The following is a 142,983-nucleotide window of genomic DNA, read 5'->3' as shown; positions in this document are numbered from 1 at the left end:
TGGGGGGAGAGAGGGGAGGGGGGAGAGAGGGGAGGGGGGGAGAGAGGGGAGGGGGGGAGAGAGGGAGGGGGGGAGAGAGGGGAGGGGGGGAGAGAGGGGAGGGGGGGAGAGAGGGGAGGGGGGGAGAGAGGGGAGGGGGGGAGAGAGGGGAGGGGGGGAGAGAGGGGAGGGGGGGAGAGAGGGGAGGGGGGGAGAGAGGGGAGGGGGGGAGAGAGGGGAGGGGGGGAGAGAGGGGAGGGGGGGAGAGAGGGGAGGGGGGGAGAGAGGGGAGGGGGGGAGAGAGGGGAGGGGGGGAGAGAGGGGAGGGGGGGAGAGAGGGGAGGGGGGGAGAGAGGGGAGGGGGGGAGAGAGGGGAGGGGGGGAGAGAGGGGAGGGGGGAGAGAGGGGAGGGGGGGAGAGAGGGAGGGGGGGAGAGAGGGGAGGGGGGAGAGAGGGGAGGGGGGGAGAGAGGGGAGGGGGGGAGAGAGGGGAGGGGGGGAGAGAGGGGAGGGGGGGAGAGAGGGGAGGGGGGGAGAGAGGGGAGGGGGGGAGAGAGGGGAGGGGGGGAGAGAGGGGAGGGGGGGAGAGAGGGGAGGGGGGGAGAGAGGGGAGGGGGGGAGAGAGGGGAGGGGGGGAGAGAGGGGAGGGGGGGAGAGAGGGGAGGGGGGGAGAGAGGGGAGGGGGGAGAGAGGGGAGGGGGGGAGAGAGGGGAGGGGGGGGAGAGAGGGGAGGGGGGGAGAGAGGGGAGGGGGGGAGAGAGGGGAGGGGGGGAGAGAGGGGAGGGGGGGAGAGAGGGGAGGGGGGGGGGAGAGAGGGGAGGGGGGGAGAGAGGGGAGGGGGGGAGAGAGGGGAGGGGGGGAGAGAGGGGAGGGGGGGAGAGAGGGGAGGGGGGGAGAGAGGGGAGGGGGGGAGAGAGGGGAGGGGGGGAGAGAGGGGAGGGGGGGAGAGAGGGGAGGGGGGGAGAGAGGGGAGGGGGGGAGAGAGGGGAGGGGGGGAGAGAGGGGAGGGGGGGAGAGAGGGAGGGGGGAGAGAGGGGAGGGGGGGAGAGAGGGGAGGGGGGGAGAGAGGGGAGGGGGGGAGAGAGGGGAGGGGGGGAGAGAGGGGAGGGGGGGAGAGAGGGGAGGGGGGGAGAGAGGGGAGGGGGGGAGAGAGGGGAGGGGGGGAGAGAGGGGAGGGGGGGAGAGAGGGGAGGGGGGGAGAGAGGGGAGGGGGGGAGAGAGGGGAGGGGGGGAGAGAGGGGAGGGGGGGAGAGAGGGGAGGGGGGGAGAGAGGGGAGGGGGGGAGAGAGGGGAGGGGGGGAGAGGGGAGGGGGGGAGAGAGGGGAGGGGGGGAGAGAGGGGAGGGGGGGAGAGAGGGGAGGGGGGGAGAGAGGGGAGGGGGGGAGAGAGGGGAGGGGGGGAGAGAGGGGAGGGGGGAGAGAGGGGAGGGGGGGAGAGAGGGGAGGGGGGGAGAGAGGGGAGGGGGGGAGAGAGGGGAGGGGGGGAGAGAGGGGAGGGGGGGAGAGAGGGGAGGGGGGGAGAGAGGGGAGGGGGGGAGAGAGGGGAGGGGGGGAGAGAGGGGAGGGGGGGAGAGGGGAGGGGGGGAGAGAGGGGAGGGGGGGAGAGAGGGGAGGGGAGAGAAAGAGAGAGAGAGAGACGTAGCCGCTCGTTACACACCCTGTTAACGGGGCGGACAGGATCCAGACGCTCGGGTGGATTTCAGCCGGTCGAGCCCCCGCACCGTGACCTCCAGCCCCACCCGAGGCAACACACACACCCCCCAGCTTAAAAATACCTCCCAATGCAAGCACATCCCTTCCTCCCGTCGCCAGGAATTCGCGGCGCTCCCGTATCGCCCGTGCCCGGCATTGTTCACTCCCGAGCCTGGACCGTGGTGCGGCTGCCGACCCCGGACCCTGCCGGCGTGGGACTGGGCGCCCGGGGTGGGAGAGCGAGCCCCTCCGCCGTCCCCCCGAGACGTGTTGCATTCATTGTACTCACCCTCCCCGTTCAGCGCTTTGGTGGAGACTCCCCGCACGGTGCAGCCCAACAAGCCCAGGAGGCTGAACGTCAACGCTGCAAGAGGTGGCATGGTCACAGGGGCATCTCCCCGATCAGCCGCACATCGGAACTCCCCGCACACCGCCGACGCTCCCGCTCCTCCTCCTCCAGCCTTTTACAATCTGGAGGTGGGGGGGGGGAGTTAAAATTTCCCTTCCCAGCGCCATCCCGTGTTCCACTCCAGTATCGCTGGGTCCCCCCTTAAAAGGGCAATGCTCTGCGAGCCGCATTCCCAATTGCGTTTTCACCCTGCACTCAGTGGGGTTGTCGTCGTGGGTGGGTAGGGGTGGGAGGGAGGGAGGGGGCTGGTGGGAGGGAGGGAGGGGGCTGGTGGGAGGGAGGGAGGGGGCTGGTGGGAGGGAGGGAGGGGGCTGGTGGGAGGGAGGGAGGGGGCTGGTGGGAGGGAGGGAGGGAGGGGCTGGTGGGAGGGAGGGAGGGGGCTGGTGGGAGGGAGGGAGGGGGCTGGTGGGAGGGAGGGAGGGGGCTGGTGGGAGGGAGGGAGGGGGCTGGTGGGAGGGAGGGAGGGGGCTGGTGGGAGGGAGGGAGGGAGCTGGTGGGAGGAGGGAGGGGGCTGGTGGGAGGGAGGGAGGGGGCTGGTGGGAGGGAGGGAGGGGGCTGGTGGGAGGGAGGGAGGGGGCTGGTGGGAGGGAGGGAGGGGGCTGGTGGGAGGGAGGGAGGGGGCTGGTGGGAGGGAGGGAGGGGGCTGGTGGGAGGGAGGGAGGGGGCTGGTGGGAGGGAGGGAGGGGGCTGGTGGGAGGGAGGGAGGGGGCTGGTGGGAGGGAGGGAGGGGGCTGGTGGGAGGGAGGGAGGGGGCTGGTGGGAGGGAGGGAGGGGGCTGGTGGGAGGGAGGGAGGGGGCTGGTGGGAGGGAGGGAGGGGGCTGGTGGGAGGGAGGGAGGGGGCTGGTGGGAGGGAGGGAGGGGGCTGGTGGGAGGGAGGGAGGGGGCTGGTGGGAGGGAGGGAGGGGGCTGGTGGGAGGGAGGGAGGGGGCTGGTGGGAGGGAGGGAGGGGGCTGGTGGGAGGGAGGGGGCTGGTGGGAGGGGGGTCCTACTGCATTGCAACATACAAATCTCCATGATCACAAGATGCCAAAGTTCCAGTGCTGCACTGCTCTCTGTGCAATGATTTATTTCAATTTAATTCGGACCTACAGCATGGTGTCAGGCCTTTCTGGCCCACGACCCTGTGCCACCCAAATAGCCTACGACCCTGGTATGTTTTTGAAGGGTGGGAGGAAAGCAGAGCCCCTGCAAGAAACCCACATAGACCCCCCGGGAGGGGGGGATGTGCAAACTCCTGGTACTGGAATAGCGTGGCGCTCACCATGCCATCCCACGACGCTCACTGTGCTGCCCCGATATTGTGCAGAATCTGGGAAAGGAAGCCTGAGAAGGTGGGATTTCCTTGTCCAAAATCACATCACCAGTGAAACCAACTGGACTGAGCCAATGTGGCGATGTTCTTTCCCAAAGGTGCCATCCTCCCATGGACAACAAAGAATCAGGGTATTTGAAGGAAGAGGAATATTCATCGTTGAAGCCTGACTCATTGAATTGGATCGACAGCATTATTGTATAATCAGTGGTTTTCAAACATTTTCTTTCCACTCACAGACTACTTTATGTAATCCCTATGCCATAGGTGCTCTGTGATTAATAAAGGATTATATAAAGTGGTCTGTGACTAGAAAGAAAGAGTTTGAAAACTGCTGTTTTCATCCTACCTAAATGACTCGAGATGTGCACGGTTTCATCGCTCCAAAGGAAATGGGCCAATGACATTATTTCTCAAGCAAAATATTTCCTTAACAATGGGGTCGAGAGCAGTGATTCTCAACCTGTTAATTCCCCCAATCACATTTCACCTGACTAATCACAGACCTATGGTATAGGGATTACATAAAGTGTTATGTGAGGGGAAAGAAAAAGTTTTAAAACCATTGATCTATATCCTCAACAGACATCAATCATTCTTAGCCAGGAAAGCTCCAATTCTCCCACTTTTGTTATTAAGCTCATACCCTTTGTTCTGATCTTCCAAACCAGATGAAATAATGTTTCTGTAAATTGCTTTTCTATTTTGAACACCTTCGTCTTCAACACTCAGATGAATGACCCAGCACTAACAGTTTTTACTTGTTTACAAACACAAGGTGCAACTATACAGTTTTTACTTTCCTATAAAGATATCATGTTTCAAACAAAAGAGGTTGTTGTGAAAAATATGTGGATTAAAACAATTTCAAAAAAACAATTTTTTTGGATTGAAATCTGGAGTGTTGGGGGGGGAACTGTCGAGGATATATTTGAGGAGTATTGAAGCGTGGGGTATGTGGTCAGGAATGGTGGTGGAGAGGAGAAATGGCAAGCGAATGGAATCCAGGGGCTCCCCTACTTATGATTTTTCAAAGCAACGGTGGTTCGAATCCATACTTTCAATTTTTAATTCCCGTCTGTTCCTGCGCTTGCGATATGCGGTACGCTACTCTCCCATGATGCTGGGCGATGGCTGCCTCGCATGAGAATATTGTACAACATGCTTTCCTGCGACGCTGACTCAACTCAAACATTCTTCATGCCCGGTGTGCTTTCAACTGTGTATGTTAATGGATTTTTTTTCAGTGTGGAATAAAGGTATTCAAAATTTAATTATAAAAAATTAAATGTAACCACATCATAAGTTGAGGAGATTCATCTGGGGTAGAATTGTGCATCAAGGAGAGTTTGCTATTAATTAACTGTGGCTGTTGGAAGCTTCTTGTTCACAATGTCCAATGAAGTTTAATCAGTTTGATCTTTTTAATTTAATTCTTGTGCAAATACCCCATTTGAACAAATACTCCATTGCGGGCAACTTATTTTGACCATCTACAATGATGCATTTTGCATATCTTGGATGTTACTATTTCCCTTAAGACTTCTGGAAATGTTTGTCTTCTTTTCACTGAGCCCATTTATAGTGATATTTATTTCTTGTAAGAATTCTCTGACAACCTTGGCTCAATGAACACAACATTCCTATGAACATATGGCTTGATAATTTTCAGCCTAAAAAAATGCTGGCTAAATTTAACTCAATAATATGAGATTTTAAAAACTGAGCTTTGATAAGATGATAAATTTAAAGACTAAAATAGATCTACAAATTTGCCAGTGATACCGCAGTAGTGGATTGCATAAAGGAAGGGATGAGTCAACGTACAGGATGGAGATTGAAAACTTGGCTGAATGGTGGCCCCAACAACAACCTTGCACTCAATGTCACCAAAACTAAGGAGCTGATTGTTGACTTCAGGAAAGGAAATCCAGAAGTATACAATCCAGTGATCATTGGGGGGGTGGGGGGGGGGGGCGGTCAGAGGTGGAGAGGGTGAGCAAATTTATGTTCTTGGGGGTCACCATTTTGGAGGATTTTTCCTGGCCCCAACACAGTAATGGCATCGTGAAGAAAGCACATCAGCGCCTCTACTTCCTCAGGAGTTTGGAAAGTTTTGTTATATCACCAGAAGCCAGGCAAATTTCTACAGAGGTCTGGTGGAAAGTGTGCTGACCAGTCTGGTATTGGGACACCAATGCCCTTGAGGGTAAAGCCCTCCAAAAGGTAGTGGACACAGGTGAAGACATCACAGGCAAAGCCCTCCCCACTATCGAATATATCTACAGGGAACGCTGGCGTCGGAGGCCAGTAGCAATCATCAAGGACCCACACCACCCAGCACACACTCTGTTCTCACTGCTGCCATCAGGAAAGAGGTGTAGGTGCCATAAGACTCACACCAGCAGGTTCAAGAACAGCTGCTACTCCCCCACCATCAGACTCAACAACAAACTCAATCAGAGACTCATTTAAGGGCTCTTACTTGTGCACTTGATTTTCTTTTTTATTGTCTCTATGTTGCACAGTCAGTTCATTTGTATTTGTTGTCTGTTTGCAGTTCTTTGTTTACAATGTTTTTTTTTGCCCTACCAATTGGTGGTTATTCTGCCTGGCCCACAGTCATGTGTGTACTCTGACAAGAAATCTGAGAGGTTGGAAGTATCCAACAGGCATATTAACATCCATTGGTTTAACGACTGCCAGTTTTAATTGTCACAAATGACCCTTAACATTGTGCTGTTTATCAGCATGGACTATGGATGCTAATGGGGCATCATCCACTTGATAGGCAGAATGCCAGGTGTAATCAATGAGCCAGCCAAACTAACCAATCAGGAGTCAGTGACTGGAACATTGTGGAGATGCCTGAATCTAAAAATGAATTGACAGCACTGTTGCAGATTTAATTTAATCATCCCTTTGTCAGGTGCATCATTTGGAGCCAATTAACCCAAAGCATCAGAACAGCCTGATAATGATGAGTAAGACAACATTTAAAGTGAAAAATATGAACTGAGGACCCAAAGAAAGATCAATCAGAACATTGTCTAAATGTTGAGAACAATAGTGAACCAATAGATTCAGCAATAAGGGGATCAGTCATATATCAAAGATATTAGAATACATTACTGACAAAAGAAACCATCCTGTACTTTAACTTGTAAAGTTATTTATGTCTTTGATTGTTGTTAGTAGAACTGTTGTCTCACAGTGTCAAAACCCTTGGTTTATTCTTTTTTTAAATTTTTTTATTTTTCACACTATAAACCATATTGATTAAGAAACATACATTTTCCTTTTCAAATATATAGTGTCGTTTTCTCCCCCCCTTCCCTCCCTCACCTCCCCTCCCTCCCTCATCTCCCCTCCCACTTATTTAAAGTTCAGAATCTAAGGTACATTAAATCCGTTAAACAATGTTGTCACTCAATAAAAATAAACAAGAAATTCCACTGAGTCAGTTCTTTTCATTCTCCTGTCATTTTAGGTGGTAGATGTCCCCAGTAGGTTTTCTCTATTGTGTTTCATGTTTGTGTTCCCATATTTGTTCAAATATTGTAATGTTATTTCTTAAATTGTATGTTATTTTTTCTAATGGAATACATTTATTCATTTCTATATACCATTGTTGTATTCTCAAGTTATCTTCTAATTTCCAGGCTGACATAATACATTTTTTTGCTACAGCTAGGGCTATCCTAACAAATCTTTTTTGTGCTCCATCCAAATCAAGTCCAAATTCTTTGTTTTTCATGTTACTTAGGAGGAAGATCTCTGGGTTTTTTGGTATATTGCTTTCTGTGATTTTATTTAGTATCTGGTTTAGATCTTCCCAAAATTTTTTAACTTTCTCACATGTCCAGATTGCATGAACTGTTGTTCCTGTTTCCTTTTTATCTGTCAGATACTGTTGGGTCCCATTTATTTAACTTTTGAGGTGTAATGTATAGCCTGTGTATCCAGTTATATTGTATCATACATAACCTCGTATTTATTGTATTTCTCATAGTTCCTGAGCATAACTTCTCCCATGTTTCCTTCTTTAATGTTTAGATCTTGTTCCCATTTTTGTTTAGTTTTACCATTTGTTTCCTCATTCTCCTTTTCTTGTAGTTTAATATACATGTTTGTTACAAATTTTTTGATTATCATTATATCTGTAATCACATATTCTTGACTTTGGGTCTAAACTCACCTCCAACTTTGCATTAACTTTTTCGGGGTATTCCCCAGATGTGTAGTTTAGTAGATTAACTGGCTGCTCTAAATCTCCTCCCCCCCCCCCCCTCCCCTCCACGCACCCACCCACCAAACCAGGTGAATAGTAGAATGTGGTGATACTTTAAAACAAAATGTGGGATTAGTTTAAATCCACAGATAATGTGGACTTGGTGAGTGAAAAGATATTGTGTTTTAGGGCTTGATGACCGTCATTAGTTTGTCCGTTGTTAATTGGATCGGCTCATGATTGAATGGCAGGGCAGACTTGATGGGCTGAATAGCCCTTTTCTACTCCTCTGCCTTATGGTCTTGTGTCTTTATGATTAGTGATATCTCTAGAATGATCACAAGACTTAAGGGATTAAAATATGATATTGATATTGAAATATAAAGCTAGCAGATAAATATTACATGGGAGGGCTAATACAAAAAATGGAAACAATACTTCAACTGTACATTGGGAATTCAGTATTTACTTCTGCGACTATGATATAGTGGGATACATTGGTGATTAACATATGGAAAATGATTCACCAGAATGCATAAAATGCTAAATTGAAGGTAGGGTTCCTAGATCAAGCTGCATTCCTGAGAAATCACTGATGTACTGAAGGTAATTAAATAGGGTAGATAGACAAGAAATGTTATTTCTTCTGGTGGGCAAAATCAGAAAAAGGGGGGTATTGCCTTGAAATTGGAGATGCCTCAATCAAGAATCTAAAGAATTCTTGTTTCCAGTGATTACAAGCAATTCTTCACCCAATCAGCAACTTCATCAATTTTTTTTCTAAATTTGGGTATTGCTCCTGTAGTCAGCATTTATTGCCCTTCATATGGAAGTGGTGAGAAACTTTTTTTTTTAGTTGTCGACCTCATTCTTTTGAGGAGCTGTTCAGGAAGGAGTTTGAGACTGATGAAGAAGGAGAGTCGTACATTTCCAAAACAGGTTGGTGTGCCACTTTTATGAATTTTGTGTGTCACTTGTATGAAAGCCTTCAAATAGTGATCTTTCAATGAGCTTGCTGTCCTCTTTTCTGGGTGAGTTCATGGTGTTGGGAAATACTGTTGGGACAGTAGGTTTTGCCCTGCAGTCAATGCTGATCTGAACGAACATTTAGGAGGATCAAGTGGGTTGCTTTGTTTTGGGTGGAACCAAGTTTTCAAAGCTCTGAACATCCAGACAACACTTAGGGTGGTACTGTTCACATTGCAGTAATGCTGAAGCAGTGCCAGAGACAAGGTTTGAATCCTCATATCTGTGTGGGTGTCCCCTGGGTTTCCTCCCACTGTTCAAAATGACCCAGGGGTGTAAGTCATAGAACACTAAAACACAGAAAATAGGCCATTTTGGCCCATCTAGTCAATTGGGCAGCATGGGGTCATGGGCCAGAAGGGCCTGTTACCATGCTGTATGTCTTAAATTTAAAACTGAAGAGTGTTCCATCACACTCCTGACATTTGTATTGTCGATGGTGGGGAGATTTGGGCGAGGTGCCAATTTTGGATGCACTCCTGTCATTGTATTTATGTGTCTGGTCCAGTGAGTTTTTGGTCAACAGTAAGCCCTAGGATGTTGACGATGGGGGAATTCGTCAATTGAATGAAAAGGATAGATAGTCACTCTCTCTTGGTGAAGATTGTCACTGTCTGGTACTTTAGGCCACCTTCTCTAGCGTTTACTACATGTAGGTTGTTCTATGAGCTGAGATGTTGGAACTGAACATCTCTACTTCTGACCTGGTTATTTGTGAAGCAATTGAAGATAGTCTAGATGAGGGCACTGCCCTGAGGCGATGATGTCTTGGGATTGGGATAGCTGACCTCAAGTACCAGAGGGTGCAAGGTACAACTCCAGCCCATTGGTGGGACTTCAATTTTGCTGGCTATTTTCATGCAGCATTCAGTTAAATGCTGCCTTGATATCAAAGGTGATGGTTTTCATCTGTAATTCATCTCATTTGGTCCATTTTTGAACAGTCCTGAAGATTGGGGGGTAAAAAAATGTGCAATCCAGGCTCTGCATTGGTGACGATGGTGACTGAGACACTGAACATCATTTAATTGATGACTAAGTGGTAATTAGCCAGAATGTATTTGACCTGCATTGAACAGGACATGCATGAGAAATTTTCCACCTTATTGGATAAATGCTAATATTATAACTATATTGGAAAAGCATAGCTTGAGTCCCAGCTCAGTCTGCATCTCTGGTCTTTAGTACTAATGGTGGGATAATGTTTGGTCTTCAAGATTTTCTGTATTTGGTGCTATCAGTCAATTTTCGATCATACATGGAGGAAGATGAGATGGATCCCTGTCCAGAACTTCTGGATGAACAAGATTACAAATGCTTCCAAATTCACATGCTGGGCACAGCCATTGTTAAGGATGGGGAGATTTTTTTCAGTATCCTCCTTCCAACACCTGTTAATTGGAGATTGCTATTCCCAAAGAGATGTAGTAGGGCTGCAGATCTTCAATTTAATCCATTGTTGTGAAATTGCTTATCTTTGTCTGGAACCTCCAGTTCAACTGGAACCTTCAAAAACCAAGATGAATTGAATTTTTGTTTGAAAAGATTTGGCTTCTGGGGAACATGTACAAGACTGGTGGATGTAGCTTAGATGCAGACTGACCAAGATTTAATGGAATTATTGGAAAAAGCCCACAAGGCTCAAGTGTCTGTCATTGCTTCCAAGACTGAGTTGGTTGAATGTCCTAATGTTCCTACTCCCAGGATTAAGATGGATAAATATGCAAATCTAATTTGGCTCCTTTCACTCTTGGAGGAATAGGCCTGGAGAAATCTTGTGACAGAGAGATGGAACAAGCTGACCGAGGACGGAAAAAAATAGTGAACTTGCGAATCCAAAAAGCGGGGGGGGGGGGGGGGGGCAGGAGGAGAGAGGAGAGAAGGAGGAATGAAGGAAACTTACTTTTTTGCTCCCTTCCAACCATTTGTATTTCTTCCTGAACATAATTGGATGATTTAAATTTTTTAAACATTAATTTAGACATACAGTGTGGTAACAGGCCCTTCCAGCCTGTGCTGCCCAGTTACACCAAATTAACCTACAACCTCCTCAGTGCTTTTTGAATGGTGGGAGAAAACCTATGCAGATATGGGGAGAACATACAAACTCCTTGCAGACAGCATGGGATTCAAACCCCGGTCTTGATCACTGGCGCTGTATGTGTTGCACCAGCTGCAACGCTAAATGGCCGCCTCTGATCAAATGGCCTGCAGTTAATGCTAATGTATAAAGTGGGGTGGGAGTTGCTGAGGAAAGAAAGAAACCTGCCTATATAATGTTTTTTACAAGACGTCGGGTTTTCTAAATGCTGTACAATTATGAATGTATAAATAATTAGAAGCGGCTAAGTGTTAGCTATTCCCTCATGTCTGTTCTGACATTGGGTAAAATCTTGGCTACTCAGATTGTAACATCCACTCTGCATCCCTGTTATCCCCAGTAATCTGCAAGATCCTTGATCATCAAAGAATTCTGAAGACTCTGGATTCTGAGCGAGAAAACTAACTATCTTGTTAGTTTTAAACCAGGTTCTAGATTTACCCATTAAAAAGAAATGTTGATGATCACATTGGGATATGAAAGAAAGACTTGCAACAGAAGAAAAACTAGCTGGGAATGTGGAAATGGGCTGGCGACAGAGCAGGAAAGCAACTCCAGATGCGAGGGGCAACACAAGGTGCTGGAAGAACTCGGTGGGTAGATGGATAGATAACTATTCAGGTGGGAAGGTTTTTGCCTGCTGCTTGCATATGATAAATGCATTTATCTGAATGCTGTACGTGCTACTGAATGGTTTTTTTCCCCCGTGATTTATGGAGGAAGAAATCAGAGCATCTAAACCTCTTGGATTTACATTTGGGTAACTATTTACCCTCGACGGGCATCATTATTATGTCAATATACCCCTTCCTTTCATTTTTGAGATTTTGTGGATTTTCTGATCTTGGATTAAACTGTAACTTCACACATTTCCAATAACATTTGAATTATCTTTTTTAAAAAAAAAAATCAGTTAACCTTCAGCTAGCCAGCATCTGTCACAATTTTGTTCTCCATCTGTGTGACAGATCATTGAAACTGGGAAGTAGTCCTTATTACATGGCATCACAGATGGACAAAAAAATGCCATGAATGTTGGACAATTTATTCCATATTATTTGAGAATCTATTTGGGGGGAAGAAAATGTTTGGAAATTTGCTAGACACATATCTTGCCTGTTCAGAGGAGTAAAAAAAAGTTTGAAACTTGCAGAAGAGAATACTACTTCCCAGTTTTCTGCCGTTCTCTCCTGAATGGTCTGTGTCATCCATATGTTGTCTTAATTCCTCTTGATCAGAACCTACTGTAAATGTGCTGGGAGAAACTTGGGTCACATAACATCCATAGGAAGTAAAGGATAATCAATATTTTGGGCCTGGGTCCTTTGTTGGGTATAAGATGCCAGAATGAAAAAAAAGTGTGGGAGGTGCACAGGTTTACAGGAAAGAGCTTGTGGCAAGGGTTCTTCTATCCACCTGTTAAACCCTCCCCACCAATGAGAACTAATTAGAAGCGGCTAAGTGTTAGCTATTCCCTCATGTCTGTTCTGACATTGGATAGAATCTTGGCTACTCAGATTGTAACATCCACTCTGCATCCCCAGTAATCTGCAAGATCCTTGCTCATCAAAGAATTCTGAAGACTCTGGATTCTGAGCGAGAAAACTAACTATCTTGTTATTTTTAAATCAGGTTCTATATTTACCCATTAAAAAGAAATGTTGATGATCACATTCATGTCCAACATTCATGGCATTAATTAGGGAACATTACCATCAAAGAGCAGCAGCAATCGTCAAGGATTCACACCACCAGCATACACTCTCACTGTTTCTCTGAGGAAAGAGGTCTAGATGTCACAAGACACACACCACCAGGTTCAGGAACAGCTGACACCCCTCCACCATCAGGCTCCACAATAAATTCAATCAGGGACTTGTTCAAGGACTCTTACTTTTGCACCTTATTGATTTTTTCTCTCTCTGTATTGCACAGTCAGTTTGTTTACAATTCTTTATTTGTTTATATATGTACATTGTGCAGTTTTTTTGCATGACCAATAAGTGGTAATTCTGCCTCACTGCCAGAAAAAGAATCTCTGGTTTGTATGGGATTTACTGTAACAATAAATCTATTACTACTTGCTTCTTGTGCTTCTCCCTTTCCTTTCTATTTCCGGTGTCTGCTTTTTTTTTATACTGAAGGGCCCAGGTCTGAAATGTTGGTTATTCTTTATTTCCTATGCATTCTGTGTGACCTGCTGAGTTTCTCCAGCACATTGTGCATTGCACTCAACCCCAGCACGTTGTTTAAGAGTCAATTTGTTGCTGGGACCTTCCTCCTCCTCTTCTCCCGACTCCCTTGGGGACAAATCTTTCCCTTTCCAATACCAATCATTCCCTCTCTTAGCATCTTCAACCATTTTCTTCCCAAAGCACATTTGCTTTAGTTTTCCTTCTGAAATTCCTTTTGCTGTTCAAAGTTTGAGTCTTCTTCCAGCTAGATCCCTTGCATTCACCAAACATTTTCTGCAATCCCAAATTGTTGTCCTCCACTTGTAGCCCAACCTGCCCCACCCCAGTCTCCTGCACCTCCCCACACGTGGCTCATTTTGTGGTTCCACCATTTTGCTCATCCCGCTACCATAGTCTCCTTGAACCCAGGAGATAATGCATCACTGCTATACTTTACAGCTCCCATTCTCAACCCTGAACCCCTGATGACCCACCTGTTCCCTCCCTGTGATAGAAGGCCCTCTCTGAGAGTTGTCATCTTTCTTTCATGTTCCCCTTGGAAGTGGACTCACTTTCCCCCTTTATCCAGCCCAGGGATTTTGAGGCCAGTTGAGAGTCCCTCCACCTCTGCTCAGATTGGCCAATTTATCAAGCTCTAGGATGTTACTAGGTCTGTGTATTCCAAAGTCTCAAGATGGGGGGAGTAGATTTAGGACAGAGATGAGGAAAAATAGTTTTTCCCAGAGAGTAGTGAATGTTTGGAATTCTCTAACCAGGGAAGTGGTTGTGGCTGCTTCATTAAACATATTTAAAATTTGGTTAGATAAATTTTTACATGATAGAGGAATTAGGGGATATGGGGAGAAGGCAGGTAGGTGGAGTTAGGTCATAAATTAGATCAGCCATGATCGTATTGAATGGTGGAGCAGGCTCGATGGGCCATTTTTGGCCTCCTCCTGTCCCTACTTCCTATGTTCATAAAGCTACACTTGGCAGTAGACGTGGATACATCTGGGGAGTCTGGAGTAAATCTTACTGTATGCAGAGAGTTTATGGTCAGCATAAAAATACTTTTAGACTAGGAGGAATGTGCTTTTAAACTAATGGCTCCCCACTGAACATTAGAGTCTGAAATATGAAAAACATTTAGTTGTTAAAAATATCAGGGTGAACAACACCATTAGTTCATGAACATTCGCAAAATGAATAGAAAATGTTTTTCTTACACAATTCTATCTTTTGGACATGTCTTTTTTAAGACCTGTTTTCTTTCTGCTTGGCAATGCTCTGCAGTATCGCTTTTTTAAAAAAAAAATATATATATAATAAATTTACAAAATGGTATGCTACCACTTTTTCAATCTTTTCCATTAACAAAGATGCTTGTTCCACAAACATAATGTTGGAAAAATGTTACCCTGAAAATTAAAAAAAAAAACAGCGCAAAGTTGTTCCTAATTCTAAGGGACTGGTGAACGAGAGCAAGACAATCTTGGTAACTGAATTAAGAGACATCATTTACTGGCCTTTCCAGCCCAGGAGTTCACGGTGCCCAAATATACCCATGTGACTAGGAAACATACTGACCCCGTACATTTTTGGAACATAGCAGGAAATCTGAACCAGGAGGCACCAGGAGAACATTAAAAACTCCTTACAAATGGCGGTGGATTCAAGCCTGAGTCTCTGGTGCTCCACTAGCATTGCACTAACAGTAAAACAGTAGCAGAACACAAAAGCCTGCAGATTCTGTGGTTGACGTAAAAACACAATGATGGAGAAACTCAACAGGACAAAGTAGCCCACTCCCCATTCTCCCTCTCTTCACTATTCCTCTTTCCTCCAGCTCTCCACCCCCTTCCCTCTCCATTCTTACCCCCCCCCCCCCCCAGCATTTGCTGGTGTGCCCTCCATCCCTTATCCACCTCTTGACTGTGAGGTCTCTGCTCCTTCCCCTGCCTCTTTTCCCCCACCCAAACTCCCACCATTTTGTTTGGTACATGCCTACATTTTGCTCGTACCTTGATGAAGGGCTCAAGCCTGAAATGTTGGTTATGTATCGTTATGTTTGGTACATTGAAGTGCACTGTTTGACCTGCTGAGTTTCTCCAGGATTATGTTTTCACTTGCACCTAAACAAGTTCTAGTGAGATAGCAGTTTTTTTTTAAATGTCTCTGTAGTCAAGAAGGATATATTTGACTTGAAGGAAGTGTAGTGAAGGGTTACAAGAGTGATTGAGGATGGGAGGATTAGTTTGGAATATAAAAGGCCTCTCTGAAGTTCAACAGAGACGAGGTCATTGGGGGGAAATGTCAGGGTAGATGCTGATGTTATTTTCTCTGGGGAATCCAGGCTTTTATTTAAAAAAAAAGGGTGGGTGGGAAGGAGATTCGGGATAAAGAGTTGTAAAAGTAGGAATTTCTTCCATGACTGTTGTAATGTTTTTGTTGAAATTTCTACCTGAAAGAACAAGGAGTGGTGAACCATGAGCTAGTCAAGGTGAGATTAATCTTAAATTATTATGGGAATTGGACCAAAGTATTGACCAGCTGTGATTCTCTTGGCTCAATGGACTGTATGAAATACTCCTCCTTCCTAATGTTGTGTAACAAAAACTTGCTGTGATTCAGATTCCTTTACCCTGAGACGGTCCTGGAACAAAACCAATGCAAAGGCAGGTTTGAACATTCACACTCCTGACTGTGTGTGATTTGGTTGTTTTGTTAGGGTTCCATTAAAAAGAACACAATAGAAGATGTAGCTGATACTGAATAAATAAAAGCCGCCTCGTGTTACCAATGCGGACCACCATTTCCATTTGTTTAAATCAGACAAAATAATCAGTTGTCTATTTGATTTCTGGTACTACTGCTTCTTGTTGATCTCAACCTTGCTGTCATTCTTGCTACTCTCTGCTGGTGATCATTACTAGACTAGAATTATTTACAAGAAAGCAGCCATCAGTATGAGTACTGGCTTAATATACTACATGATTGAAATGTCTTTGAAAAACAATGATGATCGCTGAAATTATGAACTTTGCATGTTGTACCCTGATCTGAATACAGACCAATAGATGTGATCCATCTGAAATAAGGCATTGGATGTTGTGTGCTAAGTGACAGCAAGTGATGTGACACCACTGAAGGAGTGCATGTTGGAACAAGTGAAGTTACTTGAGCTGTTAAATACAAAAGCAAATCATGAAAATACCTGGACACTGGTTGAAGTAAAAACTGTGCTGGAGAAACTCAGCAGGTCAAATAGTGTCCTTTGTATAGCAAAGTGCGCGCTCTCGATACCTTGATGAAGGGCCCCAGCCAGAAACGTTGGTTATATATCTTTGTTTTTGCTATATAAAATACGCTGCTGAGTTTCTCCAGTATTGTGTTTTTACAAAGTAACCTGAGCTGTTGTCTTTGCAGACAAGTACCATGCTGAAGAATGAAGACAATGGAAGGAAGAATCTGCATTCTGCATTGAGCTGGATATGGCAGATAAACTAGATTAGACCAATGTAAAGAAGTTGGAGACATAAGAGACTGCAGTTGCTGGAATCTGGGGGCAAAAAAAAACTAAGAACCCAACAGGTCAAGCAGCATCTCTGGAGGAAATGGTTAGTCAATGTTTTGGGTTGAGACTCTATATCAGGGCCTTCATTACAATTCCTTGGAGGATTTGCCATCCAGAATATGTTACCGCTTGTATTTTGCTCCTACCCTGATGAAGAACTCATTAGTTACCCTTTTGCTTCTTATATGCTGAGTTTTTCCAGCACATTTGAGTATTGCACTTGTTCCCAGCATCTGCTGAGTTTCTTGCTTAACTCTAAACCCATTAAGGAGATTCTTTGAACATTCGTTGCAATGGTAAGTGCTTCTTGCTTTGAAGAATGCATTTTCTAAAAACCTAAATAAGTAATCCCCTAACCTTACCCAACGAGTGAGAAATGATTCTATATTCACCAATGTCATTGACTATTAACTGCCTTCTTTAATTCACAAGCAATTAAGAATGTATAAAATGTGCCAGTGTTACCGGTGATATCCAAGGAATAAATAATATTTTACTAGATAAGTTTTTATTCTTTAACAATTCAGTATATATGGACATCTAGCAGAAAATAAGAAAGTATTCCTTGGATATAATTCCAGGAGCTAAGTTGACCAATCAGACATGACATAGGAACAATACGGAACCATCTCTCAGTTGAATCTCATTCTTCAACACTGGAGGGGAGAGAAGTACAGTCCTGCATGAATGTGTCCTCTCCTCGAATAACCGTCAATGCGAAATCAGTTCACGCTTGCGAGCGGGTTTGCAATCCAAATGGAGAGGGGAGTTGTGGTTGCCCGGCAAGGGATAAGGGGCAACTCGGAGAGTGGGTGGGGGGACATTTGGGGCTAAGGGAATATTGGATGTGGGAGTTGTTGAAGTATTTTGTGTTTTAAATGTGTTGTCATACATTGAGTTTAAAAAGGGAAAACTCAGATGAAAATGTGGAAAAGGGGGATGGTGGTGGTGAGGAAGTGGAAATGAGGTGTAAACAGGATATGAGATGGCCATGTTGAATTATATGACTAAAAATATTAATGGAATACATAACCAAATTAAATGGAAGAGGCTATTAAATTTACTGAAAAAAGAAAAAATAGACATAGCATTTGTGCAGGAAACTCATCTAAATGAGTGGAACATAATAAATTAAAGAGAGACTGGGTAGGGCACATAGCGGCAGCATCCAATAATTCAAAAGCGAGAGGTGTAGCTATATTAATTAATAAAAATGTACCAATCAAAATAGAGGAGGAAATAATAGATCCAGCAGGGAGGTATGTAATGATAAAGTGTCAGATATATTCAGAATTTTGGAATTTGCTCAATATATATGCAACTAATGAAGAGGATCAAAAGTTTATGCAAGATATTTTTTTGAAGATTGTAGATACACAGGGGAATATATTGATAGGAGGGGATTTTAACCTTAATTTGGATCCAATGTTGGATAAAACTGGACAAAAGACAAGCAAAAAGAATAAAGTGGCCAAATTTATGGTTAAATCAATGCAGGAAATGAAACTTATGGATATATGGAGGAGGCAGCACCCAAGGGGGAAGGAATACTCATATTATTTGAGTCGCCATAAAACATACCCAAGGATTGATGTTTTTGTTGTCGGCCCATATTCAAGGGAGAGTTTGGAAAACTGAATATAAAGCTAGATTGCTATCTGATCATTTACCCCTGTTATTAGCAATAGAACTGGAGGACATCCCACCAAGAACGTATAGATGGAGGTTAAACTCCATGCTACTTAAAAGGCAGGAATTTAGAGCGTTTATTGAACGCCAAATTAAAACACATTTTGAAATAAATACGGAATCAGTGAAAGACGAATTTATATTATGGGATGCAATGAAAGCCTTCATCAGAGGGCAGATAATAAGTTATGTAACTAAGATGAAAAAGGACTACAATTGGGAAATAGAGCAGTTGGAAAGGGAGATAGTAAGTACAGGAAAGGAACTAGTAAAAAGGGATGATACAACAAAGAATTGACGGACAAAAATATAAAATACTAAACATTACAAACGTACAAGGTGGAGAAGAACATAATGAAAATAAAACAAAAGTATTATGAACTAGGAGAAAAAACACACAAAATATTAGCCTGGCAACTTAAAACAGAACAAGCTAAAAGAACTGTATTGGCATCAAGGAAAAAGGACAAACAAATTACATATAATCCAATGGAGATTCATGAGAACTTTAAGGAATTTTATGAACAATTAATACCAAACTGAAATGTATGAAGTAGCCAAGCTAATGGCCTAATTAATGTTGAATACATTTACAGCAGAACTCCCAGCTCTTGTATTCAAGTTTGTCTCAAAAATATTCTTCTTTGGCTTGGCTTCGCGGATGAAGATTTATGGAGGGGGTAAAAAGTCCACGTCAGCTGCAGGCTCGTTTGTGGCTGACCAGTCCGATGCGGGACAGGCAGACACGATTGCAGCGGTTGCAAGGGAAAATTGGTTGGTTGGGGTTGGGTGTTGGGTTTTTCCTCCTTTGCCTTTTGTCAGTGAGGTGGGCTCTGCGGTCTTCTTCAAAGGAGGTTGCTGCCCGCCAAACTGTGAGGCGCCAAGATGCACGGTTTGAGGCGTTATCAGCCCACTGGCGGTGGTCAATGCGGCAGGCACCAAGAGATTTCTTTAGGCAGTCCTTGTACCTTTTCTTTGGTGCACCTCTGTCTCGGTGGCCAGTGGAGAGCTCGCCATATAATACGATCTTGGGAAGGCGATGGTCCTCCATTCTGGAGACGTGACCCATCCAGCGCAGCTGGATCTTCAGCAGCGTGGACTCGATGGTACTCGAGATGGCAGAGGTCGACAGCAAAAATATTAATGAGAAAGGGAACTCCAGACCAACATTTGTACAGCCATGTAAAGAGCATACTGTATATACTCATTTTAAAAAAAATCATCCCACTATTTGTGGCCAAAATGTCTAATTTTCCATACATGTGAAAGTCTACCCTAGGCTCTCATCACTACCCTAGTAGTTACTGACAGACCGGAGCTCCCAACACCTCTGCTACTTGCCGCAGTCCCGACATCCCCTGTGGTAGGATGTGTGTTTTGATGTGTTTTAATTCATTGTGTTCATTTATCGCTGAGAGATAATTTGGACTTCTGCTACTGATATGGTGTTTTGGATTCTGGTGTGAATTGCAGCCTCTCAAAAGTAATAATCAACCCCATAAATTCAACATTGACCTGAATCTATAGGGCAGCATTGCAATGAAAAGAAAGATTTAAAGAAGAAATACTACTAATAGAAAATGTTAGTGCAGGGACAGCAGAGCAGAATGATTTAATGTTCTAGGGGGATCTGCAAGGAGGTCACCAGGCTTTGCTGGCAATTGAAAGTGATCAGGACTGAAACAGGACTGGGAGGCTTGAATTATACTTGGAGTCATGTTAGGCTGGGCCTTTTTCTGTGGAGGACAAGGCAGAGGGGGAACTTGAGGTTTATTAAGTGATGTGGTGTGGAAATTCTGTATTTGTCTATTATCAGTTAAGATCATTTGTAAAACAAATATGTGGTTGTCAAATGACTTTATTGCCTGAAACTTGTTTTGAGAAATATGTACTTTCAATACCAGAAAAGGGGTATATATCTGATTTGTATTGTATTTTACAAGAAATTGAAAGTAAGAAAGATTGGGATAAAGATAAATTGAAATGGGAAAAAGATTTAGGTTCTACAATAGCTGATGAAGCCTGGATGGAAATTTGTCAAAATAGTATTCGGAAATTGATTAATGCTAGATTAGCGATGATTAATTATAATTTTATACATCAATTATATCTAACACCAGAAAATTAAAAAAATTTGGTCTTAGTAAGTCAGATTGTTGTTTTTGTTGTGATCAGATAACTAGTACTTTTTTACATACTGTCTGGTCTTGTGACCGATTGCAACAGTTTTGGAAAGGTATTCAATTTATATTTAATAGATTATATAATATTTGTGTTGTATTAGATCCTGATATATTTTTGTTAGGGAATATGCAATTATTAATTGATTTAGGATTAAATGATTATCAGATTTCTTTTATCTATTTAGCTTTAGCAGTGGCCAAGAAATGTATAGCATCTACTTAGAAAGATAGAAATATACTAACTTTGGATAGGTGGTATTTAGAGATGAAGTCTTGTTTAATTATGGAAAGGATATGTTTTTCAATTCAAGATAAGATGTCTTTTTATAAGTTGAAGTGGACTCCATTTGTTAAGTATATGCAATTAAGTTTGATTTAAGTATGTTCCTAGATGTGATAAATCTTTATTTTATTATTTTTATTATTTTTTTTCTCTCTGTGTGTGTTTTTTTTAATATATTATTAATTTCACTAATTCTTCACTCTTTATTTTGGGGGAGGGGAAGGGTGGGGTTTTTTTATATAGATTTTTTTTAGTTCTTGTATATGTAGGGGGGGTTAGGTTGAATTAAGTTAGGTTATTGATGTTTGTATTGTAATTATATTATTTTATTTTATATTTTTTCTTTAAGTGTAATTTTTCTTTTTATTCCTGTGATAAAATCTTTAAATAAAGTTTAAAAAAAATTAAGTGATGTGGTGCATAGATAAAGTAAACAGTCGCATTTTTATTTAACCAGAGAAGGGGAATCTAAAACGAGAAAGCACGTACAAGGGGAGAGAGAGGAACGATTTAAGAGACCCGAGGGCATCTTTTTTCACCCAGAGAAACAAACTTCCAGAGGAAGTGGTAGAGGTAGGTATATAGACAGGAAAGGTTTTTTAAACTAATTGGAAGTGCAATAAAAGAAACTAGGGATATAACGTGTGAGCAAATAAGAGCTGTAAACCGATAACAAATGCAAACAAACTGGGCAATAGAGATTAAAAGCAAAACCAATAGTGCTCAAGTAGGAGTCCTCTGAGTTTGTTGAGTCTGATGGTGGAGGGGTAGTAGCCTGCTCCTGAATCTGGTGGTGCGTGTCTTGTTGCAGCGAGAGCAGAGCGTGTGCTGGGTGGTGAGGGTCTTTGATGATTGCTGCTGCCCTCCGACTGCAGCGTTCCCTGCACATGTTCTCGACAGTGGGGAGAATTTTGCCTGTGATATAGTGGACACAGCCCAGGACCTTTTGGAGGGCTTGATGCTCGGGGGTATTGGTGTCCCAATACCAGACTGATGCAGCTGGTCAGCACACTTTGCACCACACCTCTGTAGAAATTTACCAGTGTTTCTGGTCTCATTGCCAAACCTCCACAAACTCCTGAGGAAGTAGAAGTGCTGACGTGCTTTCTTTAGGATGCTACTGGTGTGTTGGGTCTAGGAAAGATCCCGGCCTAAACACTGGGAAATGGCCTGCAAGAGTATGCTTATGAGAATAGCTTGAACAGACGTGGATGAATTGGGTCCAATGGCTTTTTTCTGTGCTGTAAAACCTTGTGACTCCATAATAAGTCATAATTCAAATGCACTTTTATAATCCCATGATGACAAAGGACTTGAAGATTTTCTTTCTTCAAGCCAGGATTATTGATAAAACAATTAATGACCAATCACAGAGAACAAGGTTTCTGTGGCACATGGAATTTTAATTTCAGCAAAACTTTATTAATCAACCATTCTAGTCAGGTGGATCTTTACAACCCCCAGGAAGTATAGAACAACTGCTAACAATAAATGAACACTTTCAACTTCAGGAGAAATTTAAAACCAAAATTATGCATTCACATAGCATGATGCATTGAGAGAAATCTATTTACATTTGTCGCAGATATTTTGCCCATTTATTGGGATGATCGTAATCCCCAACCATCTCAATACTGTTTGTTGGTCCTTTGGACATCATTGCTATTTTTGATGTTGAAGAAATAGAAGGAAAGTTTGGGGAAAGATCAAGATGAGTGTAATAGCCACATGTAATACAAAGGTAAAACAGTGGATGTTGTCAACATGGACTTTGACAAGCTTCTGCACAGGATGGAGTCCCTTGGTATTTAGGATGAGGTAGTATATTGAATTAGTCATTAGGTTTGCGGTTGAAGACAGAGAATGGTAGTAGATAATTGTTTCTCTGGCTGGAGCCCAGTGACGAGTGGTGACCCATGGGGATTGGTGCTGGGTCATTTGCTTGTCATTTATAATCAATAACATCATAATCCACTGGATCAGCAAATTTGCATATGGCATTGGAAGTGTGTATACATCTCGAGAGGCTTCGAAGCTTGCAGCGGGACCTGAACCAATGTAAACGTGGGCTGCAAAATAGATGGAATTTAACTGTGGTCAAAAATGAGGTGTTACACTTTGGGAGGACAAACCAGGGGAGGACTTGCACAGTAAACAGTCAGGCAAGGCAGAATGCAAGAGAACCGGGGATCCAGGAATACAGATGCCAATTCTTTGAAAGTGGTGTCACAAATAGATAGGGTCTTAATGAGAGCTCTTGAAACATTGACCTTCATAAATCAAAATAATTGAGGACAGCAATTGGGGATGTTATGTTGAAGTTGTTTAAGACCTCGGTGAGGCCAAAGATGGAGTATTGTGTGTAGTTTGGATCACCTAACTACAGGAAAGATGTCAATAAAGATTGAAGAGAAAATTTACAAAGAAGTTGCCAGGGATTAAGAAATTGAGGTCGACTAGATGAGGACTTTATTCCCTCAAGTGTCTGAGAATGAGGGGAGATTTGATATTTTTGAGGGGCAGACATAAGGAAAATGCAAGGAGGCTTTTTTCACTGAAGTTGGGTGAGATGAGAACTGGGTTAAGGGTGAAAGTGGGACATTAGGGGGAACTTCTTCACTCAGTTTGGAATGAGCTGTTGGATAGATTTCAACATTTAAGAGAAGTTTGAATAGGTATATGGGTGTGGAGGGCTTGGGTCTAGGCACAGGTTGATCGGACTAGATGGAATATTTGTTCTCTGATTTGTTCAGAGGGCTTTGTTGCTTGGTCAATATCTTTTTTAAGAAAAATGCCCAAAATATTTTGAGGACTATCAAATGAACATGAAGAAGAAAATGAATAATTATAACTTTAAAATATGCTGATGCAAATGGATCACAAACTGTCAGGTTGATGCTTGTATATAATGATTATAATCTGGTAAAACTTAACTTCATTTCTACATAGTATAATTTATATTGTTGAGATAACACAAATATGATAGTTCATTTGATAAGTAAGTAATGAAGGAGCACGGGTGTCTTGCTGGACCGGGAACCCATGGAGTACCATATTTGAATGATACAAGAATGAAGAGATGGGTAAGGGGTGACTGGGATTGATGATCTTCAATAGAAGGAGATGATGAAACATGAAGAGGCTAGTTGAGATTTCAGTTTTAGGAATACTGGAGGAACTCAGCAGGTCTCACAGCATCCAGAGGAAATGAAGATGACCAACATTTTGGGCCTGAGCTTTGAAGGTACCTCGAGGAAGGGTTCAGTCCCAAAACGACGATGATACATCTTTACATCCCATGGACGCTGCGAGTCCGGCTGAGTTCCACCAGCATTTCTGTGCTTTTACTACAATCCCTATCCCATGCAAAACTGAAATCCCATGAAACACAAGAGAATGTAGCAATAGAACGTATCAAAATTCCAGAAATGCCCAGGCTCATCTTGTAACAAATGACAATATTTGTTCAGTTTATTTTGGGCTTGATCTGCAGAGCCTTATTATTTCATGTTCAGAAAATTGTTTCTATTTCACTGTGACTCAGTAACTGGAATTCACCAGAATTTGATAGGTCATTGATTGGTTTAAGCTACTTTAACTCTTGTGCAATTAACTAGCTTCTGGTTAGTGATCATGCCTGACAGAACCACCTATCAGATACACCTGAGTGCTCCGGGCACTATGTACTCATTGACGTTTACGAAGGGGGGTGGATGTGATTGACACTTACTACCAAGTTGAGAAGGTGTCACTTGGAATTTTATTGGGATCTGGAGCAGATGTACTTCAGACTGGGGCAGAAGGGAAATGGATGTTGGGATTGGTTACAGCAATTCTTCTTCTTCTTTTGGAGGCAGTTTCCTTTTGAAAAATCCACACTGTAACAAAGGAGGAAGTAAAGGAAATTCTTTAAACATCTCCTCCTTCTCTTCACATTTAGTGATAATGAGCAACAATTCTGCCTCATCCAGGGAAAAAGCCCAGTCCTGCACTTAGCTTCCAAGTAAACCAAATCTAAGCAATGCACCTCTGAACATGATGGTTCTCAACCTTATTTTACCTCACTCACATACCACCTTAATAATCCTTTACTCACCTCAGTGCATCCTATGGCATAGGTTACTCTGTGGTTAGTAAAGGATTATTTAAGGTGGTATGTGAAGGGGGGGTGTGGGTGAAGGTTGAGAACCACTGTCCTAACACAAATAGTCTGGTTTAAGATGAGTTCAATGGACTCTGCTTATATAAATAAAATAGAAAGCGACATGGCTGCTTTTAATTAAAAAAAATGCCCACTGTCTCCTGACTTTTACCAATAAAGAATCTGCCATTCTATTTCATATTTATTACAACTGTAACAGAGTAAAAAGAAATGTTTTTGGGAGATAAATTTGGGAAAGGTTTGTTAGAGTAGGTCACATGCAAACACTTGAAATACTGGAGCTATGCCTAGATATATAGTGACTTCTCACACCTTTTTGTAAGAGCTTCGAAGAGTGCTCAAGAGAATTGACTAGTGAATTGTTGTTTATCAAAGAAACAGATGGAAGAGAATGCAAGAGCAGCTGGAACTGAAACAGGAAAAGCTCGCAAGAAGCCCCAGTGTGGAAGATGCTTTGCGGATACACAATTAGCTTGCCCGCAGAAGGCAGAGGGTAGTTGTAGATTGCATTCTGCAAGGAAATTTTGAAATTGGTGCATCTTACTAACTATGCCACATGCAGTCTCAAGCAACCAAAAAATTCACTTATCCGGCATCTACCAATCCCCATTGGTGCCAGATACTAGTAGTTTTACATGGATGAGATAGTGTGTATTAGGTGTTGCTTGAAGCAGGACTGTGTAGTCGGTCAGCCTGAACTAATTGAGAGTAAAAAACAAGGCAAAATTAGATGAGGCTTGCAATAGAAATTGGGGTGGGCATGTCCCACAACCCTGTGCTTGGCAGCATGTACAGCAGGCAAAGATGCATAATCATCCCACAACAGTTCTATTTACATTTTTGTCTTGGCCTATTGCAGATATTCCCTTTTGACTCCTTTCTGATACCTTTACAACTAGATTTTCTTTTGTCAGATTTTCAGCGTTTTTAAATCTTCAAGTCCTTCCTGAACACATTCTTTGGGGGGGTTGGGGTGGGGGAAGGAGGAAATGAACGAACATACCTTCCAAAGGATGAATGTTACCAGAGCTACGAGTAGCAAACCACCCACCACAGCAACAATAATCCACCAGGGTTTCACGGCCCTGCTATTTTCGAGCTCACTGTGTTCAATAATTGTTTTCACCTGCAGAACAAGAATTGATGGTATTGGTAATATTTCATGAAAAGTTTGCATCGTAGTTAGAACAATGTGATTATAGTGACGGTGACCGGGGTTTGAATATCGGTAAGGTGTTTGTATGTTCTTCCCATGATAGCAAGGGTTTCCTACCATGTTTCAAGAGATGTACAGGGTCAAGTTAATTGGTCAGAATAGTTCTGTGGGCTGGAAGGCCCTTGTTATTCCACTGCATGCAGTACAATAATAGCCCATTTTGGCCCACGGGCCTGTGCCACCCAATTATACTCAATTAACCTACAACCCCACCCCCACACCTCAATACGTTTCAAATGGTGGGAAGAAACTAGCTCCTGGCGAGAATGTACAAAATCCTTACAGACAGCACGGGATTTTCACCCCAGACCAGTTACTGACGCTGTAACATCGCTGCACCAATCACAGTGCTAACTGTGCCACCCAAATGATGTTGCCTTAGAACAGTTTTAAGAGTGGGATGGTTAGTGTAGTAGTTAGCCCAATGCTGCTAGTCACCCAGGTTCAAATCTGGTGCTGTCCAGTTACCTCCCACATTCCAAAGGCATTCAGAGTTGATAGGTTAATTGGTCACGGTGGGGTCAGATTGGCCAGTTACCATCCTGTATCTCAAAATTAACGTCCAGTAAAAGATCAGTGGAAAAGATGATTCCCACCAATTTTCTTGAGGGTATAAAGCATCTTACTGGGAAAATTCCTGCTATACTTTAATTGAAAAAAAGTAGACCCATAGCATGGTAACAGGCTCTTCAAGCCCATGCCACCCAATTAACCGAAAACCCCTGTATGTTTTGATGGGATTTAATCAAAGCAAGGAATAGTAAACGTTAAAAACACAAAGCTGGTTAAACAGTGTACTTTATATAGTAAAGATAAAGAAATATCACCGACATTTCAGGCTTGAGCCCTTCATCAATGTATCAACAAAAGAAAAGGTAAAGTTTGGTTGTCTTCCCACAGCTGATATCTCTCTTCTGCAGTACTCACCATGGTATTGCCACTGGGAAAATGCTCAGGCTGTACTTGATATGGCATTTCTTGCAAAATGAAGGATGCTTCACTCTGGAAAGTATACTTTTTGTAATTATTCTGGAAAACAAAGTAATACAGTTTTCTCAGTGTTCTATTTCCTTCACATGCTTTTCTTGCAGCTACTGTGTCACACTGAGCCACAAATCAAAAGCATCTTCGGTGACCAATCCTGTACAGTAAAACCCCCAGTATCTGGCACCTATGAGGATTGGTAGATGCCAGATAAGTGAATTTGCTAGTTACTTGAGATTGCATGTTATGTGGATTGGTGAACTGCCAAGGGGCGCCAATTTTAAACATGAATTTTCTCCCTATTGATCTTCCGTGATTTTTTTTGCGGGTTGCTTGAATTCTGGTTAATGGGGATTTTACAGTACATGCATTTTGGTAGCGTGGCTCCATAATTTGCTTTATCGAATTAGCCCTGAGCCACTACCACGGAAGCAGCTCTATTGCCAAAAGCCCTCCCTCCCCTGTGCCATCCCAGCTTTAGGAGGGAAGCACCAAACTCCGTGAAGGTCAATGCATAAAGATTTTCCTGCTATGCATGCCTCAGTATCATGAGATAATTTTCTCTTTATTTCCCTTGGTTTTTGAGTAGTTTTTCCCTCCTCAGGGAATTAGAGGACCTCACAATCAATAAAAGCATTTACTTTTTATTGGTGCTTTTATACAGTACTTTCCCATTAATTTATCATTTGTCTGTTTTGGGCCAGGTTATCATTGTCGACTGTAACTGGACACAATTTGCATTTTGGTAATAATATTTACATCAAGCCTGACCTGAGGTTCCTTTTAGTGTCATGTAATATCCACAATATACATTGTTGTAGCGGCAGCTACTCTGCTCCTGCAATAACACACACAACCAGATGGGTTGAGCTCAGTGAGCAGACTAGTTTATTGCACGCTGCTGGGCTGCACTTGTACTCCCAGCCCAGACCTGGCTGTGAACCGTGCTGGAGGACGCTGACGTCACCTGGGCGTCACGTGGTCCCCCAGTGCAGGTTTCTAAGCCCCGTGCTGGAAGGAAACACCCGATGGCGCCATTTTGGCTGGCTGCCCTGCCACATGGCTTACAAGCAGGGCCGGTTCGCCTGCCTTGTGGTGAGCCGCCACACTGTCATCTTTTGCCTGCTGTACAGGCAGAGCCTCCATTAGCACTGCCCGACGCCCCCAACAATAAGAGGAAGAGCGGCAAAAAGGGAATCCCTTCAGAGTGACTTATCATGAAAATTAGTGATTTGTAAAGACTTTAAATCACTCCACTTACCTCCCGCCAAAGGAGGATTTTGGCTGGTCCAACTTGCTCCATGTTCCCGCCAGCTTTTGTGGGGGGGAGAGGGGGGTAGTGTCAGAGGTGGAGTGACTTCACTCCACCTCCTCCTTAAAAGGATTGTTGCTGAATGAAGGGGTGGGCTGGTGATGATGTCATCAGCCCGCAACCCAAGAGCGCGAATTTTAAAGGACCCATATGGTTAATAGAAGCAATTACGTCACGCAGAAGATCTGCCCGAGTCCCAATACTCCACTACTGTTCGTACCTGCTCTTCAGTCGCCATTTTCAGTATAGGCCGCTTTCCCTTCCCAGCACACATGTTTCACATCACAGTGGTGGGTGGCGTTACTGCACTACCTGTCCCAGCTCACGCCTGTATAAAAGCTCCATGCAATCCGCATTTTTGGTCATCAACATAAAAGGCAAATTTTCCTTTTTTTAAAAAAACTTGAGCAAGCAATTATGCTGGTTTTGAGCATTAAAAACCCCTACTGAGCGTCTAAAGAGCTTTTGATATCGCCAGTCTAGTGGACTAATGTTGTTCACAGAGGTGCGCTGCAAAAGGGCATGCCGCAAAATGCACACCAAATCGTAGAATCAACATTCGTTGGGCAACCCTGCCTTTGCGACTCTCTTATTTCTTAACCTGTCCTCTGTGAGTTTGTGGCAAAAAACAACGATGAAATGTCCAAGAATGACCCCCCCCCCACCAAAAAAAGGCAGCAAGATTTCTCCATTCCACAGCAAAACAAAAATTCATTTAATGGCCTTGGGAGAGGCTCCAGCTCACCAGCCCCTCCACTCCTGCATTTGCTGGTGGGACTGGGAGAGTGACCCATGGTGTGTGGGTAGAAAGAAAAAGCTAAGAACTATTGCCGTAAACAATGGGGCAGAACCAGGTTGTAAAGTCTTGAAACATTGAGTACAATACAAAAATGTGCTGGAGAAACTCAGCATCCATAGGAAATAAAGGGTCGTCAATGTTTCAGGCCTAGGCTCTTTATCAAGGCAACTCTTATAATATCTGGTCATGACTCCTGGTGAAAAGCTAAACAAGTCCATGGTTATTCTGCGTTTGATGATGGCAGATTCTATCACTGGCACAGTAGCATAGCAACTGTGTTGCATTAAAGTGCATTTTAATTTTTCCCCATATTCTCATCCATTTCCTCTGATTCTAAGACTCGCGTGCACACCAGGGGAAATTTACAGTGGCCAATTGACCTTCAAATTTGAAGAGGATACTTGAGACCCTGACAGTCAGAAGGATCACATGCCAACTCTGAGCAGACGGGACCTGAGGTCAGGATTGAACCAGGTCTCTGGTGCCTGTTGGACGGCAGTGATGTTTAATTCTCATCCACTAGAAATGGTGATTGAAGGAGGCACCCAATCCATCTTTTTAGATTTCCATTATTGCAAAAGCTGCTGCTTAGGCAATTTCAGTAATTAAACATGGTATCATTATTAAAACAAAAACAACTAATTACACATTGTAGCAAGGATGATGGCATGAGACAAACTGCTGCTTCTAAAAGCACCAATAAAAAGAAAATACTTGAAATAGAAACTGTTTATAGCAAGCCTTTTACTTGTACTAGTATCTATCTTGCAAAGTAGAAAATGCTGAAAATTATTTTCCATTGAAAGATTATCAATTCAAAATATTGATTGTTTTCTCTCCTGTATCCTTTCCAGAGCTGCCTCCAGCCTTATAGAAATGGAACAACTGAAATAGCTGCAAGATGACCTCTACTTTTATATTTAATGCCTTGTCCAATGAAGCCCAACAGACCATGTGCCTTCTTTACCATGCTATCCACATGTATGGCCACTTTCAACAAGAAATGGACTACATCCTGCTGCACATCAATACTTTGAAGAGCCCTGCCATTTCTGTAATACGTTCCTTGACATTTGACCTCGCAAAGTGCAACCCCTCACACCTGTCTGGATTAAACTCTGTCTGCTATTTCCCTGCCCATGTCTGTAGTGACTGATCTACAGTCTATCTCCGTACACCAAAGCGCTGGAGAAACTCAGCAGATCAAGTAGCATCCTTAGGAAGTTAAAGGTAGTTGATGTGACTCCTGAAGACAGGCTCAACTCATCCACCTTTTCTCCACCTACAAGGCTCATCTCCTGGGACAAGGAGCAGAACCTAATTGACCTTTTCTGAAATAAATTTGGTTTGTCAATTATTCCCACATCCCAAGAATGAATCAAACACAGAATACAATAGAAAAACAAACTAGGTGGACTCGAAGATTAACAATGTTATAAATTGGTTTATGTGCTTTTGAGAATGAGCAAGACAGTCAGATGTAGAGAAGCTTTGAGTTTTGGATTTATGAGAGGCTTAGATAGGGTGGACAGCCAGCAACTATTTCCTGGACCGACAATAGCAAATACCAGAGGACATTGGTGTAATGTGAGTGGAGAAGAGTTTAAGGAAGATGTTGGAAGAACGTTTTTTACCTGGTGCTGGGAATGCAATGCCAGGGGTGGGGACCGAGGCTGGTACAATATCAATTTAAGAGGCTCTTAGATAGGGACATGGATGTAAAGAAAATAGAGGGTTATAGGCATGAGGTGGGGAAACCAGTGAGGGGCTCAGCAGCTGCGGGACCAATGCAGGCTACTTTCGTCGGGGGACTTGCATGGACTGCAGGCTACTAGAGACTGGCTTGTGAACCAGCTATCAGAATCAGAATTTGAGAGGGTGCTGAGGTCAAGAAGGGCTTCGGGCGCTAAAGGCTTCCTGATCGTGTTGGAGGTAATGGCTTGAGTCGAACAGGAGTCTGTGGGAATGCTGGAGGAAAATCCTCTGACATTCAATGACACAGACGGGACTTTCTTTTACTATAAACAGGCTTTATAGCAGGCAGAAGGCAATTCATGTAACATTACATTGTTCAAGTTTTTTATTGTCTCGTAACAATACAATTAGATTGTTGTGGAGCAGCTTTCCAAAGGTCAGAGCAACAATGTTCTATGATCTCGGGAACATATTGCAAATCAGCTGTTAGAACCCACTGAATGGAATACATGGGCCTTTTGTACAAGGGCAAATTTCAGTGTGGTTAGTCTTATTTTTCCACCTCTCCTGAAGCTGTAATCTTGTGCTGAGAGGTGGTTTTGTTAATCACTGCTGTCCTCCTCTACGTCAGCTCTACAGGTGGGAGCATGGTGAATGATAGACTGCAGAAGTTTGGCCTTGGTGGTGCTGGGGAATCCAAGTCCTCGACTCACACAGTCACTTCTCTGCATTGATCCTTGGACATTGATTAGAAATGGAAACCAGTTGACTTTCTTCCCCTTTAATTTGACGATGGTCAGAATATTTATTACTGCCGTTATGGGGGAAAATGCACACAGGTAGAGGATCTGCCGATAGCAGCTCTCAAAATGTCTCCACACTCCAGTTTAATAAGAACCAGGAATTAAACTTGGTACTAAGCATTGACCAATTCCACACTAGGCAGATCATTTATCAAATCGCCTCGAATCTTGTTCATTGCTGTGATAGTCTTTTTGTCAAAGGGATGATTTAAAAGCTGAAGCTGCAGTTTACCTTGAGGAAGGGCTCCATTTTGAGAGAAGATTGTATATTTATTCCAGCTCCCTTTTTGCTCTCCAGATGACCCACTTGGCACAAGATTTTCACACATTGGGAATTGTCGCAGGTCTAAAATCAAGACAGTCCAATATCAGCTTTCAAGTTCATTATACCCCACCCACAGTGATGTATTTCTGAGTAAGATGGGATGAAAATAGTAAGTGGGAGGATTGGGTTGAGTGTAACCTTGACTATTTAATGCAAACAAAATTAAATTGAAGGTTGCAAACACATGTGCTGGAGAAATTCAGCAAGTCACGGCAACGTCCATAGGATTTTTTTTACATACAGCACAGTAACAGGCGCTTCCAGTCCATGAGCCTGGACAGCCTAAACACTCCAATTAACCTACAAACCCTGTACCTTTTGGATGGGTGGGAGAAAACCCACCCAAATGTGGGGAGAACATACAAACTCCTTACAGACAGTGGCGGATTCCAACCCAAATATCTGGCGCTGTAATAGTTTTGTGCTAATGGCTACACTAACTGTGGCGAAGTAAACGGTGACCAATGTTTTGGGCCTGGGCCCTTCTACCCATCTCTGCAGTTTCCTTAGGCAGAGAATTGCAGAGATACATTACTCTCTGGGAAAACCTGTTCCTCCTCATCTCTGTCCTAAAATCTACTCTGCTCAATCTTGAAATTTTAGCTTCACCTACCAATGGTATCAACTTTCCTGGCTCTATCCTATCTGTCCCACCTACCAATGGTAACAACTTTCCTGGCTCTATCCTATCTGTCCCACCTACCAATGGTAACAACTTTCTTGGCTCTATCCTATCTATCCCTTTCATAATGTTGTGTTTCTGTAGATAACCCCCTCATCATTCTAAAGTCCAATGAGTATAGTCCCAGATTCCTTAATCTCTCTTCACAAGATGACCCCTTCATTTCTGGAATCAACCTGTTGAATCCCCTCTGCACCACCCCCCAAGGCTAATAGATCCTTTCTCAAGTATGAAAACCAGAGCTGCACACTGTACTCCTGGTGTGGCCTTGCCAACACTCCATACATTTGCAGCAGGACCTTGCTCCTCTTAAATTCCATAGATGGCCCAAGACTCACACCACCAGGTTCAGGTATAGCTGCTCCCCCTCCTCAACAACAAACCCAATCAGGGACTCATTTAAGGACTTTTAACTGTACAATTTATTGATTTTTTAAAAAATCCTCTCTATTGCACAGTTTGTTTACATGTGTACATTGTATAGAGTCCTTTTTACACTACCAAATAAGCAGTAATTCTGCCTAGTCTGCAGGGAAAGAATCTCAGGGTTGTATGTGATGTCGCGTATGTACTCTTAACAATAAATCTGAAGGCTGATGTTCTATTTGCCTTCCTGATTACCCATTGCAGGTAACTTTTGGCAATTCACGCACAAGCACTCACAGCTTTTTTTTTTACACACAACATGCTGTAATCTTTCACCATTTAAATAATAGGCCAACCTGCCACTTTCCAAAGTAGATGACCTCGTGTAAACAGATGGTGTACTCCACATGCCAGATCTGTGTCCATTCATTTATCTCTCTGCAGATTCTGTGCCCTCAACATAATTGCGACTCAGGTTATCAGCAAAATTAGGCACACTATACTCACATTCCTCTTTCAAGTTGTTCATGTGTACCGTGAACAATTGTGGGCCCAGTACCAACTACCACAAACCAGACAAACAATCATTTATTCCAACTCTCTGCCATCTATTAACTAACAGAACCTCTAACAATGCTGATATGTTACTTCTAATTCCGAGCATCCGATCAGACCAACACACAAAAGGCATTACAGTACAACTCTAATTATCCGAAATTGGATTCTCCAAAATCCTCATTTATCTGAAATTTTTTTAAAAATCAGATAAACAAGGATATCTGAAACAAACCAAAAATCCTTATTTATATGGAATTTTTTTTGGAGCCGAACTGAGCGTGGGCTCCCGGGCAGGAGTCGTTGGTGAGGTGTTGGTGATTGACAGTGGCCAGCATTTTTTGGTGAGAATTAAACATTATTTCAATGCTTTAAAAGACTTCCCTTATTCTTTGTGATTGTTTAAACCCTGTTACAAGGGATTTGCTGTTGCTACTGGATTTTTTTTTTAAATGACGAAAAAATGTTTATCTGAAATAGGTCCTGACCATTTTGGATGATTTGAGTTGTACTGTAATTGAAAACGGAGGGGAAGGCAGTCTGTACTCATCCCCCCGCCCTTTTTAATTCCAATGCCTGGTTGCATTTTACTCACACTAGGCCCAAAACGTCAGATATTTCTTTACTTCCCATGGATGCTGAGTTCCTCCAGCATTTCTGTGATATAGTGAGGTGATGAATTGAAACGTTACCTTGCCTGAATGTTATCACTCGGTTTTCAACAGTTTCTCACTGCAATCTCTTTACACTTGTGTGCATTTTGTTTTACTTTTGATTCAGCAGAAGGATTGCAGCAAGCGACACAACATCCTTTCAAAGTCTATGGATGGAAACCCACTGGTGGTCAGAGTCTGTCAGCCAAGAGGAAAGGTCCTACCAATTATAAGGTAAAGGTAGGAGACTGGTGTGCAGAGAGTGAGTTTAGAATGACCCAGGAAAATTAGAACATCAGACAAATGGTTATTTTCCAAATGAGCTTTTGATGATCATTCTCACCAGATTGAAGGTTGTCTCCACCATTAAAGTTTCAGATTCACTGACATCTCTTTTCATCAACCTACGACGAATGTTCTCAGTAGTGGAAGGCCTCACTGTAGTTAAAGGTTGTGCCTACAGAAAAAAAGGATAATTACTAAGGATCCTGAATATAATTAACAATAGTTCATGACCAATCTTTAACTGTGATTGTATGGCTAGGTACAATTCAAATGCCATCTTACAAATTTACCGATGACGCCACGGTTGGCAGAATCACAGATGAAGTATTGAGGAGTGAGATAAATCAGATGGTTCAAGTGGTGTCACAATAACAACCTTGGAACTAATTGTGTATTCCAGGAAGGGGAAACCAGGAACCAACAAACTGCCCTCTTGGAGGGGTCAGCAGTGGAGAGGGAAAAGAACTTTAAATTCCAGGTGTCAATATCTCTGAAGATCTATCCTGGGCCCATCATGTCGAGGCAATCATGAAAAGGCTTGCCAGTGGCTATGTTTTCCTAAGATTTTGAGGAGATTTAGTATGTCAGTAAATTTCCTCGGGTGTACTGAAGAGAATGTTCTGATGTGTTGCATCACCGTCTGGTATTGAGGTGCCAGTGCACAGGACTGTTGTAAACTCGGCCAGTCCCATCATGGGCATTAGCCTTCACTCCACTAAGGATATCTTTAAGAGGCGGTGTCTCAAAAAAGCACCCTCTACCATCAAGAACCCCAGGCCACACTCTTCTTACTGCTCCTGTCAGGAAGGAGGTAGAGGAGACTGAAAGCACACACCTTAAGTTATAAAAATAGCTTCTCCGCCCCCCCCCCCACCATCAGATTTCTGAGCAGACAATGAACTTGTATATAGATACAACCTCACTTTTTCTTTTTAGTTTTTGCACTGATTATTAATTTTTAAATATTATATTTACAGCATTGTTCTTTTTCTTCTTCTTCTTTGGCTTGGCTTCGCGGATGAAGATTTATGGAGGGGTAATGTCCACGTCAGCTGCAGGCTCGTTTGTGGCTGACAAGTCCGATACGGGACAGGCAGACATGGTTGCAGCGATTGCAAGGGAAAATTGGTTGGTTGGGGTTGGGTTTTTCCTCCTTTGTCTTTTGTCAGTGAGGTGGGCTCTGTGGTCTTCTTCAAAGGAGGTTGCTGCCCGCCGAACTGTGAGGCGCCAAGATGCACGGTTTGAGGCAATATCAGCCCACTGGCGGTGGTCAATGTGGCAGGCACCAAGAGATTTCTTTAGGCAGTCCTTGTACCTCTTCTTTGGTGCACCTCTGTCTCGGTGGCCAGTGGAAAGCTCGCCATATAAAACAATCTTGGGAAGGCGATGGTCCTCCATTCTGGAGACGTGACCTACCCAGCGCAGTTGGATCTTCAGCAGCGTGGATTCGTTGCTGTCGGCCTCTGCCAATTCGAGTACTTAGATGTTGGAGATGAAGTCGCTCCAATGAATGTTGAGGATGGAGCTGGTGAAAGCTTTCTAGGAGCCATGGAAACTGCCAAAATGTTTGGCCTGGAAGTCAGCCTGAAGAAAACTGAGGTCCTCCATCAGCCAGCTGCCCACCATGACTACCAGCCCCCCCACATCTCCATCGGGCACACAAAATTCAAAACGGTCAACCAGTTTACCTATCTCGGCTGCACCATTTCATCGGATGCAAGGATCGACAACGAGATAGACAACAGACTCGCCAAGGCAAATAGCGCCTTTGGAAGACTACACAAAAGATTCTGGAAAAACAACCAACTGAAAAACCTCACAAAGATTAGCGTATACTGAGCCGTTGTCATACCCACACTCCTGTTACAGCATGGTACAGCTGCTCCAAAACAACACACTTTGTGACTCATTCGCGACAATAAACCTGATTCTGACAATCTTGTGGAGGAACGTTGGACTGGATTATGCACGACTTGGCCACACTCCCTGATAATTTTCCACAGAATTCCTGGAGTTGGGCCAGCCGTTGGTGGCTGTCAAAGTGGAGTGGATTCTGAGGTCGTGCCTACAGTCCCCTCTTGTGAACTTCCAACACACTAGTTCTTATCAGGCATCTATTCCTGATGTGTTAGCCCAAATCATCAATTTACTCTGCCTTTACTATGTTTTATACAGGAAAAGGAACATTTTTTATCTGGCCTGACCTGCTATTCACATTTGCTCAGTTGTGAACTGACCCAGTGTGTAAAAGTAGATGACACAAATTTCTTGTTTATTTTCATTGTGTGATGACATTGTTTAATGGGTTTAATGTATCAGATAGGTTGAACGTTTAGTGGGTGGGGAGGGAGGGAAAGGAGGGGGGAAAAAATTACACTGTGTATCTTCAAGAGGGAAATTTTTGTATGTATTTTGGTCAGTATGGTTCATAGTGTGAAAAATAAAAAAATTAAAAAAAAATACCCCCACTCAATCGGCACTGACACCAATTCTAACTTTTCCTTGTCCTCATGAAAGTTATTGATCTAAAAGCTTCTCTCACAACAGACATTGTCTGACCTATTGGGGCGTTCCCTGTATTTTCCGTCATTATTTCGGATTATCAAGACATGGACATTTTTTTGGCTTTTCAATGACCACAGTCACAACTCTCCCAATTTTAAAAAGACACACATTGTGAAAATGTGAAATCTTACCCAATTGTCAGCATCCGACGAGTTTACAGTGCACTTGATTTCACCCCATGGTACAATCATAGATTTTATCAGAAGATTGTCACCATTGAAATTCGCAGGCCAGTCTATTTCAATGATAGCTCGACTAATTGTTGTTGGACCATTGTTGTGTAGCTAAGGTTAGATAGAAAAAGAGACAGGTTACATCACAATTCATTAGTCCATCACTCCTCACTGAACCAACGTGTTTTATCTCATAACTAGAACAACCTTGCTCTTTTATTATTTCTGGACCACTTTCACTTGATGCTGACAGATGTAATATTAGAACCATAGAACATTACAGCAGAGAAACGGGCCCTACTAGACTTTTTTTTGCCGAGTCCCACTGACTTGCATCCAGTCCATAGCCCTCCGGACCTCTCACATCTATTCAGTCCCCAATTATTTATGCATCAAATGACCTTGAAGGTGGAGTCTGGCATAATCAAGATTTTATTGAAAAGACTCTTGGCCCATTTAGGTCAGTTTAAAGTGGTATCTGCTGATGTTGGATTTTAATTCTAAGTATAATTTCCTGTCAAAGGTTCTTATTTTCTTCAGGTCAAATTAAATAAATTTTATATTCCCCTATTGCTACAGAATTAAACATGGAAAATGTTATTTTACATGGTATGGTACCATTTGTAAACTCCTTCAAGAATCTAAAAACACAAGAAGCAGGAGTTGGCCATCCAGCCCACCAAGCCTGCTTCGCCATTCAATGAGATCAAGGCTGATCTGACGATAAGCCCACCTCTGTTAAAATCTATCCATCCTTATCTTAAATATATTAGTAAATTTACTGAGTGCTATGGCCAGCGAATTCCACAATTCACCACCCTCTGGGTAAAGGAGTACCTCCTCATCTCCGTCCTGAACCTGCTTCCCTGGATCTTAAGGATATGTTTTCTAATTCTGGTCTCCCCCATCCAATAGAAACAATTTACCTACCTCTATCTTGTCTGTCTTTTATAATTTTATACTTTTCTATAAGATCCCTCTCATTCTTCTCAATTACAGCAAGTACAGTCCCAGACAACTCCATCTCTCCTTGAGGGTGAAACCCTCTCATCCCTACAAGTGGAGCAGGGGGGTCAATCACTTTACTTGCTTTGAGGTTCAAATATAGATTTGCATATGGAAACTGAATATTGAGGTCAGGGCAGTCCAGCAGTTAGCATTACTGCCACCTCTCCAGTGACGCTTGTTTGATAATGTTTATATGGTTTTTCTGTGACCATGCCATTTTTCTATTGAGTGCTCTTCATCTCCTGTGTCAAAAATAGGTGGCTTAGTAGGTTAATTAGACTCTGCAAATGATCTTGGATGAAGGTGGTTAGCAGGAAATTCAATGAAGGGAGTGTAACACTAAAGTCTGAAGACATTGTGTTTGTAGTAACAACACAGAAATGCTAAATGAACTCAGCCAGTCTTGCAATGTCCATAGGAGGTAAAGATATGTTACTGATGTTTCAGGCCGGAGCCCTTCCTCAAGGTTGAACTAAAAAGCAGGTCGGTGCCTGAATTAGAGTGGGGAGAGAAAGGGGCAAAAATGGAAGAGAGAGGAGTCCTGACCAACAGACAAATTGTGCTAATTAGATATGATGTGAGGAAAGGTGAGAATTGATAATGAAGGGAGTTAATGGGTAGGAGACACGGAACAGGTTACAAGTAACTAAGTCAATGAATCAAACTGGTAAGAATGCTCTGAGAGGTGGTATAGACTTCATCATCCTAATACCCTCTTTTTATATTCTAAGTAAAAATGAGAAATGGAGCTACAATTTCACAATATGAGTCCATTTATGAAACTGAGGCAAATATTCTTTCTTCTCCATGACTCTTCTCATGCTGTTCAGCCAGAATCCTGCCATACCAAGTTTGTTAATATGACCATTACATCAAGGAACCGGAATAAATTCCAGTGAGTAAACTGGAATGTGATGGTGGTGTGGCCAGAGGGCACTAATTTCTAGGTCCTGAGGTTACATTGCCTCCATGATGCCAGGGTCTTCCCAATTGCATGTTGACCATGACCAAGTTAGAAGAAGTTTCTGTTTCTACCAGTAGAAAATGGAAGCAAAGCAGGACTTTTATGTTGAACAACCATTTGAAAATGAACTCCAAAAAGGAAGTGTAGAACAGTGTACCTTTTTTATGTTGAGGCAGAATCAATAAAATTATTACTATTTTGCAAAGTACTCCAAAAATACTGCACAAGATAGAACTGCTGATGTATTTCCCATCAATCAACGTTCTTCACATCTGGGAGTTAGCAGCCTTTGAAACAGATTGGGTATCAGAAATGAACTCAAAATATCCCTGATTTTAAATGTAATAATATTTAATACATATCATGACGTTTTATTTAAATTGCAAGCGACTGCAAAATGCTGCTGTGCAGAAGGACTTGGGAGTGCTTGTGCATGAATCACTAAAGGTTGGTTTGCAGGTGCAGCAGGGTATCAAGAAGGCAAATAGAATGTTGGCCTTCATTGTTGAAGGGATTGAATTTAGGAGCAAGGAGATATTGGTGAGGCTGCATCTGGAGTACTGGTCTCCTTACTTAAAGGATGTACTGGCTTTGGAGGTGGTCAGAGGAGGTTCACCAGGTTAATTGCAGATTAGCCTACGAGAAGAGACCAAGTCATCTGGAAGTGTACTTTCTAGAATTTAGAAGAATGAGAGTGAATATTGTAGAAACATAAAATTATGAAACACACAGATAAGATAAAGGTAGGTGGAGGAGACCAGAACTAGGGGACATAACCTCAAGATTCAGGGTATAAATTTAGGACAGAGATGAGGAAGAACTGCTTTTCCCAGAGGGTGGTGAATCTATGGAATTCACTGCCCAGTGAAGCAGTGGAGGTGACCTCAGTAAATATATTTAAGACAAGGCTAGATAAATTTTTACACAGTGGGGGAATTAAGAGGTTTTTTTTTGGTGGGGGGGGGGGAAACTGGTGGTTAGAAATGGGCATATCGCCAAATGGTGAATGGTGAAGCAAGCTCAATAGGGTAGTTGGTCCTAATACTTGTGTTCTGATGCTCAATGCAAACAGTCAAGTGGATTCCTTGATATTTCAATGTTGAACCTGGGCTGCTTAAGTCTGTTTTAACAAGCCTCATTGGCAGCTGGGTTCAATTCCTCCATGCATGCACAGGCCAAGGGCCACAAAGGCAAATGGGTCTAGCTTAGGTAGACATCTTGGTCGGTGTGGACAAAGGACCTGTTTCAATGCTGTAAAACACGATAACCTGGGAATTTCTAGGTAGTAATGTCCAATACATGGTTAGAGTGTAGAATTTGCTATAATAGCTTGGATCCTTTCAAAATAAAACCAAGAAAATTACATGACAGAAAAGGAAATAGAAAGAAATGGCATGAGAGCGGTTTGCATTTGAATAGAAGCAGTGCTCGTCAGGCCAAATCTCTGCTTTTTATTCTGTTTTAATATATGAATGCAATTGCATGTTTAAGTGCCATTCTGAAAGACTTTTTTTTAAATCCATCAACCTTTATCAACTGGCATACAGAAATAAAAGAAATTTATGGGACATATGCCCCTTTCCTAACCCTGTGATGTGGAGACCACTTGAAATAAGAGACTAATCGTGTTCTCAACCAGCACACGCTGTCCACTTGGCAGCATTAGCAGAAACCGATGTTGTGCCTGGTGGTGAGGAGTCAGTGGTGACCTCTGAGACCCTCGGGTGTGTACCTACCTCATAGACGTGGTCTATCACGGGTAGGCTGATGTTCTTCGCCACTGTGTTTGAAGGAGACACCAGATTGATGGATGGGAGGACAACCTGCTCAGGTTGTGAAACGCTGGGGTTTTAAAAAGAAAAGGTTATGCAATATAGTGGTACAAAAAACTGTCAAGCCTTCAATTTTTTTTTGCCTTGTTAAACTTTCCCTTAACAGACATATCTATTCAAATACAATTTTGTTGATTCAAGAAAGAGAGCAGTCGATCAGATAACCCTTTTTTCCTATTTAATCAGTACTGGATGTTTTTTCTTCCTTTGCTGTTAAAAATTATGAAGTAAATCTGCTACAGATGCTGCCTTTAAGTGGACTGGCAAACAGTTTATGATGTTCACCATCTGATTTTTCATTTTGAGCTTTTCTTGGGTGATAAAGATGGGTATCACTTCATGTGTACTGGTGTGTGGGAGATTCTGTTCTCCAGTCACATGGCATGGAGCCCAACGCAGATGAAACTGAGCAAAACTTTAATCTTGTGGGGTTTTTTTTCTGGTATGAAAAGCCCTAAATCGACTATACTAATCCAGGATGTTGTCTGGATTGGAGAACGTGGCATATGAAGCGAGACCGACAGAGCTAGGAATTTTCTCTTTGGAGTAACAAAGGACAAGAGATGATTTAATGGAGGTGTACAAGATTATGAGGGGCCTAGATGGGGTGGACAGCCAACATCTTTTCCTTGGGGTAAAAATAGCAAACACCAAAGGACATGGGTTTAAGGTGAGTGGAGAAAGGTTCAGGGGAAATTCAAATTTAGACGTCCTGCACAGTAACAGGCCCTTGTGGCCCACGGGCCTGTGCTGCACAATTACACCATATGACCTATAACCCCTGTACGTTTTGAAAGGTGGGAGGAAACCGACCACCCAGAGGAAACCCATGCAGGGAGAACCTACAGACAGCGCTGGATTCGAAACCTGGTCACTGGCGCAGTAACAGCATTGTGCTAACCGCTCCTCTAACCATGCTGGGTTTTATTTTTACTCAGAGAATGGTGTAGGCCAGGATTGATGGTGGACTTTGGTACAATAGGGACATTTAAAAGACCACAAGGTAGGCACATGATTGTAAAAAAATTAGATTGTTGTGGAGTGGGTTGGCAGTGGTCGGCACCACATTGTGGGCTTAAAGGCCTGTACTGAGCTGGGGCCCTTATCTCAGCAGTCAGCCTTGAAATAAGAGATGATGAGAATACTTTAAGATCACATTCTTTTTCATGGCTCAAGTTATCCCAAATTGAAATTGCATCACCATTCCTTTTTTTTAGCAAGTTCAAACCCTGTAACTCCCTATTGGCAGTACATTTATTTGTATTAACAGTAATACAGTAAGATGGCTCAGTACTTGGTGGCACAGTTAGCATGATGCTATTCCAGTTCTGGTGCGCCGCAGTCTGTGCGCTCTCCCTGTCTCTGGGTGCTCCGCTTTCCACCCACATTCCAAAGACAAACAGGATTAGTGGGCTAATTAGTCACATGGGTGTATTTGGGCTCGTGGGCCAGTAAGGCCTGTCAACGTACTGCATCTCCAAATTAGAAAGTACTAGAGGATGGGAAAATTTGCCAGATATATTTGCTGTGGGGGGAAATTAAACATAAAAATGCCGTTTCATTCTGGCCTGATAAAGATCGCATTTTAGCTCACTTTCATAGTTAAAGCTAATTCCTTTTGGGTTGAAAGGTTGTTTGTGCAGAGAGCTTGGGTGAGCATGGGATAGTTTGCTTTCTATTAATATCAGAAATATCCAGTGGAGAATGATGGGTGATATTATGTATGAGAAGGGGGCAAGAACCGGGGAGGTGATATGGAATTGGACAGAAGGTGGAGAGACAAGAGAGAGAGAGACCACTGGCAGGAAGGGGAAAGTTGTAGATAGAAATGGGCAGCACGGCTGGCATAGTGGTTAGTGCAACATCTTTACAGCACCAGTGATCAGGACTTGGGTTCGAATCTCCCACTGTGTGTAAGGAGTTGGTACATTCTTCCCAGTCTGTGTGGGCTTTCCCCGGAAGTTCCTGTTTCCTCCCACCATTTGAGACATGTCGGGTAATGGGGTGTAAATTGGGCGGCACAGATACCTGGGCCAAAATGGCCTGTTACCGTGCTGTATGTCTAAATTTAAAATTTAAATTTAAAGGTAAAGAAAAAGGTGAAGAGGAGACTTAGCAAGATGCCTGGATTGCATATGAAGCTTGGTTGATAGGACTTTTCTCATGGAGGATGTTCATGAAGGTAGCGCAGACATCCATCACCTTTTTCTGGGGTGGCAATAGGAGATATTGGCATACATGATCAATGATGCAACCTGCCACTAACACAAGATCCCAGGAATGGTGTTATTCCACCAACCTGAACTTAGACAACTGGAAAATATCATGATTTTCAAATGGTCCTTACCCTCTGAGAACAAGATGAGCCACAGTTTTCATCTTGAAGTTCAAATGAACCATGTCACTGTGAGACTTCTGTGAGTTCTTACTGGAAAAAAAAACCCCACAAACTAATAGTTAGAGAAGAGTTCATTTCATGATTCCCCCGATCCAAACATTGAGAATAAATCTCAATATTTTGTTCCTTTTCTTATAAAAGCAGGAGGCCATCAGGCCCATTGGACCTACTTTGCCATTCAATAATTTCATGGTTGGTCTGGTCGTGGGTTCAGCTCCACTTACCTGCTTATTTCCCATGACCTTTAATTCTCCATCTGTGTCTTAAATACATTTGATGACATAGCCTTTACAACTTCCTCAGACAGAGAATTCCACCGATTCATGTCTATCTGGAGGAGCAGTTCCTCGTCATATCTTTCTTAAATCTTCGTCCCCGAATCTTGAGGCTGGGTCCTCAAGTTCTGGTCCCACCTGCCAGTGGAAACAACCTCCTTGGTTCTATATTATCTATTCCTCTCGCAATGTTTCTGTAAGATACCCTTTCATCCTCTGAACTCTAATAAAGTGCCAGGCTTACAGATTTTTTTAGTTCTTTGTTTTCCCATAATTTTTTTTTTGTTGCCCCAGTTGCTTGAATTCTGAACAAGGGTTTTACTGCACTACAGATGCACTCCATCTGACAAATCTTTGCCCTCTCACTTAACCTATTTATATCCCTCTGCTGACTGTGATCTCGACACAATGTGCTTTTCCACTCAATTTAGTATCATCATCAAACTTGGTCCCTTCATCCATATAATGTGAACAGTTGTGGGCTCAACACTAACCCCAGTGCCACCCCACTAACCACTGCTTGCAACCAGAGATGCCAACTCTCTGTAATCCTCGATGCATGTCATTGTCCCAATTCCATTCTTTCTTTCCTTCTGTGCAAACTCCTGGAAATCCAAGCATACTACATCTTACTTCTTCCCTGGTATCCTCATTATATTCTCAAAGAACTCCAGGAAGTTAAACATGTTCTGTCCTTCCTGAATCCATGCTGTGACTGCCTGATGGGATAATTTTTAACTGCAGGTCTTGCCATTTCTTCCTTAATGACACCTTCTCCCAAGACTTGGTGAGTTATGATCAATGATAGAGTTAGAGCTGAAATTTTGCTAATGAGATTACAAGCTGATCGTTGAAGATCATTTCCATAATCGGATCCATGTGATGGTATATCACAGAGAGCTGCTGGCAAGGAAGGAGCACCATAGGCCACTTTCTATTAATAGTGAATCTAGAATGTTTGTCACACCTGGAACTCCCAGTTACAGATGATTCAGGGCATTTACTTGGGATAATTGTTTAGATTGCAGATAGTTTTATTTAGATCCATTTTTGATTTTGCTGACAAGAAAAGCATTGATGGTAATTCTGTTCCAAACTCAACTGCTCTCTTTAATTGTCTTTTTCTTCAGGATACCCAAAATAGCTGTTTCATTCCACTGTTTAAGAAAATTATAGTCCGCATCCCATGATGGGTTTATACAGAATTTATACTAACCTCTGAATAACTTGGACCACTTTGCAAGGGTTCTTTAGTGACTAATTGATGAGAGAATAGTTTTTCCAAATAAAATTAGCAGAAAAAAAAATCCTGAAAAACCACTGCAGCACAGAAAAAGGCCACCTCTGCCCCTCTAGTCTATGCTGAACCACTTTTTTCCGCAGTCCCACTGACCTCCACCCAGTCCATAGCCCTCCATACCTCTCCCATCCATGTACCTGAACAAATTCTTCTTAAATATTAAAATTGAGCCTGCATTTACCACTTCAGCTGGAAGCTTGTTCCATACTCCCACCACTCTCTGTGTGAAGACCTTTCCCCATGTCCTCTAGCTTGTATCTCACCTTCCCTCAGTGAAAAAGCCTACCTACATTTACTCTGTCTGTCCCCCCTCACAATTTTAAATACCTCGATCAAATCTCCCCTCATTCTTCTACGCTCTAGGCAATAAAATTTTAACCTTTCCCTGGAACTTGGTTCCTGAAGTCCAGTCAACATCCTAGTAAATCTTTTCTGTACTTTCCGTCTTATTGATATCCTTCCTGTAGTTAGGTAGCCCTAATTGCACACAATACTCCAAATTTGGCCTCACCAATGTCTTATACAACTTAAACATGTACTCAATACTTTGATTTATGAAGGCCAATATGCCAAAAGCTCTCTTGATAACTCTATCCATCTGTGACGCCACTTTCAGGGAATTGTGTATCTGTATTCTCAGATCCCTCTGTCAGTGCCCGACCATTGACCGTGAAGGACCAGGAAGAGTCTTATAATCACGATTGACAGTTTAGATACTAGATAATTAAGGGATATAAAGTTAGTGCAGGAAGGTGGCCTAGAAGTAAAGTATCACCATGCCCTTGTTAAATAGCAGTGCAGGTAGAAGACATCTGGCTGAGTCAGAGTTCTATGCAGTCCCATTTCTTCCATTTCCAATTGGAATTGAGAACAAAGCCCTTCCATCCTGCTTCCGAGGGTTCTTAAATGGGCAATGATGCGAGTTTGGGGGACGGGAACGGGTAGGCAGAGGCGTGATCTGCGGAATGGTGCGCTCCTCTCCTCGTTTATGCGGGGCTGGTGTGCGGTCTGGTTCCACGGATTCGAGGCTCACGACAGAACTGCCCTCTTTACCTTCGAATCTGCATGCTGATCGTGATGCCCTCCTGCTGCGCCAAACTGTGCACGGTGAAGTGGAGTCCTGCAGTTAACTAAAGAGCAACAAAAGATTGATCATCATCATTGCAGCTTCTTTAATAGAGCGGCCAGCGTTTAGCATATAAATAAAAAGCAACAATGAATAACCAATATAGGATGACGTTATATATCTATATAGATATATATGTACAAATCTGACTTCATAAATTCCGAGGGGCTCCAGGGAATGTTCTGTGAATAATGAATGTGAGAAATATCTTTGACAGGCAGCAGCAGTTTGCTCATTCCCCCCCCCCACCTTGACAACACTGAAAAGGAGCATAATCAAGAGAGTCCTGCCTGTCTGTATCATTATAGCTGAAAAGCATCGGACCTCAAGTCAATGCAGAGGTTCATCAAAACAGCCGAGAAGACCACTGGGGTCTCTCTTTCCTCTCCTGACAATTTTTACTGGGACTGTTGCATAAATAGGGCTCAAAGAATTATAGAGGACTTGTAGAGACTTGACCTCCTACCATCAAGGTAGATCAAAATTAGGCCTGCCAGGCTGGGAAATGTGCTCCCTCTCTATGGAGAGTCAGATGATCATACACTTGAACTAGGTGAATCTTCATCCACGCAACATTTGGAATAAACCAGCCCTCAGCACTTTAAATGGGAAGCAAATGTCATTGGTGCATTACTGGTTTAGACTGCTGCTGTGTTTGCAACATAATTAATCAGTTAAAAACAAGGAAGTCTGCAGACTCTGTGATTGCTGTGTAATACACAAAACTCAGCAGGGAATGCAGTGTCTGTAGGAGACAAAGATATATTAATCTTGTTTCAGGCCTGAGCCCTTCTTCAAGGAAGAAGCAGAGTGAGCAAAGAACAGGAAATCTCAGAATGCAGACTGAAGGCCGGCTGGGGAAGGAGTCCAGACCAACAAAAGGTGTTAATTGGATAGGATAAGGGGAGAGGTGAAAATTGATTGTCTGTGTGAAAGGAGACAGGGAAAAGGGAGAGAGCAGAGCTGGGGGAAGGTGATGAGGGAAAGAACTGGGGTGGGGGGGGGGTGTGTTTAACCAAAGCTAGAGAATTTGATATTAACACCATCCGGTCAGAGGGTGCACAGTCAGTCGGAAGATGAGGTGTTATTCCTCCCATTTGCAGGTGGTCTCAGTTTGGCAGAGCATGGACAGACGTGTCAGCAAGGGAATGGAATAGGGAACTGAAATGGGTGGCCACTGGGAGATCCACGCTGTTATGGAGGATAGAGCTGTAATTCTGTCCGCCGTAATGTCTGGGCTGTACTGGGCTTAGCTGGCACAGTACAGCCCAGATGAAGAGATTTGAAGCTGCCCTTAAATTAATAGGGAAGAGTCAGGGCAGGAAAATCACCAAAATTTTTGTTGTTATTCACTCTTGACCTTAAGATGGCCAGCTGTTATCATTCCATTGTTAGATGCCTGTGATTTGATGGCTGACTTCTGGATCCATTGATATATTCTTGAAAGGAAGCCCATGAGCAGAATTATATTTGCCTTGATACCAGGAAAGATTATCAAGCGAAAAAAGGGGGACTGGTAGGAACAGAGGCTGGATTAATCAGATGATCTTTGGGTCACTAATTGGGTGATGTTTCTAAGTCCCAACGTGTGACAAAATATTTTTGACAGGCAGTAACAGTTAGCTCTTCTGTATTCTCACCTTCACATTAGATTCCATGGGATTTCCAAGCTGACAGATCACTGTTTGAGTGCCATTGTCCATCAATGGGTTACAAGGCAATTTAGAAAGGCTCTTGAAGAACAAAATTTGCACAAGACACAAAAAAACTGGTCGTTACAAAGGCAACAAATTGGCATGTTCTGAATAGACCATCAGTACTTCAAAGATAAAGATCGATCTGACTGTTCCAATTAGGAATTAAGCAAATATAAATTTCAAATTGTTCAGACCTTTCACAAATAGACATCAAAATGTTCACTGCTTCACCAAACCATAATAAACCTTTCACTCTGACACTGGACAGTAATTATTTTCAAAAGGTTTGTTTCCTGAAAACAAATTGGGGGTGGGGGGGGGGGGGGTTTAAGTGATCAAACTGAACACAAAGATCATTTCAGATTTGTTGTATCATGTAGGAAGTTGGAGAAACATGAAATTAGCTTTGATTGAATTTAGTATGCTTAATCCCATAATAATGCAGATAACAAGCTCTTAGGTTGACACAACAAATATGAGAAGCCCAGGGTTTGTCTTGGTCACCAATTTACAACCGAAGTAGAGCTCATAGGCTTTCTTAATAAGTGTAGTCATGCTGCATCTTTGGACCTTAAGCGTCTACTCGCCACAAATGTGACTGAATGTATCACAGCTGTTGCAACATTGACAAAACATTTCTGCTGTATTGAATCTTCCTGAAGACAGTAAATGCTACTGCCTGAAGAACCTGTGCATCACCATATGTTCAATCTACATCAGTGTAATGAACAGCAAATGTACCTCTGAGCTGCTTTTTTAGCCTGTCTGCCTCTATCCTGACTAAACATGTCCACGTCTAAGTCAACGTTTGCATAGCACCTGCACTGAGTGCATGCCCAGGTATGCTTGGACTGACCAAATCAGCTTTCTTTGAGGGCAATACACCAGTAGACTTAAAATATGACAGGAAATCGCAAAAAGAGGTTATATCCTAAAAAAAAGTGGTTTGTGATATGAAAATTTTCAGGTGATTTTTTCAAGAGCATCAGCCCCAAATCCATAAAATACACCCAAAAAGTGTTCAGGAAGCAAAATTTTCATTCTCCAATGTAACCTACACCCTCTATTCAATGGACAATGATTACAGATGGTAGTGAAATGCACAGTTTAAGTTCACAGTTCATAGAGTTCACAGAGTCAACACAATGTGGAAATACAGCCCATGACCCATCATGTCTGTACATCCATGTTAATCCCACATTCTCCATGCATTCCCATGAACTTTTCCAGATTCTACCACTGACTGCACATTAGGGGCAAGTTGCAGTGGCCAAACAACTCCCGATACCATGTTTGTCACGTGGAAACTCCCAGGGGAAAGCGCTGAGTCACAGGGAGAACATGCAAACTCCACTCAGGCAGCTGAAGGGGAGGATTGATCCTGGGTCACTGGAGCTATGAGTCAGCCTGCTCTCTTTGATGCACTGAAACAGAAGTATGGAGAAGCCTAAATCATGGTTCAGAAGTCCAGTGTCCACAAGCAAAGTCAGGAAGACCTATGAGGAGGGGTGGGGCATTAAAGCAAGGTTGATTCCTGCCCCCTCTCCACCGTCAATCCATATTGCCTGCAGATGTTAATGAACAGCTCCTGACTGCAGGAAAGGCGGCCAGGTTCTTCTCTCTCAAGGTGTTGGTCAATAGAGCATTATCATCTTGCCCATTGACTTGAAATTAGACCGCTTAATGTAGTTCATTTCTGCACTGCCTGATGAAAAAAATGGATCTTTTCTGAATTAAAGCACAAGAAAGACCCTTTTGTGTCATTTGAAGCCCATGAAAGAAAACATGCAAGTTGATTCAGTGGTGCCCAGTTTCCCAACCGTGTGCAGCAATGACTGGGCCACCCCAATCACGTCACACTCTTCATGGAGTTTAAGACTTCCTTTACCTTTTTTGTCTGTAGCATCTTCATCAGTGTCTCTATACTGACCAGTGAGTGGAAGAGTACGTGTTCTGTGGGATATTGTGGTTGGTCCATTTACACAACAAATCAAGCACTTGTGTTTGTGATTCAATCAGGGGTTTCACATGAAGGAAAGTATACTTGTAACGATGCTGTGACGATTAGTGTTTGCTGCCTCACAGTTCCAGTGACTTTAGCCCCATCTGAAGCCTGGGTGCTGTCAGTGTAGGCTGGCAGTATGGGTTTTCTCCAGAAACCTCGGTTTCCTCCTGAATCCCATAAATGAGTTGGACAGTCGATTAACCCTCTGGCCATTTTTAACCTTTTGTAATATATCTTTCAGACTGGGTTCATGGGTACATTACAGTACAAATACCAGTGCAAAGCAGCTGATGGCTGGATATAAAACCAAACCCAGAAAACAGGGACACAGAGTGTATGTGCTTATTGGCCCTCCCTGAAGACTGGGACATGGAGTATGCGCGCTTGTTGCTAGTCCCTGAAAACAGGGACATGGAGTCCAAAGGGTTAATTTATCCTCTGTGAATTTCCAGTCATACGGCAGAAGACCTGGTGCAGAGTTTAATGGGCATGTAAAACACAAGGAGGAGAATGGGGTTGCTTTGAGAACCAGTATTGACTCAGTGGGGTGAATGGCCGTTGAAAGGAATATGAAACAAAATACTGACCATACCTTATTACCTTGCACAACATTAGTGAAGTCAATTTGAGGAGGTAGGGAGATATAGAGTTCAGTTTCATAGCCTCCTTCTCCATCATTCACTGCAGCGAAAATCACAGTGAGTTGATTGAAGTCTCCAATAATAAAATGGTCTCTGTCTCTGCGGAAGTAGTGATAGAAGAAACACAGTCAGAATTCTGATCCCTTTATCGATGAAGCACAGTGAGATATGAAATTCTATTTTACCCTCTTCTTCCTTTTTTTGCCTGTGGATCTTTCATTTCAGAGGCAGTGTTTATTATCTACTTTACTGGGGACATTAGAGTGGGAGTTCAACCTTGCTATCTACTTTGCATCACCAAATCAGTGAACCTGGGCTGTTTCAAAGGACATGACTGAGGCAGTTGTCAACTGCTGATGGAACATCTCAAAAGTACATACATGAACGCAAAAATTCAATTTGGTACATGGTCAATCTCAATCTTAAAGCTATCGACTAAATATCTCCTAATAAAAACCACACTGGAACAAAAGGTAAATTTACTTCCATACACAAACAAATAATAATTTTGAATTAAACACTGTGTGTTTGAAGAAATAAAACCTCCAAAACATTCCGAGAATTGGAAAACAACATTTGACATGAAACCACAGAAGATGATGTTAAGGAAGATGACCAAGGTCCTCACCAAGGAGGCCAAGAAGATCATGACAGAGAGAAAGAGGCAGAAAGGTTTAGAGTCTAATTGAAGATTTGGCTGACAACGATGAACACAAGCTGTTTTGCCATTTCCTTCTGGTTTACATTCAAGCTGTGGCAGGTTTGAAGTCAACACTTTCCCATAAAGACCATCCCTTTCAAAAATGAAGACCAAATGTAGATGAAGAAAATTGGAATGGATTACTTGTAGGAATGCATTAATTAAGATCTTGCCCTAATATAGGATGATTCAAACATGCCTGCTAAAAATTGGTCAAAGGATCTTTCAGAATATCCTAGATTGATCTTTTATTAAAATTCTCTGTTTGTTTACATTCGTGATCTGTTTACAGTTCTTTATTTGTTTACATATATATGTTACGTACAGTATTGTTTTGCACTACCAATACGTGGTGATTCTTCCTCGCCCACAGAAAAAAGGAATCTCAGTGTTGTATGTGATGTCATGTATGTATTCTGACAATAAATCTAAAATCTGAAAGTAATATATTTCTTGTTGGTAATTATTTATTTCTGTTGACTGTTGGGGAAGCTCAGTGACTCGGTACATCAGAAAACTGGAACAAATTAAGGAAAAACTTACGCATTTGCTGACAGTTTGAAATCTGGAATACATATGTTATCACTTCCACAGTTCAGGAGAATACGAGCCTAAGACAAGATGAAACAACAACATTGGTCTTAAATCCTGCTTCTGATTTTCAATTTTGATGCCACCTTTTAGACTTAGTTTTAAACTTGGCTCAGATTATAGCGATGATGTCTCTAACTTGTTTTCTTAATGTCATCTTTCAAATGAAATGTCAGGCTGAGGCCAGGTAGATTGATAATGTTATATAGCAGTGTTTAGAGTTATTCCAGCTTAATTGAACTGAAGATTGGGACTGTCTTGTCCAAAGAAAAAGGACAAAATGATTAACTTAGACAACTTGATGAAGGGCTCAGGCCCGGAACATTGGTTATGTATCTTAATGTTTGCTGCGTAAAGAACACTGAGTGACTGGCTGAGTTTCTCCAGCACTGCAGTGAAAAGATTGGTTATCTCATTTAGTAATATTTCCTCTTGATGTACTAAAGTGCACTGCTGCTTTTACCTCTTGGCGATGGCTTGTCAAAATAGTTCATTTGGAGTTGCTAGTCGAGCACTGTCTCTCATTCTGATTTCCAAACCCTCCCCTCAATGGTTCAAGAACAAATTTATTTTCGTCTGAATGTACATAGGAAACCAGCATTTCTCCAGACTACAGTGCACACACATACACTGCATAGACTTACACTCATGCACACACACACACACACACAGAGTGAGAGAGAGAAAGATACACATAAATATATAATTAAAATTACTATTTTATATATATATTTATTTTGGAATGATTTACTTGATTACAGGATACTGTTCACAGCCTGTCAGAAGAACCTATCAGCCTGGGGCAGTTCTGATTTTAACATTCCTGTACTTCCTTTTTGATGCAAAATATAGACTAGGGAAGCTCCAGGGACTTCATGGTGCCCCAATCAGGTTGCAAACAGTCCTAAAGATCAACCTGTAATGAGATTTAGCCCCACAACAGATGATGGTTCCTCAAAAGCAAGGCCTAATGTGGACCTGATGTCTACTTGGATGTCAGGCTGGTAGTTAGGCCTTTATCCCTCAAGGCGTTATGCTGTTCTCAGCAATTAGAACCACAGAACACGACAGCACAGAAAAATGGCCATTCAGTCCATGCTGAAATATTATTCCACTAGTCCCATTGATCTGCACCAATTCCATAACACTCCAGAACTTTCCCATCCCAGAATCAATCCAATTTATTCTTAAACTTGAGGGAGCCTACATTTACCACATCAAGTGGCAGCTCATTCCACACTCCCACCACTCTGAGTGAAGAAGTTCCCCTAAAGCCATGTCCTCTTGTATTTATCTCTCCTATTCTGTGGAAAGAGGCTACTCGCATTTACTCTGTCTATACCCCTCATAATTTTGTAAATCTCTATCGAATCTCCCCTCATTCTTCTACACTCCAAGAAATAATGTCCTAACCTGATTAATCTTTCCCTGTAAACTGACTCCTGAAGACTCAGCAATACCTGAGTAAATCTTCTCTGCATTCTTTCAATCTTGCTGATATCCTTCCTGTAGTTAGGTGACCAGAACTGGAAATAGAATGTAGGGACAGGCCCTTCAGCCCACAATGTCTGGGAGAAATACTATCCAAAATTAAAGCACATCTGTTCTGCCTGCAGCAAAAACACAAAAATGCTGGAGGAACTCAGCCAGTCTCTCAGCGTCCATAAGGATATATAACCAATGTTTCAGGCCTGAGCCTTTCATCAAAGTATCTTGAGGAGCATGAGAGAAGAGAGTGCTGGGGGAGGGGGGGGGGTGGAGGGGGACAATGAGAGAGAATCTCACAAACCTCCCTTCAAAGAAAGGAGAACTTCTTCATGGTAGGCATCCCTTGAAGAAAGTTTGCTGTGTAGCAACTGAAATGGAGTGAAACATCAAAGTCTTCAGTCGCTGTGATTGTAGTAAAACCACAGAAATTCTGGAAGAACTCAGCTGGTCTTGCAGCGTCCATAGGAAGTAAGAATATATAACCAATAATTCTGGCCTGAGCCGTTTTTTTTGCAGTCACCGGCTGAGTTCCTCCAGCATTTTTGTTTTTTTTACAGCATTGTAGACTTTTGTTTTTCTATCTTCTGCCTGTACGCAATCCCCCATAGCCCTCCCTCCGTATGTCTATCCAACAACTTCTTAACTGCTCCAAGCAGCCTGTACCTGGCACATGCCACTCTCTGTGTGGAAAACAATTTGCCACACACATCAACTTAAATGTCCTCCAGTATTTGACATTTTGGTCTTGGGAGAATGGATCTGGTTGCCCACCTGATCTCCATCTTTCCTCATATTATAAAGTTCTCTCAAGTGTCCAGAGTAAACAGTTGTGCATTATCTGAGGACAAGTGCAGTTAAGGAAGCAGGATGGCAGCCACCGTGGTGACCCTAAATGAGAGTGGGAGAATGTGTCTCTTCCCTGCCATTTAATCACAGATATGCCAACATTTTATTCCCAACAGCAAAGGTTTCATTTTTGGAATGTGATACTACATTTAGAATGTAATAAACATGAAATTCTTTAACTTTTGTCTACCGTACGACAGACAGAGTCTTCACTTTGTCCAGCACCCCTCATAGAAACCTTCAGCACCTGGTGGTCTCAGGGGGTCTCCCCTCCAAATACTGACCAGGCCTGAGCCTGCTTAGCTTCCAACATCAGATAATCTCAGGCGTATTCAGGCTATTAGGTTTGATGTTTGAGGGCAGTACCTTTCTCAACCTGCGTTGAGCCCTGTATTCCTTGGGTGATTTCTGTGAAGGCCACCGACTCGTACCTCACCTTTTCCGTGATCAGGACCCGACTGTGGGGACTCAGCACCAAGGACAGGGCGCTGGAGCTGTTCTGTATCTCCTCCAATCGACTGAAGTTCAACGTCACAACAATCGGGCTCAGCTTGTCTTTAAACTCTGCTTCATTCTGTGAGAGATAACGAGAGGACATTCAGTTCACCTCCTCCAGATACTTCTGATGCAGTGTCGGAATAAATTAGTATGTACCCGCCACAACCTGCTGCAGGAACGATTTCATCAAGGTGGAAAAGGTACCAAGTAGATTCACCAGGATGTTACCTGGAGGGCTTAAGTAAAACCACAGAAATGTGGGAGGAACTCAGCTAGCCTCACAGCATCTGCAGGAGGTAAAGATATACAGTAAAACCCCGTTTGAACGCAATTCATTAATCCGTGGAATCGCTTATAGTGCGGGTGTCTGTGGACCCCAAACTTTGTAAATAAGTTGGTTAAAATTCAGAATACCAATATTAAAAGAACACACTTGCTTTCTTTCATTGAAATTGTTAGTTATAACCCGCTTTCAGGTGGAATTGCCAGGAGCGGAGCCAGCTGTGGATGTCTGCAAAGGCAGCGCTGAAGGCGGTGTTCTGCCACCTGAAAGGTCCACAGCGGGGAGAGGTGCTGTGGAACAAACGCCGGCTCCTGAGTCGGGGCAGGGGCAGCCACCTGACAGCACCCCCCCCCCGCCCCCCCCCCCCGGCGCGGGACATCAGGGCTGTCGGTAGCGGGGAGGGAGGCTGTCGGTAGCGGGGAGGGGGGCTGTCGGTAGTGGGGAGGGTGGCTGTCGGCAGCGAGGAGGGGGGCCGTTGGCAGCAGGGAGAGTGGCTATTTGGGTTTGACATCTGTTCTGCGACTCGGCTATAACATGGTATGAAATTCTGGACCCCAACTACCGCGTTCTAATGAGGTTTTACTGTATTAGGAATGTTTCGGGCCTAACCCCTTCTTCAAGGTTTCTATTGTTGTCTCAAATTATCCTAAAGAGTCTTATGGCAAATACAAAATTTGAAATATGGCCACTGTTCTCAATGAATTCCACAGATTCGTGGCGGTTCCACTGAGTTGTAACTAAATTTAAAAGGTATGCAGTGCCTTCACATTCCTGATAATGGCGCTGTTGGCCAAGTAATGGCGCTTAAACTGCTCCACCTGCAGACATTTTCTGGTTCTGCACCCCATTACATTGGCTCTGGATTCAATGCATTTTAACCCATGTAACATGGTGGTAGGTCGGTGATGCCCACACTATAAAAATAACACACTTGCAAAAAAACAAACTTAAAAGACGTGAGATCAATGGACCCAGTTTTGACTTAAAATGACTGTTTAAGTTGAGTGGAGGAAAGTTTAGGGAAGATGTCAGAGAGTGGTGGGTGCCTGGGATACATTGCCACAGGTGATGATGGAGGCTGGTACAGCAGGATCATTGAGAAAGCTTTTAGATAGGTAAGAGAGCATGGCTTGTGAACCAGTTAGCGTAACGCTGTTACAGCGCCAGCAATCGGGACCGGGATTTGATTCCCGTGCTGCCCGCAAGGAGTTTATACGTTCTCCCCAGGTTTCCTGTGGGTGGTCTGGTTTCCTCCCACTGTTCAAAACATTCTGTGGGTTGTAGGTCAATTAGGAAGCACAAGCTCACAAGCGAACAGGCCTGTAACTCTGCTGTACGTCTAAATTAAAATGTTTGTAAATCAAGGGTAATGGGGGTGAGGTTGGGAAGGTATAGATTTGATGCTGAAATAAGTTTATATATAAGTTGGCACAGCATCATGGGCTGATCAGCCTGTACTGTTTTATGGCAAACTAAATTTGATTTCTCGATGGTAAAATTATCAAAGCCACCCAGAGTTTATCACAAACTGTGAGAGGTGGTGGAACCCTACGGCAAAGTTTGAAAGCAGGAACTCTACCTTTGTTCAACAGAGGACAGTTTTCGGTGAGTGAGGATTAAGGTAAAGCTTGATTCTGGATTTTCCTCCAACTGGGGAAGATTTGGGCAAACACAAAAACCTATGCATTTGGAGCAAGAATAGGCCACACCTTTCCTCAGGTCTGTTCTAACGTTCAATAAATCTTTCCTGATCTGATTGTGGCTGCAGTACCACTGTGGAAGAAAGGTTTAGAATGATGTTGATTAATTAAACCTGATTAATGCTTATGCTGGGACGGTTGCAGATACTCAAGGACAATGGTGGGGGTTAGGGGGGCGGGGAGGTGCAGGACTTGTGTTGACTGGCAATCACAAATTCCACTAGCCCTAATTTCTCCAAAATCAAATGACTTTCAAGAATAAGGGGATCCAAAAGTGTAAAAATACCTGAGGCGAGGGGGAACACGTTTCTGTGATTGGTCCATAATATGTAGACAGACATTACTTAACTTACTGCTGATGGCATAATGTTTGCCACACAGGAGACTGTTTTGTGATTGGTTAACATCAGGAAAATTTAAAAGCATGCATTTGTATGTTCGGGGAGGGGAGACAGACCTCCCCACAAGCTTGTTTATCATTAAAAATAATTGGTTCAACACAATGAGTCCAGGACCTTGATTCCTCTGTCCAGTAGATTCCTGATTGAGATCTCACCCCAGAACCTGGACTAAGGTATTGATACTGATCCTCCACATCCACCTTCCATCTAGCCCTGATGACCTTTCATCTGCTTGCTTATCAGGTATTTACCAACCTGTTCCTTAAATGTATACAAAGGCTTCCCATCGCAGAGAGAGAATAAAGGTTAGATTCTGTTTTAAACGGTGATCTACTGTATTGAAATAATGACCCCTGGAGCAAGGGGAAGCATCCTTCCATATCCAACCTGGCCCAGGTCATTGAGGATCTGACAAAGTTTAATCAACCTGAAACATTAATGCAGTTTTTTCATTCCATGGATCCTGCCTGAACTGCTGAGTGCTTCCAGCATTTTCTCCTTTTTTATTTCAACATTTTAACGTGCAGTTTTGTGATTTCGAAGCTGGACCTTGTGCGTCCCAATCATGTTCCCTCCGAACCTCAGCAGATACCAGCCTGGCTTGCCCAACCTTCCTTCCTAAGGCAAATCACCAATTCCAAATAGGAGTCTGGAATCTACAGCACAGAAACAGGCCCTTTGGCCCATCTAGTCCACGCTTGAACTGCACCTGGATCATAGCCCTCCATACCCATGTACCTATCCAATCTCAAAAGTCAAAATCGAATCTGCATTCACCTCCACTGGCAGCTTGTTCCACACTCTCACTGCCCTCTGTTGAAGAAATTAATGTTCTCCTTGAACTTTACTTTTCATCCTTATCCCATTTCCTCTAGTTCTTGTCTTTCCCAACCGCAGTGGAAAAATCCTGTTTGGATTTACCCTATCAATACTCCCCATAATTTTGTTGACCTCTATCTCTTCATTCTCCAATGCTCCATGTCTGATAAACTTCCTCTGAACTGTTTCAAATGCACTAATACTTATAGCATACATTAATGATTTTCAAACTACCTTAATCCCTATGCCATAGGTGCTCTGTGATAGTAAGGGCTTGATTAAGGTGGTATGTGAGTGGGGGATAAAAAGCTCTAGACCTAATTGTTACCAAAATATTTTGCTTGAGAAAAATTGTCATTGGCCCATTTCCTTTGGAGTTATGAAACCATGCACATAACGAGTCAATTAGGTATGATTAAAACAGTGGCTTTCAAATCTTTTTCTTTCCATCCACCTACCACCTTAATCAATCCCTTACTAATCACAGAGCACCTATGGCATAAAGTAGTAGGTGAGTGGAAAGAAAAAAGGTTTGCAAACCACTGGCACACACAGTGCTCCAAAAGTGTTCTCAGCAATGCTCATGCAGCCAAAGTTGTACTCTGACACTGAGTGTGTGTTTACATCAAGACAAAGAGGTCTCCACTGCTATCAATGAACCGAGAAAATGATCAGAGTATTAAGGAAGCAGATACCCTGAGGTAAGCCTTGAGGATGCGGCAGGATGTTTCCTTATCTTTCATTGATGAAAACTGAACGATTTGCTGTGATTGATGGGAGGTCAGGAAAAGTGTCCGTCGCTGAGGTTTGTCCAACTCCAACCGAGCATTCAGAACTTGAAACAAAAGAAATGATAAAATTAAGAGTTAAGTTTGAACACATTGGAAAACAAACAGAAAATCTGAAATGTTCACACTATATCTCTTGCGGGAAATGGTCTCTAAATTCTAGAGCTTTTTAGATTTCCAACATTTTACTCGTGGAGTGAGTGCATCTGACTATTCGTCCTCGCTTGTCAGGAAGGCACAGCAGTGACAGCATTTCCTGAGAAGACTGAGGTGGGAAACTGGCCACCATCCTGTCAACTTTCTATAGGAGCTCTATCGAGAGCGTCATGGTGCAGTTGCTGCAGAGAAATGGGTCAGAGGTCAATCCACAGGACCACAAGAGTGGCAGAGAGGATCAATGGTGTCTTTGCCCTCTCCGTCGACGTGATCTACCAGGACCGTTGTCTAAAGAGGGCTTGCAAAATCATTGAGGACCCCTTCCGCCCCACACACAGCATCTTTCAGCGACTCCCATTGGGGAAGAGATACAGAAATATCCGAGCCAGAATCATCAGACTGAGAAACAGTCTCTTGCCATGGGCAGTGAGAGTGCTGAACAACAAATGAACTGCTAACCATCTGAGACTCCACTATATCTATTTTTATATATGTATTTATGTACTGCATATGTATCATCTTTCGGTAACTATGCTTGCATGTTTTTGCACCAAGGACCAGAGAGTGCTGTTCATTTGTAATGATAATAAACCAGAATATTTGTACGTTAACATGTCAATGGTGAGCCATGCAGCTATCATCCGTACACTTACGGTCTGAGTGCAAACTGGATACTAATGTCTACTTTGGCATACTGGTAATGTATCCAGGAGCTGATATTGGATACATCAATACACACAGGGCTGAACACATCTTCCCTACCTCACTAACCAAGTACACTGTGATCAATATATTTGGATTAGCAGAGTGGAGCTGAATTGAGATTTGAACAGTGTACATTGGATCTAACTGCAATATATTTCCAGATCCATCATATACAGGAGCCAAAAGCTCCACGTCATCAGAACATTAATGTATTTTGGGGTGCCTCCTCTTTGCACTTGTAAGAGCAATACATAAACAGAATGACATTGTATGTTGGGATTTGTGGTGACGCAGTTTCTCATGCTATTGCCGTGTAAGTGAGTAGAAACCTCAGTTCAACTGTTGGCAAGTTGTAAGTATGAGAGATTGGTGGAACCAGGTGAAGTGGGGATGATGGGCAGATGGGGGAGGGGAGGGGCAGATAAGAGGGAGGTTGATAGGTGTGATGCACCATCAACTACCACAAAAGTCTGAGGTTGTGAAACCAATAGGCTTTTATTGACTCTAGACTTGAGCAGCCATCAACCTCATCGACAGATCATGGCAGGATGAAGGGGGGAGCATGCAAGGGGTTATGGGTAGGATCAGTTTCGGGAGGTGAGTCCACCCGGCAGCAGTATAAGAGTAGTTTACCACAAGGTGGAAACAGATCTAAGAACATAAAAGAGAAGCAGAGGCTGGAATAAGAAGCCAAACACAACCTAGTGATTGCATGTCCGGTTTATATTGGACCTCTCAACCTTCTTCCCTATGCTTCCGTCTCCTGATCCTGCGGAGCAGACTCGGGCCTAGTTCAGCTCCTATACCTGGTGTGTTCTTTCCTTTCCCTTCACAGAGCCATTCCCCTCCTCCCCCTGTTTGGTGCTGTGCCCTCCCTCCCTGATCCACCCATTACCTCCTGCCTGTGGGCCATGCTCCTCCCCCTGCACCCCAATATTTTGTTCAGGCACCTGCCTACATTTTGCTTATTCCTTGATGAAGGGATCAAGCCTGAAACGTTGGTTGTGTATCTTTATCTTTGCTATATAAACAGTGCTATTTGATCAGCTGAGTTTCTCCAGCAACATGTTTTTACTTCAATCACAGTATCTGCAGACTTTTGTATTTTACTACAATCTTCCAAGGGAACCCTATGAGCCAAACATCAGCGGAAGGAAATAAAAGACAAGGATGGAAATGGATAAAGGCAAATTCCAAAAGTGCAGAGTGTGGTACATAGTGTATTCCAACCGTTTCCTCTTTGAACTCACCATAATTCTGAGGAATAGCATGTCCTTTTACTGTGACACATGTCTTCACCTCAAAACTGCAAAACAATGGAAAATGTTTTAAAACCAAAGTTATATCATTAATACGGATAACAGCACGCAACGTTTCTTGTCTTTGAATTATAGAAGTTAAGGGATATTCACTTAGCCCATTCCCTTCACATTACCACAAACCAATCCCCAGTCCCTTGAACAACACTTTTAATAGTCCTTTCTTTCACAAAACTGCATCGTTGTTGAAAGGATCAGTTGGCTTTGATTCTGTGATGTCTCTGTTGCAGGGAATTCAGCATTCTGAATGTGCTTGCTGCACTAAACATTTCCTTAGTTTCTATGGATTGAATTAAGAGCCGGGAGAGGGCATCTGGAGTACTGTGTGCAGTTCTGATCTGAGGAAGGATGTGGAGGTGGTGCAGGAGAGTTTCACCAGGTTGATTCCAGAGATGGAAGGGTTGGCCTATGAGGAAAGATGGAGTTATCTGGGACTGTAATTGCTGGGGTTTAAAATAACAAGAGAGGATCTCATAGAAACATAAAATTATGAAAGGCATAGATTAAAGGTAGGTAAGTTGTTTACGTTGGTAGGGGAAAACAAAACTTGGGGACATGGCCTCAAGCTTCAGAGTGGTACATTTAGGACAGAGATGAGGAGGAAATGCATTTCCAAGAGGGTGGTGAATCTGTGGAATTTGCTGGACATTGAAGCAGTGGAGGCAGCCTCAGTAAATATATTGAAGAGAAGGTTGGATAGATTTCTACATGGTAGGGGAATAAAGGGATATGGGGAAAAGGAAGGTTGGTGGAGATGAGCTGATCATCAGATCAGCCACGATCTCATTGAATGGCGGAGCAGGCTCAACGGGCCAGATGGTCGACTCCTGCTCTTATTTCTTATGCTCGTTATTTTTATGACCATTTTAAAATCGCACCTTTACATTTTACCAGGTTCTAGAAACAAGCAAAGAACTAGTGAACCCCGCCATAATCTTTAATGACCTTTTCACACATCTAACAGGCCACCAGATTCCTCTACTGTTTCTTTACTCTGCAATGCTTTCTTACACAGCAACAGCCCAGTAAATGGAGGGCACACCACTTCTAACGTCCTGACTTTGCAATCAAATGCCACTCCAACTACTGTCCAGTCATGTTTCCAAAACCTCCTTACTTTCAGGTTTTATATATATACTGATTCAGCTTTCTGATTTAATCCCCTATCTCCAAGTGCGCTGAATCGATGAACTTGTGAACCCAGTCTCCTGACTGCATTCAAAATTCTGAAATCTCACATTCAAGATAGATCCTGGTTCTTATCGGCAAAATATACAACTTCATATGTCACTGAGCATTATTGCTGCATTTGGTCGTGACCAGATCAACCTTCTGAACTATTGGGGTCATCTTTAAAAAATTAATTTTAATGCAAGATACAGCAGGGTAACTGACCCTTCTGGCCCATAAACCTGTTTAGCCCAAATACACCCATGTGACCAATTGACCTATTAATCCCAAATGCATTTGGAATATGCGAGGAAACTGAGCAGCCGGAGGAAACCCACACCGTCACGGGGAGAATGTACAAACCCTTACGGACAGCACCGGATTTGAACCCTCGTCGCTGGCGCTGTTAGCAGCATTGCGCTAACCGCTAAAGCTAACTTTCCAACCAATTATCAGAAATTTAAAGGAGATTTCTTACCATGTCACAGGAGTTTGAGTTTCTGCTAATTTGCAGGCCTTTAGTTTGGGGTTCAGAATATTTGGTGTCAGCATGAGTTTAACTTCTGCTGCTATTACCGGCTTGGTTCTGTTGGGAGAAAGGGGAGAACTTATCAGCATCTTATGTGGTCAGCCCTGTTTGCTGCATCTTGGCTAATTGGCCCTCCATTCACTTCAGTTCCTCACATGCATGTGTAGGTGCAGACCTCAAGCACTGACTATAACCCTCCCATTAAATTATTCACTCTAGTTCGCATCCACCTGTATTAAAGGTTTTATTGTTTCACAACACAGACATAGGCCCAACTGATCTACCCAAGCTATAAGGAGCTGGGAGATTTACACCCAGCCCCTTAAAACTGCCCATCAATCAAATCATGGCTGAAATGCCTCAGGACTCATCTTCTATTCCAAGCCAGTTCCCCAAAGTCCTCGGTATCTAATCGTTCGAAAATTGATCTGCATCCTCAGCTCTTCAAAGTAGAAAATTCCAGAGGTTCAACATCAATCAGAAGAAATTTCAAGGGACATTATTTTGATAGACTGTGCCCTTATCCAGTCATAATCACTTTACACAAGACTGCATTACTGGAAACATCTCAGCATTTGCCCTGCCCTGTCATGTCTCCTTAGGGATATTACACCAATTAGATCACTCCTCATTCTCCTGAACTCCAAAGAATACAGGTTTAGTCAATCATAATTGCACTCTGCTCTCATCCCACATGGGAGTGGGAAAAATCTGTTCAGGCTCCATGCTACAATTAAGACGAGAGAATGGTTGAGAAAAGACCATATGCCGGATATATAAAGAATTTAAAGAAGACTAATTTTGAGGCACTCAGGGAGGTGACTAATTTAAGTTTAGACGTACAGCACAGTAACAAGCCCTTCTGACGCATGAGTCCATGCTGTCCAATTACACTCAATTAACCTACAACTCCTGGATGTTTTGAACGGTGGGAGAACCTGGAGGAAACCCATGCAAACACAGTGAGAATGCACTAACTCCTTCCAGACAGCACGGGATTCAAATTCCGGTCTCTGGCGCTATAACAGGACTCTTCCACGTTGAGTCTCCGGTTGTTACTCTCGCACCATTCACAAGATTTTCCACCTCTTCTTGCAGAGTAAAAACCGGAGTCTCAACTTGGAGAAGACAAAGGAGATGATCATGGACTTCAGGAGCACCAGGAGTGACCACCCTCCACTTCATGTCAATAAATCTGTAGTAGAGAGAGAGTGGAGAGCATCAAGTTCTTTGGAATTCACTTAACTAGTGACCTATCATGAACACTCAACATCTCACTGGTCAGGAAGGAACAACAATGACTGCACTTCCTGAGAAGACTGAAACAGGCAAGGCTACCAGCCTCCATTATGTCAACCTTCTTCTATAGGAACTCTATCGAGAGTATCCAGGCCAGCTGCATCACAGTGTGGTACGATTGCTGCAGAGAAATGGTTCAGAGGTCAATCCCCAGGACAATAAGAGTAGTCGCGAAGATCACTGGAGTCTACCCGCCCCCCCCCCCCCCCCCCCACCACAATTGACATGATCTACCGAGATCGTTGTCTGAAGAGGGTGCACAAAATCATTGAGAACCTCTTCCACCCTGCACACAGCATCTTTCAGCTGCTCCCATCGGGGAAGAGATACAGGAGGATCAGAGCCAGCACCGCCAGGTTGAGAAATAGCTTCATGCCATGGGCAGTGAGAATGCTGAACGACCAAAGAAACTGTTCACATTAACCATCCAAGATTCTTATTTTTTTACAAAATAATATTTATTTTTATAGATATAATACTTGTCCTGCATATGTAGTGTTTGTCTCTATATGTGTTATTTCTGGTTGTGTGTCTGCGTTTTACACCAAGGACCGGTGAACGCTGTTATCAGGTGACCATAAATTTGACTTGACTTACTGCTTCACTAAAGAGAAATGTGGAGGTTGTAGAGATTTCCTCACCTGTATAACAGAACCTTATCAACAGCATAAGCGCCAACAATTAAATCTATAAAAGACAGAAGAGAACACATTGAAGGCATTTGCATGGAACTTCACAAATCTGGTTCATCTTACACCTAACCATGTCATTTTTTAATAAAATCATTGATACAGCATGGAAGAAGGCCCTTCTGGCCCATGAAATACATCAACTATCATACATTTTTGAAAGGTAATCATCCGGAAGAAACCCATGCAGACATAGGGAGAGCGTACAACCTCTCTACAGACAGGACCAGATTTGAGCCTGTGTCGCTGGTGCCGTAATAGCATTGTGCTAAACAAAGATAATTAATATAAAAAGGCCAGTGTCGGTGCTGTGTAATTTCTAGCAAAAGGAGGTGTAAGGTGCTCCTTCCCTCCGATAGGTCTCCCTCGGGCAAGGTGTAGTACCTTGCAATCAGGGTCACGTGAAGCCATGGATTGCAGTTAGTGGATGGTTTTTCACAAGCAGATTCTACAATTTATGGTTGTAAAACTAAAGATGCTGGGCAGATTAATCTGCTGAACAAGGGCCAGTATGGACACTGCAGCTGAAGAAGGCAACGGGAAACCACTTCAGTATTTTTCCCTTGTATATTTGTGCACTCAACATCGACTACGGTCTCAGCTCAAAGATGGAGCCTTCACCGAAGGAAAACGGGGGGGGTGGGGGGGGGGGTGTTCAGAGATGGTGACAGATGGAGAAACATGATTATCCATGCCAAATGGCAAGGCACCTGGATAAATGAATACAAGAATATAAATAAATATTCACAGTTGCAGTATTGCAAAAAAAAAGGATCTTTGGTCATCCTGGAGTAGAGCCATACCAACAGATATTTCGCAAATTTCTATTTGCTTGTCTATAAAGTAACTGTTTAATATGGGCTTTAAGATGGCATCATTGGGTGGATCTGCTTACTGGAGTCCAATCCTTTGGAATATTTTGTCCCAGATTACAGTCTTTGCTTCTCCCTAACCCTCCCATACCATTCCATCAAAATGTCACAGAAAAGGGGATACAAAGCTATCAATGAGAAATGCTCGGTTGTGGGGCCTGCGCATGGCATTTTCCATTTGTTTAATAAGTTGAACGCTGTTCTTACTATTTGAGATTCTGAGAGTTTATTTCTGTTCTCTTTGATATAGAAAATTTGGAAAATGAGGTGCTCAAACCTTGCCAACTTGCATTTTTCTCAGTGTAACTATTGTTTTTTTCTACACTTTTGTTAATGTGTTATTTTAATTATCTATAGTCCAGGTACATGAACAAAATTCAAGAAACACTTTACCTGGGAAACTATTTGCATCTATATCCGAACCTCCTCTCAATGAAAAGCCAAATCCTGCTGATCTCACATCAGGTGCCCAAGTTCCCTTCAGTTCTTGAAATGGTTTTTCATAGAGGCCAGTCGCATGTCCCAGGTATATAAACACTCTTCCATTCCCATCTTGACCAGCAAATGGGGCTCCAACTGCTACATCTGCAGAGATGAATGTATTTCATCATCATCTATCTTAGATGCTGTCCACATTTTGTTTGTAGGTGGATTTTAAATGAAGATTAACACATGTAGTTCCGATAGGAAAGAAATATTATAGTTCAAATTAATCTAGTTTGAATGAGCATAAGGAAGCCACAGGCCACACTTGGAGTGCAATATTGGTATCCCCATTACAAGAAGGATGTGGAGACTTTGGGATGGATGCAGCAGAGAAATCCCAGGATGTCGTCTGGATCGGAAGGTGTCAGGAGAAGTTGGACAAACTGGGATTGGCATCTCTGGAGTGCAAGAAGCTGAGCGGATACATTGAAGAGATTTATAAACTATGAGATTTAGCCAGTATCATTCTCCCAGGGTAAAGATGTCAAATACTGGAGGAAAGTAAAACCTGGAAGTCTGCAGGCTCCGTAGGTGAAGTAAAAACACCTGTTGTTGGAGAAACTCAGCAAGCTAAACAGTTACTTTTATAGAGCAAAGATAAAGGTACATAACCAATATTTTGGACTTGAGTCCATCATCAAGGTATGGAAAAATGTCAGCAGGTGCTCAAACGAAATGGTGGAGGGGGTAAAGGGGATTGTGTGGGGCATGCTTTTTTTTAAAAACAGAGTGGAGGGTGCCAGAAATGTTTAAGAGGCTTATAGATGGATATTTACAGGGAATTTAAAGATATGTATCATGTGCAAGCATTATGTTTGGCACAGAATCATGAACCCCGGGGGCAGTTCCTGTTTTACATTCGATGTAAACTATATGCAGCTCATTTTCAGTTCACCTGCAATCCACAATATTGCTCAATGATGTCTGGATTCAACTTAACAGTCCTTTTTCTTTGGGTTTTTGAAAGAAGATAGACATTCACTTGGGACTGAGGTTTGGGCCATTGTCAAGACTTGGCCTCTATCAATTTGTTAGATAAACACCTGATGCTCAGTTTGAATTCTGGCAGGACTTTCAGGCAGCATTACTCCAGTGTCCAAACACGGACACCAAAGCCAGTGGCACAAAAGTGAAGTAAGGTGAAATCAATTGCATTGGAAAGCAAATCAGGCAGGTTACCCAAGAACCACAGCAAATGAAAGCCGATGGAGACCAATGTAATAATTCAGCAGAGAGAGGGAGAGAGTCATATCCCATCAAGAATTACTCTCCAGCAGTTCCCAATCTCCAATGGTTAGCCATTAAACATAAGATAGCATTTGCCTGCTCGCAGCATATAAACCATTTGACCTGAGATCTAGTTAAGTGGTGAAATGAACCAGCAAGCAACTCTCCAGACTTTAGATTGCAGTTAATGTCCCATTTAAAATAACACAGAGAGAAATAATTTGCAATGCTTTGGGGGAACACCCTTACATTTGTATTAAGTCCATGATATTTTACCAAGACTGCTCATATATTTTATATACTCACATCTTTGTTGGGCGTGTGATAGTTGTAAACATGTACCCAATTTTGTCCTGTGTACCACTCACCCTTGTATCCATCATAATCAAGGTCCCCAAGACTGGTTATGGCACTGCCAAATCTGCCGAACTTGTCCGTCCCTGTGAATATCTGTGGTGGTTCTTTGAAGACGCCGGGCTGCTCTTGCAAGTAAACGTAAAACCGCCCAACCTCGTGTAGCTTGCCATCCTGTCCGAGGGTCATAAACAACGGAGCTCCAACTAAAATATCATCCCTCCTGCGCAACAGACAGAAGGGCTCATAAATAGCCAGCAATCATAAATTAAAATGAAAGATTACATGAGATCGAATGGGAACTTAAGTGAACGTGGCATACATCAGAGTGGGAGATTTTTGAGTTACATGACACTGTATTTTCCTTTCTGGACCCTAGGGAAATAGCCTCAGGGTTCAAGGTAGTAGGATAGAGATGAGGAGGATCTGCTTTTCCCAGAGGGGTGGGGAATCAGGAATTCACCAGTAAATATATTTAAGACAAGGTTGGATAAGTTTTTATATAGTAGGGGAATTAAGGGATATGGGGTAAACGCAGGTAGGTGGGGTTAAGCCTATCATCAGATCAGCTACGGTCTCATTGAATGGCGGAGCAGGCTGGATGGCCGACTCCTGTTCCTATTTATGTTCTTATTCTTCTCTCTTATAAAAGGTATCTCTCACATTGACAATTTTATTACTGCTACGAGTCCAGAGGACCCCCAAACCCAGCAGCAATAGGCATGCACCACGACAAAGGGTTACTTAAACAAAAGTTGCTTTTAATTATCTTTGAACATGAAAATAGAATCAAACTTTAACTTATCTCTATTGACTTACTTCACCCCCTTCCAATGCTAAGTGCACGTGCGTGTAATGTGTGTGTGTAAGTTCAGCAAAGCTCTTTGGTTCACAGTCCAATCTCACCTCTATATACTCTGTCACATTACAAGTAAAATGTAGAAACACATACATTAAATATCCAGAACAAAATGAAGTACCCACCCCTCTTCTTTTGTTGTACAGTACCCCAATGTGTTTGATGCAATTGGAATGTATCCTGGAGGTAAAGTTCCAGGATATATTTAGATAGATACTGTTCCTAAACATGTTGGGTATTCGGCGGATACCTTGGGGAATAGTGCCAATATACGTTGAGGTATACTTCTCTCTTATGTTGGCGTGTATTAGGCACACTGTTATCAGGGATGCAGTCTTGAGATATGTTGGGGGTACAACATTATTTTGTGCTCAGGTACAGGTCTATCATCTACCTATGGTACTATTCTATTGGACAGAGAAGTTTATTCCATTTACTTGCTGCAATTTACTTTCTAAGCATGTTATGATTTTATTTGGAGTTCACATGGTCATTTCATGCTGAATATTATGTGGAAATTATCAGGTGGAGAAGATTAATCTTTTATTTTTTTCACAGAAACATTAAAAATCTAGCTTGTATATTAGGGATTATATATCATAAGGTATGCATTTCAAAACCAGTTGATCTTGGATGCCAATGCATACATATTGCCGAGTTACCAGAGGTCAGAAATTCAGGCCTTCGGTGACAAGTTGTGACTTTGAGGTATTCGGCAGGATTTTAAGGCCAATTCAGAAGCAACAACACTTACTATGGACCACGAGGAGAGGACTGAATGCTCATCTCCTCGTCACTGGATGTGGTCCTCACCGTTTCTGACATCAGCTGCTGACAGTGGAGCCAAGAGAGATCTCAGGCATCCAGCCAGTTGATCACGCCAAAGAATAATCCAGCAAATCATCAAAAGGATTAGATCAGGTGCCCAGAGTGGGGAATGTTTAAGGTGAGGGTGGGCGGTTGAGGGTGGGGCTGAAGAGGGGAGATTTAATAGGAACCTGAGGCACTCAACTCCTGGATGGTCGCAGAAGATGCCAAAGGGCAGATGGACTGAATCTGGATCTGCAGCTCTAACCTGGTTACACCCAGGATCTTAATTCAGGACTTTTACCCAGACAAGTAACTTCTGAGTAATCTGAATTATCAATCTATGGGGAGCTCCACACCACCAAGGGAAAGTATCAAATTATCTCCAACTCTTAATGTAAAAAATAATTAAGAATACATCATGAAATAAAAGCATATACAGGTCGTCCCTGACTTACGACCAAGTTCCGTTCTGACTGACCGGTCATATCTCAAAATATCACTATATCCATTTTATCATTCATCAAATATGACATGGTGGCCATTAAGACAAGCTCTAGCGAGAGGTTGGCCACCCCGTCATAGGTGCTATTTTCCATAGATAAGCCCCTATTTTCACCCCAAAAGCGTAATTTTTATATTTGCATATATCTTTTCTTTATTTTTAAAAATTTATAGAGTTTTTTTTGGTCATATGTACGAATGGTCATAAGTTGGGAACTACCTGTGACTTTCAAAGAAGCAGATTTCCCTTATTGGCCACCAAGTGGTCTTATCATTTTTTATACATCTGCACAATTAATCTCATATTTGGCTGATCAGTTTGGAAGAGATCCAGCAAACATTTTCAAAGCCATCATATTCTCAGACAAGAGCTTCAACTTTCTTTTGGGAAGGAGTTGTAATGCAGAATGGATCCTTACCCATCGGCGTTTATATCCAAAGCTGCCACTGTATAGCCGAAATATGCAGCCATCTAAAAGCAAAACCCATAGTTGTGACATTCAAAGAAGCAGATTTCCCTCATTGGCCACCATGTGGTCTTATCATTTGCATGGATAAGTTTGCAGGCATTGAATTATAGGTGTCCAATTTTTATTGAGTAATATTAAGGCTACAAGGTGAAAATTAAAAAATTATCAAATTGAATTTGTGTTAATTGCTTTAGCAGTTTCTAGGAAATGTATAGCAACATCATGGAAGTCGGAAATAGATTTGGGTATGGAAAAATGGCATGCAGAACTTGGCAGCTGTACACCATTATAGAAGAGTAAAAGATAAATATCATGTTTTTTGGAAAATATGGAGCCTATATTTCCCAAATTTTAGTTTGCACTTATGATTGACTCTGAAGACCTCACTTTTTAAAAACTTTTCTTGGCATTCTCTGGATTTTTTTTTTTCTTTCTTTCTTTTTTAGGGGTGAGGGATGGGAGGGTGGATTGGGATGATATATAACCACATGTATAATATTTTTGGAAACAATTTTTAGACTTGAATGTAATTGTAGTAAATCTGTGTCATGCTGTTAATCTCTCACTATGCTTAGTTTGCACTTCTGGCATTGGACGTGGATTATCTCTATCACCTGGTTCATCCCTTCCGCACGCCTCCACTCAGAGTGATCCCGAGAGGTTGGACGCACCACCCAACATACCTCTTCAAAGGGATGTGGTCCTAACTGACCCATTGGGTTTACCTGACCCGTGTCTCCGACCTGTGACCCCTAGTAAGCATTCAAATGGCCATGCTGAGGCCCCCGAGTCTCACGCTGGTGATTCTGGAGTGAGTCCAGAAGTCCTGCAGTCTTACACTATAGATGAGGGAATGGTATCAACACCACCAGCTTCCAAGGTCGTCACTCCTGCACGGCTTCCACCTGCTCCAATAAGAAGGTCTTCTCGTGTTCGAAAGAAACCTGAGAGACTCCACTATTCGTAAAGATCTCATCATTTTCTGATTGTACTGATAAATGTTAGCCTCGTTTTGGCTACGTCAGTAAATTCTCCACGCCATTTATTTAACTGTTTTGCATTACGCTTGCAGTAGAATTGCTTGCTTGCTTGCTTGTTATTCTCGGTTGTTCTTTAAAACTTAACTCAACTTCTGCCCCGAGAGACTGTGGTAAATCTGTGTCATGCTGTCAATCTCTCACTATGCCTAGTCTGCATTACTGGCATCGGACGTGTATTATCTCTACCACCTGGGGCACTCCCCTTGACTATAACTGTGCACGCACCCATTATCATTCATTATTGTACTTCTGAGTTTCTACTAATAAAAGCCATGATATGTGTTTAACTACACTGCCTTTGATCTCAATAGACAATAGACAATAGGAGCTGGAGTAGGCCATTTGGCCCGTCGGGCCAGCACCGCCATTTTAGATCATGGCTGATCATTACCATCAGTACCCCTTTCCAGCCTTATGCCCGTAACCCTTAACTCCGTTACCCACAAGAGTCTTATCTAACTCTCTTTTGAACATAGTCAGCGAATCCGCCTCTACCACCCTCTGTGGCAGAGCATTCCACAGATTCACACTTCTCTGGGTAAAAAAATGCTTTCTCACCTCCGTCCTAAAGGGCCTACCCTGTATTCTTAAACTATGCCCTCTAGTCCTCGTCTCCCCCATCATTGGGAACAAGTAATCAGACTTCACCTTGTCTATCCCCCTGATGATTTTGTATACCTCAATCATGTCCCCCCTCATCCTTCTAAACTCCAATGGATACAAGTCCAGTTTTTCTAGCCTTGCTGCACATGACAACCCTGCCATCCCTGGAACTAACCTTGTAAATCTGCGCTGCACACCCTCTATAGCTAGTATGTCCTTCCTCAAGTTTGGAGACCAGAACTGGACGCAATACTCCAGGTGGGGTCTCACCAGGGCCCTGTATAACTGCAGAAGGGCACATTATCTGGCACATCAGTAATGTGTGCTTTAAAAATTTATAAATAAAGTATTCAAAAAATGTTTACAGGCATTTAGTTCTTTCTTCCTTTCAAATTTTATTTCATTTACAACACAGTAGAAGCCCATTTCAGCCCAATTACACACAATTAACCTGCAACTCTGTTCATTTCTCAGAGGGAGAGAAGAAACCAAACACCCTGGGAAAATATACACAGGTCATAGGGAGAACATGCAAACTCCCTACAGACAGTGCCTGCTTCGAGGCTGGGTCGCTGGCACTGTAATTATGTCACACTAACCACTACACCAACCATGCCGTCCCATTTTATGTTTCATGTGGAAAACTGGAATATTTCTGCACTCTCAATTCCTTCACACTCCCATCATGTTACATGTACTAAAGCCACTTGATTCTCAAATGGTTTCTACAAGTATTAAAGTAATAGTAAGGGACAAAAGTGGTCCCCAAGAAGATCAGAGTGGTGGAGCCTAACTAAATTGGGAAATCTTAAACATTACTCAGGAAACTGGCCTAGTGGATAAGGAAGGAAGGGAAACAAGCAGTAGTGGCTTGTTTAAAGAGGAGAAGGAGCTTGCTGCCTTACAGCGAATAAAGGTAGATAACCACCCCCCCACCCCCACCAGACCTGACATGATATTCCCTCAGACCTTGAGGGAGACTAGTGTTGAAATTGCAGGGGCCCTGGCAGAAATATTTAAAATGTCTTAGCCATGGGTAAGGTGCTGGAGGATTGGAGGGTTGTTCATTTGTTTAAAAAAAAGACTCCAAAAGTAAACCATGAAATTACAGACTGACGTCGGTAGTACGTATATTATTGGAGGGTGTTCTGAGAGATCGGATATATAAATATTTGGACAGCCAAGGGCTGATTAAGGATCATCAGGATGGCTTTGTGCATGGTAGATCATGTTTCACAAATCTTATAGAGTCTTTCAAGGAGGTTACCAAGAAAGTAGATGAAGGAAAGGCTGTGGTTGTGGTCTACATGGACTTCAGTAAAGCCTCTGACAAGGTCCCACATAGGGGATTAGTTCAGAAGGTTTAGACACTAGGTATCCATGGATGGGTTGTAAAGTGAATTTGAAATTAGCTGAAAGGGAGAAGACAGAGAGTGGTAGTGGATGGTTGGTTCTCAGACTGGAGGCCTGTGTTAAGTGGTGTGCCTCAGGGATCGGTGCTGGGATCATTGCTGTTTGTTGTCTATATGTGGGAAATTGGATTAGAAAGTTTGCTGATGACACAAAGACTGGAGGCGTCGTGGACAGCGAGGAAGGCTGTGGGATCTGGACCAACTGGAAAAATGGGCCACAAAATTGCAGATGGAAGTTAATGCAGTGTAAGGTGTTGCATTTTGAAAGGATAAACCAGGGTAGGACATACATATTAAATGGTAGGGCAATGAAGAGTGTCAAGGAACAAAGGGATCTGGGAAAACAGATTCATGGTTCCCTGAAAATGGCTTCACAGGTAGACAGTTTTTGGCATCTTGGCCTTCATATATCAAAGCATTGAGTATAGAAGTTGAGATGTTATGATGAGGTTGTAAAAGACATTGGTGAGGCCAAATTTGGAATATTGTGTGCAGTTCTGGTCACTAAATTACAAGAAGGATATTAACAAGATTGAAAGAGTGCTGAGAAGATTTACTAGGATGTTGCTGGGTCTTCAGGAGTTGAGTTACAGGGAAAGATTAAACAGATTAGGACTTAATTCCTTGGAGAGTAGAAGAATGAGGGGAGATTTGTTAGAAGTTTACAAAATTATGAGGAGCTTAGACAGAGTAAATGCCAGTAGGTCTTTCCACTTAGATTAGGAGAGATAAATAACAAGAGGTCATAGCTCTAGGATGAAAGGTTTAGGGGAAATTCTTTACTCAGAGAGTGGTGGGTGTATGGAATAAGCTGCTTTCTGACATGGTAAATGCGGGCTCAGCCTTATGTTTTAAGAATAAATTGGATAGATACATGGATGGGAGAGGTCTTGAGGGTTATGGAATGGGTGCAGGTCAGTGGGCCTAGCAGAATGATGTATTGGCATAGACTAGAAGGGCCAAATGGCCTGTTCCTGTGCTTTAGTGTTCTATGATTCCAAAGTAAATCAGGTGAACCAAAGATGAAATGAAATGGAGTGGTAGGATTTATGTTTTATTGTCCAAAATGGTTTGGTAAAGTTATGTCAAAAGAGGAGCGGGTGGTGGGGATATGTTTGGTGTCAAGGCCTGAACCAACTTTGACGTGAAGTAACACAAGATGGAATCCTCAGGGAAGTCACCTTCACTTCCCTCCTGCGTCTGGCAAGGTCCAAATACGACATTCCATCACCAGACTACTCATCCCACGGTGATCCTTTGCCCTGTTCCCCCAGCTGCCTTCTCCGCAACAAAACACTACCTTTATATTTCTTTCCCAGTTCTGAACAGAGTTCAACCTGAAACAGTTAACCCTGTTTCTCTTTGCACAGATACTGCCAGAAGTGCTCAGTGTTTCCAGCACTATTTGTTGTTAAGTCCTGACACATTCGGGCTGAATAAAACTTGTGCTAAAATCTGTGGTCAATTTTCAATTACACCCGTTTTCTGCTTGCTTGTTTGCTAAATATGTTTCTATTCTCCAATAAAGATCACACTTCAAAGGTAGTTGATTGGCTACAGAGTTCTGGAAGGCATTTGTTTATGAATGAATGAATGTTTGAAGAGTCGATTGTCATAAGTACAATATACAGACGTACTGAAAGTCTTGCTTGCCACAGCCTCCTTGGAACGCACAATGAATAATTAACATAAAAGAAAAATAAATATAAAAGGAAGAGAAAAATAAATACTCTCCAAACACAGCAGTATTTAAAACTCTTCCTGTTGAAATGGTAATGAGCATGGTGCCCTCACTTTTCAGGACAAGAAGCAGTTGTGGTTCAGTTGATTTATTCCAAGATTGTGCGGTTGTGAATCATCACTCATTTTCTTTACCTAGTTATTTAAGCGAAGAGAGGAAGACATTTGCCACCAGATGGAGCCTTACAGCTGTCCAAGATTGTCTTAATTATTTGACTGAAAAATAATATTAAAATCATCTTCTGCTCTAAAGTATATTAGAGGTGACTATTTGAGAAATCACTGGCAGGGATACATCCTCAATTGTATTTTAAACTGTGTGTTTAAGTTCAAGGTATGAGGAAACTACCTTTGCGAGATAAGCGTATACAGAGCCGTTGTCATACCCACACTCCTGTTCGGCTCCGAATCATGGGTCCTCTACCGGCATCACCTACGGCTCCTAGAACGCTTCCACCAGCGTTGTCTCCGCTCCATCCTCAACATCCATTGGAGCGCTTTGATCCCTAACGTCGGAGTACTCGAGATGGCAGAGGTCGACAGCATCGAGTCCACGCTGCTGAAGATCCAGCTGCGCTGGGTGGGTCACGTCTCCAGAATGGAGGACCATCGCCTTCCCAAGATCGTGTTATATGGTGAGCTCTCCACTGGCCACCGTGACAGAGGTGCACCAAAGAAAAGGTACAAGGACTGCCTAAAGAAATCTCTTGGTGCCTGCCACATTGACCACCGCCAGTAGGCTGATATCGCCTCAAACCGTGCATCTTGGTGCCTCACAGTTCGGCGGGCAGCAACCTCCTTTGAAGAAGACCGCAGAGCCCACCTCACTGACAAAAGACAAAGGAGGAATAACCCAACACCCAACCCCAACCCACCAATTTTCCCCTGCAACCGCTGCAACCGTGTCTGCCTGTCCCGCATCGGACTTGTCAGCCACAAACGAGCCTGCAGCTGACGTGGATTTTTACCCCCTCCATAAATCTTCATCCGCGAAGCCAAGCCAAAGAAAAAAGAAAGATGAGGAAACTAGAATTTTCAACAGAACAAGGAGGACAAATTTGACCTGCCTCTGGGTTGAAGTATTATGCAGTAAACTCAGTTTAAAATGTTCTTTCAACTGAAAGAAAGAACCCGTATTTATACAGCGCACCTCATGGCTTCAGCCAGTTGTAATGTGCCTAACGGGCCATAGAAGTGGTTGTGCAGTTTGTAGCTGTTGTACTGCAGGGAAACATAGTGTGCAATCTGACCACCGCCCAACCCCATCCCACTCGCCCCAAGACAAATGGTAAGTTGGTTTTCCAGTTGATAGTTGATTCAACCATGGTGGCATTTATCCAGTGGAAACAGTATTATTCATAATTTAAAAGCTAATTTCTTACCTGCTCACCAATAATGTTTTGTATGGCTGACAAATTTGTAGAATGCAAGATAATTACCTGTCAAAACAAGAGTATAAAAATGGTAAATATGTGCTTTAAAATCCATTACCCATGTCACACTCACCATAGCTCAGTGTGGAATTGTTGAGGATGTATACCTCTGATAGCTCAGTGGCTAGGACACTGGTCTTGTAAACAAGGGGTCATGTGTTCAGTCTTCGCTGGGGTCTCATTTCTGCATTGCCACTTATGGTACTAATGGATCAAAAAAGGTTCCAATTCCTGAAATGGTTCATAAAAGGAGGCTATCATAATTGATCACGTGAAACCCCATGTGAGCGAACCACTTCATTGGAAGAGGTAATGCTTACTAAATAAATGAAGACAAGTAGTCTGGTTTCGGGAACAGATCAATTGTTAAAAGTGAATGATTCTTTCAGGGTATTTATCAGGTCCAAGGCATCAGCTCTCAGCATGCAGTGAGTAGGATTTATGGGCGAGTCTTCAAAATCCCTGCGCCAATACCCCCAAACATCTGCTCAAGGTCCATATGTTACTGGGACAATCCTGTCATGAATGAATATATTTCAAATGCTGTCAACATTCATCAAATAAATTTTTTTTCTCCTTAAGTAATAGATTATTTGTAACTACTCAATAAAGTTGATAAACATTATGATGAATAAAAACCTTCCAGATATCAAAAAGAGAGAAGTATTTGGATAAAATGGATCAAAAGTCCTTTCCTTTTTAGTGAAAGAATTTCTGCCTGTCTTTACTCCCCAAGTACAATAGAATTACTTTAAAGAATGATTTGAAGGTTCTCTTTTGGTTTAGTTAAGAGAATCTTCAGACTCCTCAACATCTGCATCAATATTTCTAGTGAACCGGTGCGGATTCGAAGGGCCAACATGGCCTGTTTCCTCGTGGTAAATGGTTATATGTGGAGTTGTTCCAGTGAACCGGTGCGCACTCAAAGGGCCAACATGGCCTGTTTCCACGTCGTAAATGGTTATAGATGAGAGCGGGTAGGATAAAACCACTTCATGACATGCTCTCTTTGTTTTCCACTGCAGCACAGGACAATGGAAGCTGCTTCAAAGTTCCTGTAACACGAGGAAGCCCTAATGCATGCTGAGATCTTCTATTTGCCCAGCATTTCAGAGGTTCAAGTGTTGGACATTCATTATCCTTCCTTTGAATCAATTATTTGGGGGAAGTGGGTTCATTTCAAGTGGGGAAGCCTCTGAGATATGGCCATAGCAGGCTTTCCCTCTTCATTCACAGAGGCCCCCCCTCTCCCCAACCTAATGCTTTTGGCCTTGTGCTCCTCTCCCCCACATTTTGCTCATACCTTGACGAAGGGCTCAGGGCAGTTGTGCATCATTATCTTTGGTATGTTAAGCATACTGTTTTGACTTGGTGAGTTTCTCCAGGCATTATGTTTATACTTTAATCACGGCACCTGTGTTTTACTACAGGCCTTCATGAATTTGATTCACCATCCTTTGAGAAGCAACTTTCCAATGGTTTGCTCAAAGATAAACTCTGGATGGCCATTGCATAAATGTGGCAAAGTAACAGCAAATCTGCGGGCTCAATCATGGGTAACTTTATAATTCAAGTAGGGCTCAGCACGTTAGACCTGAGGAAGCTTTTGGACCATCCCTTCAACAAGATTCATGGTGCTTATTGTAGGGTTTAATTCTGATGAAGGGGTTGTTTATTTAATAGAGCAGTTAAAAGCCAAGTAATCAAAAAAGTCTTTATCGAGTCTCAATAAAAGATCCCAATCCAAAACATTGATTGAACGCTGCTGCCCGTAGATGCTGTCTGACCCACCGAGTTCCTCAAGCTTCTCATTGTTTGCTCAAGATTCCAGCATCTGCTGTTTCCAATTTTCTCCACCTTTCTGGGAAACTGGATCATTCATTGACCAGAATGGGGAAAGACGCTTTAATGAAATAAATGGCTGTTATGTGCTTACAGTTACTGTTACAAATGTCAATCATTAATATTTATGAATTAAATTATACCTACAGAACCCAGTGTGTTTTTCCCCCTGGGAGCTCCTATGATATACTCTGTGAAAAGAACAGACAGAATAAAGGTTTGTACAGAACATAGATCATACAATATCAGTACAGGCCTCTCGGTCCTCGATGTTGTGCTAACATATATATTCCTACCAAAAAAAGCAAATGAAACCCTTCCAACCTCATAACCCTCAACTATTCTTTCATCCATGTATCTGTTTGTCTTTTAAATGCCCCTAATGCTATAGCCTCCACCACCATTCCAGACATCCACAACTCTCTGTAAAAAACATACCCATGATGTCTCCCCTAAACTTTCCTCCCTTCACTATGTACAGATGTCCCCTGGTATTTGTTATTCCCACCCTGGGGAAAAAGGCACTGGCTGTCCACCTTATCCATGCCTCTCAGAATCTTGTAGACCTCTACTAAGTCTCCTCTCATCCTCTTTACTCCAAAGAGAAAAGTCCCAGTTCGACTAACCTTGCCTCAAAAGATTTGTTTTAAAATCCAGGTAACATACTGGTAAATCTCCTCTGCCCCTGTCCACAGCTTCCACATCCTTTCTATAATGAGGTGACCAGAACTGAATTCAATACTCTAAATGTGGTTTCACCCTAGAGTAGCAATGTGATCTCTCAACTCCTGAACTCAATTCCCCGACATGTGTATGGCAAATAATATTTCAGTTAGGTTCATTAGGACTAAATGGAGATTGAAAAATTGTTCACAGAATTTATTTCTTGTTCTCACATTTGAAATCAGAGGAAAAAATCTGCATTATCTGTTGCAAACATGGAAAAATGTGCAGTTGAGGGTGATGAATGCTCCAAACTGTACAGGATTATGAGAGAAAGCACGGGAAGTAAACAAGAAGTCTGAAGATGCCGAAAAGCTGCAGCAAAACACAAAGCCCTCCGGACCAATTTTTAGGTTGCACCTAACATATGTGAGTGCATCTGTTGGTGTTGAAATGGTATCAGAAATATTTTGAGACTTGGTGCTTGGTCAGAATTTTTAAGTTTTAAAATTTAGACATACAGCAAGGTAACAGGCTATTTCGGCCCACGAGTCCGTGCCACCCAATTAACCTACTTCCCCAGTACATTTTGAACAGTGGGAGGAAACTGGAGTCCCCGGGAAAACCCACGCAGACATGGGGAGAATGTACAAACTCCTTACAGACGGCGTGGCATTCGAACCCCAGTCCCAATCGCTGGCGCTGTAAACGTATTGTGTTAACCGCTACGCCCACTATGCTGCCCTTGGAGCAATGCCTTGAGTTCAAGTTCATTTATCATCCATTTTGTTCAAGTCCAACCCTACGAAACAGTGATCTCTGGTCCTTGGTGCAACACATTGCGAATGTACATACAGACAAATGATACATATGGACAGTACTTGTATATATATATTAAAATAAATAAATATTATTGTTAAATAAATAGTTGGGTCACGGAGGGTTTGCATCAGTCGTTCAGCAGTCTCACTGCCCATGGGAAGAAGCTGTTTCTCAGCCTGATAGTCCTGGCTCTGATACTCCTGTATCTCTTCTCCAACAGGAGTAGCTGAAAGTTGCTGTGTGTAAGGTAGTAGGGGTCCTCACTGATTTTGTCCTCTTCCTGGTAAATTGCACTGATATGGGGAGAGGGAGACTCTAGTGACTGAAAATGATGAGGAACTCCTTTAATCTGAGAATTGTGAATCTTCAGGATTCTTCACCTCTTCAAGCTATCACTCAGCGCATTCATTTGATGGATTTTGGAGTGGAGTCAAGTGATATGGGAACTGTGTGAGAGGGCGGATCTGATGTTCAGGAATCTACTGAATGTAAAAGGCAAGAGGGCTACGTGGTCTATCTAACGGTCCCATGAGCAGCAACTTGATGAATGAGTGTGGTTGCCTTTGGGAGGTGGGGATTGGGTTGGGGGGTGGATGCTGGTGTTAGCAACACTGTGCATGTCGGAGAGTGTCCCTCAATACGAGTTGGACTCTGGGACTCTGACCTCTGGGGCAGATGATTGTGGATTTGTACTTGGTCCAGCGCAACACCAGGTTTAAAATGTAAGGATTTGAGGCCAACTTCTGTCACTACCTCTTCAAACTTCAGTGAAATTCTCGGAGATGTTTTGCTTTGAATAATTTTTTTTATAACATCAAGGTCCCTTCTACCTACCATAGATTTTAATTTTTATTTAAAAATAAAATAAAATCTACACTCGAAAGAGTGGTGGTGGTAGGAGTTAATGTGGGGGCTGGGGTTACATTACACTGTTAGACATATCATGGTAGAGGGCGGGCGTGATCAATGGTTTAAGATTCATCCTGGGGTGGGATAGTGAGAAATGCAAGGAACTTTCAAAGAAAAATGATGGACATGCATGAGGTGAGGACTGAATGGTTCATGGAAAATACTCCTATTCCTCTAGGCCACGGTCAGCATTGGAAATTTCTCACTGGGTGCATTATGCTTGTTCTTTCAAAAAGAACGACTTTACGATATCATACAGGTAAATAAGAAAACTATATTTCCAAGCATGCAATACACACGGTTGGCTGGAAAACGTAAGTGACGCGAGGGTTGTCGGTTGGAAGTTGTTGGAGGCAGTGGAAGCAACATAAGGAAAATACAGTCGGTCAATTGATAAACCCTCGTAAAGTCATTCTTCTTTAAAGAACAAGCATAAAAAGGGGTAGAAGCAGCACTTACTTTTACCTGTTAATGCGATGTGAGTAGTTTTCCAAAGGAAACAACCAACTTCTTTACAAAAGAAGTCATTCCTTGCGGGAATGATGAGCATTGGTTGATTGGCTCCCACAGGCTTTTCCTCATCTACAGATGTAACAGATTGATTTTTTTGGTTGCTTTAGATGTGCGTGTGACTCCTTTGCCTGCTGATCATCCCACTGTCATTTTGGTCATCCTTATCCAAAAAAAAATTGATCCATGATGGAATTGGAGTGCCAACACCCATGGTGGATCTCAGAAGCCACAAAACACTGAATTTTAAGACTTGTTCATGGCAATAAATTCTAATTCTGATAATTTGATATTTTTCAGTCTGATATGCATAAACTCCACTTTCCGTGACTCAAACCATTAACTGTGAAGCTCTTCGCCCCCCCCCCCCCACCCTCTACACTTCTGAATCTTGGATTTTGTATGGAAATGTGCAGGATGCAATGAGAAGAGAATTATATTAAGGTGTCCATTGTGATTTACTTGAACCATGTTAAAATGAGGCTCAATTAGTTTCTAATCAAAAACAGTGTTGAAAATTTCATTCTATTGCCTAGCTAGACACACTTCTCCAGGCCATGCATCAGAGACCCTGAAGATTAATAGGAGCCAATGTAATAATATAACACAACCTGGAATAGTACAAGACAATGAAGTTTACCTTTGACAGAGTCTCCTGTGAATTCCCCCAGAGCAACTGAGTAGCCTGGAAAGTAGATACATTCAGATGATTATGACGATAATGTCATGAGACACATACTTCACCACCTTTCAAGCTGCATTTAACAGAACAGATTTCAAAAGTAAGCTTCCTAATATTTTTTCATCATGAAAAGTCACATCTTCCACTAGAATCAGAACTTCTGATGACATAAAACTAATTTGACAGACAACTGACAAAATAATGCTGAATTCAGTATCAACATGACATGACCTTCAAATAACATGCCATAATTTTTTCAAAACATCAAAGCCTTGATATACTTTGTCTCCAATTGGGTGGTTACCTGATGGAATGCCTGCAGATGTTTTCCAGAGGACAAAGTTCTTACTGGGGAGTTTTGGAGCAGGTTAATTTTAATTTAATTTGGACATAGAGAATGGTACCAAGCCAATTTGGCCCACAAGCCCATTCCACCCAGTTTACATCCAATTAACCAACCACTCCAGTATATTTCAAACGGTGGGAGGAAAGCGGAGCCCCACCCCGCCCCCCTCGGCCCCGGGAAGACCAATGCAGACACGGGGAGAATGTACAAACTCCTTACAGACAGCACGCGATTCGAATCCCAGTCCTGATTGCTGGCACTGTAACAGCGTTGCATTAACCACTACTACACCAACCGTGCCTCTGTTCTTTTCACAAACCATCAGGTCTTCTGCTCTTTGTTTGGTGCAAGGGGAAAAGCAGGTCACCACTGACCTGAGGGAATCACTCATGTGAGTTCTGGGTGAATTGGTGCAGGAGCTGAAGTATTGCCCCGTCTCATGACGACACAGAATGGAATGAAGACTGACAGTATGTTGATGAGACACAAGGTATTGCAGACTCTGGAATGTTCAGAAAACAACGAGGAGCTGCATGGATTCAGTAGATCAGGCAGCAGCTATAGAGGGAAATCAACAGTCGGCATTTTAGGTCAGGTCCCTTTTTCGAGACTGGGGTGGAAAGGGGAGATGTCAAGCAAAAAGAGGGGTAAGGGCTGGGGTTAGGATGGAAGTAAAAGGCTACTGGACAAATGAAGCTGGGTAAGGTGGAGAGTTAGGTAGAGGGAGAGACCATTAAGACTGGAGGAAGAGGAAGAGTTGTTGGAAATAAAGCAAGTGCAAGATCAGGTAAAGGATATAGATCAGTGGTTCTCAACCTTTTTCTTTCAACTCACATTACCACTTTAAGAATTCCCTATGCCGTAGATGTTCTGTGATTAGTAAGGGATTGCTTAAGATGGCACAGGGGTGGAAAAAAAAAGGTTGAGAACCACTGTTTTAATCGTACCTAATTGACTCGTTATGTGCACGGTTTCATAGCTCCAAAGGAAATGGGGGCCAATGACAATTTTTCTCAAGTAAAATATTTCAGTCACAATTGGGTCAAGAGCAGTGATTCTCAACCTTCCCTTCCCACTCACATCCCTTACTAATCACAGAGCACCGATGGCAAAAGGATAACTTAAAGCGGCATGTGAGTGGAAAAAAGTTGAGAACCACTGGGATAGATGAAAACAAGAAGCCTTATCTTGTCAGGTTTGTGGATCAACATGTTAGTTGGTGACACAAAGCTGGAATTCAGCTACGAACAAAGCAAATGCAAAATTTCTAGATTATTTTTTCAGATGAAATTAAATTGTACTGAACCTGCTGCTCATTCAAAGGAGAGAAATTGAAAAGGCAGGTAATGAGGTATGGCGAGTGAGAAGGTGATGGCTTCAAGTACCTTTTCAGACTATAAACTATACTGCCCTCCATAACGTTTAGGACAAAGACAGTTTTTCCTTTATTTTCCCCTGTGCTCCACAGTTTTAAATTTATAATCAAACAATTCAGATGAGATTAAGGTGCACATTACAGATTTTATTCAAGGTTATTGTGTACATTTTGGTTTGACCATGTAGAAATTATAACACTTTTTATACATTATCCCCTCATTTCAGGGCACCATGATATTTGGGACATTTGGCTTTACAGGTGACTGTGAGTACTCAGGTATGTTTAATTGGTTCATTGGAGCAGGTAAAAGAGAGCTAGCTTGCCCAGAAATTCCAAATTCACTGGAAACATAGACATCAGTGTGCTTTCCCAGAACTGCATCCCCAACACTGAGGCCCAAGTTTGCTCAGTTAAACAGGTCACAAGTTCAGAAACTGAAGCTAATAGTCTCTCCTGATCTCTGTCATGCGACGAGATGACCAAACAGATGGAGGAGATTTTTCAGTGTTGGTGGGGATGATATATTTTCGATTTGTTCAAAACTCCTTAAAAAAAACCCTATCATTCCCATCAACACTTAAGAATCTTTAGTCTACGGCACACATGTCCAACTGTGGCCCGCGGGCCAAATTTGGCCCGCGATATAATTATATTTGGCCCGCAAGATCATATTAAATATATATTAGAGTTGGCCCGCTGTCCGCCGCGCCAGTATAGCGCATGCACACTGAAGGTGAAAATGAAGACGCCGGAGGTGTGGAGGGATCTCAGAGTCCCGAATCCCGTGGATCGGAGCGCCGCACTCAGCCCGCCCGGCTCCCGGACACACAGATGTGGCTGGAGTTGGGGACCATCCTTGCTGGGTCTGCGCTTCAGCGGCGACGCCGGACCGAACGTCTCGTTGGCGATGCCTTCCCCCTCGCTCCGCGCACGGCGGACCCTGCCTCCCGCTCCTTTTGTTGGAGACGAGCCCGGCGCCGTGAGATCGCAGTTTAATCCCTCTCCAACCATGGGAGGGGGGTGCGAGCAACGCGCTCTTCTCAGCCAATTCCTCCACCGCCCCGGATGCCGGCGTTTCAACGGGGGGTTCGGGTGCCTTCGTCAGGCGACCGACATGTTGGTCCAAGACAAGGGGAGAGCGTACAAATTCCACACAGACAGCACCTGAACTCGGGTGAACGTGGAGCTGCGACCCCACATTCCACATCAGGACTGTGTGTAAGATTGGGAGCAGTGAGACGGAAGCTTATTTTGTTCCTGTGATTTAAGCCTTTCTTGGGGTGGGGGGGGGTCCTTCTCTGACCACTTGCCTAACAATTAACCTAATCAGATGTGGAGTTACCACAATACAACAGTTCTCAACCTTTTTCTTTCCACTCGCGTCCCTGTGCCATTGGTGCTCTGTGATTAGTAAGGGATTGCTTAAGGTGGTCTGTGGGTGGAAAGAAAAAGTTTGAAGACCACTGCTTTAATCATCCCTCATTGACTCGTCATGTGCACGGTTTCAGAGCTCCAAAGGAAATGGGCCAATGACACTGACAATGAAAGAGTATATCCAAAACTATTATTAAACATTTATTTTAATAAGAAAAAGTTTAACATTACATATGTTGAAAGAAGAGAAAACATGCAGATGTTGTTGAAAATTTTCAATAAATATTTAGTTCGGCCCACGACTTAGTCCAAGTTTTTAATTTTGGCCCTCCGTGAATTTGAGTTTGACACCCTGGTCTACGGTAACCCAAAACTAAGGAGCATTCACAACAATTTCTTTCTAAGAAGAGTTTGATGTTAGTCTCATCAGAAGCATGATACTGGAGTGGAAGTCTCAATCCCAAGGACTGATCAGAAGAAGAGTAGACTTGTCAAAGAGCAACGTGAATATGACAAGGTAAGATCAGATTGGACAGAGACTTGACCAACTTTATTGTTTTAGCCTGTTTTCCACGAATTAGTCACAAAAGCCCTTTTTACACAGAGATCCCGCAATACTGCTGTAAAGATGACCCGGCATTAAACCGAACCAAACAACGCCGGCATAATGCTGCCCCAGTGTGTCATTTTACAAAGCATTCCGGAAGCACAAGAGGCGTGACTTGTATCACAGCAGCATCGGTGTCAGTGTCTGGTTTAACGTATAACATACACATCCTTTCCCGTCCTGGTCCCGGCCTGCCGGCTCATCCTTTTTACGTAGCTGTCAATTAGATGCTGTGACTATCTCCACTGCCAGCTTGAAGGCGGGAGTACAATGACCCCCACCCCCCCCCCAACTTTCTGTGTTCATACCTTTTACACAGAAAGTGTGGAGCAATAAAGGTGCAATATTCCCACCTTGAAGTGGCTGTGTAAAAGGGGCTAAAGACTCTATTGGCATGATGTAAACAGTGGTTGCTTTCATTATTAGAATACTCATTACATGGGATGAGGCATTCTTAGAACTTCACACTGTACCCTTAAAAGAGAAATAAAGAATATAAATTACAGTAAAGGCATTGCCGTCTTACCCATAAAGGCATTATCTTGTTTCCCTTTTGCATCTTTGGTTTGTTTCGGTTTCAATACCTTTAGCGGATTGTTGTAGTTATAGTTTTGGAGAATCTTCTGAATATTGATGGCGATTAGCTGACCTGATTGGATGACAGGATGTTTAAAATTTAAACATTCAGGACGGTAACAGGCCCATCCAGCCCACAAGCCCGTGACGTGCAAATACACCCAATTGACGTACACCCCCTATACGTTTTGAATGGAGAGAGGAAACTGGAGCAGCCAGAGGATACAGATAGACATGGAGAAAACTCACAAACTCCTTATAGACAGTTCCGGATTCGAACCTGAGTTGCTGGCACTGTAACAGCTAACTGCATCGCTCTCTAAGGACTTATCTTTCAGGCACATGATACAAATTTTGGAGACAATATCAGTTGGATGGCATGATACAGAGAAGTGTACACCTTCGTGGAGTGGAGTGGTGGGACAATGGTTGTGATTGACATTGGAGGGCAAGGCCCAAATTTTGATCGTGGTCAGTGTGGGAGGGAAACAAGATAGGAGGTGTGATTCAGAGATCGATGATGCACCCTTGTGGACTTCGTCTCAATATAATTGCCAGAAAAGCCCCAAAAAATAAGAAAATGTCTGACATATAGAGTCAAGAATTTTACAGCACACAAACAGGTCTATGAGACCACTGTGTCCGTGTCTACACTAATTACTAGTATTCCAAGGTCAAAATTCCACTGCACCTCCTCTTCTTAGTGACAAAAGTCTGGAGGCTGCTGTTAAATGAGAGCAATTTCATGATGCGTGTGTCTGACTAGCATCAATAGGCAGAATGGAAGTTTCAAGCCATCCTGATAACAATGAATCCCAGTGGACTCGGGCTGTGCATGTGGCAAGGTTCTATCACAGGTTCTTGGCAAGAGAAACTCAGCAGCTCGTGCAGCTTCCACAGAAAGCAAAGGTATATGACCAACATTTCGGGACTGAGCCCTTCATCGAGGTATGAGCAGAAAGCAGGTGGCTACCTGAATTAAAAAAGGAGGGGGAGGAGAGAAGAAGGGGCAGAGGGATGAGCAGAGGCCAAGATATCAGGGTGGGAGGGAAGAAGAGAAAAAAGCTGAGAAGTGATAGAGGGAGGGGTTCATTTTCTGAATGGGGAGAAAAGGGGCAGAGAGCTGGAGGAAAGGAGATAGATAGGGAAAGAAAGAGAGGGGGCCCTAACTTAAATTGGAGAAGTTGATGTTAATGCCATCTGGTGGGCAAGTGAGGGATGTATAACAATGAAAGGAAAATCTATCCAGTTATCAAGGAGTGTGGCTGCAATGAGGGGAAGACATGAAACCTGCTCCCAGAGAGTTAGAGGGACAGTGACAGATTGGTGATGATTGCCATCTGGTGGGCAAGTGAGGGATATATCTCGGCTGCACCATTTCATCAGATGCAAGGATCGATAACAAGATAGACAACAGACTCGCCAAGGCAAATAGCGCCTTTGGAAGACTACACAAAAGAGTCTGGAAAAACAACCAACTGAAAAACCTCACAAAGATAAGCGTATACAGAGCCGTTGTCATACCCACACTCCTGTTAGGCTCCGAATCATGGGTCCTCTACCGGCATCACCTACGGCTCCTAGAACGCTTCCACCAGCGTTGTCTCCGCTCCATCCTCAACATTCATTGGAGCGACTTCATCCCTAACATCGAAGTACTCGAGATGGCAGAGGCCGACAGCATCGAATCCACGCTGTTGAAGATCCAACTGCGCTGGGTAGGTCACGTCTCCAGAATGGAAGACCATCGTCTTCCCAAGATCGTGTTATATGGCGAGCTCTCCACTGGCCATCGTGTCAGAGGTGCACCAAAGAAGAGGTACAAGGACTGCCTAAAGAAATCTCTTGGTGCCTGCCACACTGACCACCGCCAGTGGGTTGATATCGCCTCAAACCGTGCATCTTGGCGCCTCACAGTTCAGCGGGCAGCAACCTCCTTTGAAGAAGACCGCAGAGCCCACCTCACTGACAAAAGGCAAAGGAGGAAAAATCCAACACCCAACCCCAACCCACCAATTTTCCCCTGCAACCGTGTCTGCCTGTCCTGCATCGGACTTGTCAGCCACCAACGAGCCTGCAGCTGACGTGGACATTTACCCCTCCATAAATCTTTGTCCGCGAAGCCAAGCCAAAGAAGAAGAGGGATATATAATAATGAAAGGAAAATCTATCCAGTTATCAAGGAGTGTGGCTGCAATGAGGGGAAGACATGAAACCTGCTCCCAGAGAGTTAGAGGGACAGTGACAGATTGGTGATGATTGATGCTCCCAGGAAACATGGTGTTTGTGCAGGGTGGTAATGGGGACTACTCACTGTGGCTACTCACCACTGGACTCCATCCTCTTTTTAACTGGGAATCTCACCTCCTGATTGCAAACCCTCTCCTTCTCAAATCACAATGCCCTGACATTCCTGATGACCCAATTCCCTATCACAAGAAGTTCCTAACACTCTTAATTCCAACCCCAAATTTCTCTTCACCACCATTCCCAGTCCACCCTCCGCAGCTCATTGTGTATTCGGCAGAGGAAACTATTTTGTGTTGAGGAAGCAGATTTCATTGGCTTTGTGATTTTTTGGGATCTTGCACAGAACTTCCATTGGACTCACCACACATTGCTAGTTTATCAAGACTTGCGCCCGATTTCTGGGTGAATGAAATTTACCTTAGTTTTTGGTCACCTCTCTAACTTCCACCATTTTTACCGTCGTCCTCATTTTTCCTCAGATCTGTGTGATGCCTCATGCAATATATTGCTACAGTCAAGGTACTAGATGGCTGTAAGATGGTGCTTTCGCACGGTTGACAGATCTGTTGTGTTTAAAGGAGCAAAGGATCCCACTGGGAATTATTGCTCATTCGCTATTACAGTTCCAGAGACCTGCGTTCGAATCCACCACTGAGTAAGTTTTCCACGTGTCTGCATGGGTTTCCTCCCACCCTCCAAAACGTATGGGGTGGTAAGTTAATTTGGGTGTAACTAGCAAGCACAGTTTGAAATGGCTAGTATCAGCTTCTACTGTGCTGTAAATAAAGCTTTTAAAAATTATTGAAATATTTAAATGTTGTTTTGTTGATGAAGAAATATTTGAAAGATTGGCATCACACTGTTTTAAATGTGACTGATTATTTTTGAGGTTGGCTAAAATACAAGTGAGAAAGAAGACGAGAGGCATTAACACGGTCACACACTTCATACTTGACTCTCACCGCTGAATAATAAATTATGGGCCGTCCCCACGGATGGCACCAGCGGTGAGGAAAGAAGCCAGGTGTCTGCTCCTGAGGCATTGGAACCACTGGATGCACCACTATGCTGTTATAAAATTAGGAAGCGATTCAACCAGATTATGTAAAAATGTTCCCAAAATGGTTATTCATATGTTACTTTTCTTACAACATAGTAGAACACCATTTGGTCAATCAATCTGTCCATGTGGCAGCTCTCAGAATATTCTTACCAGTCCCATTCATAAAGCCATAACCATAAGACTTCAGATCAGAATTAGGCCAATCAACCCATCGAGTCTGCTATTCAAATCATGGCTGATGTATTTTTGTTTTCAATCCCATTTTCCTGCTTTCTCCCCATAACCTTTGAGACCCTCATGAATCAAGAACCTATCAACCCCTGTCTTAAGTATACTCAATGATTTGGCCTCCACAGCTGTCAGTGGCAATGAATTCTGCAGATTCACCATTCTCTGTCTGAAGAAATTTCACCTCATTTCTATTCTAAAGAGGCATCCTTTTATTCTGAGGCTGTGCCCCGTGGTCCCAGACTATCTCACTACAAGGAACTCCTTCTCCATGTCCACTCTATCTATCTCCCAACTTCAGGCCCTCATATGCTCATGAACGTCCCCAGATTTCCTCCCACCCATCTAGGTTAAGAGTCACCTATGTTAACTTATCAATCAGTTTTCCTTCAGGATATGGGAGAAAACCGAAGCACTTGGGGGGAAGAAAACTCACAATTCCAACACCCTGAACTCTCATCCTCAGCTGAACTCGGGGTATGGGAGCTCTGGAGCAACAACAGTCCTGCTACTCCTTTATGCTGGCCAATGAGTAATTAAAAAAAAAACTTTTTAATCCAAAGCAAATAGCAGGAGAAATATGTGACGAGAGTGAAGTTTCTGATTCGTCATTCGGACCAATTCCCCAAATTTATTCCATAGCCGAAATGACATTTGAAATTAAACGTCTTTCTGCCTAACTTAAGTTATAACTCTGGAAATGCCCTCACCTTAGAGTTCCTTACCTTGCCAAAAGAAACTGCCGGGTGCTCCCATGAGAATTTCTCCTCCCTAAAACAAGGATGAAACTTTTAGTGTGATAATGACTACTGTTGTGGATTAAGTTAATACAATTATGGAATAAAAAATATCTTAAGGGGTAACATTAGATTGTGGGTTTTAGGTATTAGTTTACATTCTACAGGAGACATTAACATTTCACTTAAAATGCAAGAGCTATGCCTGTGTAGACTCCATGTCTGCCATTGACTTTACAGAAACCATGAAGAGTGCCTATGAAGACTTCATAGGGAGGTGTTAATTGGACTGATGTTGTAGAATTGAAATGGACTATTGTCTTAAGAGGAGCAGGTGTCCAGCCTCAGAAACTGATTAATATTTTATTACTAAACTGGCGCCAGCGATCCAAATTTCTGGTTGAAGTCTACTTTTCTAAGAGGGGTCATGTGGTTTTGCAAACAGAGAGAAAAAAATATCTCATTCTCTGGGGGGAGACACAGTCAGTTTTCTGCTGCAAGACCCCACTTCAAGTTAGGTTTTGAGTTTTGATTCCAGCCTTTTATAAATCTCTGTCATCAATTAAAGAGACTGTGGCTGGTTATTGTGTTTCTCCTGCAAGCGGGAGAAAAGAAGAACTCTGTGTGTAACCTGGAAGAAGAGGTTATCTTTTGGAAAACTCATGAGGGGGCAAGTTTCTTCAGCAAGTGGCTGATTGAAGGAGATCAGTCCGTGTGTGTCCAACGAACAAACGAATCTCTCTCTCAAACCAACAAAGACCTTCCTGAGTGGAAACAATTTAAGTTAAAACACCAGAGCCTGGTGAAGATCATAAATGCTACATTCTGTGCACAGTGTGGAAATTTGCCAGATACCAGTGAATTTGGAGAAGTGAAAAATGAATGAATGGACAGGGCAGTGAGACAAAGAACTTTACAGAACACATACACATTACATACACGTGTACTTTAAATGGCTCTGTCACGTTTTGCTAAAGAGTCAGTGGGATCCAAAGAAAGATCATGAAAATCAATTAAGGACAACTCTTTAAAAAATGGGACTACTCATGCAACTATACAATTCAATAATAATTGTTACATACTTCAGTTTATAGATATAAAACCAATCCTAATCTTCTATAGCAGGTTGGGCTCCACAGATGATTGATGAGGGAAATTATCTAATTATTTCCTTTCCAGTTGGGTAAGTGGTGTTGTACTTGAAGTAAAGTATAATGAGTGACCACTCCTTGAATTTCCCCCTCAGTTCATGCAAACTTAACGTAATGCATGAGTGGACCACACATTTACATGAAGTCTGTTTTTGCTGTTTTAATAAGCTAATCAATGTTTTAAAACATTTAAATAGCAAAGAGAGGAATGTTTAAAATGATAACACAGCTTTGCAGCTCAGATTCAGTTATAAACATATTTGTGTCAATTCCCTAAAACAGGAAAAAAAAGTATTTGAAGGGAAATTGAGGTGTTGTTGAAGCATAGATAAATGCAGAATGGGCGTTTTTACCTCCGTGAGTTCACTGCTCCATCCTGCTTCACAAAAACGTTGATCTGGGGCTGAGAAACAAAGAAAGTTGTAATTAATTATTAACCTTAGGCCACACAATGCCTCAGGATATATATTTTCTAAGGAATTAAATTTGATTGATCCGTTGCCTCTTGAACAATTCTCGACAACCAACTGCTAAAGGTGCAAATTGTAACCAGTATGATCAGAGATTTCCCCAGAACCTTTAGATGACACCCAATCTCTCATCATCTTATGTGGAAGAGTTTACCAACAAACTAAGTGACAAATTTCCTTTAGGTCTGTTAGTCACCATCCCTGTTTGTCGGCAATCTCATTCATACCCCAACAATTGGAAACTCTCGGGTGTTTGGGGAGGGGGCTAATGGAAACCAGAGAAGTCAACGTTAATGCCATCCAATCGGACGGTGCCCAGATGGAATAAGAGGTTAAGTCTTGCAGTATGATGGACATCTCTACTGTTTAATCTGTATACTTTATGCTCACAATTCCACCTTATTAATTAATTGCATGTGAAACTGTGCAAGCAGGACACAGCACTCCTGGTCCACGGAAATCTATACATTTTTTGAAGGTTCAGTTTTTAAAATGAAATCGTTCTATGCCATGTGCTCACTTACCACCGGCTGTTATCTGTTCTTCCAAAACATTCGATCGACAGGGTGAATATTCTGCGTAGCTGCTAAAATTATTAGCTGCTACCAGGCACGTGCCCACTGGTGTATCCCCACTGTGCTTGTTGGATTGGAACGAAATTAGCTCGTATTTCCAGTGATACATGGGTGCACAGGCCTGCAGAAGGAGTACACATGAGTGAAGGGAGATTTTGACACCACCAATTGATCTCAGAATCAAAATTTATAGTCATGCCACAAAATTTGTTGTTTTGCAGTGGCAGAATTACAGGTGCAACTTGCGATAAATTGCATTTCTGTGCATACAATATTTTTTAAAAAATTAGTGCAAAAGAAGAGAAAAAGTGAAGTCATGTCTGCAGTTTATTTTCCATTGTCAATAATCCGATGATTATTTATCAAATTATTTCCTGCAGGACCATTATAACTCTGTTGCCCACATCTCGTTCTGTGTTTCCAGGCTATGCAGACCTATGAGCCCAGCCTCAATCCACCATGAAGGTAGCAGTGAGGGGTCTTGTGCCAAAATTACTAATGGTGTCTTCCTAGAACAGAGGGAATAAGGAGACAGATATTGGAATATGGAGCAAAAAAAAAACCTGATTGAGATTTGAAGGAAATCTGAGATAAAGATGCATCTAAAAATCCAAGGAGGATGAGTGAAAATAGGAATCCTCGCCATGGCTATCCTTCGAGGTCGAGGATGACAGACTTCGTTCCGTTGATCTAACTATGGGCTCTCCAGTGGTTTACGAGTCCAATCTTGGCTTTGAAAGATCTTCCGCATTAGGACAGGTTATTCCAGATGGCAGATTGGGCTTTGGTTGTTGCTGCTTCACTTCTCTTTACTTCTAATTCTGCACATCTGTTGGCTTCAAAATTAGCTGATTCTCCATCTGCCACTGGGTTCCATCTGCCTGTCAATGCCTCCTCACCTGGATCCACCTATTGCTTGCCATCTCGGGAAAACCAGAGATGATCAGCAAGGGAATCAGAGGTGGAGAGGGTGAGCAAATTTAAGTACTTGGGAATCATGATCTCGAAAGATCTTTCCTGGACCCAACACACTAATGGCTTTGTGAAGAAAGCACCTCAGCACCTCTTCTTCTTCAGGAGGTTGTGCAGGTTTGGTATGACATCAGAAACCCTGGTGAATTTCTACAGATGTGTGGTGGAAAGTGTGCTGACCAGCTGCAACATAGTCTGGTGTGGAGACACCAATACCTTGAGCATAAATCCCTGCAAAAGGTCATGGGCAGATCGCAGGACATCACAGACAAAACCTCTCCCACCATCAATAACATCTAGAGGGAATGCTGATGTTGGAGAGCAGCAGTGATCATCAAGGATCCACATCACCCAACACACACTCAGTTCTCACTGCTACTGTCAGGAAAGAGGTATAGATGCCTCAAGACTCGCACCACCAGGTTCAGGAACACCTCCACCATCAGACACCTCAACCACAAACTCAATCAGAGACTCATTTAAGAACTCTTACTTTTGAACTTTATTAATTATTTTCCTCTCTGTACTGCACAGTTTGTTTACATTTCTTTATTTGTTTACATGTGTACTTTTTTTTGCACTACTTATAAGTGGTAATTCTGCCTTGCTGATAGAAAAAGAATCTCAGGATTGTACACGATGTCATGCATGTACTCTGACAATATATCTGAAATCTGAGCTCTCTCCCTCACCTCCTGGCTCTCTCTCTCCTTTAACATCTCGGTCCTGATGCAGGGTCTCCATCCGAGTGTTGACCATGCTGTAGCCCCCACAGATCCTGCCCAACCAAGTTCCTCCAAAAGCTCATTTTCTGTTGAATTAAGGACCTGATCTGTTATCATTGATACACGTTGAGCTGAGTTGCATGGATTGCAATTTAACATTCAAAGGATGTCGTCGAAGAATGAGAGCCAAGTGACTCTATATTCCTGCCTGACAGGTGACTGGTCAGATACGCCAATGCTATTGAGCTATTTCTTTTTTGGGCCAACAGGTTTATCGAATTTGTACCACGGCCAGCAAAAGGAACTGCAAAAGAACAGTTGCAGTCAATTTATGCAGATGATTTAACCTTGTATTAGTGCCAAGCTAGAATAGTCAAAAAGGCAACAGGGACAGTGGAATGTTCATCTTGTGAGATGTAGGAATTTTGGGAAACTTTCCATCTGCCTGACAGCTACACCTGCACGAGGTGCATTGACTTGCCACTTCTTTCAGTGTTATGGAACTGGAGTTGCAACTCGAAGACCTTCAGCTCATACAGGAGAATGAGGAGTTCATAGATAAGAGTTAAAGGGAAACAGTCACACTGAAGCTGCAGGAGGTACGTAGCTAGGTGACTGTCAGGAGAGGGAAAGGAAACGCAAACTTTTCAATGAAAATAGATATCACCATCCAGAGCTTTTGTGGGGGGGGGGGAGGGTGTTGGAGAAAAATCTGTCAATGTGCCCTGCTACTTGCACTGACGAAGTTTTTGTAAGAAAACTAAGGTCAATTTAACTGCGACTTCCTCCTGTCATCAACTAACCCACTGGTTCATAGTTGAATGATGCTAAAATTTAGGAACATTTGGTAAGACGGTAAATACCAATAGAGAAGAGGTATTCGGTGAAAACCTTGTTATATGATACCGATGGAGATTGGTAGATGCCGGATAGTGAATTTGTCCATTGCTTGAGATTGTGTGTTGTGTAATTGGTGAACTGACCACTGGGCTGCCAATTTTAAACATGTAATTTTTTTCACCTATTTATTTTTGTTGATTTTTTTTGCCGGTTGCTTGAGGCTGCAGGTTGGTTGAATTTTGGATTATGAGGATTTTACTGTATTTAAATTATTTTGAGTCACTGGAAAAGGTATGAGCAAGGCCTGCAATTATGAAGCTAAAAGGAGATTAAAAACAAACTCTATGCTCCAGCACTGTATAATGCCCATTGGCAGTGCTATTTACAATGTGGGCGTAAAGATCTCAGTGCATCAGACCATGCTTTGCACCAGTGATGTGAGGAGACCATCCTGTATTAGTGTTTAACGTAGAATCATACAGATTTCCTATAGGGGCATAGGAGCAGCAGGGTTAGCATAGGGCGACAGGTGAGTGTAGTGGTTACAGTGCCAGCGACCCGGTTTAAAATCCGGCGTTATCTTTAAGGAGTTTACACGTTCTCCCTACGTCTGCATGGATTTCCTCCAGTTTCCCCTCACCTTTCAAAAAGTACAGAGATTTGGGGGGTTAATTGGGTGGCACCAGCCTGTTACCATGCTGTATGTCTAAATTTAAAGAAGATGAAAGGGTATGTTCAATTTACCAGCCTATTTACATGCAAATTTCCCACTATCTCATTTAAATATGAGAAATGATTAAGCTGGGCTGAAAAAAAATGAAAATGAGGGTTATCTGAGGGAAGAAAGAAAGTGCAGGTTCCTACTGAGTAAACATGAAAATTAATCTTTCAATCCTTCATCCATCAAAAATTATCAGATTTTTAGGGGTTTTTTTTGTATGTAATTTTCTTATCTTTCTCTTGGGTTTCCTTGATTGTTTGCATTGGGTATTAATTCTCATGTCTCTGGGCTTGACTGCACAAAATATTCCACTCTACATTCATGATCGTAGATTTATATCAGATAGACTAACCACAACATTCTTCTTGTGCGCTTTGACCGTTGCTCCAAACCATTGGTTTGATTTGTGATCCATCATAACCCCTCCTGGCATCCTAATGTATCGTTCTCCTACGCAAAAAGAAAGCCCAGGTTATTAAAGTACCTTATTCACATTAATAGATAAAAGACTATCTATTTCATGGGTTGCCAAACTATGGCCTACAGGCCAACTGCGGCTCATTGCCCATTAGGAAAAAGAAATTAAAATGGCAGCCCTGCTGGAGCTGCAGTAACAGCAGTATTGCCACTGGGGCGGACCTGAGGAGAGCGGGGAGCAAGGTCTCAGTGCTCCCCCGTGGGGTCTGTGGCAGGCTGCACCAAAGGAAGACATAGGCAATACTGTTTGGGGCCACACAGTTTTATTCCATTCACATAAAGATCTAGTTGGCTGCTAGCTGCTTTTAGCAGTGATCCCAGGGAGAGAGGGAGCACACGGTCGGGACCTCGGCTTTATACCATGGGCCCTCTGGGTCCACCTGGTGGTCGGATGTCATTAGGCCGGGTGCCATGTCTCCTGGCCGAGTGATGTACCGCAGCGCATCATCACGGGGTCCAATCATCCATTCCGACTGCCATTGGTGCTGTACAGGCTTTAAAGGGTCCGTTAAAGGAGCCAACGTGGTTTAAAACTGCTGGGATTAATATTGTTTGGCCCGTGACTCCTTACATTTTTCTGTATGTGGCCCACAACCAAATGTTTGGCCACCCCTCACCTAATTCAGTAGACACTGAATAAATTTTAAACAATTATACCCCTAAAAGTCCTTTTCACCTTTCACACCTCATCTTTATCTGCTTTCTTTCTACAGCAGATGCAAATCTTACTCTTTAATGAACAAGTAATCTATACTTTCCAAATAGGAGGCGAGGATGGGGTTTGCAAGGCTATTTGGTGATATGAGGTGGGGGTTCATGATAAAGCCTAATCCAGTCTTCAACTGAGAAAAATTGCTGAGTATTGCAAAAATTGCAGGGCAGCATAGCATAAGACCAGGGTTTGAATCCCACACTGTCTGTAAGTTTGTACGTTCTCCCTGTGTCCGTGTGGATTTTCCCCAGAGACTCTGGTTTCCTCCCACATTTCAAAATGTATCAGGGGTTGTAGATCAATTGGACAGCACGGGCTTGTGGGCCTGTTATCGGGGTGTATTAAATGTAAATATTTAATCATCTCCAGAAAATCCAAACACTTCAAAGCTTCAACTTTGAAAAGGTTGGGGTGGGGGGAATTGAACAGAAGCAGTGGGGTGGTGCGGGGCACCTCCAAGATGCTGAGTGGTGCAAGAAATGTTCTTTGGAAAAGTAAGGAAGCAGTATTTATCCATCAGTTATCATTCAACCAGTCCTGCGATAAACACATTATCTGGCCATTAACATCTGGTGTGAAGGCAAAATAGAGCAACTACTAGAATACTAAGTAGAGATATAGAAATAGGATGGCTCAACATTGTAGGCCGAAAGGCCTGTACTATGTTCTAAAAACTGGGAAAAAGTAAAGTCTTGGACAAGTGTTTTGTAAAGTGAGTAAATTCACATTTTGGTGATGTGGCTAATTATTATGCTTTGAAAGGAGGCGGTCATGTTGAGTCTGTCCTTGAAAAAGGGCTCAGGTCAGAAATTTTGGTCATATATCTTTAGCTGCTACAGATGCTGCAAGACCGGCTAAGTTCCTCCAACATTTCTGTGATCTTATTGCAGACTTTCGTGTTTCACTAACTACACAGGCCAGCTCGGAACTGAACATCACTGACACACCAGCTCTACATCATCTAGTATGCTTTGTTCTTTGGTGCTCACAGAGAAAACCAGAGTTTTATAAAGTGACTGAAAATTTTAATTGCGTTGTAAAAAAATTGAGAACAATAAATATTCCATTGCTCCATTTCAGTTGAGTGAATAACATGATTAAAATTGACCAAATTTTCAGTGTACTGAAAAATCAGGGCACCTTTTCTTCAAGGCAAGAAGAATGGATAGCAGAACATAGAAATCTAATTATAGCTGCTGCCTTCTCCGCCATTTTACTTGAGGCACAAGTAATAGGTCAATGCCATCGAGAATTTATAGAGTTTTACAGCACTGAATAAGCTCCTTTGGCTCAACTTGCCCACACTGACCCTTGCCATTTGCTTGCATTCAGCCAACATTCCTCGAAATCAGCCTTTTGGCTATGCCCTTCTGAGAACTCTGCTCTAAGTTGATGGGTCCCCTTCCCTGTGAAGTAGTCAAGTTTTGGTTTCTTCCGTTTTGGTACTTCTCTTCTACCAAGTACAGAAAGAAAACATTTAAAATATTTATGTTACATGAGATGAAAAGAAAACAAGGCTTTTCCTAAAATGTGCTATGACCCCAGGGTGGGTGGGAGTGGCCAGAGGGCTCCTGTTGAGGATTGCTGCTAAACCTCACCTATCCACGTATCTATCTGAATACCTTTTAAACACTGTAATTTGTGATGTGCTGCAGTGGGAACAAACAAGCACAAACTACGAAGGCTGCACTACAGGCTTTAACTAGCTTAAAACTTTCACACAAGGTTCAGTATCCCTTCTGGCTCTGTGTGCTCTACTCCTGTCAAAGGGCCGGAGTGAGCTTTTATATGGGGCCGGTGTTTGGCAGGGAGTAGGTGGAGCCAACCTCCCAGGTTACCTCCCTGCAGGTACAGTGGGTTGCCCCCTGCAGTAGGCAGTGCAGGAGTGCAGACAGACGCAGGAAGTCATAGACAGTCCAGTAATTGTATCCCCACACAACTATCCCCACCTCTACCACTTCCTGTTCCACCTACCTACCACTATTTCCCTCTCTCCTTAGATCATTGCCACCTAGTTTTAGACTTCTCTGCTCCAGGAAAAAAAGACTCTCACTATTTACCTAATCCATGCCCCTCAGTGAACTTCATAAGTTCACTGCTTAGTCTCTTCTGATCCAGGGAGAAATGTTCCAGTCTACCCAACTCCCCCTTATAACTCAAGACTTCTATTTCCATTAATATTCTTATGAATTATTTCTCCATCCTTTCTAGCTGAATGACAGCTTTCCTATGGCTGGGTGCCAGATTTTCATATAATATTTTGTGTTGTCTCACCAAAGTCTTGTACTCTTCATGAATAATACTGTGAACTTATATAGCATTAATTAGAATCTATGTATCATTAATTATTATACATGACATCCTAACTCTTGCATATCAATGAGGCAATTATGCCAAATACCTTCTTCAGTACCCTGTCTATCTGTTCTGCCACTTTCAAGAAAGTATGAACCTATATACCCCTGGATCTGTCTATTCTACGACACTCTTCAGGGCCCTACCATTTACTGTGAAAGTCCTTCCCTGGATTAAACTCCTGAAATACAATACCTCACACTTGTCGAAGTTAAATTCCATTTGCTTTTCCCTCTCCCACATTTCCAGTTTATTGAGACCCTGCTGTTATTTCTCATAACCTCCTTCACTGTCCACAATTCCAACTCTAGTGTCATCAACATTTCATTTGGAATGAAGCCCAAAGCACCCACTGCCTGGTGGATTGAACTCATCCAGTCAGTGATGGCCTGAGCTCAATGGAGTGGCAGAAAGAGTGTTACCATTTACTGGACATTCTGAGACAATGGAACCACCACAACAGAAAAATGACTTCATTGCCATTTCTATCTGAGTGAGCCAGATGACTCCGGTAATTACTGTTTAAACAGAGGGAAATGGGTTGAATCTATGTTCGCCAAAGCCAAACATTTAAATGAGATGCAATGCCGTTTATGTAGCCATGTAGGTCAAATGCCTGTCCTACTTTCTCCCACCTCGGGCAACCTTTACAAGATGAAGTGTTTCCAAGGGCATGCCTGATTCTGCTCTCATTAAATCAACAAAACCTGTGGCAACTGTGGGACATGGCTTCACCTTCCACAGTTCAGTTTTTTTTGCACAACCAGTAAATGGTAATTCTATCTGGCCCGCAGGACAAAGAATCTTATTTATTTATTTATTGAATTTTATATATCTCTCTCTCTCTATATATATATATATATATATATATATACATACACACACACACACACACACACACACACACACACAACAAAAAGTGTAAAACAAGAAAAATATACTGTACAGGTACAAAGTAATTGCAATGTATCCTCGAATAAAAGTGAACATCACAACCAATGATAAACAAACATAGAATTTATTATATCTCTCGTTTCTGCAGACTGTAACTAACTAATCCTAAATCTATAACCCCTAAACTAAAAAGCAAAAGCCACTGGGTCGCTTTCAACCACCAAAAGGGTAATGGTACATTGGCGAATGTAAATAAGTTCAGAAAGAGATTATAAACGTTTCGTATGACTATGGGAAGGTTCTTTCTCTGACTGTAAGAGGTGCTGAGTAATTTCTGCTGATGGCAAATCTTTGTCTGCCTTAGAGCAGACTAAATACAATTTTGTGTAATATTACATCTGTTTTATTACATGACAATAAAAGAATCTTGAATATTTGGCCTCTGCACACATTCACAGTTGCAGTGAATAAAATAAACAAGATGCATGTGTTTTAACAGTTCACAGTGATTCATGTCTCTTAGTGCATTTCTGCCACAGCTTGCAGATAAATGGTCATCTGGTTACTGCAGCAGGCTGCTTTTACTGCTGTCAATCTTTCAGTTGATCACCACTGTTTTAATTGGCATTCTGGACTGAAATATCGACAAGCAGCATAATTATTAAATGTCACAATAACTAACTGGACCTACAAATTAGGCAAACACTTTCGCCTGATATGCTCGATATCAGTAAGGAAGAATATACAAGTCTGGACACATCTCCAGGAATAAAGCTTTACTTACTCAAGCTGCTCTTTGCTGACAGTTTTGTCTGTTTCTTTTTTAACTCTCCAGTTTATTAAGATGCCATTTGTACTTCCACCTGAGAGACTCTTAGAGTTATAAAGCTTTGCTGCAGAGAAACAGGCCCTTCAACTCAACTAGTCCGCACCAATCAAATTGGTCCCAATCTGCCTATAATAGGCACATATCCCTTGAAACCTTCCCTGTCCTGTCCATTCCCAACCTTTATATGGCTAAGGCCCACTTTTCAAAGTTTATGGGCCCCCCCTCCCTGTGAAACAGCTAAGTTTTGGTTTCTTCCGTACTTCTCTCCTCCTGCCCACATTAAATAAAAACATTTTTTTTAATTATGGTACGTGAGGTGAAAAGAAACCAAGGCTTTCTTTTAAATGTGCTGTAGCCCCCAGGTGACAGGCCACATGGCCCCCATTGAGAATGGCTGGTCTAAATCAGTGGCTTTCCAACTTTTTCTTTCCACTCACATACCACTTTAAGTAATCCCAGGTGCTCTGGGATTAGTAAGGGATTACTTAAGGTGGTATGTGAATGGGAAGAAAAGGTTGAGAACCACTGCTCTAGACCCAAGATTGGATGCTCCATGCCAGGCTGCTACAGTGGATATTGCCGGAAGTGTCACAATTAAGGTGTGCACGACACTGAAACTGAGCGGTAGTACTGTGATAGATCAATACTTGCAGTGAGCTGGACCCCCATTGGTATAGGGAACCAGAAGCATGTGTGAAAGTCCCTGTCTGTAGAGTGTGTACACTTGTGTGAGCGTGTAGAGTATAGGTGGCCACGACGTGGACTTTTACCCCCTCCATAAATCTTCGTCCGCGAAGCCAAGCCAAAGAAGAAATTGAGTATCATTTGATGTTCTCCCCTGTTTGCCTCTTGTGGGTTCATTAAAGTTACCTGTGACTGTAACACTTGTGTCCAGACTTATCTCTCAAACAAAAGACCTTCCCTTTTTTTACAAGCCCTCTCTGACTGGCTATTCATTCGTTTATGAAAGATGAAGCATTCTCTTAGACCGGCCAACATGGGCTATCAATAGACGGCCTACTCATCACACCTAGCATTGCCAGCCAAATCCTGGAACTTCATACTCCATTTGAAGGAAATCTTAACTTTTAGGAAATCGCACAGAGTTATAAAGCAATCTTCAAATTGGGATTAATCTCCCTCTTGTAGAGAAGTAGTAGTAATAGATGTTGACTGCCTTTTAATTCTTGTGGATGCTGTGCAACCAACTGAGTTTCACCGTATATTTATCATCTGACTGTTCATATCCAACCAGACAAAACAGCGTTCCTCTGGACCATGGTGTATACACATATACACACAATACACAGCATATAATAATTACATATATACATAATGATATAAAATATCTATAAATATTTTGGAATAATTTACTTGTTTAATTTCTAACAGATCCAAGGTTGCCGGACACTGTTCATCAATCTCTCAGCCTATGGTAAGAAGCTGTCCTGATTTTGATCCCCCTATACCTCCTTCCTGATGGTAGTGGGTCAAAGGTTCTGTGTGTTGGATGGAAAGAGATCTCAATAATTCTTTGAGCCCAATTTAAACAATGCTCCCAGTGAGCTACTCTGTTGACCTCACTGACCATACCAACTTTTGGGATCTAAGGTCATTTTAAATGAGAAATGGGGGACGGCTCTGACATGTTTAACATTCTCTCCAGCTCTGCATGAGGCATGTTTTGCCTTCCAATGTTTGCATTTTCTCTCTCTCTCTCTCCATGCCCTCATCTTACAGATTTCAGTTTCTTTGATCATGTTGTTATCTCGGAACAACAAAACTCCTTATCTCTGATATAGCACCACAGCTTCATTGACCGCAGCTTGAACCTTATCCATGGAGTTGCCAGTGTGGAGTTTGCAAGTTCATCCTCAGGCTAAGGAAGGAATGAGGGGCCTGATTGCTCACAGGATTCTCCTTGGTAAATGGCAGTTCCATTTCTTGTTTAATATATCAGATGAGCTGGAAAAATTCAGCAAGTCACACTGCGTCCATAAGATTGCTGACTTTTTACTTCCTATGGGAGCTGTGTATTCTAATTTAATTTAGAGATACACCATGGTAACCACAAGCCCATGCAGGCCAAATACACCCATGACAACACTTAACCCCATAACCATGAGCCCGCACGGGCCAAATACACACAGGCGAGCACTTAACCCCGAAACCACAAGCCCGCGCAGGCTAACTACACCCATGTGAGCAATTAACCCACTAACCCTATATGCCTTTGGAATATGGGAGGAATCTGAAGCTCCCAGGCAAACATGCAAACACAGAGAGAACATACAAGCCTTTCAGACAGCGCTGGATTTGAACCCATGTCCCTGGCACTGTAAGACTTTGTGCTAACTGCTACACTGAGTTTCTGCAGCCCATTTGTATACTGCACTTGGCCCCAGCACCTCCAGAATTCCTCATTCAACAATATTTTAATTGAAACAAAGCTTGCGATCAGCAATTACTGACTTTACTATTCATTGTTCAAACATCACAGATAGTTATCAGTAATAGGCAATATTCAGACATTTTCAATGTTTAACCCACAATGGTTCCTCAAAGCATACAAGACAAACAGGGTTGGTAGATTAATTCGGTGTATTTAGGCTGCGCAGGTTCATCGGCTGGAAGGGCCTGTTACCGTGCTGTATCTCTAAACTAAATTAAGCAAGGATTTATATCAATCAACACATAGGTATCCAACTTTCAAGCATTAACAAAGCGAGTTAGGAAGTCAAGGTACTCCTGAACTTTACGGTCAATATAATGGGCCCAGAACCTTGTAAGATGAGAAGGCACAACGTTTGCCCTTATTGAGTTCACTGTATTTCCTGCTGAACTGAGATCTTACCTTTGGTATCAAATGGTATTAAATTACACCAATTTCCATTGGATGACCAAGGACAGAGAAATACTGCTCCCCCTTCCGTTACATTTTCTTGGGTTGTATTTGCCTTTGGAGCACCAATGAGGATACCTGGCCTGTGAACAGACAGAACATATTTTCAAAGTGTTCGTCTTGTATAATGCCTTTCACATTTTTTCTGGTTAATAATTCTAAGTTGGTTTTGACCACTAAAGTGAAGACATTTTGTTTTCTTCTCTTCAAGAATAAAACAACATTTAAATAAATGATACTTCAGAAAAGCAAGGTGAAGAAATACTGTGTGCACATTAACTTAGCTCTGTTAGATTTAGTGTGACTCCAAAAGACTGATGATCTGATGCATGAACCAGGCAGTTGTGCAAATTCACACTCTTGATCCATCGTCACAGCTCATGAATGGAGCTTGAAGAGGCGGTTATGTCAGGGATGTGATTCAGATCTCATGCACAGCTATCTAAGGCAGCTACCCTAATAGGAAATGTCACACAGGCAGGAGAAGGTGTACAAGACAAGAATAGCTCTAGCTCACAGATGGGGTTCCCCAAACCTTGGCTTCTGCATTGATGTCTAAGTCTTTTGAATGCCAGTAAATGGGCCACAATGCAGAGCGAGTCTCATCTTTATTACTTGCAAACAAGAGCTTGTCAGAATTCATCCGGAGACTACAAGTGCAACAGCGGGTTTCTGTTGAGTTCAAAAATTTGCTCGAGAAAAACTGACATTTGGCAAAACTGAATTTGAACGTGCATAATCTCTGACAGTAACATTATGAACACATTGATGTATAATGTGAAATTTAGCTTGCATCTCAGGTTTAGTATGACATCGGAAACCCTGGCAAATTTCTACAGATGTGTGGTGGAAAGTGAGCTGACCGGCTGCATCATGGTCTGGTAAGGGAACACCAATACCCCTGCGCAGAAAGCTCTGCAAAAGGTAGTGGACACAGCCCAGCACATCACAGGCAAAACCCTCCCCACCACTGAGAACGTCTACAGGCCGTGGTGGGAGAGCAGCAGCAATCATCAAGGATCCACATCACCCAGCACACGCTCTGCTCTGCTGCTACCATCCAGAAAGAGGTGTAGGTGCCATAAGACTCACACCACCAGGTTCAGGAACAGCTGCTACCCCTCCACCTTTGGACTCCTCAATGACAACCTCAATCAGGGACTCATTTAAGGACTCTTACTTTTGCACTTTATTGATTTTTTTTTCCTCTCTGCATTACACAGTTCAGTTTGTTTCCATTTCTTGATTTGTTTTCATGTATTCATTGAGTACAGTTTTTTTTTGCAATACCAAGAAGTGATAATTCTACCTTGCCTGTAGGAAAAGAATCTCAGAACTGTATGTACTCTGACAATAAATCTGAACTTTGATTTGGAAATACTATCTTAGCTTCTATTTTTCGTTCATTGCCATTGATTTTCCTTTCCCCCACATGCTTTTCTGCATATGTGATACAATTATCTCCTTGAGGAAATGTATCACCTTATCTCAGCAATCTTTGACCCATGACCCAGGGAGTGGAAGGAGTATCTGGGATGGTATTGAGTCATGAGGAGCAGATGAACAGCAAAAGGAATGTGACATCTCACAAACCACCTCCTTGGCTTGTCAGCCACTATCTGCTCCCACATGTGGGAGTCAATGGTTCCCCAAATAGCTCCTTCAGCCACCTCTGCACCCACAGAACTGGTAAGGTGGCCCTCAGTTGCAAAGAATTGCCCGAGAAGTTGATTTGACTGGCTGCATGGCATTCCATCACCCACTTCCTGGCTCTCTGTTTAATCATTCCACCCTTGTTTCAAGGTTCTAGCAATGAGTTACACTGACATATCAATTCTCACGCAGTCATTTGAAATTAAATTTCCTCTGCCTAGGTCAGAGACCCAACTAAAACTTTTGATCTGACGTACGTGGAAAGTGGAAACATGGATGATGTCTTAGACTTCGGATGGGCGGCATGGTTGGCATAGCGGTTAGCCAAATGTCTTTAAAGCACCAGCAATCGAATCCCGAGCTGTTTGTAAAGAGTTGGTACATTCTTTTTGTGACTCTGTGGATTTTCACTGGGATGTCCGGTTTCCTCCCACCATTCAAAACATACCGGGGTTAGAGGTTAATTGGGTGTAAATTGGGTGGCACAGACTCGTGGGCTGAAATGGCCGGTTAACATGCTGTATGTAAATAAATGAAGAATCAAACTACAATCCTCTTCAACTGTTGTAATGCATTTTGTCACATCACACAAAATACATCCACAAAAGTTCGCCGGTTAGAAAAAGAAACTGATAACTATCAGACATGGCTTCAGGGGAAAGGGTTTACTATTCACAATTCTATATTGACCAAGAAGAATGGCTGCAGATAATTTAGGAATGAAAAAGTGATTGTTCCTAATGAGAATATTTAAATGATATTCAAATAGCCTCATTAATCTTCTCTAATGTCACGAAATGAAACAAAAATTATGACAAATGGCCTAACCAAGATGTTGCTCATCTTCTTCAGATCAATAGTTCTTCCCTTTTTTTTGGTGAAATTTTTATTTATTAATATTTCTTTCTCGACGTACATATAAGACAGCAGCCCTGCGTTCCCATGTGTTTTTTTTTTATTTTATTTTTGCATCATTACTGGAAAAAAATGAATAAGACATTAATCAAATATCCATAATCAATTATACAAAAAACTTTTATATTTTTTTCTCCCACCCCCCTCCCACCCAAAAGTAAGAAAAGGAAAGAAAAGAAACACCAACCATTTAATATACACTAATATTAGCAGAGACAATCATTAATTGTTATTAAAAATTACTAATTAAGAGTGGATAAGATAGAAGAGATGGACAGAAAATTATCCATGAAATCTATAGATGGTTTCCAAATACTATAAAAATTTTCAACTCGATTCCTTAAACTATATGTAATTTTTTAAAAAGGTCTACAATTTTGCATCTCATTCTACCATCTAGTTAATAACACTTCTCTCTCATCTTTCCATGATGTCGCTATACATTTCTTTGCAGTTGCAATTGCAATACTTAAAAATTCTTCTTGGTATTTGTCCAATTTCAATTTTATATCCTTTTCAAAAATATCTCCAAGTAAAAATATTCTTGGATCCTTTGGTATCTTTATCTTCACAATTTGCCCTAATAATAAACTCAGTTCATTCCAAAACCTTCCCACTTTTTCACAAGGCTTTCAAAAGTCCCTATTTCTTTCACACATCGAAAACACTAATTTGAATAATTAGGATTAAGTCCATTTAACTAAAGTGGAGTATCATACAATTGATGAAGAAATTTGATATCTAACATTTACTGTATTCGTAACACTTTCATAATATAATTTTGACCAAATCTCCTCCTGAATTTGTATATTTAAATCTTTCTCCCATCGGATTTTTGATTTATATAAATCTTTTTAAATTTACAGTCTCTTGTAATTTTATATACATATTAGTAATAAATTTCTTAACAATAAATGTATCTGTTGTTATATCTTCAAATTGATTTTGTTTAGGGAGTCCCAGACTCTTTTTCAAATACATTTTTAATTGATAATATGCAAAAATTTTATTATTATGTATATTGTATTTATCTTTTAATTGATCAAAAGAAAAAAGATCCTAAGAAACAATCTTTTATTCTCTGTAAACCTTTACTATACCAATTATCAAATAAAGAATTATTCAATGAAAAAGGAAGAAGATGATTTTGTTTTAACAACAATTTTGGTAATTGATAATTTTTAATTCCTCTCTCAATATGAATTGTATTCCAGAGGTTTAAAATAGGTTTCAATACGGAAAAATCTTTAGTTCCTTTAAACGACTCACTATTCCATTTATAGAGAATTAACTCCAGAATAGTTTCACCAATTTTATTCATTTCTATTTGAACCCAAGCTGGTTTTTCATCTCATTGATAACAGGAGGACAAAACCCTCAATTGAGCTGCTTTAAAATAATATTTGGTAGTCTTAGTCCACCCTGATCAAATTTCCACATTAATTTTTCTAAACCAATTCTTGACATCTTACCTTTGTTCCAATTTGTTTTTGAAAGATTGTTTTCGGATAACCCACTTATTTCCCCAATTGCCAACTTTATGGACTTTTCTTACCAAATTCAGCCAAGCCAATTTTTAGTTTATTTACTTATCTACTGTTCAAACTCTCATTGATCCAACAGAATTCTTCTGTCACAGCATACATACTATAGGAATAATATTACATTTTAAATTTTAGTCACAGCATAGTGGAAGCCAATTATGGCGATTCAAAAGCATGCCACCCAATTACACCAATATTAACCTACAACCCCGTACGCTTTGGAGGATGGGAAGAAACCGGAGCACCTGGAAGAAACCTACGCAGACACAAGGTGAACGTACAAACTCCTGACAGACAGCAAAAGGTTCGAACGTGGGTCGCTAGCGCTCTTAACAGCGCAGCCAACCGTGCCACCCAGATTAGCTTGAATAAGTAGTGCAGCTATGACCAGCCTCATGTTTTGCCAAGAATGAAGGAGCAATAGCTAGCACTGATAAACTGTGTAAACATTGCTAGGTAGAGGTAATAGGTGAGCTTGACACGAAGGTCAAAAGTAACTGGCCCAAGGCTGAGTTGGCATAATTTACTTGGTGGTCCCTGTGACTGTTCAGAAATATTGTAGCAAATGAGAATAGGTGAGAACTATAGATGCAACCCATATTCTTGAGAATATTTTTAAAGTGACTAGGATCGATTGACTTCCATAAACATGAATGAAATCTTTGCTTTTAATGCAATACATAAATGTGCTGGAGAAACTCAGCAGGCCACACAGTAGCCATAGGAAGTAAAGGGTAATTTAGTCCTTCAAAGTTTGAGCAAAAAACAGACAGGTGCTTGATAAAAAGATGGTTTGGGGGTGGAGGGGGGGAGGAGAGAGTAGGGAAGAATGGGCAGGGGGAAGAGCAGGGGCCAACAAGTAAGAGGATATTCAGGTGAGAGGATAGAAGGGAAAAATGCTGAGGGGTGATAGGGAGAGGGGGTAGCTCTCTGAATGGAGAGGGAAGGGAAAGGAGACCAGAGAGACACTCAGGGGTGTGGTTTAATGGAAATTGGAGAAGTCTGTTCATGCCGTCTGATTGGAGAGTGTTCGGGCAAAATATTAGGTGTTGGCCCTCCAATTTGCGGGTAACCTTGGTTTGGTTTACTTCTGAAATAGATTTCTTCTTCTCAAGGTAAAACCCACAATAATAATGTTTCCTTTATGAGAAGCAGGCAGGCTTCTTGTCATCTTCCCTAAGGTCAGCAACATTCCTTTCCCTCTGTGGAAAAGCAACCACAGTCGCGAGGGCAATAATATGTCCACGCACCACTCGTGTGCTGATGGAAGTGGATGCAAAGTCCTGTTCACCGGTAACTCTCTGAAATGCTGAACAATGCACCAAGTTTATCCACCCGCAAGTTGTAAATACTGAAACAAGATACTTACACCGAAGCCTCAGGCTTGTAGAACTCGACGGAAAATCCAAAGTAACTCCCTTCAGGTCCTGAGTAAATGACCGGATTCTCAGCATCGATACTGAATGCACGAAGCTGCATTGGTAGACAGGAAAAAAATAGCAGAGATCCCATTAAAGGCCAAAGGTGTGGGGTCCAAACTACTTTGGAATAACCCTGCATTCCGACAGCCTTTATATTGTGCTCCAGATAGGGCCTGCAGACCTTACTGAGAATTAATACGTTTTGTGCCTTCAAGATCAGCCTTTAAAGGCTACTTCCTTGTATGAGAAAGGAAATTACAATTGCAGCTGAAATTACTGTAGTTAAGCAGGGCGCTGTGATAACTCGTTCAGTGCGTGCAGTAACTTGAGCTTGTGAAGAAAATATGAAAGTTGAGAGTGAGAAAGAATGACAATATCTGCAGGCCCTCTCTCACAGGTTTAAATAATAAAAAGGGCTTCACCATATTATGTCCTTGAGGTGCTTTGCAAAGAGCTATATCCAATTAATCCCACTCTCTTTCACCATAACCCCAATCAATCATTCTTTTCAATATGCAAGTTTAATATATTCAAACACTTTTGAAGGTTTCTGCTTCTGCACTTCCATAAGGTGACAAACAATGTCAGTGTGGCAATGGGGTGTTGGCCACTTGGAGGTCCCTTGGTGTTGTAGCAGGCAGAGTGAAGGTGCTCAGTGAAGTGATCTCCCATTCCGCATCCCGTCTCCTCGGAGTAGAGGAAGCTACACCAGTAGCATGGGAAATCTTCCTTCCTTTTTATGAGGGCAGGAGTAGCGAACACCAGAGGACATCTATACAAAGTGAAGGGGAAAATTTAGGGGGGACATCAAGGAGTAAGGAGAGTTGTGGGTGCCTGGAATGTATTGCCAGGAGTGGTGGGTGAATGGGGACATTTAAAAGTCTCTTAGACAGTCACATGGATGAAAGAAAAATAGACGGTTATGAGGTAGGGACAGTTTAGTTTTTTTTTGGTAGGTATATAGGTCTGCACAGCATTATGGGCTGAAAGTCCTGTAATGTTATGTAATGTTCTATGACCCCCCTTCCCTTCCTTTCTCATAAAACCTACCCCTCTGTCCTCTCCCCATCATTTCGAAGCTTCTTTTTTTACTACCCTCTCACCTGTATCTACCTGTTAGCTTGTGTTCCTCCCACTTCGCACCTCTTCAACGTTTTTATTCGTGTCTGCTTGATTTTCAGTACTCCAGAAGGGCTCAGACCCGAAACGGCGACAGCCTTTTACTCTCGATAGATGCTGTGTGGCCTGCTGAGTTTCTCCAGCACTTTTGTATACTGCATCAAGGAACCAGACTGCATTCTCCAAATCTGGGAATCATAATATTCCAGTTGAGATCCAACCAGTAAAGTTTAGCATTTCTACGAAAACTGAGAAAGGCGATGGAATATCTCAAATATCTTTTTTATTGTAAAATGTCCAAATTCACAATTAATTCATATATAATATTGTTAATGAAGAACAACATGCGCAATGCTGGTGAATATTGAACATTAAAAGGACAATTGAAGCTAAACAACCAAACATAACAATGTCGAGAGCAGCAGCGATCACCAAGGATCCACACCACCCAGCACACGCTCGGCTCTCGCTGCTGCCATCAGGAAAGAGGTACAGGTGCCACAAGACTCGCACCACCAGGTTCAGGAATACCCCTCCACCTTCAGACTCTTTGACAACAAACTCAATCAGGGACTCATTTAAGGACTTAAGCACTTGTATGTTTTTTTTCCCCTCTCTGGATTGCACAGTCAGTTGTTTGCATCTTTTATTTGTTTACATGTGTATGATGAGTACAGATTTTTTTTTTTGCACTACCAATAAGTGGTAATTCTGCCTCGCCCGCAGGGAAAAGGATCTCAGGGTTATATGTGATGTCATTGGATCACCATCTGGATATTTCTGCTCGTGTCTAAGTACATTTAGTCCCAAATCATTCTGTTCTGCTGTTGTGTAGTGGTTATGTTACTAGAATAGCAGCAATCAGGATAGTTCAAGATTGCCATTGCTAATTTAGGGCCATTGATTCAGAGACAGATGTTTGAATCTCACCACGTCTGATTTAGAACTCTAATTCAATAGATCTGGAACTTTTTGAAAAAGAGTTACTGATGGTAATGGTTGTAATAAAATTGCTGAGTTGTTGCAAAAACCATCTGGTCCACCAATATCAGCTTGGGAAAGAAATCTGCCTCCCTTGTTCTTGTGTCGCCCCAGACCATGCAATGTGGTCGTTCTTAACTGCCTCCTTGCATCAGGAATGAACCATAAATTCTGGACCCTGACAGGATACATGTGGAATCCACAAACATGCTGGAGAAACTCAGCAGGTCACGCTGCATCCATTGGAAATAAAGGGTAACCAATGTTTCTGGCTTGGGCCCTTCATCAAGTATAAGAAAAAACAAGCAGATGTCTGAATTAAAAGGTGGATGTAAAAAAAAACACAAAATGCTGGAGAAGCCCAGCGGGTCAAATAGTGTCCTTTATGTAGCAAAGCCAAGACTACAGAACCGATGTTTCGGGCTTGAGTCCTTCATCAAAGTATGAGAGAATGCTGGCAAGCGTCCGAACAAAAGAGTGGGGTGGGTGGGGGATGGTAAAGGCAGGAGATGATAGGTGGGGAAAGGAGGGAGGGGACAGCAGCGATGAGGGGGAGGAGGAATGACTGGGTGGGTGGAGGAACTGGAAAGAAAGGATAAGGGGCAAGAGAAAGAAAAGACAAGTAGGTTTAGTGGAAGGCGGCAAAGTCAATGTTCATGCCATCTGTCTGGAGGGTGCCCAGATGGAAAATAAGGTGTTGTTCCTCCAATATGCAGGTTGCCAGGGTGGGATATTGCACAAGGCCAAATAAAAATGTGGGGTAGGAGGGAGGAAAGGACAGTGGGAGGATTACAGGCTAACAGGTAAGTAGTAGGTGGGAGGCGAGAAGAGAATAAAAATTGAGAAGTAATGGGAGAGAGGGTTGAGGGTAGCTCTCCAAAATGAGAATTACTTCTGATGGATGCTGTGTGACCTGCTGAGTTTCTCCAGTACATTTGTGTTACACTCAACCCCAGCATCTGAAGATTTTCTTGTTTAGAATATAGACAGCACAGGCCTTTCGACCTTTGAAGTCATGCCAACCCATATATCCCTAAAATAAAAGTACTAAACACACTCTACCCCGTAGCCATCTATTTTCCTTTCATCCTTGTACATGTCTAAGAGTCTCTTAGATGCCCCCAATGTTTCAGCTTCCACCACTATCCTTGGCAAGGCATTCCAGGCCCCCACAACTCTCTGCGTAAAAAACATCCCTGATGTCTCCCCTAAACTTACCTCCCCTAACTTTGTGCATTTGTCCTTGAATACTTGCTATTCCTGCCCTGGGAAACAGACAGGAGAGATGCACAATGCAGCTTTCCTGAGTTGGAATGCCCAGAACCAAGGATCGCAGTCTCCAACTAAGGAGTCAGCCATTCAGGATTGCAATGAGAAGAAATCACTTCTTCCTAAAGGCAAGCAGATTTTTGGAACTCAAGAAAGCTGTGGGGACTCAGTATAAATCTACCTTGTGAATACAGCTCAGGCCACTACACAAACCAACCTCTCCTCTATTAACTCTACCTATGCTCCTTGTGGCCATGGGAGAACAGCCAACATGTTAAAAGATCCATTCTGTTCCCACCAAGCCAAAGATACACAAGTTTGAAAGCAGGCACTGCAAGATTCAAGGACACTTTCTTCCTCACCATTATTGAACGGACCACTTATTGGTAAAAATGCTGCAGTTGCAAAATTGTTACTGTACTTTGTCTCGCTAAGACGATACTTTTATTTTGAACAACCTCTTGTACTTCAGTATGGGTTGACTTGCCTTGAAAGGACTGAAGGCAAAGTTTTTCACTGTATCTGGGTACAGGTGAAAATTCGATTCAATGATTTTCATTTTTTATTGAATTTAGAGATGCAACATGGTAACAGACCTTTCTGGTCCACAAGCCATGTGACCAATTAACCTACTAATCTGGTACGTCTTTGAAACATGGAAGGGAACTGGGGCAGCAGGAGGAAATCCATGCAATCGCAGGGAGAACCTACAGACTCCTCACAGACAGCAGCAGGTTCGAACCTAGGTTGCTGGTGTTGTAGTAGCTTAGTACTAACTGCTACACGAACTGTGCCACACTTCGGTTAGGGTAGTAGATGAAAGAAAATGGTGCTGAGACAAAAAGAACAGGCAGGATTTCATTGAATAACAAACAACTTATTCCTGGTTTTAAACCAGACCAGCAGTTTCAGCTCTTCTTTATCTCCCACTGATGCTGCTCGACCTGCTGAGTTCCTCCAGCAGAATGGGTTCAGCTTCAGATTCCAGCATCTGCCGTCACCTGTGTTTTATTTGTTTTGTCTTCATGATTTTGTTAAGAGCAAACTGAAAATAAGTAGCTGAGAACAAAACCCAGGCATTACTTTTCAAAAAAAATGGGCTGCCTTGTTAGCAGGGCAGTTAGTGAGATTCCACCAGTGTGCCAGCGACCCGGATTGGAATCCAGCGCTGTCTGTCAAGAGTTTGTACGTTCTCCCTGTGTTTGCCTCCCTGTGGGTGCGGCGGTTTCCTCCCACCCTTCAAAATGCATGCTGGTTGTAGGTTAATTTGTTGTCATTAGTAGGGCAGCACGGGCTCAACGGGTCAGAAGAGAAAAAAAATTGAGAAGTAATGACATCAACAGCAGCTCAGTGGGATGCTCTCTTACTTATGAATCAGTGATCTCTGGGAGTCAACACCTGGGCAAGATATTCCAAAGGGCCCGTTTCCACTCTCTATGACTCTAACCTTGCACTTAATGCAATGGTAACAGGTGAGGTCTGTCAGAGACATACATCGAAGTAAGTTACGGCTGAGGCGTCTCACAGCTTTGTCGTCCAGATTCATCAGAAGGATCATTGGAATTGTTTTTTTCTGTCCTGTACGACTTCCACTTGGTCTTGCTTGGATGAAATCCCATGTCTTCACCAGAGCTATCAACATAAAGGAATATCCATCAGATACAAACACAAAGATATTAGTGGAAAAACAGGTGTAAAAGGGGCAGAGAAAGGAAAAACAACAGGACAAAGACTGAGGAGAAGGTGGACTGGACCACTGGTTTGGAAATACATTTTAATTGGACATAGAGCAAGGTAACAGGCCAATTCGGCTCTATGAGTGCATCATCCTAATTACACCCCATTAGCCTATACCCCGGTACATATTTGAAGGGTGGGGAGAAAACAGACCCCTGGAGAAAACCCATGCAGACACAGACAGAACATACAAACTCTTACAGACAGCACGGGGTTCTAACCCCAGTCCCAATCGCTGGTGCTGTTAAAGGCGTTGCGCTAACCGCTGCACCAACCGTGCCTGGACAGAAAGGGGACAGAGAGGATCTCAAGTCAAAGAGCATGAGGGAAAGAGGCAGAATGCATTGCTTGATTTGTTTTAAATTTTCCTATCCTGGTTGTCTTAAATAAGAACTGGATAATTCCTGTTAGTTTCACAATAGCAAAATTTTTTATGACTGACAGTTAAGTCTGCGGATAGTTAAATTTATCCAGCCTATCTGCCACAGCAGGACACAGCTTGTAAGCCTTGTATGATTTGGACTATCTCCCACATCCTGTCAGTGATGGAGGCCCAGCCATAAACAACTTGCTCTATCTGACCATGCAGGATCAAGTAATCCATATCCTACAGCTATTATCTCATATTCTGGTTTATGGAGATGACATTTCCTGCTTCACTGTTAATGCTTATTAAATGTTTGACCTTCTTTTATGTACAAAGGTTACGTGGATATTAGAAAAAATGGATGGCACAGACCCGAGCCAGTACATAAAGCTATTATCCTTCAATCTTGTTTCATCTGAAAGAGTTTCTGCTTCTTCCAAACAATTTCCCTTTTTTTTTTAAACGTGCATCGCCGTGTTGTAAAGGTGGGGGTTATTCTTATTGAGGAAAGTTTTTAAAATTTGGCATGCCATTCAGGAAGTGTACTGGGCAATGACTCAGAGTAAATTATAGAAATGTACAGCTCAGAAGAAGGCCATTCAGTCCCTCATATACATTCTAGCTTGAAATGCAACAACCAGTCAGACCCCACTTGAAAGCTTCTAATCCCAGTCGTCCAAGCAACCATCAGTATATTTCTTTCATGCCTCAAGGTTTTCTGCCTCTAACACCTATTGGGCAGAAAACTGTAGATCTGCGTGGGCGCCAGAGAGCAACTGATGGAGAAAGTCACAACCTACAGGGCTCTTGCGAATTATATTAATAAAGTATTATTTAACAGCAATCCAGGCTCTGTCCTACCATTCAATTATAGTTGGCAGCGCTTTGAAGTAACAGGAGTGGATTTTGAAGTGTTGAAATGCCTAATAGGAAGGCAAAGCCTGCAGCAGCCCCAGAGGCCTACCCCGCAGACTGAAGCCTGGGTCTCGCCTGATAATGTCTCCCCACTCAGCTCACAGTCAGTACAGGTAACTGACTTCGAGCAGCTAAAGCTAGCAGTTCTGACTGAACTTCGCAAAGAAAATTGCAGATCTGCACCATTCAATGACCGGAAAATGTTTAATATATCCATCAATTATTGCGAGATCATTAGGATCCAGGGCAAGTTGACAAAATGAATCCAAATTTGGCTTGGCCATGAAAGAGATTGATGGTAAATAAATCCCCAATATGCACGAGCAGAACCAGGCCAACCGACCCAACAAGTCTGTTCCACCATTCGGATCGTGGCTGATTTATTTGACCTCTCCATCCCATTTGCTTGCCTTCTCCTATTTGACACCTTTACTATTCAAGAACTTTAAATATACCTAATATCTAGGCCTCCACAGCCATCAGTGGCAACAAATCCTCTGGCTCTATAATAGGGCCCATGGTGTGTCTGGATTAATTTTGTTAAAGGGGAAAATATGCTGGGGGGTCAAATGAAATAACACAGATCTGCTGGAGAAACTCAGCAGGTCATGCAACATCCAAAGGAAGTCAGGATTTCCTCAGGCCCAAAACATCAGTTCCCTTTTGCTTCCTATGGATGCTGTGTGACCTGCTGAGTTTCTCCAGCACGTTTGTGTGTTGCCTGGTTTAATTCTATGCCATGCAGTGGAGTTACGCTCCAAGTCAAAAGGGGAGTTCAATGTTTTTTTTAAAATGCAAAGTGAGCAGAAAACAATTGAGAATCAGTTAGATAACTGACAACTTTTGAGGAGGTAAGTATAATTGATGCAAAAAATTATATTGAACCAGTTTATTCCTAACATTAATTATTTTATGTCATATTTTCCTTACATAATTGCATCCAATCATTTTCATCTATTCATCTATTTAAATCAACCTCCCATCTTAATCTTGATTTATGAATTCCTAATTTAGGAGCTTCATTTTGCAGTACATCACCGAAATGAACTTATTCAAGCCACCCTTACATATTCTAATTAATTCTGTCTAGGTAGTATCAAATTAGAACCTAATTTATCAACCAAGAAAGCCTTAACCTGATAACAAAAAAAGGTATTATTTGGGACATTAAATTTTTCCTTCACTCGTTCAACAGTAATAAATTTACCAGCTTCAAAACAATTTTCCATTTTCTTAATCCCCATTCAACTCCAAAAATCGATTATCCATAGAAAAAGGAAGACATATTGTTGAGAAATCAAACCTTTTCCACCTATTTCATTGCATAATTCAATCAAATGTTCCAAAACAGGCATATCTCTACTTCCTATTAACAATTTTATATTCCATTAGTAAATAAAGTCCTGCATACTATTTTCTCCTATTTTACTCAATTCTATTTTAACTCAGGACAGAGATTAATCTACATCAAACATCCCATAAATAAGTTTTCACATAAATTATACTCAACTCCTCAAAAATTAAAAATAAAATCCTCTACACGATCAGATTTACTTTTTAGATGTGGTCAGGAAGTTAGTTCATTTTTGCATTCTACTTGGAAGTGTCTGAGAGTAAAACCTTTTTGATTAGAGGTAAGAACTTTTTTGGAGAAAATATTAAGGGTTAAATTCCCACAGGACCCCCGATGTTATTTTTGTTGGGTAATATTAAAGTGTTTAGATCTAAATTAAAGTGAGCTATGTATCACATTGAACTTTTATGTCTAGCTTTAGTGGTTTCTAGGAAGTGCATACCCATTACTTGGAAATCAAATACAGACTTGGGGATGGAGAGATGGCATACTGAATTGCATACTTGTATTCCACTTGAGAAGATAACATAATTTATGTAATAAGTATCAATTTTGTTTTCAAAAACATGGAGCGCAGATTAATATTATTAGTATTGAGATTTTATATTTCTTTTTGACATTCTCCCAACTTTTTCTTTTTTTTTTTCTTTTCTTTCTATTGATATTTTCTGAGGGGAAGTGTGGGTGAGTGGGGAGAGGGGAGGGATAGAGGGGACACCACATGTATATAATTTTTTCTCTTGTAGCTTTATTGAATATGTATACATGGATGCGGTTTTTAAGATTCTTAAATAAAATATTCAAAAACAAAGATACTGACAACTCTGCTTCTCTATAAAAGACATTGCATATTTTGGAAAATACATTTTCTGTAAAAGCATCTTGTTTTAAGTCGTCCCTGTATCTTTCAGTGGTTATTATATTACAATGGAACAACTGATTTGGTTTCCTTTTGCAACACTGTTGAAAACTGACTGCCACAATCTACAACTGTGTACGGTTGACGCTCTGCCAAACTTGAGTGAATAACTGAATGAAACTCAAGTCAAGACCATTTCTGACGTACCCACAATACACTCCAAATTCCATAACCAAGAAAACTCCATAAGTTCTAAAATAAGATCCTCCCCCCACCCCCCCCCCCCCCCCCCACCCCCAACATCTTTATGGGAAATGGTGAAGCTGGTTTTGATGAAGTATTTCGTGACATTACCCCAAATGGACTGAATCTAATTTTAATGCCCCTTTGTGAAAACAAATCCTACCATCATCTGGATCAATAGCATGGAAATAAATAGAGTTGCATGCAGAATTATGTCGAGGACTTTCAGGGAGGTGAGACTGAAGATAGCCAACTCAAAGCATTTAGGTGCTGTGATTTTATAGCTTTCTCTTTCAGGACAGCTTTCTCTGTCCTGGAGCCTCCATGTCGATGCAATCACAGAGGTGGCTCGCCACCGGCTATACATTGTGAGGTGTCTGAACCAGTTCAGTATGTCACTGAAGACTCTTCTACAGGGGTACCGTGGAAAGCATTCTGGCTGGTTGAATGACTGTCTGGTGTGGAGACGACAATTCTCAGGGCAAGAGTAAACTCCAGAGGGTTGTTAAGTCAGCCTGCAACATCACAGGTACCAGACTTCACTCCATCGAGGACATCTACATGATGGTGTGTCTTTAAAAAAAAAAGCAGCCTCTATCTGGAGCTCGGGCTGCCGATGGTTTAACCAGAATCTGTGTGGCTGTGTGTGGTAGTGCTGGAAGCAAATCCACAGACACTTGGTCGCCTGAAGGGACTCTTTTTTGCTTCTCTTTCTCTGACTGTAAGAGGTGCCTCAGGAAATTTCTGCTGATGGCGAATCTGTCTGTCTTATGGCAGACGAAAGCAAATTCCATGTAATATTGCACGACAATGACAGTAAATGAATCTTCAAGTGCATTCACCAATTTATGCAGCTTCAAAAAAAAGCAATGTGAAAGTAGGTCAGTGGATAAAACTTAGGAATAAAGGCAATCACCTTGTTTTAGTGATATTAGTTAAGATTAAGACAGAGAGGTAAATTTTCTTCATCAGAATTCTCTCATTGGGAATTTTAAACCCTTCCAAGAGTGCAGGTCGACACCAAAAGATATTTCATTCAAAAGACAGCATCTCCAAATTTACAGCACAACCTAGAGAATCCTAGATCCAGGAGATGATTTAGCCCAGAATTTTACTTTCAAGCCTCGGAAGTGAGATTTGTCCTCACAGCTTTCTGGCGCAGAAAGGAGAAGCTGTCATTATCAGCCACCCTGGCATTAGCCACGTCATTACATACATGAAAATATATCTCAGATCACAGGAGTGCATATGGTTTGCCCATTACATTTTGAGGTCATTTCCTGTTTACAGAAATTGAAAAAGGAGTGAAGAAACAGCTATCAGTAACTTGTCCCATGATCACATCTCCTCAAGATAAGCACAGTGAGATTGAATTCATAATAGCTTTATTTCCCCCACAAATTGATGGGTTTGCTCCCAACCATGGCAATAATTGAAGGTTGTTATGTTAGTTGATCTCCTCTTCTTTCTTTCTTTTGGGGTAATTTAGAGGGGGTTTGGAGGGGTGGGTGGGTTAGGGTTGGGGGTTATATGGGGTTAAATATTATGTATTTAATCATATTTTTATTGTGTGATTTATTGTGATCAATCAATAAAATTTTCTCCAAAAAAAATTTAGCACAGCTGTACACACCTGGCCAAAGTAGGCTGAGGAAGCATAATGAGGTGGATGGTGTGATGCTGGAGATACCGGATTGCCAACAACCTAGCAAAACTGCAGAGGATAAAACAAGCAATACCAGTGGGCAAATGCAAGATAGGAACATGGGAGGGATGGCAAGCTAACATGCATTTACATTAATGCAAGGGGGTTCCATAGGCAATTTAGATGACTTTCAAGCCTAGATCAGTCCTCCAAATTGTAACGTTGTGGCAATTCAAGGTTGAGAAAGGACAGGATGAGCAGCTCAATGTTCTGAGATTGAGAGATTTCTGACAAAATGTCAGAGGGAATGAAAAACAAAAGGGGGTTTTGCATGGCTGATTCAGAAGATAATAACTGTGGTTTGAGAAGAGGTCCTGGAGGGATCATCCAATGAGGTCAGTGGATAAAACTTAGGAATAAAGGCAATCACCTTGTTGAGGTAGAACTGTGGAGCCTCCTAATGGTGAGTGGGAATTAGAGGAACTGATATTATAGCAAATTGCAGTAAAATGCAAGAGCCATATGGTTATATCTTTTCCAATATGGTCTGAAACTGCTTTAATGGAAGGGGCATAGATGGGATGAAATTTGTTAAATTGGTCAGAGATTTCTTTTGGAAAATATGTGGACAGACCAAATGGAAATGGTGCAATAGAACCACAGAAAACATGCTCTATGGCCCTTCTCGTCTGTGCTGAACCATTAAATTTTGACACACAGCGCCATAACAGGGCATTTCGGCCCACGAGCACATGCTGCCCAATTACACCAGTTGACCTACACCCCCCGGTACGTTTTGAACGGTGGGAGGAAACCGGAGCCCCCGGGGAAAACTCACGCAGAGATGGAGAGAAAGTACAATCTCCTTACAGACAGTGCAGGATTCGAACCCTGGTCCCAATCACTGGCACTGTAAAGATGTTGCGCTAACTGCTATGCTAATACTGCCACAGGGGGTGATTCTGTGAATCGAGATGGAAGGGCGTGGAGAGCTGGATGAAAGGAGACAGAAGGATAGGGAAGAGAGGAAGAATGGGGAGTGGTCTAGCAGAAACCAGAGAAGTCAATGTTAATGACATCCCGTTGGAGATAACACAGAAAGAAATATGAGGTATTGCTCTTCAAGTTTATGGGTGGCCTTGGTTCAGCAGAGCATGAGGCCATGGACAGACATGTCAGTGTGGGAGTGGTTGGTCAATGATGCGGACAGAGCGAGAATAGAATTGTTTATTGAACGTAAACAGAGATACGGTGAAATGCTTAGTTTTGCATGCAATCCAGGCAGCTTACAAAAGGCTCTGACACCATTTTGGATCCACAAAATTAGTTCACAATAAAGGAGCACAGATTAATCGTTTAACTTCAATATTGGCATTAACATAACAGGCAAATAAAATTTAACATTTGAATCAAAATTAACAGCAGCTTCTTGGTGGGAATGATATATGGATGGGAAGGATATGGACGGCTATGGTGTGAGTCAGTGGGATTAGGCAGAAAGGTAGTTCATCACAGACAAGAAGGGCCTGTTTCTGTGCTGCAGTGTTCGATGGTTCTAATATCACTATTGCTCCAGTCATAGCCCTCGGACTGTCCTGGTTCCAGTGTAGTTGACTCAGTCTGTGAGGAATCCAGTGTTTCATTTCATTGATGAATTCTCCATGGTTTCTTTCAGAGATGCCTCTGGTCCTGCTTCTACAACCGAGGCCCATGCCACTTCTAAGGGAAGTGCTGCTACACACACACACACACTTGTTATCCTCAAGATGTAAGAGCGTAGGCTTCCCGTGGATGTCAAAAACCGCTACGTAACCAGTACTTCAGCTTCAGTGGCAGTAAGAGGGAGGTGCCTTGCTGAGATTCTCCATCATTGCCACACCATCCTAATGATGTCTGAAGCCTGCAAGCCGAGTTCATGCGGAAGACAAATTACCATTGTGCTTTTTACTTTAGGAGCTGTGCTGAAGTCAATAGGATGGATGAGTATTTCCACCTGTCGCTCAGAGCTCAGCCTTGTTCCCACTCCACATAATTAGATCCTGTTCTAATTAGACAAGAGGCTAGATACATGGTCCTGCACACTGGAAGCCTTAGGCAGATCTCACCTGGATACATCAGCACCGCTGGAAGACTGTGATATTCACCAAAGCTCGGTGATACACAGCAGATGGCAAATTAGTGGATGATGAGGTGTGTGTGTGCATTTGAGGAGCAACATTAATCATGTGCTGCTTGTTTACTGAACACTACTTGAATTTGAACTTGAATGTGGCCCCTTGGCATCCAGCTTTCTCTGAAAATGCATCACATGCACAGAGGACCATAATGCAATGGGCCTGACCGCCACCATCAATTCATTCTTAGCTCCAACAGCACACTGCATTACACAGTCGAGTTTACCATCTACTTAACTGATGGAGCAGGGTGCCTTAAATGCAATAAAACAAATGATGTTCAGATGTATTATCAGATACTTTAGGAAATATTAATAAAAATTTGTGGAAGAGATAAAAAATGAGAATGCATTTATTGTTATGTAAGTAAGGCCTAAAATTCTTACATGCCGCAACTGAACTGCTATTTTGTGAAGAAAAAACTTCAATAGTATACGTTAAATTAAAAAAAGATAATAAATACAAATGTAGATAATAAATATTCACAGCTACCATGGTACAAGAGAAAAAGTTATGGCCCAACAATGTAGACAGTCCTTGTTTTGAGATGCTGGAGTAATTAATGATTAGTGTAGTCAGGGGTGGTTCAAGAGCCTGATGGCTGCTGGAAAATCATTGTTATTAAACCCAAAAGTTACTCGACTTCAGGCTTCCCTACCACACAAAGGTGGCAGTGAGAAGAGGTTGCGAGCAGGGCGATGGGGTGGGCACTTTATAACACTGGCTGCCTCCTTGAGGCAGCAGCTCACATGGATATATTCAATACATAGGAGATCGAAGACTGTGATGGACTTGGCTCTGTTTGCTATCTTCTGAAAAGTAAGACTGCAGATGCTGGAAACATGAAATAAGAATAGAAAACCCTGGAAGTGCTCAACATCAGAGCAGCATCCGTGGAAAGACAGGCAGAGTTATTATTTCAAGTTACAGACCCTTCATCCAAACCAGGGGTTTTCAAACTGCCCTCCTAAACTCACATTCCACCTTAAACAATCCCTATGCCATCGGTGCTCTGTGATTAGTAAGGGATTGCTTAAGGTGGGATGTGAGTGGAAAGAAAAAGTTTGAAAACCACTGTTTTAATTTTACCTAATTGACTCGTTATGTGCACGGTTTCTTAACTCCAAAGGAAATGGGCCGATGACAATTTTTCTCAAGCAAAATATTTCAGTCACAATTGGGTCGAGAGCAGTGCTTCCCTTCCCACTCACACACCACCTTAAGCAATCCCTTACTAATCACAGAGTACCATTGGTATAGGGAATACTTATGGTGGTAAGTGAATTTGGGGGGGGCGGGGCAGTTTGAAAACCACTGGTCTAAACAGAGCTTTTATAACAACACTGATTTGCCACACCTTATAAACAAAGAATACACTCACTCATTCCTTTCAGCTCCCCATGAAGTCAACTTTTATTATTCACCAGACACAACATTGCATTCTTCAACTCCCCAAACAGCAGCATCATTCCGGAGAATCATGAGTACTGCATTGTAATCATTCAGCACATATCCTGCAGGTAAAACATAACCGAAATCCAACACGAGTGACCTCTGGCCACATGTTTGAATCCAAGAATAATTTGCAGCTGAAAGAACATGACATATTGGGGCGGGGGGGTATGCATTCCTCCATGGTTGGAGGGACCATTGAAATCTCTCCACCAGAATCAACAAGAAATTGAATGCCTGAGAGACAGTCTTAGAGGAAGAGATGGTGGTTGTCGTGCCCACGGGCAGCAGTTGCCTCTACTGCTGGCCCTGATCATCTCCCAGCTGCCATTTGTAGAAGTTGTAAGTTGGCTGACAGGATCAGGCAGCAACACCAAATCTCTGATGCTTCCAACAGATATGCCGTCTGTCGCCCAACATCCTCGACCACCACGATTCCAACTAAGTTGATGGAAGGAATTCTGTTGTGTGCCCAAAGCCTAGTCCTGTGCAGTCAGTGCTGCACACATTTGCTGATCCAACTCAGTCATCTTCAATTGAGAAGGTGATGATGCTGATAGGGCTCGGTAAGCAGTTGTTCCAGTTCCATTTCAGTCGGCCAACCAATTTTCTATCCATGTCAGTACCTATCCCCAATACCATGTGCTCTAATTTTATTCACCAATCTCTTAGGTGGGAACTTATCAAAGGCTTTCTGAAAGTCAAGGTACACTACATCTACTGGCTCTCCCTTGTCCATTTTCATAGTTATATCCTCAAAAAATTTCAGAAGATTATTCAAGCATGATTTCTTCTTCATAAATCCATACTGACTCGGATCTATCCTGTTACTGCTATCCAAATGTGCCACTATTTCGTCTTTTATAATTGACTCCAGCATCTTCCCCACCACTGATGTCAGGCTAACTGGTCTATAATTCCCTGTTTTCTCTTTCCCTCCTTTGTTAAAAATTGGGATAACATTAACTATCCTCCAATACACAGGAACTGATCCTGAATTTATAGAACATTGGAAAATTATTACCAATGTGTCCACAATTTCTAGAACCACCTGCTTAAGTTCCCTGGGATGTGGACCATCAGGCCCTGGTGATTTATCAGCCTTCAGTCCCATCAGTCTACCCAATACCATTTTCTGCCTAATGTGAATTTCCTTCAGTTCCTCCGTTACCCCAGGTCCAACGTAATCTGCATTGGCTACATCATCCTTTGCACAATGTACACTTAAATATAAGAGTCAGTAAACTCTGAATTCAAACTACCTGCTGCCTTGCAGGTTTTGCCTCTTCAGGCAAAGGCGAGGAGAAAGCAACTCTGACTTCAAATCCCCGGGCTCAGCTCGCCCAGCCATCAGTACCTGGAAAAGACCCTATCTATGGGAAAATAGCACATGTGAGTCTGGCAGCAGGGGCTGGCAGCTGTGGCAGAGTGCGGGAAACAGTTTCCATGGCGGTCTGCAGCATCAAATTCGGTGGGCGAAGGATCCATAAGGACAACGGCCAGCAAGCAAGGTCTTGAAACAGACCACTGCAGGGCAATCCCACTTCACTCTGGCTGTTGTGCCTTGTACTACACTAGGCTCAGTGGCGTGGGACCCAGAGGGAGGCACTTGCCTCCAAGTCCTTGCCCCGGCACACGGCGCCTAAAGCTGAAAAGCTACAAGGCACCGTGTTCATCTTCGCTTGTGAAGGGATAGGCCATGGATGGATGGGATTAGGCTAATCCATTCGATTTCTAGCTGTTAAAACTCAGTGACTTATTTGTTGGTTACAACGTAAATCTGTTTATGGGAGAAGATTGAGAAATTTCATAGAATGCCATGGTTTAAGATTTTCCATTACTAAAGCAGGAAGGAAGAAACTGGAAATGACTGTTATGGTTGAAGTGTTCACAATATTGCAGTATTATTATATTTTTATATAACAGATTTCTTTGACTCAGGCTGGGATGAGTATAATAAGCATTATGCAATTCTAATCGTAGCCTGTATTTTACTGATCCTATTCTATTTTGAACTCTACCACCCACCAATTGGAAGTATAGTGAAGGAAAATAATTTAGAGATATTGAAGTGAGTAGCAACCAAACATTGCAAATAAGGCATTCAAGATTCGTTAGTAGAAATTCTCATCAATTCAAAACTGTAAATCCCAACAAAAGTACAAATAATAAATGATCATGTCAGCTTCTCCCCCATTTTGGTTGGAGAATGTTTTGGAACCATACGGGATGGGAAGGGGGGAGGGGGGTAGAGAGGGGGTAGGTGCTACTCCCATACAACTCGAGGGGAGAAGGTTGATCCAACCTTGGGCGCTGCCAGTGTGGGGTTTGCATGTTCCCTCCGTGACCATGCAGCCTTTTTCCAGGTATCCCAAAGATGTGCTGGTAGATTCAATGGCCACTTTGAGTTACCATCGAGTGTGGGTTAATGATAGAGTTGAAAGGAATGGGTGAGAGAGGATAAATTGCAAGAGTTTGTGGAAATAAGATGTCAGCTTTGATTTAATGGGCTGAATAGCCTCCTCCTTACTTCAGAAGCCTGAGAAAAATTGCCATGAGGAAGTTTTGGTCACCTAACTATGTAAAGATGTCAATAAAATTGAAAGATTGCAGAGAAGATTTACTAGGATGTTGTCCAGACTTCAGGAACTGAGTTACAGGGAAAGGTTGTGGTAATACACCACCGGCCTACTGCAGGGGGAAAACTCTGTAGCTGCAGGAGTGTAAGGGGACAGGACATCTGACCGGCTGCCAATCAGTCGGCCTGAATGGATCAAGTCTCACCCGGTCGGGTGTCAATCACCCTCCGGGATATAAACCTGTGCCGGCCTCACAGTGAGTTGCTGCAGCTACAGCCAGCCTGGCTCTGTGGAGGTTTTTGTGGATTAAAGCCTGTTGTTCAGTCTTTACCTTGTGTGTGTCTGATTCTGTCTAACAGCGCACCACAAAAGTTAAATAGGTTAGGACTTTATTCCCAGCAACTGAAGAATAAGGAGAGATTTGATAGAAGTTTAAAAAATTTTATGAGGGGTTTAGACAGAGTAGACAGGCTTTTTCCACTGAGGGTAGGTGAGATGCAAACCAGAGGACATGGGTTAAGGGTGAAAGGAGAAAGGTTGAGAGGAACTTCTTTACACAGAGAGTGGTGGGTGTGTGAAACGAGCTTCCAGCTGAAATGGTGAATGCAGGCTCAATTTTAACATTTAAGAAGAATTTAGACAGGTACATGGATGAAAAAGATATGGACGGCTATGGGCTGAATGCAGGTCAGTGCTACTGGGCAAAAAATATAGTTCAACACAGACTAGCAGGGCCAAAGGGCCTGTTTCTGTGCTGTAATCTTTTATGATTTTATGTCCTAGAGGTGTCTCACCAACATTTACAGTTGGACCTGAGGAAGTCTCCTGCCCAGATACATTACAGCTTTTTACAGGAATCGTTCTGCCCCCAATAAAAAGACACTGCAGAGAGCGCTAAACTCAGCTCAGAGCCATCACATAAACGAACCTCCCCTCCACTGACTTCGCCTGTACCTCCCAACGTCTAGAGAAACATCCTACCTCAGTTGTACTTGCTTCTCCTTCCTTCTGTCACACATAAGAAATACAAGCTTGAAAAGATGACCCTTCAGATTCAAGGAGGGCTCAGGACTAAAATGTCGGTAATATATCTTTACCTCCGATGGACGCCTCGAGACCTGCTGAGTTCTTTCAGCATTTCTGTGTTTGTACTACAATCACAGTGTCTGCAGACTTTTGTGTTTCACAAGAATGAATAAAATCCTGGATCATCTTCTACCATTTAAAAAATCATCTCCATCTTCTCCCTTCCAGTCCCAATTCATTCATGCTGGAATCCTTCCAGATCCACACATGCATATGCATTCTTCAAACCTCAATGTTGCCGGAGAAACTGATATTTGACCATGGAGGGCATCTCCGCTGAATCGAAATCTGCTGTCAACTGATGTTCCTTTCTCTTTTGATGCGTTAATGTTCAGGCCAACTGCTCAGCTGCTGAGGTGAACTGAGGTCAACAGCACTAACTGGAAGAATTGGATTTAATGGACTCCAGCCATTTTTAACCTTGCATAATATATACAGTGGACTGGGCCCATGGGTAAACTAGAGTACGAATATCAGTATGAACCAGCTGGTGGTTGGGTATAAAACCAGTCCTGGAAAATGAGGACATGGAGTATATGCACTTGTTGATAGTCCCTGGAAACAAGGATACAGACTCCAAAGCGTTAAAGGAGTACACGGTCCTATTCTGTCCAGCTCTTGTCATGTGGCTTGTTCTACAGTGTGCTAACCCAATGCATACAATAGAATCAGCATTTTTACTTCAATGGAGTGTGCCTGAGCTTGGCATAGCTGCATGGACAACTTCTTACTGCTGGGCAATGTAAAGAGAGGTCTAATGTGCATTAACAATACTTTTGAGAGGGTTTGGGTGCAAGGCTTACCAACTCAAAAGAAGCAGGAGACCATGACCATAGGCAAAGAGAGGAAAAATCACAAATAGTAAACCACTGGGACAATGTTAAACATCTCCTGAGGTTGTGTTACATCAGGTCAGGTAAATAAAAATCAACCAGTCTATTCGCTCCCAAACTTCTGCTGCCAATTCAGGGCATATCTTTCTGTAACAAACATCTTGTGAGCCAAGTAAGAGACTGTTTTCTGAAAATCCACACATCGCATCGAAACGTTGCCCATGATCCATCCAATCAGGCAGTTATGCAAAAGGTTTAATCAAATTTGTCAAGCATGATTGACTTTGCATAAATCATTTCAAGCTACACTTGGCTAACTCATCTGTTTCAAATTGCTTCAGAATTATAGATGTGAAAGAAGCCAGACTGGATAACCTCCCAAAACAGACAGGGGAATAATGATGCGTGTTTAACATCAGCACATTGATTACAATGCAAGCAACATGGCTTTTATATTCTGCCTGCTCATTTACATGTTTGCTGAAAGCCACTAGTGCAATTTATATTCTTCACTGGCCATGTGTTGCTCAGCGACATTAATCAAGCCACACTGCTCCACTTAAAAACATCCTACACCTCCCAATGCGCCCAAGACACATCTGCATTGTGGCCACAGCAAGTTCAGCTCGCCTTCTCTTCATAAAATGAATCGTAAAATGGGCAGAAATCACATTGTACTCCCACATGCTATCTGATTTCACATTTGTTCAAATTTATTGTCAAAGTACATATATGACATCAAATACAATGCTGAGTTTCTTTTTCCTGTGGACCAGGTAGAATTCTATTTATCAGTACTGTTAAATTGCACACAGAAATATTCGTATACAAAAGAAAGAAATGCAAACTGCACAAGAGAGAAAAAAATATTCAGTGCGAGCGCTGCTGCACTAGCGCAAAGTCCACAGACAGTACAATAGACTTTAATTAGCTTAAACTTGTACACACCAGGTCTCAGTATACTCCTGGCTCCACATGTCTGACTGTCCCCAAAGGGGCTGGCTCGAGACATTATATGGGTCAGTGATTGACAGCTGGCAATTGAGAATCAGAATTGATTCTCCTGCAATAAAAAAGCCTCCTCTAGTTATCTGATGAAGGTCTGTCCCACCCACAACTGAAGCAATGTCAAGCATAAATGATAGTGACTCAGTGTATTATTTAATATAATATTAAATGTTATTGATTTCTCTCATGACGGAGTCCATGAAAAGTTACATCAGAAAGGTTAATTATATGATTGAGAATGTAGAGCATTTTGTCTGGTTGCATCACTGTCTGGTATGGAGGTGCCAATGCACAGGACAAAAAAAAAAGATTTTCAGATTTATTGTTAGAATATATATATGACATCATATACAACCCTGAGATTCTATTTTTGAGTGGGCGAGGCAGAATTCCCACTTATTGACAAAGCAAAAAAAACATGACTCAACGTACACAAGTAAACAAATAAAGGTATGTAGACAAACTGACTGTGCAATACATAGAGAAAAAAAATCAATAAAGTGCAAAATTAAGAGTGCTTAAGTAAGTCACTGATTGATTTTGTGATTGACGAGTCTGACGGTGGAGGGGTAGCAGCTGTTCCTGAACCTGGTGGTGCGAGTCTTGTGGCACCTACACCTCTTTCCGGATGGTAGCAGCAAGAACGGAGCGTGTGCTGGGTGATGTGCATCCTTGATGATTGCTGCTGCTCTCTGACAGCAGCGTCCCCTGTAAATATTCTTGATAGTGGAGAGGGTTTTTACCCTTGATGTCCTGGGCTGTGTCCACTACCTTTTGCAGGGCTTGACACTCAAGGGCATTGATCTACAAATATCAGACTGTGATGTAGCCAGTCAGCAAAACAAAGAGAACTTGGAGAGTTGTGAACTCGGCCAGTGCCATCACGGGCATCAGTCTTCAATCCATCGAGGACATCTATTAAGAGCCGGTGTCTTTAGAAAGAAGCCTCTAGCTTCAAGGACTCCCACCATCCAGACCGTGCCCTCTTCTCACTGCTACCATCGAGAAGGAGGTATAGGTTGGGATGATCTCAATCAGATATTAAATAAAATAACAGAAAACAATATACCAAAGAATCCAGAGATCTTTCTCCTAAGTAACATAAAAAATAAAGAATTTGGAATTGACTTGGAAGATGCACAAAAAAGATTTGTCAAGATAGCCCTAGCCGTAGCAAAAAAATGTATTATGTCAACCTGGAAATTGGAAGATAATTTGAAAATACAACAATGGTATATAGAAATGAATAAATGTATTCCATTAGAAAAAATAACATATAGTTTAAGAAATAATATTGAAATATTCGAACAAGTATGGGAGCCTTACATTAAATACAATAGCGAAAACCTACCGGGAACAAACATTACCTAAGTTGATGGAAGGAGAAGAAAAGAAAAGAATGGACTCAGTAGAATTTCTGGTGTATTTTTGTTGAATGACAACATTGTCTGTCTGAATTAATGCAACCTAGATTGTATACCTAAAATGGATGAGAGGGGGGGGGTGGGGGGGTGGCTTGGGAGGAGGGAGGTGGGGGGGAGAAAAAGACACTGTAAATGTGTGGAAAAGAAAAAGTGTATATCATGGCTATTGTGATTTATGGTGTGAAAAATAAAAAATTAAAAAAAAAAAAAAGAATTCTGAATGGGCAATAAACCAGACACTAACTCAGGGGAATTTGAAGTGAAACATGCAAGCTGCTGACACTGTTGATTGGAGTAAAAACACAAATGCTGGAGGAACTCAGCCAGTGTCGTAGAGTCCTTTGGAAGTAAGGGTTTAGATTACCAGCATTTTGGACAGGAGAGAGGAAAGGTGACAACTGATTGGGGGAGAGGGGTTTTGTTTTTGGCTCTGTAAAAGGAGAGAAGGAAAAGGAAGAGAGAGAAACCTGGCTAGAGGAAAGGAAATAGAGAAAGATGGGTTTGGGTGGGTAAACTCGAACAGAAACTGGGGAAGTCGATGTTAATGCCATCCAGTTAATGCCCAGATGGAAAATGAGATGTGTCCCTTCAACTTTCAGGTGGTCTGAGTCTGGCAGTGCATGAGACCATGAGGGGATTTGAAGACCAGTTTGGTGATCTGGGCTAATTCACTGAAATGCAAAGAATTGTTGGATCAGGGGAGAACAGTCCTCAAGGTGGAGAGTTCTGAATTTGCTGAAATTTAAGAACGAGAGTAGCCCAAGAGCAAGGCAGGAGAAAAATCAGAAGTTTTTCTGATTTCGGAGCCCATAATAGCCAGCACTAGATGTGGACACGTTACCTGGATGGTGAAGGTTGACTTGCAGTGGATGTGTGTCGCAAGGCTCAGCATGGGATGGATCTCAGGGGAGTACATCATCCCGATTACCTTTTGAAAAAGGTACTCATCTTTTTCAAACAGGTGCAAATCGTATCAAGAAGAGCATAGTAACCTACCTAAATGACTATTGCCCAGTGGCCCTCACATCAACAACGATGAAGTGTTTTGAAAGGCTGGAGTTGAAGCCTATCAGCTCCTGTCTGAGTGGGGACATGGATCTGTTCTAAATTGCCTATCATAGCACAGATGCCAACTCACTGTCTCTACACAAAGCCCTGGAACATCTGGATAGCAATCTGGAACATCTGGATCTCCCAGTGGCCACCCATTTCAATTACCCATTCCATTCTCCTATTCACATCTGTCCATGGTCTTTTGCTCTGCCAGACTGAGACCACCTGCAAATTGGAGGGAAAGCACTTCATCTTCCACCCTTCGACCGGATGGTGTTAACGAAAACCAGAGAAATCGATATTAATCACCCCTCCCCCCCCTTTCTTCTTCCCCCCGCCTCCTTTCCTCCAGTTCTCTCTCTTCCCATTACCCCTCTATCTCCTTTCACAGAGCCAAAATCAATTCTCATCTTTCCTCATCATATCCAATTAACACCTTTTGTCTGTTGGTCTGGACTCTGCCTCTTTCCCTCTCCAGTCCTTATCCAGAAGACTTCCTGATTTTTGCTTTTCCCTTGAAGAAGGGCTCAGGCCCAAAACATTGGTAATATATCTTTATCTCCTATGGATGCTGCAAGACCGGCTGAGTCCTTCCAGGATTTTTTTGTGTTTTTACTACAATCATGGCATCTGCAACTTTCATGTTTCACATCATCCTGAGCAGACAACCTGGGCAGTTAGCAGAGTCAGTGCCAGAGATGTAAGTTTTAAAGAAACATTTGGGCGGATACATGGATTTGGGCCAAATGTAAGCAGGTGGGACTGGTGTGAGCAAGATGTTTGGGTCAGTTTGGACAAGTGTTTCCTCTTTGTATGTCTTTATGTGCCAACCATGATGAGCTGGGGAGCGACGATGCTCAAGAACGACATTATATTGGGCAAGGAATCAAGACAGCAGTGTTGCTGGAGCCAACCATGACAAAGATTAATGTAGCACACTCTCCAATCTCAGCTCAGGTGATTTAATACTCCACAGAAAGGATAGGGAAGGGAGGTTTGAGTGCAGAGGGAATCAGATTGTATTCAGCTGCATATTCCTGTCACAATCAATATTACTGGGCCACATGCCACAAAAGCTTTTGTTATTTGCCTGCCTATCGAAGTATACCCTTGAAAACAACTCATTCCTTGTGGCACAGGTCATTTTAACAAGCCTGCTGTCGAGATGATAACATTTCAACTGAATTTCATTTGGTTACAGCAAACACACTGAAATGCTGGAACAACTCAGCTGGTCTTTTCATCTATATTGCCTTCGTTCAATTATACCATGTACCTCTTCCAACATCGTGAACCATCTGTCTTCCAGGGTGAGCTGTCTCTTAAATAAATACACAAGCAATCTCAAAACACTGAATTATTTCCAGTGTAAATACGATTTCCATGAAATTTTCCAGCCCTGTCACTTGCCATAACCTGGAGATTTTTCTTCTGCGTGGCTGCTTTAAGAGTCCTTTGGGATGTGAATAATGGCAAGAAGCAGTGAGCCCTGACCATTTAATTTTATTTCTGCATAACTGAAAGCGCGAAAGTGTACAATTGTTTAAATGACAACATTAATCTGAAACTTCATGCCTTTCTGCCCCAATCAAACAAGTTATGTTGGGCACTTTTTCAACAGAATGTGATGGAACAAGGCCAGCTGTGACTATTTACTCCGCAGAGACTGAAATATATGGTAAATTGTTTTGAAATGGAAGAATGCTTGAACAACAGACCACAAGGATCCCTATGGATTAACCTGCAGTAAAATCCCTCCAAAAGAGACAATAAATTAGACTGATTAAGGTACGTTTTAAATTATATTATCTTTCTTTGGCTTGGCTTCGTGGACGAAGATTTATGGAGGGATAATGTGCACGTCAACTGCAGGCTCGTTTGTGGCTGACAAGTCCGATGCGGGACAGGCAGACACGGTTGCAGTGGTTGCAGGGGAAAATTGGTGGGTTGGGTGTTGGGTTTTTCCTCCTTTGTCTTTTGTCAGTGAGGTGGGCCCTGCGGTCTTCTTCAAAGGAGGTTGCTGCCCGCCGAACTGTGAGGCGCCAAGATGCACGGTTTGAGGCGATATCAGCCCACTGGCGGTGGAGATGGCAGAGGCCGACAGCATCGAATCCACGCTGCTGAAGATCCAACTGCGCTGGGTAGGTCACGTCTCCAGAATGGAGGACCATCGCCTTCCCAAGATCGTGTTCTATGGCGATCTTGTTCTACGGCGATCGTGTTCTATGGCGAGCTCTCCACTGGCCACCGAGACAGAGGTGCACCAAATAAGAGGTACAAGGACTGCCTAAAGAAATCTCTTGGTGCCTGCCCCATTGACCACCGCCTGTGGGCCGATCTCGCCTCCAACCGTGCATCTTGGCGCCTCACAGTTCGGCGGGCAGCAACCTCCTTTGAAGAAGACTGCAGAGCCCACCTCACTGACAAAAGACAAAGGAGGAAAAACCCAGTATTATGCATACTGGATAAATACCAAGTTCCTTGTGAGGTATAAAATCGTGAGAGACCAATAAACTTCTTTGAGTTGTTTGGTTCAATTACAATCTTGTTGCTCATTTTCAACAAACTGCAATATTTCTACAATTTATATAAATGCTTTCTATGAAACCATAATTTTTTTTTTCTTTGGCTTGGCTTCGCGGACGAAGATTTATGGAGGGGGTAAAAAAAGTCCACGTCAGCTGCAGGCTCGTTTGTGGCTGACCAGTCCGATGCGGGACAGGCAGACACGATTGCAGCGGTTGCAAGGGAAAATTGGTTGGTTGGGGTTGGGTGTTGGGTTTTTCCTCCTTTGCCTTTTGTCAGTGAGGTGGGCTCTGCGGTCTTCTTCAAAGGAGGCTGCTGCCCGCCAAACTGTGAGGCGCCAAGATGCACGGTTTGAGGCGTTATCAGCCCACTGGCGGTGGTCAATGTGGCAGGCACCAAGAGATTTCTTTAGGCAGTCCTTGTACCTTTTCTTTGGTGCACCTCTGTCACGGTGGCCAGTGGAGAGCTCGCCATATAATACGATCTTGGGAAGGCGATGGTCCTCCATTCTGGAGACGTGACCCATCCAGCGCAGCTGGATCTTCAGCAGCGTGGACTCGATGCTGTCGACCTCTGCCATCTCGAGTACCTCGACGTTAGGGGTGTGAGCGCTCCAATGGATGTTGAGGATGGAGCGGAGACAACGCTGGTGGAAGCGTTCTAGGAGCCGTAGGTGGTGCCGGTAGAGGACCCATGATTCGGAGCCGAACAGGAGTGTGGGTATGACAACGGCTCTGTATACGCTTATCTTTGTGAGGTTTTTCAGTTGGTTGTTTTTCCAGACTCTTTTGTGTAGTCTTCCAAAGGCGCTATTTGCCTTGGCGAGTCTGTTGTCTATCTCATTGTCGATCCTTGCATCTGATGAAATGGTGCAGCCGAGATAGGTAAACTGGTTGACCGTTTTGAGTTTTGTGTGCCCGATGGAGATGTGGGGGGGCTGGTAGTCATGGTGGGGAGCTGGCTGATGGAGGACCTCAGTTTTCTTCAGGCTGACTTCCAGGCCAAACATTTTGGCAGTTTCCGCAAAGCAGGACGTCAAGCGCTGAAGAGCTGGCTCTGAATGGGCAACTAAAGCGGCATCATCTGCAAAGAGTAGTTCACGGACAAGTTTCTCTTGTGTCTTGGTGTGAGCTTGCAGGCGCCTCAGATTGAAGAGACTGCCATCCGTGCGGTACCGGATGTAAACAGCGTCATAATATAAATGATTAAATATGCATAAAATATTTAAAAATAATGGCATGTTTAACTGGATTGAAAATTGAAATTTTCCATCATGTGGACCCGTGACTGAATTCAGTGTTCAGAGCTCAAAAAGAGATGGAAAAAATTTGTTGCAGATTTGGAATCCTACACAGCCATTTCCTCAGGTTCATCATCAGATCCAGGGTCATCACCTCAGTGGACCACCATGCATATTTGATGCCAGCAAACTGAACCTCAGCAATGTGGCTAAGGTCATGTATTGAATTCTCACAAGGTTTAGCAGCTTGGAAGGTCCCTATTCACGGACCCACACAGTTAAATGGATGAGTTACTGCTGATTCACGTTTCAGGACCTTGTGCAGTTTGCAAAGTCTGGAGAAGGAGAGGTACAGCAGAAATGTGCCTTGGTTTCACGGCTTCCCTGAAGCATCATTGCTTCCAGAGAGCATACAGTGGTTACCGCTCCCTGGGTATTTAGTGTAAGAGAAAGAATGAGCAGAGGGCAGAGAGAGAAGAGCTATTTGCCAGAGAGGGATTAAGGTTTTGCGTGTGTGCATGATTTTGTGCGACTTTGCGTGCATGAATGCGTGAGCGAGAAAGTGTGTAAGCATATGAAAATTTGTGTGAATGCATGCGTGAGTGTATGTGTGCGTGTTCGTGTGAGCGTGCAAGAGGGTGTGCTTGTTTGTGCACGTGAGAGAGTGCGTGTGCTTGTGTGCGTGTCAGAGACTGTGATAGAGTGCGAGAGAGAGCATGTGCAAATGCATGGGTGTGTGTGTCCCTGTGTGTGCAAGAAGAGGGTGGTGGTGTGTCAGTCACTACTAAGAATGCATTAGAGAAGAATCCTCCCGTAGGCATGTCACTGGGCGCAATGCACGAGGTGACTACTTTATTTGAGTTATCCTACTGCAGTGATGACAACTAACCATCAGAGCAGGATGGAATAAAATGATCAACTTAATTATAATTGGCAGAAATGTGTAGTTAAAGGAGTCTTGTCCGGAAGTGCTGCGGTGAAGCTGACCATTTGGCACATTGGGTTTGTACTGGCTCTATCTGGTTCATCCTGCTCATTCCACTATCACTCCAATTACTTTCTTCTTAAAGGATTTATCCAATTGCCTTTGAAATATTCAGCTGAGTCAGTTTTCACCCACACTGAACTGTGTGTTACCTGTTAAGATGTTTTTGTTTACGAAGTCACCTCTCACTCCTGGGTTTCCCCTTCAATCTACACCCTTTGATTAGTCATTCCATGGCTGTTGGAAATTGTTTCACCTTATTTACTCCACGTAAATCTTCCATGGTCAGCCATCAAAACACAGCTAAAGTTTTCCACTCCAGGGACAAAAGACGGGCTTTAGAAGGTATCCTTATGTCTCTGCTTCTGCCCATCTGAAACCATCAAAGCCTTCACTGCCTTTGATAAGATTTTCTAAATCTTTATTGATGTCTTCTTTTCTTCTTTGGCTTGGCTTCGTGGATGAAGATTTATGGAGGGGGGTAAATGTCCACGTCAGCTGCAGACTCGTTTGTGGCTGACAAGTCCGATGCAGGACTGGCAGACACGGTTGCAGGGGAAAATTGGTGGGTTGGGGTTGGGTGTTGGGTTTTTAAACAACGTCACCTCTCACTCATTCGTTATCTTAATTCTACCCTTGTGCATGCGCCTGTGTGCACTTGAACTGGTTTGGAATGCTTGAAGGGGTCCCAATACTCATTTAAAAAAAATAAATGCTTATTTTAACAACAAGATCATTATCCAATAATGCGTTCCACATAGACCTTGCATGCTTCGAAGAGACCATAACCACCATGACAGCTGTGTCAAAAGATGAATGATTTCAAGTCGTGCTCTCTTCACAGGATGGTGAACACAGATGGCAACCAATTAGTGATCAATTTCCTCCAAATCTGCCTGATTTGTTGCAATGTTTCTTAATTGTTTTGCTTGAAATATATCAGTTGAAAATGCTGTGTACACTTGAATTTTTATTTTATTTACCAACCCTTAAGCCCAACGCAATAAAAGGATAATGACCTTTGAAAACCAGCAATTACTGAAGCTGATTTTTTAATAATAGGATCTCATTGGATGTCCTTCTCTCTGGGGGACTAGTTGTTATCAGGTACAGGACCAAATACACAAAGCTATGAGTTCATTTCTTCACTGAAAGCTGGATCATTTGAATCCAATCAACAATATCAAATTCTGGAGTTTGACTTATGTTTCTCAAAGTTTGCACTGTAGGTTACAACTCCAATTTCAGATCAAAAATTTGTCTCTTGTTCCAATCTTGACTAATAATTGAAAATATCTTGGAATAAAATCTTGTGCCAAATTTATTGGGTACAACTGCAACACATTTCAATAAAATACTCAGGCAAAATAAGCCAAGAGTAAAACAAAAATCCACACTATGATTGAGATTTAAAATAAAACAATGCTAGAGAAACTCAGCATTGATAAAACTTTATCACTCATGGCTTGGCTTCATGAACAAAAATCCAGGAAGGATCATAGACATAGGCATGTCCTTTGAGGCTGCACAATGGATTTTTCAGATGGAGCGCAGTGGGTGTAGTACTAGCTCCACCCTTTACACCCGGGATTTATCTGCCATGACCCAGCTCACTGGGACCGTGACAGCCAGGTCCTCAAGTCCTAGGTGTTATGTCGGAGTATCCTTCTCCGAGATGGATGGCCTGACGAAGCTAATGAGCCCCATCTGCCCAGATTGAAATCAGAGTTTTCCTTCTCTTTGGCTGGCTGCCAACCAATGCTAACCAGCCCAGTCGATCTATCCAGTTAACCTGCCGGACATTCGGTCACGTCATAACTTATCAAATCCAGTGAAAACGGGGGAACACCAAAGAGAAGGGGTTGCTATGGATGCAGTAATGTAGGAGAGGCCATTTGCAGTGACTTCCTGCCTGGAAAGCCACACAGTGGCCACGCGGCGATCACTACACTGAGAAAGGAGAGGCGAAGTATTATGTGTCCACTTTCCCTTGGTGAATGGGACACAGGTCCAGACCTCACCAACCACCCCCCCCCCCCTACTTTATATAGCAAAGATTGATACATAGCCAATATTTTGGGCTCGAGCCCAATTAGCCAACAGCAATTCTTTCTATCTTAAAGTTGGCCACTAGTTCTCAAGTTGTCCTTACAAATTAATCAAATTTAAGATGGTGTACAGATTGTGATATACTTATCTGCCACCAACCCAGATCTCTCTGTCACCTCATCTGTCCCCCTGAGAAGGTGAAGAGACTGGAAGTGGGACATACAATCCTGCACCCGTGAGCTGGAAGTCACCAGACTTCATCTAGGAGTGTTCAAAATTTCTGTTTTATCAGCCATCTTGAGCTGATTAATCCTTATTTCTTGGTAAACATTCCTTGGAGGAAGCTGGAAGGAAATCAAGGGAACAAAGTGCAGAGTTCTAATTTTTTAAAAACATTTTAAATTTAGACATACAGCACGATATCACGCCCTTCCAACCCATGAGCCTGCACCGCCAAATTGCAGGTAGCCCTCAACTTACAACCGTGTTCCATTCTGACTGACTGGTCAGATCTCAAAATGGCCGCAAGTCATAAATTCACTGTGTCCATCTTATCGTTGGTGAAATACAACACGGCGGGCCAACAAGACCAGCACTTGCGGGAAGTTGGCCACCCCTACCACCCCTACTTTCACCCCAAAAGTTTAATTTTTATATTTACAAATTTTTTTTTTTTGGTCGCATGTGTGGACAGTCATAAGTCGCAAAGATCTTAAGTCGGGGACTACCTGTACACCAAATTGACCTACAAACCCTATTCATTTTAAACAGTGGGAGGAAACAGAGCCCCCCGGAGGAAACCCACACAGACAAGGGGAGATTGTCCTGACAGACAGTGTCTGATTTGAACCCAGATAGCACCAGATGGCTTTAACTGCTACACTGTGATAATGGGAATTTCTATTTCTTTTACCAATAAATCAGATGCAAAATCCTCCAAATTATTTGGAAGATCAAATGAATCAATGTCCTCTTCTGATCCTCAGACAAAACCATTCACATGCCTGGCACCAGACTCCCCAATAGGCGATTTATTCTGAACTCTGTCAAGAGAAAGGTTTACCACGTTGACTAAGGAAGTAATTCAAGCATGTATTCAGAGGGTCATTTATAGCTTAATTTGCACCTGAAAATTCCTAGTTTATGACGGTGCAGGAAGATTTGGGATGCATTGAAGAAACCCCATACAAAGCGCAAAAGAAGTAGACCACTTCATCAGCCACCTCAGAATGCAAAGAGCCAGAGTGGAATCAAATTGCTCTTGATCCCATGGGACTGGTTCAGGAGGTTGATGTTGTGGGTTATTAAGGAGATAATTTCCAAGTTAGATTTACATCAGTAAAGGCTGACACGTTTAGCGTAGTGATTAGCACACAGCTGTAAAAGTGCCAGCCACCAGGGCTCAAATCCAGCATTGTCCGTGAGAAATTTGTACATTCACCCCGTGCCTGCATGGGTTTTGTCCAAGGTGTTCCGGTTTCCTCCCACCATTCAAAACATATGGTGTTGGGTGGCATGGGCTCATGGGCTGAAAGGGCCTGTTACCAGGCTGTAGGTCTAAATTTAAAATTAAAACAATGGAGAAAAATAACCTACATGACTTGGCTCTCATCAATATGTCATGTTGAAGACAACTTCTATTGAGCACTTTGTTAAAGTGTTCAGTAATACCGAAATTCTAATAATATGGAGTATTTTTCACATCAACGGGAAGCCAATTCTAGAGCACTGAATCAAAGGACATGCCAGACTTAGCACCAGGCAAGTTTTAAACGGAGTTACTAATGTAGTAAACGGAGATAGCTGTTCAGTATCTGTGAAGAGAACAGCCTACATAATCTCAATGACATTGGATGAGATGAAATGTCATAGGCCATTACAAGCAGAACATGCACATCTTTGGCTACTGCATTTTTAGAGATTCGTGCTAAAATAAGCATGTGGGTGTAAGTATTCTTTCTTCTTTGGCTTGGCTTCGCGGACGAAGATTTATGGAGGGGGTAAAAAAGTCCACGTCAGCTGCAGGCTCGTTTGTGGCTGACAAGTCCGATGCGGGACAGGCAGACACGGTTGCAGCGGTTGCAGGGGAAAATTGGTTGGTTGGGGTTGGGTGTTGGGTTTTTCCTCCTTTGCCTTTTATATTAACAGCAGGATCCTGAATTCTGAATTGTGTACTAATAATAACCACTCACTCAAGGTCACCACAGAGCTGATTGTAGACTTTAGGTAGGGAAAACTGGAGGTGTACGATCCACTGATCATTGGGGGACTCAGAGTGAGCAAACTTAAATTCCTGGGAGTCACTATCTCAGAGGACCTTTCCTGGACCCAACATAGTAATGTCATCCTGAAGAAAGCACACGAGTGCCTTTACTTCCTCGGGAGTTTAGAGATTTGGTATGACATCAGAAACCGTAGCAAACTTCTACAAATGTGTAGTGGAAAGCGTGCAAACTGACTGCATCACGGTTCGGTATGGGGGCATCAGTACTTCTGAGCAGGTAGTGGACACATCATCAATCTTCCCACCATCAAGAAAATATACATTGAACGCTGCTGTCAGAGAGCAGCAGAAATCGTCAAGGAACCCAGGGTGTTCTCTGTTCTCACTGCTGCCATCAGGAAAGAGGTGGAGGAGTCACAAGACTCACCTCACCAGGTTCAGGACCAATTGCTCCCCCTCCACCATCAGACTCCTCAACCACAAACTCAATCAGGGGCTCATTTAAAGACCCTTACTTTGCACATTATTTATTACTAAATATTATTTTCTATATTGCAGTTTGTTTACATTACATTTCTTTCTTTTTTTTTTGAGTACAGTTTACAGTCACCAATCAGTGGAAACTCTGCCTGGCCAGCAGGAAAAAGAATCTCAGGGTTGTATGCACACAATGACAATAAATTTGAATTTGAACTTGACGAGAAAGCAGGTTACAGGGATGAAAAAACAGGAAATGCATTTCCAGCATCAGGATTATTTTATTGCAGAGGGATTTAGGGACCGGGCAAAGTCGATTAAATATTCTTCCATGAGAAAGCAACTTACCTCTTCGTAAATTAATGAATGGAAATTCAATAAGGAGCTGTTGAATCCACAAATGCAAACGGGTGCCACATTTAAGTCTACCTGGTCCAATTAACATTGGGATAGTATCGATTTTGTTGTTCAGCAGGGACATGCCAACAGATTGCAGTCTGGTCACAAGGTTCCTGGGAAATAAAATAGGTTTGCAATGAATGAGGCAAATTCGGTGACCACATGCTGAAGTGACAGATTCTATTTTTTTTTAAATGACCTTTCAACAGCAGAACAAGGATAAAAGGTCACAATAACATACTTCACTTTAAACCTTTTTTTACTTTCAACAACTCACGAGGTTGCGACTACTTCATATTTTTGATTTTGTTTTAAATCTAGTGCCCGTGTCACAGTGTACTCACCTAACTGATAGAACCTTTACCATCAGCGCCTTGCCGTAAGCGCTTAACTGGGGTTTTCCACGTCAAATGAGCAGGTTATGGAATGTGTCACTCAAGGGCAAAATAGAATTGCGCATGAGACATGGACGATTGTCCAAATGAGCAAGTAATTTTTCCTTATTTGTACTCCTCCCTTCAGCTTTTATCAACGGCAGAACAACTTGAGCGTTAAAGTTCAGCTTGATGTTCCAGCACACCAGTGGGTGCTGCACAATGTAATTGTCTTTACATGGGGTATTATGCACAGAACAGAGCCCATGGAACTAGTCGTGAAGAAGAGCAGAGAATTACCCCATTGTTGACTTGGTTGGCAATGATCACACAATCCACAAAAATGCATTCTCTCTTGTGGCTTGTGCGGCGTTGCTACTTGCAAATTGACAACCTCGATTTCCGCCGTACAGCCTAACTGGTAGAAACAACATCGGCACTTCAAAAGCCTTCTGTGGCCTGTGAAGCTCTCTGGGTCAGCCTTGTGAGAGTATTCAAAACAGAAATGCTGGAGGAACTCAGCCGGTATTGCACCGTCCAGAGAAGGCATTATGGATGCTTTGGGCACACCTGTGAAAGGGCCTCTATAATGGAATTTTTTTTTCTTGTTTAATTTTGGCTGAGGAAAAGATAAAAGTGGACCTTAAATGATGATGATTCACTTTTATTGTTATTCGACCAGTGAAATACAAACAGCATCAACCGGAAGTTTTAATAAAAATGGGGCACTATATATTACAATAAAATGTGCAATTAAAACCAACAACCACATTATTCTACTGTTAAAGAGTACAGCTTTCACAATGCGAGTGCAGGACCACTCAACACCGTCAGTGTTCAACATAGTCACAGTTTGGTTAAAAAAAACTCTTCTTCAGCCTACCTGATGGGAGAAGAGTGAAGCGTCCGTGATTCAAATTGGGAGAAGGCAGGGCCTGTCAACAGCAGATTGGGAGCCAGCTGCTAGAGGGTTAAGTGGAAGGCATTTAAAAGTGAGATAAAAGTGAGATAGAAAGGTACAAGGACTGCCTAAAGAAATCTCTCGGTGCCTGCCACATTGACCACCGCCAGTGGGCTGATATCGCCTCAAACCGTGCATCTTGGCGCCTCACAGTTCGGCGGGCAGCAACCTCCTTTGAAGAAGACCGCAGAGCCCACCTCACTGACAAAAGACAAAGGAGGAAAAACCCAACACCCAACCCCAACC

At 42.5% G+C, this 142,983-nt stretch overlaps 2 protein-coding genes across 3 annotated transcripts in view; both read right to left on the bottom strand.

Moving 5' to 3' along the window:
* fam171a2a (family with sequence similarity 171 member A2a) overlaps positions 1-2,125 on the bottom strand; it is a 209,944-nt gene extending 207,819 nt beyond the window's left edge. For both annotated transcript variants that reach the window (XR_011347028.1, XM_069904843.1), the window contains exon 1: positions 1,959-2,125. Coding sequence is in view for 1 of the 2 variants with exons in the window: in XM_069904843.1 (XP_069760944.1) it covers positions 1,959-2,049 (91 nt within the window). In the remaining variant the exon portion in view is untranslated. The remainder of the gene's footprint in view (positions 1-1,958) is intronic.
* A 19,927-nt stretch (positions 2,126-22,052) lies between these two features.
* Positions 22,053-109,653, bottom strand: LOC138746559 (integrin alpha-8-like). The gene is made up of 30 exons (XM_069904842.1): positions 109,353-109,653; positions 103,824-103,954; positions 96,055-96,152; positions 92,394-92,565; positions 91,753-91,802; positions 90,237-90,282; positions 85,921-86,043; positions 81,648-81,692; positions 78,251-78,294; positions 76,211-76,267; positions 69,983-70,035; positions 67,408-67,616; positions 65,720-65,911; positions 64,407-64,452; positions 62,416-62,523; positions 60,699-60,754; positions 58,495-58,634; positions 54,535-54,672; positions 51,717-51,784; positions 50,425-50,572; positions 47,771-47,863; positions 46,058-46,134; positions 43,379-43,459; positions 40,936-41,041; positions 37,186-37,338; positions 34,548-34,661; positions 31,856-31,969; positions 26,958-27,059; positions 25,818-25,940; positions 22,053-24,530 (listed from the first exon to the last, which is right to left on the bottom strand). The coding sequence occupies exons 1-30, from the start codon at positions 109,541-109,543 to the stop codon at positions 24,477-24,479; spliced, it is 3,132 nt and encodes a 1,043-aa protein (XP_069760943.1). The 5' UTR covers positions 109,544-109,653; the 3' UTR covers positions 22,053-24,476.
* Positions 109,654-142,983: the final 33,330 nt, after the last annotated feature.

Source organism: Narcine bancroftii, chromosome 12 (genome assembly GCF_036971445.1).
Source record: "Narcine bancroftii isolate sNarBan1 chromosome 12, sNarBan1.hap1, whole genome shotgun sequence".
Classification (NCBI taxonomy): domain Eukaryota; kingdom Metazoa; phylum Chordata; class Chondrichthyes; order Torpediniformes; family Narcinidae; genus Narcine; species Narcine bancroftii.
Note: the sequence above shows the minus strand (reverse complement) of the source record. Positions and strands in the feature narration are given on the sequence as shown.

Bases quoted from the DNA above. Each gene is read 5' to 3' on its own strand.
- LOC138746559 (XM_069904842.1), bottom strand. From the start codon at position 109,543: ATGCAGGGTTATTCCAAAGTAGTTTGGACCCCACACCTTTGGCCTTTA. The intron at 86,044-90,236 runs GTAAGGAACTCT...TCATCCAATCAG, and splicing joins CGGCAGTTTCTTTTGGCAAG to GTCAGCTAATCGCCATCAAT. The intron at 62,524-64,406 runs GTGAGGAAATCT...TTCTCCCAACAG, and splicing joins GATAAGGTTCTGTTATACAG to AACCAAGCCGGTAATAGCAG.